The sequence below is a fragment of the Mustela nigripes genome, chromosome 14, assembly GCF_022355385.1.
Source record: "Mustela nigripes isolate SB6536 chromosome 14, MUSNIG.SB6536, whole genome shotgun sequence".
In the NCBI taxonomy this organism is placed as follows: domain Eukaryota; kingdom Metazoa; phylum Chordata; class Mammalia; order Carnivora; family Mustelidae; genus Mustela; species Mustela nigripes.
In genome coordinates, this window is record NC_081570.1 from 99187844 (window position 1) to 99300454 (window position 112611).

The 112611-nt window shown below is 43.9% G+C and overlaps 1 protein-coding gene and 1 long non-coding RNA gene across 2 annotated transcripts; one reads left to right on the forward strand and one right to left on the reverse strand.

Moving 5' to 3' along the window:
* Positions 1–5130: 5130 nt before the first annotated feature.
* On the reverse strand, positions 5131–68106 carry CASQ2 (calsequestrin 2). Its single transcript, XM_059375834.1, has 11 exons — positions 66950–68106; positions 44291–44375; positions 41475–41575; positions 39975–40086; positions 34501–34574; positions 28920–29050; positions 27274–27319; positions 20970–21024; positions 11642–11742; positions 9475–9549; positions 5131–7911 (listed from the first exon to the last, which is right to left on the reverse strand). Exons 1-11 carry the CDS (start codon positions 67466–67468, stop codon positions 7693–7695), a joined length of 1518 nt encoding a protein of 505 aa, XP_059231817.1. The 5' UTR covers positions 67469–68106; the 3' UTR covers positions 5131–7692.
* Positions 30395–62577, forward strand: LOC132001346 (uncharacterized). The gene is made up of 3 exons (XR_009399592.1): positions 30395–30676; positions 50900–51004; positions 61611–62577. It is a non-coding gene; the product is annotated as an uncharacterized LOC132001346 (long non-coding RNA).
* Positions 68107–112611: the final 44505 nt, after the last annotated feature.

Genomic DNA, 112611 nt, shown 5'->3' on the forward strand with positions numbered 1-112611 from the left:
GTGGCTTGGTAATTCAATTTTAATTATTGACTAATTTAAAAATAGGTCTATTTAAAAAGAACTTGATAGGGGTACCTGAGTGGCTCAGTGGGTTAAAGCCTCTGCCTTTGGCTCAGGTCATGATCCCCGAGTCCTGGGATAGAGCCCCGCATTGGGCTCTCTGCTCAGCAGGGAGCCTGCTTCCCTTCCCCTCCCTCTGCCTGTCTCTCTGCCTACTTGTGATCTCTGTCTTTCAAACAAATAAATAAAATCTTAAAAAAAAAAAAAAGAACTTGATAATATAAGAAAGAAATGTTGGCGAGATGGGATGGGGGCATCTGGCAGGCTTAGTGGGTGTAGCATGTGACTCGACCTCATGAGTTCAAGCCCCACATTGGGTGTGGAGCCTACTTGAAATAAAATTAATTAAAAAAAAAAAATGGAACTTGGCTTCTGCTACACTCAGCTATTTTTTTTTTTTTTATCTGCATAGAGTACTGATAGTGCACAAATTCTTACCTATTCCATGGACAGGAGCTAGAGAAAGCAATCGATTTGAAGATTTACTGTATAGATTATCGTAAACTGTTTCTGTGGGCCATTGGCCATGACGTGCATAATTTATATCTGCAAAAGCAAACCCTGCTAGAGAAAAGATTCGAGTTGTCTGCAGACATAAACCAAGGACTCTTCTCTTTTTCATTCATTACCCGTCATATAGCTATAGAGTTTTGGAAGAGTTTTCAGACAACCAGATGATAAATGATCAGATTATGGAAGTGAAGCAAGGGATATCAGGATGGCACCCATTAAGTCACTGTGTGCACACCCAAGGCCAGAGACAGGAGCCCTCCGGCAATGGCAGAGCAATGGGCAGTATCCCAGCTTCCAGGGAGACTTGGCAATTCCCTGTCGGTGTCAAAACATCGTTCAAGCATCTTGTAGGTAGGTATACAGGCTAATGTGGATATGGAAAAACAAAACTACACTTGACCTATGGCTATGTTCTCTGTATTTACAACTGAATGTGTAACTGAGGTTGTGAGAATTTTAATAGTTCAGACCAAAAGATGATAACACAAGGTACTTGAAACAGTTTTCTTTTTTTTTTTTTTTAAAGATTTTATTTATTTGTCAGAGAGAGCGAGCGAGAGCTAGCACAGGTAGACAGAGTGGAAGGCAGAGTCAGACGGAGAAGCAGGCTCCCTGCAGAGCAAGGAGCCCGATATGGGACTCGATCCCAGGACGCTGGGATCATGACCTGAGCCGAAGGCAGCTGCTTAACCAACTGAGCCACCCAGGTTTCCTGAAACAGTTTTCTTTTCTAGATGTTTGCCCAGGCCTCTGATCTCACCCACTCATTTTTGCCTTCTGGGATCTGCATTTATCAAACAAGCCTTGAATATTTGAATGAATGAGTGAATGAGAACAAGATGGCTTACTCTGTGCAGAAGCTACCACCTATACCCTAATCATATATGATCATTTTATGGGAATCATTGGGATTTTGAAGGATCCTAGGGTTAACAGTAGGAATTCTAGCCGTCACTACTCTGAAGAGTTCAGACTGGTAAAATACCAGGTTAATTCAAAAGAAGTCCTTAAATTACCTTGCAAACATTTAGGTGGGTCAGCAGATACATTAAAATAAGTGAGTGATGGGCGCCTGGGTGGCTCAGTGGGTTAGGCCTCTGCCTTTGGCTCAGGTCATGATCCCAGGGTCCTGGGATCGAGTCCCACATCGGGCTCTCTGCTCGGTGGAGAGCCTGCTTACCCCTCTTTCTCTGCCTGCATCTCTGCCTACTTGTGATATCTCTCTGTCAAATAAATAAGTAAAATCTTAAAAAAAAAAAAATAAGTGAGTGGGCACTTAGGTGGCTGTTGGCATTCTGTTCCCAGAGAGTGGGGCCTGGGACTTCTGCTGTCATCCCCATGCTGCTTCGCTTGCCATCATGATGCCTGTATTTCTAGGAGACTTTGCTGACCTGAGTAAAGAACACCGCACATCAGAAACTCCCCACTGCACCAAAGAGATTCTGTGTTTTGAGTTTTTTTTTTATTTTTTATTTATTTTTTTTTTTTAAAGATTTTATTTATTTATTTGACAGAGAGAAATCACAAGTAGGCAGAGAGGCAGGCAGAGAGAGAGAGAGGAGGAAGCAGGCTCCCCGCTGAGCAGAGAGCCCGATGCGGGACTCGATCCCAGGACCCTGAGATCATGACCTGAGCCGAAGGCAGCGGCTTAACCACTGAGCCACCCAGGCGCCCCTTGAGTTTTTTTTTTTTTAATCCCAATTTGCTATTCTAAGCGGATCTGAAAAGATGATGCCATTGCCAAAAAGGTCCTGATTGACTTTTGATAGTCACTAGCATATTTTTAATGGTACTAAGAGCTTTTGATAATCACTAGCACATTCTTCGTGGTACTAATCACTGTTAAATTAGCTTTACATAGGGCTTAGAGAGTACTTAGTCAACTTGTCAACTAAGTACTCTCTTAGGCAAACAAGTTGACTAAGTACCTATCAGAATATAGGCACTGAGGATAGAATGGAAGCCGCTAAAGCCTTTTCCCTAAGCTTGCTTTCAGACTAGCAGGGGGAGGAAGACATACATGCAGGATAAATTGTGATTTCTGTAAGAGAGCTCTGTACACAGCACAGTGAGGCTCAGTGCACGAGGGGGCCAATTCAACTGGGGTACGACTGGAACAGGCATAGAATGTCCCCCACTTCGCACCTCAGGTAATATAGTTGGGGGTTTTCCAGGCAGGTACAGATGGGAAAAGACAGGCATTCTAGGAGATGGAAAAGCATGAGCCAAGGCTTGACATTATAAGCAGCCAGGAAGTTTCTCTCAACTTCTGGTTCTAAGTGTAGAGGAGGCAGGTGGCTGGGAGGCTTTGTGAGAGATGAGGCTGGTAAAGTGGACAAAAGGTAGCTCACACAGACCTTGCGTGCCCTGCAAAGGAAATTGGCTTTTACCAATTCTGTTCACACCTGACCCCCTAGCCTGGTGCTGGGGGTGCTGACCCAACTTCTGCTAAAATGACAACTGGGTGCTATAATCCCAAATGAGGCTTGGGGCCGCCCTAATTCCAGACAGATACTCCATGTACACAGTGGAAATTGCCCCATTCAGTCCGATGCTTTGCTAATCCAGGAACCCAGACATCGCCAGCATCAGCATCAGCCCTACTCAGACTTTGCTTTCCTCAAAGGGAGGAGAGACACTTCAAGGACTTTGGGTTTTACGAGACCTATCCCATTGTTTCTCCTCCTCAACCTCCCACCACACAGCCCAGCTCTACATTCGGCAGCCAACAATCGTTCCATTCATAGCTCACTCTTTGGCCTCTTAGTCTTAAAACAAAAAAAATTTTTTAAACACCTACTGGGAATAGAGAACCATTAACGCATTTTAAGCATGTGCGTGGCATGATCAGCTTCTCATTTCAGAAAGATCACTTGATCACAGCAGTGAGATGGGAGAGCCGTTGGAACCTTGCGGCAAGCCAGGTGAGAGACTGTAAAGCCTCAGTAACACAGTAGGGGTGGGTGAGAGGGGAGCACGGCACCTGTTCCCTATTCAATGCGGAAGCGGGACACAACACATGGCTCTAAGGCTTCCGGCTTGAGTGAGCGTTGTTGGAGGAGGTTGTCTCTTCCCTACTCCACTGCTTCTATGAAGAAGGATCTTTTCCGGACTGCTGCTGGCCTTTTGCCTAAACCTTACTCCCCTCCAGAGATAGAGTGAGTTACCTGGTTAGTGGGCAATAGCCCTTTGTCCATGTTTCTTGGGGTGAAGTTCTTGGGGTGAAGTAATAATTGAAAGTCCAGTTTTTTCTCCTCCCTTTCATCCTTGCCCACTGAGCAGCAATGACCTGGGTCTGCTCTACAAGTCTGATTCCCTTGGGTGGCCTGCAGTTAGAGGTAGGAAGCTGGGAAGCCCATTTTCCTCATCTCTAAGTCTCCAAATTGCTGTTCTTCTATGATAACAGTGATTATTAATTATTATTAATAATTACTATGTTCACTGCTGACTTCTTGATCTAATTTTGGGGAGATCTTTAAACCCCAGAGCTGTTTTGATCCAAGGTCTCTATGGGAACTCCAGATGAAGCTGTCCAGGAGAGACAGTTGGGGTGAGGGCTTTGGAAACAGGAGAGCCTGGCTAGAGACTGAAGACGTTGGTAACCACCGGCTGGGTGAGATGACCTTAGGTTGTGGACCAGCTTCGGTCTCTGCCCTGGCTTGTGTCAGTCCCCAGTGACCCTTTCTAAAATACAGACTGTCAGGCCCCAGCTCTGGAGATGGCATGTCACGGTGTCTGGACTGGTGAAAGGCATCTGTGTTTTCTAAGTAAGTTCAGCAGACAATATTCTGATGCTCACTGAGCAGGGTTCAGACACCCTGGTGAGAGTGGAAAGTTGGAGGACAGAGCCCCAGGACCCATCTGCACCTAGGAAACATGTGTGTGTTTGCACGTATCAGAGATTGTTGATCAAAAGCTACTTAGTAATGATCTAATGATCTTACCAGTGTGGGCCTCTTGCATTGTTAGAACTAGGGCCTAGATAGTACACAGCCTTATTATGGAAAAGACAAGCTTGTTTCTAGTGATGAGATGTTATTTTTAAAAATACACCAAGTGGGGATGCCCGGGTAGCCCAAGTCAGTTGAGCATCTGATCTTGGTTTTGGCTCAGGTCGTGATCTCAGGGTCCTTGGATCAGGCCCCACATCTGGCCCCATGCTCAGCAAGGCATCTGCTTCTCCCTTTCCCTCTCCTCCTCCCCCCATATGGATGTGTGCGGTCTCTCTCAAATAAATAAATATCTTTCTAAAAAATACACTGACAATGATCGTGCATTCTTGATAACACAACGATTTTTTCCCCCCAACAAGATGGCAAGTCTTTGCAGTTTTAATTAGCCTCCATTTCCAATACGGTATAAGGTAATTATGGCCTCCAGAAGGAAAAGAGAAAGAGTATCTTGGCATAAGCTATGAAAAGGATTATGGGAAACTCACTTGAGTCCATCTCAAGACACTATCTGAGGAAAAGAAATGGAATCCTTTGATTGATTAACTTAAGGAGTTTAATTTCATTGAAATCTTTGATTTAAGTATAAAAATGGGGTTGCGCTTATACTCCTTTATTTTTTTAAAAGATTTTATTTATTTGACAGAGATCACAAGTAGGCAGAGAGGCAGGCAGAGAGGGGGGATGCAGGCTTCCTGCTGAGCAGAGAGGCCGATGCGGGACTCGATCCCAGGACCCTGAGATCATGATCTGAGCCAAAGGCAGAGGCTTAACCCACTGAGCCACCCAAGTACCCCATACTCCTTTAAAGTGAATGTGTGACCCTGGGAGAATTTCTTGGGCCTTCTGCATCTTATTTTCCTTGTCTGTAAAATGGGGGGTAATAACAAGACTTCATAAGACCTTTGTAAGGATTAAATGACATAATACCTGTAAACCACATAGCCTACTGCTCCAGGCACATACCAAACATTCAATAAATACCAGTTTAAAAAGGTTTAGACCAGTGACTAAACAGCACTACTACTTACAGACAGTACTAGCTTACCACTCAGTCTTCTAACATGGGACTATCACACATTAACTTAATGCATATTACTCAGACCTCCAGGAACAAAAGAATTTTCCTGGGTTGAAGAATAGACCACTTTCATGGCAGACCGCATTCCTTGGCTATTTGAAAGATTAGCTTCAATGACTGCTTTGAAAATGTACCTCCCCAAGAGCTTATTAGAGGTGTGCTTGGATCTGGCCAGATGACGTCATAGTCCAGCTTGGCAAGTGTCTGCCTCGCTTTGTGAAGGTGAGAAATAAAAATAAGGAGGTCTTGTAACCATTGTTATCCAACAGTGCTGGGGAATTATAGATATTCTGGTTAATCAATTATTCATCCATCAGTTCAATAAATGAGCATCCACTTTGTGCTGGACAGAGTGCTAGCTGCTGAGGATACAAAGTAAGTTAATTCCTTGCCTCCGAGAAGCCTACAATTTAGCGAAAGGACAGACAAGTAAATATGTACTACAATTTAAAGGACAATTTCCATGACCGGGGGTATGTGTAAGATGCCCCTTGTGGTTGCCTAGACAAGTGGATACGTGGTGATATCACTCTTCCAATCTGGGACACCATTTAGAGGAGGAGAATTGAGGGCAGAAGGTAGTGAATTGGGGTTTTGCTCTATTGTTTGAATTGCTTGTGCACCCTCGGAACCGAGGTGAATGGGTGGGTCTAAAACTAAGAGAATGGTCAAGGTTAGAGACCCAGTGTGGAGGCCATCATACACAAGGGGTCGCTGATGGACATGGAAGAATGTTAGGGTTGAGAGATACTGTGACACACTATCATTTAAAGGGCGGGAAGGGGAAGAGGGGCCAGAGAGGAAAACAAAGAAGGAACAGAGAGGGAGAACAGGAACCAAGATAGAATGACAGGATCAGAAAAACCAAGTGAGGATTTTTAAGATAGTCTCAGTATTTTCGAAGTATAAGTTTAATGACAGTTAGTTGGCTACTATTCCATAAAAGGATTACTCTATTTCCAAAGAATTTGCACAGTGTCTTACACATGTGTTAAGAGATTGAAAATAAATTAGAACATGATAAATGCACACTTAAGGCTAAAACTACAAACACAAGGTAACCTCTAGATAGTTTGGAAGGCACTTTGGGGTTTTCTCAGTGCCTCAGGCCACCGTTATGAACTCTAGCTATTGTCCCACTCAAGTGTGGGAGGGTTGACAAATGGGGCATTGACTGACCTCTGGATAAACCAACTTTCCCTCCCAATAGGAGGGCTCACTCACAGCAACAGAAAAGGGTGCCCAGATCCCAGCTCAGGCTAGGAAGCCAACTGACTCAATCAGGGGTATGAACCCAGCAGGAAAAACTGAAAACATTTCATCCTTCCAGTTCCCCCACCCCCTTGCCAATCATGTGAGACTTGTCACTAAAGCGAAGTTCGGAAAGCAAACCAACCTCTCATCCCATATCCCAACATACCAAAAATGATTGGGACATCTGTACCCATGTGTTTCAAGGCCTCCCAATAGCTGTCCAAACACTTGGATCTGAGTTCATAATGGTGTGACACACACTTGACATAATCAGTTTAATAGAGCCAAGAGAACCTGATTTAGAAACTTGCTTCTAAGGCTGAGCCTCTCCTAGGAGGGAACCTCTTGCCTTAAGGAAGGATTGTCACTGATGTTCTAGGCACAGGGGCTAAATGGATTAATCATGGGTCTCCCTGGGCTCTGACTGTGAGATCACTCTATGCTTTGAGTTTTTCAGCTGTCAATTCTGTTACTGTCCCATCAAAGACAACAAGTAAACTCGAGTCAAGGTGTCAGGGGATTGTTGTCCCCGGACCGCCAGGTTCCGGCACTGCCATGACCATGGGTGGTCTGGCAAAGAACGAGAGCTTTTCCAAGACAATCAGACAGTCCACATGGGAATAATTCCCCACTTGTCCCTGCTGAGTGGGATTACTGGTTTTAGAGGCATTTGTTGAACGGTACAGCTCCCAATAAGAAGGGGGTGGGAAAAGAGATAGGAAAAGGGGGAAGGTGCTGGTGGGAGGGGGCCAGGGCTGCTTGCCGCCCCCCGGGGCTATCCGCAGGGCAGTGGGCAGCTATGATTGTGCTTCCATCCACCAGCTGGAGTCAGAGCTACTCATCATCATCGTCACTGTCATCATTAGACTCCTCATCAGAATTATCACCATCATCATCGTCCTCATCCTCATCGTCACCGCCATCATCTCCATCTTCATTGTCATCATCTTCCGTGTTTATCTTTCCAGAAAGCACATCTTCAATCCAGTCCTCCAGCTCCTCGGCTGTGGGCAGGTCATCGTCATCAGGGATCTCCATCCAGACACTGTCAGCCTGCAGTGAGGGACAGAGTGAGTGAGTGAGTGATGGAAGGACCAGCCAGACCAGAGGATTCCAAGCAGCCGGGCCATGTCATCGGGAACATGTGCACATGGTTTCATGGGAATGCCTGGATGCAGAATGCTGTGTGTAGCAGCCTGCTTGTGCGATGTCAAAGGAAGCGTGCATTCCAGTGTGTGTGTGTGTGTGTGTGTGTGTGTGTGTGTGTGTAATGTGCCCACAGAGGTCTCTGGGGAAGGAGAGCAGGTATGGAGGTGAGGCTTGGAGGGTTGGCAGGGGAATAAGCCAGGCATGGCATACCAGGACTGGTAGCTGCTTCCACCCCATCCCTTTTTGAAATGCCATCTTTCCTATCTTCTGCCTTACCCCCTCACCCTGAAGCAGATCAGTGGCACTGCCTGGCAGAGTCCCCGTCCCACCCTAAACTGCCTGCCCTCCGGATCCCCGCCATTAGGTCTGGAAAGTGCTGGGGGTGGCGGGCGAGGTAGCTCAGATTGGAACAGTTCCCAGGGGTATCGAAATCAAGTAATATTATGAATCAGGACTATATTTGCACTGTTTTTTCCTTCTGATTTCATGACCGTATCTACAAGATACCTATGTAATAATAATGACAAACATGTACGTGATGCTTCCGGTAGGCTAGCCATGAAACTATCACCCATGTTTCCCTCAGGAAATAGGACTAAGAAAGAGGTCGGGGAGTGGGAAATACTTTTGCTTTTCACCATATATATTTCAGATGTTCCATTTATAAATGTTTTAACTGGAGTAAATTTTTGACAGTATTAATTATTATTATTAATTTAAAAAGCAGTGTACAGAATAAACAAATGTAGAATCCCCCAGGTGACCAAACGTCCACCAACAGGATAACAGGACATTGCTAACTGACCCCCACTCACAAGCATTCCCACCATAAATAATTATGCCTCTAATGACTTCTCTGTGACCATCTCTTTCTGTCCATTATTTATTTCCTCATTATCTGTTGTATTTGTCTTCCCTTCTGTTTTGTTATGATGGAGTTGTATCAGCAGTCAAGACTGAGGTTCAAAATTCCCCACGATCTGCCAGTATACTACACACCAGCTTTTTCCACCCTCGGTTCCAGCTGTCTGCCTGGTGAGGGGTGGCCTCCACCTCATTCACGTTCCTCCTCCTGCCCCCCGCCCCCAGCCCCCTCCATCACCTGCCATCACAATGGCAGCTTCACATGTGGGTTCCTTTGTGTAAGAATAGTTTGTTGTTGGGCCTTAGGAGAAAATAGAGGGTGGGAAGTTGGTGAAAATACTTGGGTAGAAAGTTCCAAAGAGTCAGTAAAACAGGATGGGCTGGCCCCATAAAGGAAACGTGCCCATGCATTTCCCAGGAAGTGCCCAATCCTGAAGCCATAGATTGAGACAGGCTCAGAGATTAGGCTGGGGACACACGGAGCTTGGGCAAGGCCAAGGGTCCTGCTCATTTCAGGGGAGGCTAGACTCCTATCCATGGGGTCACAGTCTGGGCTGCATGGCAGAAAACAGGACAGGTTAGCAGTGACCAGGGTATACTCACATCTGTCACATTCACCACCCCAATCTGTGGCTTGAATAGATCAATCTTGAAAGTCTTTTCCCAATAGGCAATGAGCTGAAACAACAAAAAATGAGATTAGACAGCAGGCAGAGGGCATTCCCTGTCAAAGCCACATTTTGTGGCTGGACCCACCTGCCATCCCTTCATCGGTCACCGTCGCTTTAAGGTTTCCAAGACAGCTGTGGGCACTTCAGAAATTGAAGCCTTGGCTTCAGCCCTCAAACACTTTAAATAAGTGTGGGGAAAAAAAGAGGTCATAACACCAACTATGAAGACATGTACTATAAAAGCTTCTACAGCTGTAAGGAAGAATATTACAGAGATGGCCCAATGTCAATTCCCAAATGACCGTGGCTCTTTTATACTTCATGAGTGGTCAGGGAGCCATTTTCCTTCACTTCTTTTTCAATGTCCCATTTAAAAATCCCTTACCTTGCACTACTCAGATCCACAAGATGGCGGGGGAGGGCGTGGTGGTGGAGACAAGAAGTGTCATGCAAGTAAAGGGAGGGCTTTTTCGTTCACCAGGCTTGGGATCTGCAGGGACTAATCCCTGACTGGGACAGGGCTAAAGGAGTCGGGGCCATGGGGCTAAGACAATGCAAATAAATGTTCAGTGGCAGAAAGTCTCCAACGCAAATAAGTGGCTTGATGGGGAGCGGGGATGGTCAGGAACCTGGATATCCAAACAGTCTGGAGATTTCTCCTTTGCAAACACCAAGGCAAACAAACATACAGAGCAGGTTGGGACAACTGCAGACCATCTGCAAGCTTACACAACAGAACAGTCCAGATAAACTCAAAATATAGCCAGGCAGAGGCTAACGAAAAAGTTATACTAGGGGTGCCTGGGTGGCTCAGTCAGTTAAACGTCTGCCTCCGGCTCAGGTCATGATCCCAGGGTCCTGGGATCGAGCCCCACATCAGGCTTCCTGCTCAGCTGGGAGTCTGCTTCTCCCTCTGCCCCTCTTCCTGCCCATGTGAACTCTCTCTCTCAAATAAATAACATCTTTTCTAAAAAGCTATAGTATTTAGGGTCTTATGAGGCCATGACTTTATTACGATCACCTAAGAATTACTTTCATGATATCTGAAGCATCAGATATCATGAAAGTCTCTGTCTCTGTCTTATTCTGTAAGTAAGACTGGTTTTCAGGACCCTTGAAATCATTCAACTGCCCCAATTTGACTATTTAATCATGATATGATCAGTCAGGTCCTATGCACCAAACAATAATTCCCAGAAGAATTATATCATTTAAACCTAATGATAACTAAACATGTTCTGATTACCAGCAGTTAGCTCTACCTAAAGTCTATTGACTGAGTAGTAGACAAATCTTTGGCATCAGACAGATCTGGGTTGTGATATCTCATCTCCCACCTAGTAGCTTTGTTTTCATCTGTCAGATGGGGATTATGACGGTCTCTGCCTCACAGGGTTGATAGGAAGGTTCAATGAGATGGTGCCTGCAAAGAATTTACTGTACTTCCAGGCATACAGTATATTGGCTACATCCATTGTCATCACCACTGGACTCCTGTTTATTCCCTTTAAAATTAAGTATAATAAAGGCTTTCTGACCATTGATCACTGACACTAGCAAGAGTCTGGACCTTAACTTTCTTACACATTCAACATGCTTGGACCTGGGAGAACACAATGAACAAGACAGCATCTCTGCTCTCTGAGAGGCTGCTCCTGCTCTCCACGAAGTTCTTCATCCTATGCAAAATGGTCAAGTCTAATTTTTATGACTTAGCAACTCGGGTTGCCTATGAATGATGGTCCCCACCCAAAAACATGAAAGAGGCTGTAACAGGGAGGTGGTGGGATGGGGGACAGGAATGGAAGTTCTAGTAGAAGAATTTCACCCAGCTCACTCATGTGGGTGGCTCAGATCCCTGGTCTCCAGGGAGTGAGAATGGTGGGTCTAACCATGTCAGTGCTAGCGCCCAGTATGAAGGTCCATGGTGTCCCACCATGTTGCCAAGGTCTTCCACACAAGATAGGAGTGGTCACACTGTGTTTCTGCACATGCTCCTCCTAGTGCACACCCTCCTTCATGCTTCTGGGTCTCACACCCAACACACACACGAGACTATGAAGGTGACCAAGGCCAGTGCCCAGGGCTGAGCCACTCACCAGAGGAAAGTCATCCGGGTCGATCCACACAATGCTCAGGTCAGGGTTGTCGGTGTTGTCCCTGGCAACCTGTTTCAGGATTTCCAGGAACTCGTAGCCATCTGAAGCAGGATTCGAGAAGTCTGAGTAACCCCTGTACATAAATGGCTTCCAGCATGTGGAGCCAGGAGTGTGGTCTTTCCACGAGAGTTTCTTAGGGCATTTGGTGCATACCCTCAATTATAGGATTATTCTACAAAGTGAGTTGGGGAACTTCAGCCACGAAGCAGCTTACTCAAAGGAAACAATAAAAATTTTAAATAAAAAATATTAGAATTTCACAGGGAAGTGGATGATTCTTAAAGCTGGGTTCCATTTGCTGATCAGATCAGAAGAACCCCTGCCTGGTCCTCAGTGCTCTGTTCCTTCTCTTGAAACCAACAATTTGCTATCACTCAGAGTTCTACAGACCAAGAACATGTAGCCTGGACCCTTAGTCTTCTGCAACCTGGAATCTGTAAAACCTTCAAACGAAGCTTCTGATTTACAGCTGGTTTCATAGCTTTGAGATAGTAAATGGGGTTCCCCTCCCTCTCTCACCATTTCCTGGTATGCTCTGCCCTCCCTCTCTTCAAGCAGCAGCATTTATGGCCCCCAGGGGAGGGATGATTCATAAGAAAAGCAGAGACAAGCCCTGTGAGCCTCAAGAACACAATTTTTTTTTTTAATTAAAAAAAATTAAAGCCTAAACCTTTAAGGACTGGTAGCATAAAATTTATACCATAAACAAGTTTTGGAAGAACGTTTAGTAAGAGAAAGCACACCCTAAACCCTCAGCATCCCCACCCCACTCCCAGCTAGAAACAAAGATTCTGGAAAGTCCCTGAGAAGAAGCGCCGCGCCCGTGTGTATGTGGAGGCGCATGCGTGCGCACAGATTGCGAGCCAGGGTGCGCACGTGCATGTGTGTCCACACGAAGAAAGTCCAGCTCCAGGGGATCTCAGAGCATAGGGCACTCATGCAGTGTTTCAGAATGAAACTCTGGGAAATGGAGAGGCCTCCAAATCTTTTGCAGAACCTCTTGGTGCGGCAGCATGAGGGCAGAAAAGTCTGCCAGGAGGCCCCACCAGTTCTCTGTGGCTCTGAAGATGCACAAAGCCACGGCTGGGATGGACAGGAGCAGTGGTGGGAACAAGAGCTAGAGGCCACACGGACCCACAGCCGTCTCCATCTAGATGTATCCCCCACCTGTCTACGTCTGGGAAACCGCGAGACACCAGACCTCTCGGGATGGTGAGGTGAGGTTGGGGGGCCACCCATGACCAGACACAGTTCCCACTGGGTACAATACAGGTTTGATTCTAGACAGCAAAGTTATATCTCTGGCCTGGTTGAACATGTGACCTGAAATGTACACTTTCTCTACCAGCAACTTCCCCCACCTGTCTCGGAATTCCCTCTGGCAACTGCTTTTTCTTTGTAAATGTTTCTTCTTTTGCCTGAGGTCCCAGCCACTTTGAGCCCTTCTGTTTAACAAGTCTCTTCTCTTCCCAGGAGCTTTAGCCTTTGTTTGGCTACTTGGGGCCTCTGGGTAAGGGTTTTCTCTGCACTTCCTCATCGCCTATACATTCCAGGTGAAATGTATGCCATTCTTGGCACTTCTGCTTTGAGTGGGTGTAATCACTTTCAATGTTGCTAACTCCCGACTACTAACTGTAAGATCCAGACTGGGCCCCCTCGGCCTTGCTACCTGGAAAGCAGAGGTACTGGCGGGACAGAAGAGGCCACAGCCCCTTCCTGCGGAGCTGTGCTCTGCCTGCGTGATTTTTCCATCTATTGCAGAATTGCAGGTTTCCCCCGATATCCAAAAGTAGAACATTCCTGAGAACCGAAATGTTGTAAAGTGAAGAAGCAATAACATGTCATAAAATCAAAAATCCTCTTGGGACTTCTTTTCATCAGCACAAACAGATACTAATGTGGATATTTTGTAAAAGCAAAGCAACATAATGAGAATGTTGGGAGAGCGAGGGAAGACTGTGTATCACTAGTAACCAGGTATGGCAGACACCTGGAGTGAATAAGGCCACAGGCTTTAGAGTTCACTATCATTGTGGGAATTGGGTGGAGATGGGGTTGGAGGATATTACTCCTGCCTTCTGTAGGAGTAGCTGAGAAGGTCAAGCCCCTCCAGAGTTCCACTGGCCCCTGCTCTCTGAACCTTATAGCTCCTCCTTCCCTGGGCATAGAACTGTGTCCAAACAGGGAATCTGTGTATCATAATACACAGGCCACAATGGGAAATTCTCCAAAACACTTTCCATGACTACTTTCAAGAACCAGAAGGAAGTATTCTAGAAGGTGAGAACCAAATGCAAAAGTGAACTTGATAAATCAGAAATTCACGAAGAGGCTAAAATTCAAAGACACGGACCCTGATTCACGTAGAAAGTACATCTGAGGATCAAAAGACAGACGTGAATAAAGGGAGGGGAGAAGCCATCTAGGCACCATATTGTAGAGGGACAAAGGCATCATGAGTACTATAGCTGAACACGCAAGAAAGCATGGTAGGTTTCTGATAGAAAACTGCACAGAACGTTGGAACTAATGAGAAGGAATGCTGCATATAGAATCTTTTCTACTCTACATGCTAGAGCAAGTTTGGAGATAAAAATGAAAAGATAGAAGGAATAAAAAATGGGTTCTGCTAGAAAACTTAAAAGGGTGGCAGCTTTTTTTATGTAAACAAGAAAAGTCAAATTTTTCGCTTAGTGCTTAATTTTAGGAATACAAAAGGTTTTTAAGTCCACAGAGGAGTAAGGAAAACTCAAAAAACATTCACAAAACACATCAATAAATGAGGCTGACATTAAAGCAGGAGAAACCTCATCTAGATCCAAGCACAGCTTTTCGACTTTTGAGATGATGAATTCCATAATGGACATAATCTTTCTGCATTCCTGGATATTTTCAAGAACAGAACGGAGTGGGAGGGGCAGCCCAGAATGACGCTTAAACACACCGACATTGGGGCAAACAACCTTGGTCCAGATCCTGGTTCTGCCATTTTGAGTGTGACTTTGGGCAAGTTATTTAAGTCTTGGTCCCTCATTCATAAATCGGGATGATGATAATAAAAGTACCTATTTCATACGGTGGTTGTAGGTTACATGAGTTAGTACCCTCTAAATCACTGAGACAGTGCCTAGCACAGAGTGAGTTTAAGCCATTATTCCTAAATGATCTGGATTTTTCTGCCTGAATACAAGGAACCTGGTCATTCATCTCTCCATTCAGGGCATAGGTAACAAGAACAATGATCCGGGCATAAGCAGTGTGTTTGATACAGTCTCAGCACCACACAGTAGAGAAGACAGGCTCGTAGGAAGTCACGCCAGGAGATAGTATGTCATGGGGCGGTTCCTTCTGGCCCCTGCTCATGATTCTATGACTGAAGGCCTCAGGGGTGGCTGTGCCAGCAGTTGTGAGTATGAGAACCTTGCCCCAATATGTGGATTAGAGCAAAGTTTAATTCCTTTCTCTTAAAGTCATTAAGCTAACTTGGATATTCCTGATTCAAGGTTCACAAGCCTGATACATTTTCTCCCCTTTTCCTCGCAGCCTTGGATGTGGACCTGCTGGAATGGATTCTCTTGCATCTGGGAAAGCGGAGTTAAGGCAGCTGAACTGGTCTCCCAGGTATTTAATTGTTAAAATTGCAAGTTACAAGTTCAATTTCCTCTTAGGGAGAGCTTCTGTTTCTTTGGAAAACAGGTGTCCAGGCAGGTGTCTTGGAGAAGGGAAACAGCCACCGTGGGCTCTCCCTTTTTGACCAGGAAGGCAGGTGCAGGAAGCCATATTTCACGTTTGTAATTCAGTGTAAAGACCAAGAAGAGTTCACAGTTACGATTTCATTAATGAATGGATGTATTTGAATAAATAGATGTTTCCTTCATCAGTGATACCCTAAACTTAGAGCCCTTTTGAAACTGTGGCCGTGTATCTTTCAGGAGGAAGAGTCCATAATATTTTTAAAAAGTTAATTTTTTTTTTAAAGGAGGAAATATTATTCCATGATTTGGGGGCTGGCGATTATTTCATCACCAAACCTAGAGGCCTAGTCAGTGTTTTTAATCTTCACATCTAGTCCTGATGGCCACAGGAAGATGTTCTTATTTGCATTTTAAAGACGATGGAGTTGAGACACAGATCGAGTATGTGGCTTGCCAAGCATCACGTGGGAGCAAGTGGAAGAGCCAGGACTCTAACTCAGTTCTTTGGTCTGCACGTTTAGAACCATTTCCACAATCACTTTCCCTCCCAGTTCTTGGCATTCCTACCAAAGCTATTGCCATCTTCCTTCCTCAAGATTGTGCTTGAGATTTGTGAGCGGAGTGGGAAAGCTTCCATAGGAGGGAAGCAAGAAGGTAGCACGGGGCAGAACCCTCTGGAGGACGGAGCCCCTCTCCCCCACCCCCCACCATGCTGCTGGGCACCCTCCTCCTCCTGGCCACACTGTTACTGTGTTGGGAGGGTGGGTTAAGTCAGCGAGGTCCCTAAGTGACTGGAGTCTCAGAGATCCACCTAAATAAAGAAGAGGGACACGGTGTTGAGAGAACCGTGACTCCCTCCCCTGCCACACTGACTTGGAACCTGAAGTCCCATGACCCAGGGCTGAGGGCTCGTGTGGAGCCAGGTTTCCCACGGCCAGCAAGAGGCCTCTGGGAATCCCATCTCTGTGGGAGGGGAAACCGGTGATTATGCTCTCCTCCTTCCCAGGCAGGGAGGATCTGGTGGGAATGAGGCTGCACCAAGCCCTGGGGGACCAGTTCCAGGCCAGTCACAACCCTGTCAGACCAGGGCCGGGTCTGGCAGAGAAGTGGGTATTTCGGAGCACAGCCTAAGAGCTGGGAGCCTGGGTTTGAATCCCAGTTCCACCACTTATTAGCTGTGTGACCTGGTGACATTGTTTAACTTCCTATACCCCTGCTTCCTCATCTGTACATCGGGGCAGATCGTAAGGATGGTACCTAATACACAGGGTTGTTGGGAAGATTACATGCATGGTTAGCACTGAGCAAGAACCAAAAGTTTGATAAACCAGATTTACATTGGAAAGCTCAAATAAGCAGTCAGCACTCTTACTTGAGACAGCGGATCTCAGAAACATTTTCCAAGAACCCCAGGCGGTTGCAATCCAGTCGGAACGGGGCTTGGAGACGTTCATTGCAGGGCCAACCCACGCGCGCACACAGCAGCCTGTCCTTGCATTTCCAGCTTGTTAGTGTTAATGTTCCCTGGGCCCTTAGAGGATATATCCATCCAGCATGCGCTCGTGTAGAAACGCCGCTCCGCGGACCTTTCAGCAGGTGTTATAAAGAAGATGTCAGCTTGCTGCAGACACATCTGGGGGCAGCAGAGGAGAGGTGCTCATTCTCAAACCCGTCAAACAGCAGCTCCGGGGGCATCCTGAGCGCAGGAGCTGGACAGGCCCTGGAGGAGGAAGACCAAGCAGCGCGCAGGGCCTGGGGCAAGAGCAGAGCGCCCAGGCTCGTCCTTCCAGGGCCCAGAGAGCAACACTGCAGCCCAGGGAGCAAGCTCACAGCTGGCACTGTGGGAACCGCTCAGAGAAGCGCCCCCTGGGGACTCAGGTCACTCGGATAGTCGGTTGAATTCCAAATCGGGGAACATCAGTGGACAGCAGGGAGGACAGCTGACTTCGCTTCCTTAATTGGCTCCCAAGCTTCCAGGTGGCTGCGTTCTCTTGCTCTCCCTGCCCCCCTCCCCCAATAGTGCAGCAGCATCACTGGGCGTGCTCAGAGCCAGCCTCGGGCCGGGCAGTCCCACAGGTAGTGGGCTCAGCTGCACTGGGTGCTGAAGAGCCGGAGAGAAATCTAAGCTCGTGTGTCCGCTGTGCCCCTAGCCGCGTGATTTCAAGCAAGTCACCGAACTTCTCTGGGTCTTGCTCATGGTGAGGTGGCGGGGTGATGAAGGGCAGGAGAGAGGAAGGAAGGCGGGCTGAAGGGTCACTGGAGCAGGTCGCCAGGGGTAGTAACTGCGAGGGGCCCTCAAGTCTACAGCGAGGCCTCCTGCCACCGTGAAGGAAGCCAGACAGCCCTCAGCTTCGTTCTTGGCCTCAGCCTCCTCATTTGTAAAGTGGGAATAAAACGAGCAGCGCCCACATGGGGTTCTGGCCCGAAAGCATACAAGAAGTGATCAAGAAGTGATCATCACCAGCCTCATCATCATCAGGCCACGGTCAGAGGTCAATTAAGCCTGCCAGGATTTGAATCACAGCAAGCGATCTAGGCCCTTTAACCTCTCAGACCACTTTTCTCCTCTGAGCTGGGATGTAATAATCACGCATTTATCACAGCCTGGCTTTAGGGACCCAACGAGATCATCTCCGTACACACAGTTCCTCGAGACTGTTAGCTCTTTCAGGAGAGCTGTGTGGACTTCCCGGACAGATGACCTTCTGTCTTTGGCCGGTGGGCAGGGGTCCCGTTGCGGCAGTCGGCCAGCGAGAGCAAAAGTATAGAAGGAACCGCTGTCTGGGCAGCAGCGAAATTCCTGGTCCTACAGCCACGCCTCTCTGCCCCGGGTCACACATCAGTGACCTTCGGGTAATGACTGACTAGCTGCAGCGTCAGGACTTTCACAGAAAAGGCTTTCCTAGCCCTGAGTGGGCCAGGCCCTCCCTGGATGAAAAAATACACTTCGATCCCCCACATATTGCCCCCCCCCCCCCGCCTTCAGTGCGTTTCTTCCAGCTTCCCAGGAACAAGCCCCAGCTTGGGCTCCTCTGGGGGAAGACGCAGCTTCGGGCCCAAGGATATTTGTGCAACGAGGAGGTGGAAGTAGTTTCAGGAGCTTGATTCATTGCGGCAGCAATCTCGGTCAAACAGGTTCCAGCAACTTCTTGGAGGCTTCTTTGTTCCATTGTTCCAGAGGGCCAGACAGGCTTCCCCACAATCCTGGAAGAGGGCAGGTGGGGCAGAGGGAGGAAGCCCGCTGGGGTCTGGCCAGCCCGCTGCTGCTGGTGGCAATTTCATCTCTGTTCACACAACACCAGGGATCCGACTCTGTTTGATTACAGCTTATAAACCCCGGGCAATTGGCTTCCTTCGGTATTTTCCCCTGCAGGGGCAGAGGGGTGGCCAGAAAATGCTGGAACCATACTGGCTTTTTTTTTTTTTTTTTTTTCAGACAAAGACTAGATATCCTTAAAGAGTTTTGCCAACTCTGCAAGTCAATGATGGGAAAAGTGAGACCTCAGTGAGCGTTCAAAAACTAGTAAAAACAAAGGGGGGAGGAAACCCTCAAATAATTTAGAGCATCAATTTGGTTTTGATACAATGGAACATTGTTTGGCCCTAAAAAGAAGTGAATTACTGATGTGCGCGACATACTGATGAATCTTGAACACATTATGGTAAGTGAAAGGGGCCAGGCACAAAAGGCCTCAGATTACATAATTCTAATCACATGGAATGTCCACGATAATCAAATCCGTAGAGATAGAAAGTAGATTCGTGGTTGCCAGGGACGGGGGGGAAGGAGGAAGAAATGTGGGGGGACCGCCAACGGGCATGGGGTTTCCTTTCAAGGTGATGAAAATGTTCCGGATTAGTGTACAACTGTGTGAATACACTAAAATCACCACCGAATCGCACACTTTAAAAAGGTGAATACTGTCATGTGTGGCTTCTCTCTCAAGATTAAAAACTGTATGATAATAGCATTTAGGTTTCCATCTGTAAGAACTATGGAAGCTAATAGTGTATTAACAACAACAACAACAAAAACAGGAGTGGGGTTGAAGTGTTGGGGCTCAGTCTTGGTCAGTCATCCGCTTATCCCATCGCCTCCCGACAGCTGTTTATTGAGTACCTACTATGTGTCAAGGTGCTGTACAAGGACCAGGTACATACTGAGGACCAAGACAACCTGTGGCTCCTTCATGGCCCACTATGAACTCCTTGTGCCCTCTTGGGCAGATTGCTCAACTCCTTGAAGCTTCCTCGTCTGTCCCTGTGAGTGTACAAGAGGTCTCAGGCAAATACCACAGTTCTGCAGTACCTGGGGCTGTGGTTCCTAAACCGGATGGTGCCTTAACACTTACCTCTGAGCTCTGTGCAATTACAGGTTTCGGAAGGTCCTGTTATAATCAGCCCCAGGTGGCTTTGGTTCTCATGCTGTCACGTTTGGCGACCCCTGCCCAGGCACCTCATGGCCCAAGGCCAGCTGCTGAGCCATCTTAAATGAAGTTCCTTGCCTTCTACGTGTGCCGTCTGGATCGTGCCTAGTCTCTGCATATGCGCCACAGAATGCCCACTTATGCTTTGGGGACCCTTTATGTCACAGCATTGCCAAAGGGACTCAGCATTCCACAGCCAGCAATATTGATTTTTCCTGCACTTCCGAAGCTAAAAAGAATGTGACCAGGAAAAAGTCATCCAGTTTCCAAAATAAAACAAAGCTGCTCATCCGTTTATAGGGTCATTTTGCACTTTAGAAATTAACTGCCAGTTTTGTCCAAGCCTCACTCTTTGAGGGAGTGTTTTCTATTAAGTTTCCCAAGCACATACCATATTTTACAAAGCAAAGCATACTTTGGTTGTAGTTGAAATGTAGGATCGTTATTTATATAGACTAGATCATAATACTGTTAAATAAACTTTTAATGTGGACAAACATTTCTCTCTCCCTCTCTCTCACATGCACACGTGAGGTGAGAAGCGCCCCCTGGGGACTCAGGTCACTCGGATAGTCGGTTGAATTCCAAATCTGGGAACATCAGTGGACAGCAGGGAGGACAGCTGACTTCGCTTCCTTAATTGGCTCCCAAGCTTCCAGGTGGCTGCGTTCTCTTGCTCTCCCTGCCCCCCTCCCCCAATAGTGCAGCAGCATCACTGGGCGTGCTCAGAGCCAGCCTCGGGCCGGGCAGTCCCACAGGTAGTGGGCTCAGCTGCACTGGGTGCTGAAGAGCCGGAGAGAAATCTAAGCTCGTGTGTCCGCTGTCATCCGCGGACACATGCACACGTGAGTGCACGCGCATACACCCTGTAAAGCTAGGATGTTTTTATATCCCTCCAGTACTCAGTGCTTCTTCCTAGTTTGGACAGCCAAGCAGAAAAGAATGAGGCTCTGATCCATCTACATCTCTTGGCTGTGTGCACAACTGACAACAGACTCATACCTAACTGGCGACCACCAGGGGGTGCCCAATATCTTGCGGTGGACTTGCAGACAAGCGCTGAGGCAAGAGCAAGGAAGGAGTGCTGGCAAAGGGGAGAAGTCAGATCTTGCTTAAGGTGTCAAGGGACAGATGGGGGTTTCCTACCTGGGTCACTCCTCTCTGCAAAGGCCACAATGTGGATCCCATTCAGATCATCTTCCTGGAGGAGAGAAGAATCAGAAGTTACACTCCCAGGTGGAGAGATAGAAAGGAACAAGTCAGGGACAGAGACAAAGGGTGGCATGGAAGTGGGAAGGGGGGAGGTGTTGGCGTAGTAGACATGGGGCAGGGGAACTGAGGGGTGCACAGTAAGGAAGGAAATATTGATGAGCAACTGGGCGGAATGCGTGCTGCTTGATCCATGGGTTCACAAGACAGGAGAACACACAAGACATCAGCACTGAATGGGCCTCACTCCTGTGGGCTGTGGGGTCCAGGACAGCAGCAGCAAAAGGCAAAAGGAGGAAAAACATGATTCTGGTTATTAGGAGCTCCAAGGGCAACAATCACTCTGAATATAGCTCAGTAAATTGTCAGTCTGTGTTTTGAGAATTCACCACCAGCAACCAGCAAATATGGGAACGTCTGAATGCCCTTGACAAATCCTGAAACTGTCCCCAGACTGGCAGCAGACAGGAATCTTCTAGGTCAATTAAGACGTGGGTCTGTTCTGTTCACGCAAGAATCATATACAAACGTAGGGCTCCTCTGTGAACACTCCTCCTACTGAAAAACCTGTGTAGTCAGTAAGGGGTGCCTTGCTGACTGTGGCATCCAGGTTCCCACCTTGGGGTCCTTTCTGCTCAGGTCCAAATTTTGCTGAGGGCCTCTAACGCATTTCTGTGAGTGTGGGAGGCTATGGGAAAGTGGATTTGGGGACTAGGGAAAGTTGAGGGTGTAACGTGACACGTGGGTGTGGTTGCGGGGGCTGAGGCCAAGGCCAAGGATTCAGCGAGTCCGTCACATCCCTGAGCGAGCAAACGGCATTGCATGGTTCTATGTTCTCGACAGAAAGGACCGTACCCCTGTGTCTCCTTTGCATCAATTCTTTGTGTCTCCTTTGGAGGAGGCTCTGTTGTGAGCGATGTGATTACCAAAAAAACATGGAGAAGAAGATGTTTAAGAAGGAGGCACCCGGGACAAATCTGAGTGAATACCGATTATCGCTGACACAGAGAAAGGGAGTCACAGGGTATCCCGGATATCACATCAGAATCGTCCTATGGAAAAAACTCCAGGCATCTCAACCCTCCCATGATCCCCGTTTCCATTTCAATTGATTTTAATGCTGGTACAATCCTATCTAAATGCTAATTTTTCCCCTTTGAGTTTGGAATGGACAAAAGCTCCAAAAATTCTGAGAGATTAAATGGAAAATATTATTATTAAAAACAAGAGAGTGGGCATGGGCTTGGTCAGATGCTTTGGGGAATTGAATTTTACAGATATATGTGTGTGCGTGTGCGTGTGTGTGCAGGTTTATTACACAAATCTGACACCAACCAGAAGGGGAGTCCAAGGTTTCACTGTTTTACATTTGCTATTATGGCCAGACAGAATATCCTGATCAGTTCTCATTAGGCTGTCCTGTGTCTCTGTCTCCTGCCATCAGCAGGAAGTGAGCAGTGTTAACTCTGTGAAGTAGGCTTCATTTCTGTGTGCCCTTCTAGAACACATTTGGAAATTGCTTTTGGAATTAAGAATCCATATTCATTTGTTAGAGGCTGCTCACAATTTGACTGTCACTCCCCAGACCCAAGATGGTGCCTGGATGGAGGGCTCTCATCCAGGCAAAGAACCCGTCTCTTTGTAGGGATCAAAGAGTCAGTTCACAAACCTGTAGTGAACACTGGCAAAGAGGTAGGTGCCTGCTTGGCGCCGGGTATTTTCAGTAATAAACTCACAGAGCAAGAATCCATGGGGGAAGTGTATAAATCAGGGTTCCTCAGTGAGAATCCATTGTGCACGGGGGAGGAAGAGCCAAGCTGACCATGCATAGGACTGAGACACCCCCCCTCCCCGGGGCCTTCTCTGAACCCCACAGCCTTTGCTCCAGATCACCCATTTAGCCTTTAAATCACATTGCCTTGGAAACTCTCTTTTTAATAGCACAAATCTTACCTTCTCAACCAGATGGCAAGCTCTCTGAGGAAAAGGATTATGCCTTAAAATAACAAGGATAATTACAATGGCCACAATAGTATCTGCCCCCTGCCGCTCTTTGTATCAGTTCTTTACAAGTACGTCATTTCTAAACTGCAAATGAAAGTCTTATTCCTATTTAGTGCTTAAAGAATTGAAGTGACTTACCTAACGCCACAGAACTGGTACGTGACATAACTGGGATTCAAGCCCGTTCTGTCTGGCCCCACGTGCTTTTTCTTTCCCACTGAAGGGGTCCAGAATAAGCCACTGTGGCACAAAAATTATTTTGGGCTGAAGGCATATGAATTCCTAAATGCCTTATCTACCTAAAAACAGAGGATCCCAAAAGAACTCAATTGTCATAAACCCGTACCCAAGAACCGTTCTAATTTCTCTTCTTAGATATTATCACAGAACTAGCAAATCTCCCATCTATTCCCCAAGGGCCCATTTCTTTTTCCAAAGATGTGGTTTATTTTTCCATAAGTTCCCTTTCTCCCCAACCTTCTAACAAGTCATTTTTTCTCCCAGAAGTGCCTCCTGCCTCTCCCATTTCCAATTAAGATGGTATATAAGCCCTTTGTTGAGTCACATTTCCTTGTAAACTCCCTTGCATAAATAGGTCATTAAATCTGTCTTTTGCCCATGCTCATTGGTGTTTTGTCAGTTTAATTTGCAGCCCTTTAATACAGAACCTAAGAGGGTAGAAGAAACAATTTTCCTCCTTGACATCACCAATAGCAACAGAATGAGTCTGTTGTCCCTGCAGGGTTTGCAGATGTTTCAAACTCAGATTAGTGACTCTTAGTTAAAGGAGCTGGTAAGGGGGTTTTATGTAAAATGACTGAGTCCCATATCCCCCAAAGAACTGGAGACTTAGGAATACTTTGGTGAATACCCTACTCTGAATTCTCTTTCACTTTGTACATCCATCTATCATAGTATAGATGCATACTGGAGTGGTGTTATATGTTTTAAGATTGTTTCATTTATTCAACCCTGAACTTCTAAGGACACAATAGCAATGTTCATTTTTATAAACCCTGTGCTTAGCACAAAGTAATAGGTTCTTATGAATGTCCACTGACTTAAAGAAAAAAGGATGTGTAAGCTTACACACTAGTTGAAGAAAATAGAAAGTATTAGAGATACCAAAAAGAAACCACACATCAGTCACCCACCACCCAGGTATATTACCACTGTTGCTGTTTTGCTCTGTTTCCTTCCAGGTTCTGTTGAATGTTTGTTCTCTTGATTGAAGCAATGCAAAGAAAAAAACATGCACTTAAAACTACAGACTCCCTGGTGCAATGGAATGTTCCAGGGGCTTATCTGGAGGTTTCTGGCCCCCTTTTGGAAGTACTACTTTGTAACTGCCACAAAGAGAGAAGGTTCTTTCTGAAGGAACTGCTGACTCCCATCCCCATAGACTTTTGCCCAGAACTCCGACCACTTGCCAGGATGGAGAGCTGGTTGGAAGGTGAGAGTATTGAAAGGGACGGACAAGCCGGCACTCAGTCTGGACCACCTTGCCCCACCTTGACGTTCTTTGAATCTAAATAGCAAATAACTGTTTGATTTACAAAGCAAGTATTGCTAGCCACCAATTTCTTTAGTAATAATCAAGTATGTGTTTTTTATGGTTTGCTCTTTAAAAACCCACACAATGAGAGAAAGAAAAGGTCAATAGTTGCTTTAGCTTGACTTAGTTTTCCTATCTTATTTAAATATTTTGCAACGTCTGGGGAAGTGGGTGTTGAAGATAAAGACTTCCAAGTTCATAACGGGTCACCTTCCCCCAGCTTCTGTGGTTTCATTTGCTGCAGCCCAGGGGTCTGTGAAGATGCTGCTCTTTGGAGCAATGCTTCCCTAGGTGGCAAAGGTAGATGGGGAAGGCACTTGGGAAGTGGCTTCCCAGAGATGCCTTTGACAGATTGATTTCTGCTTCTCCTTTTTAAGGATGGAAAGATGATCCTGCCTTCCCTCCGGTTAGGTCCGGTCACAGCTCCTGCGGATGTCACATGGATAGTCCATGATGGCGTGCAGGTAAGAAGAAAACCAGTCTAGTTGCCCTTTCCTCTACCAGGTTAAATTTAATACAAAGCCCTTTCCTGATGAGAAAACAATTGAATATATAGTAATGGTGGAAAATATGAGCCATCAGTTATATTATAGCGAAAGGTAGTAACTTCTCTTTTCCCTTAAGTGAAAAAAGAGCAGAGAATGAGTTTCAGTGAATCCAGAGAGTGAAATTTCTGAACTTCTGCCTATGATATATAAGAGGGAACATTGCTACTGGGCAGTGTGGGGGGCTAGGGGTATTTGTGGTCAGGGGGAGGGGACAGGACACAGCTCTCCCACCAAGGCATATGGTGTCAGGGATGTGATATAGCTGTGTCATTAAGAGAAGGTCTGAAGGAAGGGCTTCTCTTAGGGATGAAGAAAATTAAAAGAACTAAGAACAGAGACATAGCAGAAGAGAGCAGTGACAATCACTCTCAATTTAAAATGGTCATGAAAGACAGAGAAAGACCAGGTAGCAGATTCTGGTAACCAAGAACTCACACCAGGTTAAAGACTAAAGAATAGAACAACAAACCTCGGGTGTGAGATCCAAGATCAGATCTTGGGCCAGGAAAAAGGAATTTTTTGTGTGTGTGCTATAAAGGACATTAGTGGGACACTGGTCAGTTTGAATAAGGTCCATAGGTGAAATAGAAGTATACTAATTTCCTGATTTTGATAAGTACACTGTGGTTTTGAGAGACATTCCCTGTTTTTAGAAAACATCTGAAGTATAAGGAGATTTGTGTCTGCTAGCTACTCTCAAATAATTCAGGGAAAAAAATGTTTATATCCATTATCTGTCAAGAAGCATGTGATCAAGCAAATAAAGTAAAATGTTAACATTTGGTTTATCTGGTAAAGAGATCATGGAATTCTTTACATTATTTTTTGTAAGTGTGAAACGATTTTCAGTAAAAGGTAAAGATATTTTTTAAAAGAATGTTATTTTTAAAACACTGATACACTCTTTTTAAATCTAATAACAAGACCTTTTAAAGATTACATTTTTGAAAGGTTTAAATATTAAGAAAATAGGTTGCCATTACTGCTGGGTTATTCTTCGAAAGTCTGATTATCCAGACTGGATGACTTGCTCTTCAGGGTCTTACGAAATGTTTGTTCTGCCTTCAGACATACAAATAAGTTACCAGCCAGTAAGACATCAAGTGATAAGTTACTTCATGGTTCTGTTCTGTCATTTTAGACTCTGAATCAAAGACCAAATAAATAAATGCTTTCATTTTAATTCCTTTCTTCTCCCCCACCCCCTTGACAAAATGGTATCTCATGGGGATATGGCTTACTCTGGGGAACTATACTGAAGAGAACATGAGATTTGGCTCCAAATGATCTAAACTTAAGTCCCAAGATCTAATGCTTATTACTTATGTATCCCTGATTAATCAACTTAATCTGTACGATCACCAGTTTCCCCATGTAAAAGTGAGCTTTCCTCACTTTTTAGAACTCTTGAAACATCCAGTTTAAAAGGATACTGTGGAATGCTTTGAAGAAGCTCCACAGGTGTTGGTTGTTATGGTTATGGAATTTTATATAAAGCTGATGTGGAATGGGATCGCATGGGATGTTGTATCTCCATGGCCTTCTTTCTATACTATTTTGACTTGCCTGACACGTTGTCTATGGCATAGACCTAGGGGATAATCTGACTCAGCATCTTCCAGTGCCTTGAGTTGATAGTAATGAAAACAGCTACCATCAATTGGCCAAATACCTCCCAGGTTCTGGGTGTTTTACAACCACTCATCCTTACGAAAAGCCCTGATTTGAGAAGCAGAAACTAACTAAAGTTCAGAAAGATGACATGACTTGATACAGGATGCAGAGCTACCAGGTAGCAGATTCTGGATGTGAACCCAAGTCTCTATGACTCCACAGCCTGAACGCCTTCCATGATGTCACCCTGGGTCTCTGGTCGTCAGTGACCAGAAGCCAGTAGTGACTGTGGGAAATGAACTCAAAGAGTAGTTTTGCCTTGTGGGTAGTACCCAAGAGGCTTAAATTAGATCCAAGGAGAACTGGGCTTTAATTGAGCGTGATGTTATCCACGTTTCAAATTCTCCATCATCTAGACATCCACTCCAGCAAAATAAAATGTGGTTTAAGTTTGGGAACTCAAAGGGGTACTCCACTTGGGGTGGTGTCTACAAGGCAGAAAGAGTTTCTCATTTCTTACCCATGTTTCAAACATGTCTTCTGGACGCAGGCGACGTAGGGTGGGTCTGAAAAAAACAAAGATGAGCTTCTTTGAGTAGGGATTACCAAGGCAGACACCACAGCCTCAGCATAGTGAATATAAAATGAGATGCTGGTTCATTTGCAAGGGCATGAAGAGCTCTAGAAATCTCCCCTAAGGAAATGGAGCTGTTCTACCCTGCTACATCACACAGGGAGCTAGCTGGGCCTGAAGCTGCCAGCCTTTTCACAGACCCATTTGATCCAAGGATTGTATAAAGCCTATTACAGGGACCCCTGGGTGACTCAGTGGATTAAGCATCTAACTATTGATCTCAGTTCAGGTCTTGATCTCACAGTCATAAAGTTCAAGCCCTATGTTAGGCTCCACTCTAAGTGTGGAGCCAAATAAATACGGAAATAAAGTCGATTACAAACAATGGGTCAGAGGGTACAGGGTTAGCTTATTCCTAGGGCAAGAAGTCATTTCCTTCCTCAAAGATAAGGCCCACTGCTCAAAGCCCAGAGCAGGCCCAGAATGAGGACACCTGGGAGAAGAAACAGAAGTAGTGGTTCTCCCAGGCCAGGACTGCATTGTCTTATCATCAGGATCATCATTTAAAGCTCTTTAGGGATGTTTGGAGGAACAAGTAAAATTATATTTTGCTCATGGTTTTATTTCCTTCTGAATGTTGGCAAATTGTATTAGACACACTGAGATTTCCTTCTCCAAATGCTGCCTCCCTATGGGGACCAGGACAACCAGGTGATGGAGTCATAGTGCTCCAGGTTCAGTGGACATATCTGAGCGGGCATTGGAGAGGGAGGGTGGTGTGACGAGGTGTTGAACCCACTACAACATTCCATGTTTCAATATTGTCCCTCCCTCAAGGGCAGGGGTCAGCCAACCATTGCTGGTGGGCCAAATCCAGCCAGTGCCTCCTGTGTTTATAAATAAGCTTTTATTGGGATACAGCCACACCCATTTGTTTACATACTGTCTACAACTGCTTTCACACTACAGCAGCAAGGTTGAGTATTACAACAGAAACCATCTGGCCAACAGAACCTGAAATATTTATTCTCTGTCCCTTTACGGAAAAAGTTCGCTGATCCATGCTAGAGCTACTCTAAGTGGTATCAAATATGCCTCTTCTAGAAGTCTATGTATTAAACACTCATCCATGGCTAAGTTCTTTAACTACTCTGAGCCCAATCCCTTGATCTTTAACATCAGGATAGTAATAATACTCCATAATGTTGAATATTAGATAAAAATAGCTTCCATAAGCACCTGACATGGTATTTGGCATATAAGAGTCTGACAGTAAATCTCTATTGCTATTATTGTAGAATATGACTTGTAACTTACTCTGACTTAGAGGGGATTTGCTGATTGTGGGGAGTTGGTCTACCTTGTTTGCAAGTATACACCCATATTCAGAAAAGGTAGCAATATCCCTGCCCAACTGATCAATGACCAACAAAGCCATACTATTGATTTCAGTTCTTCTGGAGGTAGTAACTCCAGGTTATTGCTCATGGGAGGCCTAAAAATGTTAGGACTGAGAGGTTCTTCTCCATCCCCCAGGCCTTAGACCACCGCCTGTCCCCCACCCACCATCCCCTGCATGCCATCTGAGGCACCTTTGGTGCTCCTTCACAAACTCTACGATCTCCTCTTCTGTGTAAGGTTTGTCAGGGATAACAATGGGCTCATCCATAAATGGCTCGTAGAAGTCAACCTCATTCATCTTCAAGGACAATTTCTTTGCAACCTGTAACAATTAGAAACACAACAATAATTTTCTTGAATGTTAGTCTAGAGTAGCAATAGGTTTCCCATCTCTAAGAAGTGTGTGTGTTTTCTGGCAAAGATACGAGCGTATACGTACAGTTTTAACTTAAATGTTGAAGTGGTAGAAACCCATTGCCTAAGCCCTTGCTCAACCCATCAGAGAAGGACAAATCAAGGAAAAACCCTCTTTGGCAAATGAGATCCAACCAGGAGAAGGGAGCGGTAGGAATGAAAAGTGGGAAATCTAACTGTACAATCATCATCACTCCACTGTATGTGCCAGGGCTGGAGAAAGAAGCAAATGTCAACAGAACAGTCTCAGTGTTCTGAGATGCATGATTTAATTGAACCAATTTGGATAGCACAGGCAATTGACAGAAACCGTTTACAGCACGCAAGTACTCAAAATCAGAGGTCAACCCATTAATCTGTCCTTGATCATCTCCTTACCCCTACTTGTGATTTAGACGGAAGCAGGGTTATCTCTCAGTACTGGCTTGTCCAATGGTTTCTCAGACTCTGGGAACTGTCTGCTTTGTTACCAGCCAGAAGGTCCCCAACCATCCTGCTTTGTCCAGAACGGAGGGACTTCCCAGGGTTCAGACTCTTAGGCTAGAACTGGGATAGTCCCCCAACAACCCATGATGAGGGGCTCACCCTCTACCAGATAAAAAGCACGGGGAGCCAGCTTTTAGCCCGGAAGACGTCTGCTCTCTTGATTAAAGTGGCCACATAGTCTCACTGTTGGGGCAGAATGGGTGCTGTGTTTGCCTGCAGGGCTGCTGAGCTCAAGCCTCTTTTTGTGAAATGATTTGAGAGGCCTGGAATGTGCAGTGCTTTGTAGAAAACCAAATGCCATTCTTTTCCCGTTTGAGCTGTGGTCCAAGAAAGCACAGGGATGAACAGTGGTTCCCTTGAAACGAAAGAAGAATTGCCTAAGAGCTGACGCCCTGTGGTGGTAACCAATGGTGCAGAGGTCCAGGACAGCCGTGACTAATTGGGAAGGGGGAGGAACTGGGTATTACATAAGCCGTTACACAAGTAAGGCCATTCTGAGCAAACACGGGTGTCCCTATGGCTTTTGTCATCAGTCGCTATTAATTCTGGGTCACCATATTCCAAAAGACATTTCTCATAGGACTTCAGGGAAAGAAACTCTAGCATCCTACCCAGAGCTAAAGAAAACAGGCCACGTTAAGAGCTCCAGTCCTTCAAAAGAGATTTATCATCATGTTGATGTGGTTTTGAGGGACAGGGAAGTGTGGGGCCATTTCTTACTTTTCGCCCTCTTTGACAGGGTGGGGGTGGTATGGATGCTGGGGTGGGGAGCTTGGGAAAAAACCAGCAAACGTATAACCAGGGGCTGGGTTTTCACATGTTCTTCACAGAGCCTGGCCCATCAGAAAATGGGCTGAAAATGACACTGGATTCTGGGTTGCTGACTTCACTGATGACATATTTTAGGAACTAGGAAACGGTGCTTAAAGGAAGTGGGGAGTGACCAGATGAAGTAAAACAGGAAAGGTAGTAAGCACCCAGAGGACTCACGCTGTGTCGGGCGCTAGTGCAGTTGATTACTTTGTACATCTTCACCTGGCTTGCTAAGGTAAGAACCATTATTATTACTTACTTTACAGATAATGAACCGGAGGCCTAGTCTTTGTTTGCAGTTTGTCAAGATCTTGTATGTGGAGGGGAGACAGCAAAAAGTGAATCCCGGGCAGTGGTGTGTTCTAAACTATCACCTAGAATGGCAATCTCTTTTCATCCCCAACTTATGAAGTGGGTTGTGGGGGGTGTCTTTGAATGCCAGTGTCTGGGTATGCAATGTTAAGACCACAAACGTGAAGCTGGATGGTGATATTCTTAAGTTTAGGTCTTGGGAAACCTGAAAAAAACTTTCCAGAGGGCTAGTCACTATATCCCACACCATGGAGTGCCCTCAGCCTTTATCCCAAGGAAAGCCCTTTCTTCCATTTTTTTCAGTTGTATCTTGGCCAATAAAATGCCATCCTTAGCCCTCTGACTCTCTGGCTCCATGGGATTCAGATCAGAGATGTCATAGCTTGGTTTAGGACCAGGATGCAACTATTAGTGCTGGTCCCAAACCTATAGGTCAGGTAGAATGCCCCCAAGGAGCTCTGCGGAAATGCATGTTCCTGGGCCTGGTCACAACACAAAAAAATACAAATTTCATCTTAGATGTGGGGTCCAGAAATCCATGATTTTAAAAGCTCTTTGGGGGAGACCCCTCTGGACAATGGTTCAGCAGCCCTGACATCCCAGTGTCTTCATGGTTCTCTAACTCATATACTGTACTGAATATAACATATTTATTGGTTTGTTTACTTACTTTCTGTCTACCATCTTCTCCTTGTCCCCTCCCCCACCACACTAAACTCTAAATCCCACAGGGGCAGGAATCTGTTTTACTCCTTGTAATGTCGCTGGCCTCTAGAAGAGCTTCCAGCCCATAAAGGGCACTCAATAAATATTCTCTGAATGAGCAAATGAATGAATAAATGAAAGATACTTCTAGTTGTACGTCTTCCCCACTTGTAGTAAGAGAACTCATCAACCCCATCTTATGTTTCTCAGTAGATTCTTTTCTTCGATTCCCTAATGGTTTCAGGAGCTTCAGGATCTTTGCTATCTCGAAGAGGAGACTTGCAGTCTTGTATTTTTGAATCTTCTCTGGTCTTTCTCTCCTTCATCTCAGTAATGACCAAGTCCTCTTGTCATCTCCACGTCTGCCAGTTGGCTTTTCATCTTTGGGACTGTATTAGTGCCTCCTTGGCCCTGGCCTCTCCTGACTTCACACCTCTAGGAAATACTTTCCCTTCCCCTGGTCCTTCTGGGCTTCCCTCCGTCTCAATGAAAGTTCTTGCAGCTCCCTCTTCTGCACCAGCGCCCCCTGCTGGACACCATGAGACTTCCTTGGGCTCTGGCTCCCTCCCTCACCCACAAATGATAGATGAAATTTTCGAGTCCCAAATGGCACTGAGTCCTCTGAGTGTGACTCCTCTTCTTTCCATGTTCCATGTAGAGGTAGAGAGTGTGTCTTTCTTCTTTTAAATGTTGTAAAATCCCACAAGGCTACATGAATGGGGGCACTTATGACTCAGTGTCTTACAGAGTTTGGAGTGAAGAGGCTTCTGAGTTTGTAATTATAGCCTGACCTCACCTTCTTCATGGGCCACGGACATAAAACCGTATGGTTGGGCTGGGAGGCATGTCTGAAAACCGATACCACCCTGAACTGAACAGTGGCCCACCCTTCGAAGAACTAAGGCTTTCTTGGCTGGCCTAGCCTGCCTGCCTGATTGTGTTCTCTCAGATGAGTGCTGACCCCCGGGAGCCACAGCAGTCACTGATGGCCTGTCATAATGGAATGGCAGTGATGTATTCAGTTTAGGTCTCCCTTTACCTCCCCTTCTCTGCTAAAGTTCTCACCCAACCTCCACTCCCCTGGGCTTAGATGGCTGCCTTTTATGCACAACAGGACTAGTTAACATTTACTGAATGCTCCCCACATCAGACTTCAGCCAAGAGCTTCATGTGTATTGTTTCTTTCTCTGCACAGTAGTATGAACACTGACCTAAGATTACACCTCAGTCTTCATTGCTCCCTTACTGTGTGACCATGGGCAAATCACTTAATCTCTCGGTGCCTTGGCTTCCTTCTATGTAGACTGAGAATACTAATATGTCCTTTATGGGCACTTGGAGATGACTGAAAGAGCTATGTAAACTCTCAGCACAGAGTCTAGCACATAAAAGCTACTTAGTAAGTGGTAGTTATTATTGCTTTTGGTATTCTTGCTCTGGATCTCTCTTGTCTCTAATCCAACCAATCAAGGTAAATTTTCTTCAGGTTTAGATTTTATTACTCAGATTATAGACTCTTTTCTGGATTATTTTCAATCTAGAGTTTTTAGAGCAGGGCCATATCCACAGAGGTGGTTTGATGTACACATATACAGGGATTGAATACAACCTTTTCTTGGCATACTCCTTCCCTGTTCCAGAACCTACAGGCTTCCTTCTGTTTTTCACAGAATACTTGAACTTCCCATGGTATAAAGGCCCACAAGCCCTGCTCTTCAACTGCCTTACCCCTCAGTAGGTCACCCTCTGATGGACTTTGACTTGAATGTAATCAGGATTTAGTTTGTCCTAGACTTATTTGTTCTAGTAGATATGGTGACTGAAGGATTTTAGTTGTGACATGTGTGTGAGTGTGAGAGAGAGTCTTATGTGTATAGGTGTGGCTATGAGTGTGAGTGCATGTGTACTGACAGTTATATAAGTGTGGGTGTGGGTTTGAGTGTGAGTGTGTGTGAGGAGGTGTGTGTTATGTGTGTATTGTGTGTGTCCTGTTTGTTGTGTGCTTATGTGTGTCATGTTTGTGTGCTATGTTTGTTGTGTGTTGTGGGTGTGTTGGGTGTTTTACATGTGTGTTATGTATGCATTTTTTTGTGCATTGTGTGTGTCTCTATGTGAATGTGGGTATCTCCATGTGAATGTGGGTGTGTGGGGATACACCTTGAATTTCAAGGGCAGGTACAGAGTCTTCTACTTAAGTGGATGTTACCAAGGAAGGGGCATGGGTGTGGGGCATAGCTGGGATCTCAGCACTACCATTAATTCACTGGAGACCTTGGATATTACTTACTCTTTCTAAATCTGTTTTGTTATATGGGACATGGGACTTCTTGGCTCCCAAAGTTGTTTAAAGGCTTAGAGGTCATAGACATACAAAGCATCAAGTTGTACCCAACACACAAAAAGCACTCGATAAGTAGTAGCCATTTTAGTTCTAACTGAAGTTAGAGTGGAGTATTCCACCCACAATGAACTCCAAAAAAATTACCCACTGATTCAAGGTCCTTCTATATGTTCTTTGGCTTACAAAATCATGAGCCACATCCAGAAAGAAAGAAAAATTAAATTACAGATGAGTATATTAATGACATCTCTTGAAGATAATAGGTAACTTATGGAAGCACTCCAGGTTTCAGATGACCAGTAGTCCTCCCCATTCCATTCCCCCATCCTAACCCAACAGAAGGGGAAGTATGCACCCCTGGGAAGGGAGAAAATAGCTCTAAAGACAAGGAAGCGGTGACTAGTGTCCTGGCATGCTCTGCTCATGCATGGCCCATTCTTAGTGTTCAAGGTGGTTAAAAATGGTTCATCACTTTTCATCAGCTATTTTCAGAAATGAGCTTACTTCCTCTGAATTAATCATCTTTGTATTCCTCTCCCATTCAAAAGTGACTTATTGCTGTATTTCTAACACTTCTGGAGAAAGTGTTAATGGATGGAAGATGGCAAATGTTTCTAAAATTTAGAAAAGGACTGGGAAGTTCAAATTTTCATCCTTTATACCTACAGAAGTATCCAAATTGGGGTTTCATAGGCACTTACCCCTTTGTCGAAGGTAGCAAAAAATTTGATGTAAGGTTGGAAGTGTTCAGCTGCCTCTTCGAAAGCCTTGTAATCTGAGAGGGAAAAAAGATCAAAGAAAGAGAACTTTTAAAGATGCATGCCAAAGACATTTCTCTTTTTAAATAATGTAGAGAGAGTGGGGAGCCAATTAATCATGACTGGAAAATTATTTAGTAGATTATTATTTAGATAGAAAATTATTTAGTTCTATTTTTTTTAAAAGATTTTATTTATTTGACAGAGAGAGACACAGTGAGAGAGGGAACACAAGCAGAGGGAGTGGGAGAGGGAGAAGCAGGCTTCTCGCCAAATAGAGAGCCCAATGCAGGGCTCGATCCCAGGACTCCGGGATCATGACCGGAGATGAAGGCAGACGCTTAATGACTGAGCCACCCAGATGCCCCGATTTATTGCTATTTAAACCCACAATTTCCCCCAAGGAGTTTGAGTTGACTGCTATTCTATTGAGCTAAAGAAGAACCCTTTACCACATTTTTATGTCTTTTCAGGAATTGGTAGACGGGAAGGAGAAAGTGAAGGAAACTGAGAAAGGGAGAAAAAGAGAATATTAGACTCTAAACCTGAGGAAAAAGTTATTCCACTCAGACTCACCATTAGTTATGAGTGTGTAAGCACAGCTTCCTATAAGTGACCACCAGGTGAGAAGGAAATCCATCTTAGTATGTAAAGCAACCTCAATCAAAAATGACATCATGAAAGTACTTTAAACTTCTTAGCAGAAGTCCCCCTTTTGGTAAACCCTCGTTTTTCTTTCCCTCTTTTTAAGTTTTCATTCTTATTCTGATTCCTTGAGAAGATGATTTAAAATCAATCAAGCCTATGCTTGACTCTGGTCTCAAACCTGAATCCAAACTGGTCATGTTACGCCTGAGACCCATGAGCGTGGCCATGCTGTGCCTTGTCACATCTTGTCAGTGACCTGGAGAAGACACTGGTATTTCAGCTTTAGAGGTGAGGCTGATGGGTATGGGAATGCTCGCAGGTGTGGTTCTACATAACATCCATAATCCTGAAAGTTGGTGACACTTTGATTCATTCTTAAGAAGATTAACCTCTTCCCATTTTGTGGAGTTCCCTATCTCTTAATCATTAGAGACATAAGCTTTTGCCTGAGTTCCAGGAGCATGCAGAATTTTTCAAGTCAATCAAAAACTTCACGATTAATAGTGGATCAGGGAATACAAACATGAGTAAGACAAAGACAATGATCTCAAAGGCACACAACCCAGAGTTGGTATGGACCCTTAAAGAACCACAATGTAATGTGATGGTTGCTAGAATAGAGGTAAGTGCAATAAATACAGATGAGAGGGGGTTGAAAAATTTACAAGAATGTCTCTCCATACTGATACACATTTACAAAGACTTCTCCCCATAAAGGTAATTGGTTAGTTGGAAAAGATATCATATAGCCTGATAGTTGAGGTAGAGAACTGGGTGGATGGGGAAGAAGATGGGTGAGAGGTTTGGAGAACGAATAGACAGCAGGTGGGAGAGAGTGGAAGGGTTAGGGCCATACCTAAGCTATTTACATCTGTCTAAAACTATAGTGGTCTCCAGCAGAATCGTCTGTATCCTCCCTCCCTGACCCCCCTGTCCCTGAAGAATCTCTCCCCACGTCCTTGAACTCCTCCCCTGCTGGAAAGGATGGCCTACAACTGTGTCCAGAGAATTCCCTTCTTCACCTAGGGAACCAATCTGTATCCCTTTTGAGATGAAAAAGGGTAGAACAAGGTAATTCCCCCAAGGTGAGGCTTCAAATTGTGGTTGAACCTTTAGCCTTTCCCAAATAGGGGTTGTCTTCTAGGGTACCTGGTCTAATCTGCTCTGTTTGATGTCATGTGACATCAGGTTTTTCCTGCCCTCATGTCCTGTTCTGATGCTGACCAGCTCCTTCCTGGCTCTTCCAGTCTGACCCTCCGTTTCCCCTTCTGGAATAGGCTCCTGAAAAATCAGCCTTTAACCTCCAGCTTACTGCATACTGCATTTCCTCACCTTTCTTCCAATTTCTCAGGGTTTTTCATACTGGATACTGGCTGTCCACCTCCAGATTTCCCCCAGTTTGGCATTCTTAACTATCTGCTGAGTTCCCCTCAGAAGTTCCTGTCACCCTCTCTCAACGCTAACATCCATGGCTATGTGCTCAAGTTGGATGTGAAGTTTCATACCCAACTTCCTTGGAAGATGTGGCCCCCCAATTCTTCCAAGTCCTTTCTAATTTGATCTTCTATATCTTAGGACACTTTTCTCCCCAACCATTCCAGTCTACCTCTGTGTTCAAACCCTCTAGTTCTCCACTGTCCTCCCATTTCTCTGTAGGATAGATTGGGATCATTTTGCAAAGCCAATGTCTCTATGCCATTAAATTTCCTTGAACAGTCACCCTCAAACTACAGCAGAAGTAAAGGATTCTTCCTGAGTGCTTTCCCTTGGTGCCTTCCCAACTCCCCACCTATGGACCCCATGGCAAGAAGAAACAGGGAGACGTGAATGTCTGATAGAACTTCATGATGCTTTCAGTCAGTGTGTAACAGTCATACATTTTTTGTGGTGATAAAACTTTCTGCATGTTTTCTACAACCATTCAAAATTTCACAGTAGTTAATATTACATATGAAAGTGTAAACTTATTGTATTCTATAATATTTTCTGACTAAGATGTCGACAAGCATGAGAGCTGGAGAGATCCTTGGGGAAACTGCTTCCTCACCAGGTCTTCTCAGTTGGTGTGATTGTGACTATAGTCCAAGCTAGTTTGTCATTAGTAATGTTTTTTGGTTTGTGATACTGTAAAATATTCAGGGTTTGGGGAGTTTTTTTTGTTTTGATTTCATACACTTGAATGTTCATATTGTCTACTAACATCAATGGAATGAATGTATGACTGTTATTCTTTATCATGTTCATCATCATCATCGGTATTACTAACATGATCTGGGCTTAGACTTTCCTAAAGACAAAGTTTGTCAATTTAAAGATAAAAATTCAACCTTAAAAAGGAAGTTGAGGGGCGCCTGGGTGGCTCAGTGGGTTAAAGCTCTGCCTTTGGCTCAGGTCGGGATCCCAGGGTCCTGGGATTGAGCCCCACATCGGGCTCTCCACTCAGCGGGGAGCCCGCTATCCCCTCTCTCTCCTTCTGCCTGCCTCTCTGCCTACTTGTGATCTCTGTCTGTCAAATAAATAAAAATCTTTAAAAAAAAAAAAAGAGGATGTTGAAATGGCTCGCTAGTGATTTTATTACTTAAATCTCCAGAAAAAAATCTCTAAGTCTAGTAGAACTCGATCTGTGTATTCTTAAGGAAATGCTTCATTATTATTTTTGAAATATATAATATGGAAAACTTTGTATTTGAAATCTATTCAAATTATAAGAATATTACATTTGCCGGTGAAAATAAAAGTAAAAGCCATTAGGACTGAAGCAATGCTCATGTCCTTGAAGGACAATTTAGAGATCAGATTTCCTAAATTTTGTTCAGTGGCAAGAGAAGACCGCTCATCAATCAGAGGAAAAGCAGTAACTATTGCCTTGTCATTTGCCGCCATCCACCTGTTCAAGCAAAGTCTCTTGTTGACTGTGACCATCAAGAAGAGATTGTTTAAACCCTTCACCAAGAGTTTCGTGTCACTGTTTCAAAAGCTATAGTTTTAGAAGGAAGTACAACATTCTCATTCAAAAAAACCTAAAAATATTTTATTTGGAGGATTTATACAAGGCAATATTGAAAACTTTTCTATTATCTTCTTTTACTATTATTATTATTAGTAGTAGTATATAAAGAAAGCAAAAGAATCTTTTGTTTTGTTTTGTTATGTTTTTTATTTTTCTACTAAGTCCAAATCCTCTCCAGTTTACCCCATGGGCTGGGCAAACATCACCACATTTTGTGTGTGCCATGACTTTAAAAAGTGTGTAAAATCTTGAAAGTACAAAATGGTGTTTACGTGTGCAAGATATAAAGTCAGATTACTAGGATTTAAATCTTGGCTGTAGGATTTATTTACTAGCTGTGTGATAGTGAGCTAATTGAACTTTTTTGTTCTTTTCATTTCTTCCTCATCAAAACACTGATAATATGCTAACTGCCTTACAGGCTAGTAGTGAGAAAGAAGGTGAGGTGTCACTATGGAGCTCCTGGCATAGACCCTGGTACGTGACATGTATTGATTAAAGGAGTTGTTTTGTCACTGTCTTAGTAGGGAGGAGAGAAACTAGACGATGTGCTCTTTATCCCAGTCTGTGCCTTGCTTTCCTTCTTACCTGCTATTCTGGCTTAAAGGAGGGGAGAGAAACAGAGGACAAAAGAGATTGAAGGGTGGGGACAGAAATGGATAAAGGGAAATAGAAAGAAGTCTAAGGAGAAAGAAGAAGGGGGCAGCTGGGGCACCCCAGAGTAGTCAGCATCTATAAGAAACATAAAAATTGAAGTGAAGTCACCCAAAGGAGGGCTGGGCAAATTTCTCTGGACAGCCACCTTTCCCCCAGATAGAGGTTTTTATATAGCACAAGAGAAGGCAGCTAAGTTTGGTCACAGCAGAGGGAAAATAGGTGGCTTGCTGGTGAGAAGACTGAGGGTGCCAGCTGGCATACGGGCAAAGAAACAGCTTTGCAAATAATTTTCAAAATATTTTGGAGTTTGCAGAAACATCATAAGCAGCCCTCCTTTGCATGTCCCCCATGTACGAATGCTACCAGATCCTCTTTTGTGGTTATGCCACAGCTGAGGCTCCAGAAAAAGTCTTACCTCATTGGGCCATGCTGCCAAAGTTGTTTAAAAAGACGCACTCCAGGAGTTAGCTTGCCTGGTCTCTCCTTTTCCTGACTCCCACTCTCCGCTCTCTCCCTCCCATATGGATTGTGGTGATGCTATGATGCACTGCCGTGCCCACCCAAAACCTGACCACAAAGCGTTCAAAGGGATTACACCCAGGGGTGAGGCTGTGCTGTTGAGGGCAGCTTTGGTGGTCGACTGTGGGCTTGGCCAGCAATTTTCCACATTGTGTGGCGGCGGCTGAGCCCTGCCCACCCAAATTTTCCTCTAATCCTGTCCAAGTGACTGAGAAGCTCTCCAGCTGGTGGCCACAGGAGCTGCCAACATCAGGGAGAGAGCCCACTCTTTACCTATTTTAGGGAAGAGTCCCACTGGTAGGTGGGCGAGTAGAAAAGGGGAAGGAAGACTTTTCTCTCTATAAAACATGCTCCTCCCAAGACCAGAGAACATGGCCCAACCTTTATGCCTCTTCCAACATCCCAGCCTGCTTCGCATACTTTTTGCAGATGGGTCCCATTACACAGGGTGCGAGGACTATTTTCCCTGTATTCCACCCAGCACCGGATACGCTGACACCCCCATCCTCTTCAGGGGCAGCACTCTAAATAACTGGTGGGGAATTTAGCCTTTAGACTCACAGGTGGGGCTCAGAAAACTTACACTCCGAGTCCTCACTCTTGAAAAAGCCAATGAGTTTGATCTGGTCCTCAATGCGTTCGAAGGCTTGGACCTCCAGCTTGCTGTTGATGATCTCCACAGGGTCTTCGATTAGCTGGAATGCCACGCACACATACACAGGATATGTTCAGTGAGAAAAATGTTCCCTCCTCAGTGGGGACATCAGGCACATGCGTAGGATGCTTTGGCAGGGATCTGTGGACCCCATCCTCCTCCAAAGCACACAGCAACAGTGCCTTCTGAGGAATCAGCTTAACTCAAGGGGTAGGCTGACACTAGACAATAGACAATTCTATTTCTCTTTTCCCTTATCGATTTCAGAATGGCATGTGACCCAACTCTGGCCAGTGACTCTTCCGGTAGATTTGCTGAGAGCTTTGGGGGAAATTCTCCATTCCTTCCAGGAGAACAGTGGAGGCCAGGTCCTCTCCCCTAGCCCACACCCCTCGTTGGATATGAATGAGGAGATGTGACATATCCGCTCCAACCTCTGGTTGTCTTACAAGCAACTAGAAAAGAGTCAGCTTGAGGACAAAGCCAACACACTGAAGAGAGCGTGATCTCTGATTTATCAGTCTAAAATCTGCCCTCCCTCTGTTGTTCCATTTGTGCTTTTTGTGTAGGTGGGCATGGGTTCTGTCATGTGCATCTAAGAGGCTCCACTTAGCTGATAGAGATTGGCCCAGAATTTTCTGTTGCCTCCCTCACTTTTTTTTAGGGCTTGCAGGGACGGGTCCAGGAGAGAGCCAGGCAGAGTCCATGGGTGGTTTTTGTTGCAGGAGGTGGCTTTCCACTCACTTTTGACTCACTCTCTCTGGGTTTTTGAGGCCATGAGGAAAAGGCACCAGGCCACCGTGTGTTAGCTGGTAGACAAGGAATCATCGGTATGGATATCGTTTACCTGCACAGGAATCTGTTCAAAAGCATTCAGCTTCATGGCTATTATGGAAAGTATGAGGTTGTCTATGGATAACATATTTTTATGTGTTGTTCCTCTATGTGCCTGAGCAGATGGCTCTGAGAGTGTTGTACCCCCATGGCTGAGAGGGACTGTGATACTGGGGGGCTTGTTAGCCCTGCTCTTTATCCTGCTCTGACCGTAACTCAGCTGATTATTACTTCCTCTTTGGGTGATTATCCACCTCTCCTTCCCACTCTCCCCAGCTCTTCTTCAGAAGCCCTAGAACAAAGCCAGGGGGATTTCAGGAGATGGTAGTGTCTAATTACTAAGAAACTTAGTGTGTTACTACAACACAGTCACGATTAGTGACCCCTAATAAAACAATTTCTGAGGTAACTTAAGGACCAGCTTCCCACCAGAAGAAAATAGCATTGCGAAGTAAGTCCTCCTTAGTTTTTTTGTGAAGCCCGAGGAATCAGTCTTAGACCAGGACAGATTATCCAGCTTCTTGGTTCTTACTTTGGAATTTCACTTTCCCTTATATTTGAACCCAAAGAGCCCCACTGTGCATAAATGCTTACATCCAGAAGAAATTCCACGAGGACGTCAGCGGCAAACTCGCCATCAAACTCAATCGTACGATCACCCTTAAGAACATACAGGCTTCCTTCTTCATCAAAACCTGGAAGAAACAAAGAGTCCACAAGACAAGGTCATTCCAATGCAAGAAGAGCCATCCTGTGGGCTGACATCTGGCTCAGGATCCCTGGATGATAGTGGGGTCAGGATCAGTGGGGCCAGCATTCAACTTAGGATCAGTTTCTTGAAAACACCCTTGTCAAGGGCGCCCAAAGCACATGTTTAAACTGAAATTGTTAAGAACCAGCAGCTCTACCAGGACTTCAGTTTGAAAGAAAAATCTATTCTCTACCCTACCACTGCTTTAATTTTCCAGAAATACTGCCAACCCTATTCTCCCTACCAAAAGTTTCATTGCCCCCTGCCCACTTGACTTCTTAGCCAGGCATTCCAGATTCCAGTCCCTCCACAACCTAGCACCAGTTCTACACTTCACATTCTCTCCTGGATAGGCCTGCCCTCTTAACCCCCTGTGCAGCTTCCTTGCTTCTAGCCCTTGTGCTGATGTGAGAGGGTGTGTAAAGGAAAAGTCACAGATGTTCTCCTGGTTCCCCAAATTTGGAGTGACTTCTACTCTTGCCCCCCGCACCCCAATCCTGGTCAGTTCCTTCGGGTCTCCACTTTGGACTCATTTTCCCCAAGAAGGCCACCCTCTTGCCACCATTGTTTTTCTCTTGGCTCCATGTACAGTACTCACCGGAACAGAAAGCTCTCCAAAGGCAGAACCACGGTCCACTCAGCACCCCAGGATCTTGCACAGATCCTGGACACATCAGGGACCCCAAAAATGTCCGTGGCCAGAATGAAAAGTTTACTTTTCTATCATTGCTGAATTCTGCACATGTTTTTTTTTTTTTTTTTCCCCCCCAGTTAGCTGATAATGCCACAAGGGAAGGTTCTGCATCTTTTCTACCCTCCATCGCTCCTGGCATAATACTGTGTGCTTTAACAAATGCTTGCTGGAAAACTTTCCCCAGGAATATTAAATAACCGAGGCTGGCATTTAGTTCAACTGTATGGCATCCTTGACTCCTTAGATTAATTTTTTCCAAGCTCTCTATTAGCTGGAGAAGGCTTTCTCCAATTGAACTCTCCTGCAGAATCTCTAGGGAAAAGGAGGCTGGCCCACTGCCTGCTCTATCCCACCCAGAGCGCGTCTGAAGAGCCCAGGGCACACCCTGGAGCACCATTTGTAAAGCCAAAGGGCCTCTGTACCGGGTAACCTTGAGGCCAGCAATAACTGATCATGAAGGGTACCTTGGGAACATCAGCTGATATCCCAATGTCAGATTTTGTTCTAAGTGAGGTCAGTTAGAAGGCTTTTGTAGTAGTTCAGGCATAGCCTGATGGAGACGAAACTCAGGCAAATGGAAGAGAGGAGAAGATGAAGGAGCAGCTTCACGAAATACAACTCTCCTAAAAACTCCGAGAACTATTTGGTTCAAAAGAACCTCCCCCAGTTCCTCCAGAGTGAGCTTTTCAGGAAAAGATCATGTTGATTTTTCAAGCTCCATCCACTGGGAGAATATCCATTGGTCCATTCTTAGGAAAGCTCGCCCAGCTTGTCCCCTGGCTAAATTTTTAGATCACTGGAATACTAGTGCTTTCCTCTAACTAAATTTACTGGAAGTTCTCCCCAATTCAGCTTCCCATGATAACAACAGGAAAGAAAACTAGGGAATCAATAAATTCTGGAGGAAGAGAAACATGGCATTGAATTGCTTTTGACTGGGGAAAGAGTTAACATACTTAGTTCTCCTGCTCAGAGGGAAAACATATTCCTTTATTTGTCTCCAGGGAAAACGATACCCCAGACATTCTTAATAATTCATTACCATTTTATAGTCGTGAATTTCTATTTGTATCTAACCTAAATACAGTCGCAAAAAATATAAATCTTAAAAAAAAAAAAAGCTGGTCTTCTTGAAAATATAATAAAGGACAATTGTTTGTAATGTCCTCAGATAATGAACTTCCATGTACCTGACGCCACTACTAATCTTTTCTCCCCCACTATGTTTACTACTCCAAATCCAATTAACCTTTCTTCAAAGGTCCTGTTTTATAGCCTCCTGCTATTTTTAAATAGCCGTTCTCCACTGGTCATGCAGAAAAGGCAAAATGGGCGGTACCCATGTGTGGGTGTTCAGAAAGCAGAGGAACGCCCCATATTCTCTCTCTCTTGGTATTAGGGGTGTGAGATTCTTAAAGTGCACTTGGACTTAAGCAAGACACATGGACACATGCACTGTGCCGTCACATTGCCATGCCTCATCTAAATCCTCCCTCTCGCCCTCAACAATTATGCCCAGCTGAGGTTTAGCTTTACACTTAGAACCACTGTGACCCCAGAGTCACTACTATTAGTGCTATCTTGTGCTGGCTGCTTCATTCATGAGGTAAGGAAATAATAGTGATGGGAGAAGAGATTTTTCTTTTCCCCAGAGAGATCACCGTGGAGTGACATAAAGAGGCTAGGCTTTTAACCCCCACTAGGAGCCAAAAAGAAAGGTTTGCCTCTTTTGCGTCAGTTTCTACAATGAAGCAAAGCTACATTAGATCATTCATGTGAAATCATTCAATTCAGGCCAATACTGCTTTCATGAAACTCTTCCTCAACCCAAGAATGAGGTGTGCAGAATCATTTCATATTTGTTTAAAAATAGTCCAGCTATCATGCACGAAGAAGTGAAACTGTACTCTTTTTTTGCAAGACACATTCGTTTCTTCCTGGTATACCTCAGAAAGTCCCACTTACCCAGTTTCTTGGCAAGCTTGGCTTCTTTCTTGGCATCCACCGTCACAAAGCCTATATCTTTATGTTCCAGGACCTGGGCCACAAGCTGAAGGAGAAGACAAGCCAGAGGGTGAGCAGACCGAGGGCAGAAAGATGGCAGAAAACATCATGGGATAATATTATGACGTAATAACAAGAGGATTTTCCTCCATATGTTCTGCTAATCTGACCAATTCAAGCAGCATAAAGGGATTCCATGCTATCCCCTCAGCAGAAGGATGGTTTAGCAGAAGGCTGAGAACCAAAGAGAGAAAATGTGAGAATCCTAAGATATAGGATTTGGAAGACTATGTCCACTGTACCATACCCTCCTCTGCCCTCAAGGTGGATAAACTTTAAATTGGGGAGGTAGGATTCAAACAGGAAGCCAAGAATACTTGGATGACCATGGATACATGACAAGGGGCTCAGAGCCCTTCGCTAGCCACCATTTGAACCTGGAGTCAGGTGGCGGCACAAGAGTTTACAATGCACCCTGTGTGGTCACTTAACCGTGCCCCATCTAAATCCTCCCTCTCGGTCTTGAAAAAACTGAGGAACACCAGAAAAGCTGAGGAAAACAAAGGAGACCGATGTCCCCAATACCCAAGCACAGTTCTCAACCTTCAACCCCTGGGCTTGTGGAGTAGGAATGTGCACTGGGTGTGTCTGGCCGATAGATCCAAGATGGCCCCTGAAGTGTTCCCGCAGCCCACAGAAAGGAAGAACCAGTGGTACACTGGAATGGAACCATCAGCCACAACAGGGAAGAGGATGCAGCAGTGTCCTAGGGGGACAGATGGCTGGGAGCTACTCTGGGTAGACAACAGCACGGATGATGACGTCAAGCGCGGGACTGGCATTGTGTTAACCTCCCTGAAACTCAGCTCTAAGGAAGCAGGGAGGCCCTGACAGACTGAGGTCTAAGTCCTGCCATTTGACTAATGGGGGCTTAAATAGAAACAGTGGAGAAGCTACCAGAAAGATCATGAAATATTAATATCACTTTTCTTTAAACCTTTTAAAAAAGGTAATTGTAAATTACCGTGCACTTCTAAGAAATAATACAGAGATCCCTTGCACATCCTGGTTTCCCCCAAAGTAACATCTTGCAAAACTGCCATACAATATTGCAAACTAGACTTTGGCATTGATATGGTCAAGATACAGAATATTTCCGTAACCACAAGGACCCCTCATATTATCCCTTTATAGTCCTATCTGCTTGTTCCTGCCCTCATCCCCTTCCTAAAAGATTTCTATAACCTTTTCACTTCAAGAATGTTACATAAGTTGAATCACGAGGTATGTAAACTTTTCGGATTATCTTCTTTAACCACCATATTTCTCTGGAGATTCATTGAGATTTTTGTGTATATCAAAAGGTCATTTATTTTTTAAAGTGCTCCATGGTATGGAGGTACTGCGGTTTGGTCAATTATTCATCCACTGAAGTACATCTGGGTTGTTTAAAGTTTTTGGCTATCATGAAGAAAGCTGCTACAACCATTAATGCACAGGTTTTTTTGTGAAGGTTGGTTTTAATTACTCTAGGAAACATGTTGAGGAGCGTGATTGCTGAGTATAGTAATTGCATGTTTAGTGTTTAAGGAAACTGCCCAACTGTCTAACCAAGTGGCTGTACATTCCCACCAGCAACGTAGTGATGATTGATCTAGTTCTTCTACATCTTTGCGAGCATTTGTGGTTGTTACTATTTTTAATTTTAGCCATTTTAACAGATGTGTAGTGACATTTCATTATGGTTTTAATTTGCATTTCCCTAATGTCTAATGAGGCTGAACATTTTTTCATGTACTTATTTGACATCTATGTCTTCTTTTCCATGAAATTCTTTTTCAGGTCTTTGCCTATACATGAAATGGGTTGCTTTTTGATTGTTGAATTTTGAGAGCTTTTTAATATTAGCCCTTTGTCAGAGATGTGGTTTATGAATATTTCTCCCACTCCATAAGTTATTATTTTTATCCTTTTAATAGGGTCTTTCACAGAAGAAAAGTTGTTAATTTTGATGAAGTCCAATTTATCAGTTTCTCCATTTATAGGTTGGGCCTTTGGTGTTAAGTCTGAGAACTCATTGTCTAGCCCTGTACCCTAAAATTTTCTCCTAATTCTTTCTCTAAAAAATTTTTGTGAAAAAAATTATTTATTTACTTGAGAGAGAGAGAGAGTGAGCAAGCAAAGGGGTAAAGAGGGAGAGAGAATCCTGTAGCAGACTCCCCACTGAGCAGGGAGTCTGATAAAGGACTCCATTCCAAGACCCTGAGATCATGACCTGAGCTGAAATCAAAAACTGGATGCTTGGGGGTGCATGGGTGGCTCTGATGATTAAATGGCTGCCTTTGGCTCAGGTTGTGACCTCCAGATCCTGGGATTGAGCCCCATGTCAGACTCCCAGCTCAGCAGGAAATCTGCTTCTCCCTCTGCTTCTGCCTCTCCCCCTTGCTTGTGCTCTCTTTCTCACTCTCTCCACTTAATAAATAAAATCTTAGAAAAAAAATTGGATGCTTAACCAACTGAGCCACCCAGGTGCCCCTCTTTTTCTAAAATTTGTATATTTTTAATTTTACTTTTCATTTCATGATCCATTTTGAGCTATATTTAGGTAAAGTGTGAAATTTATGTTGAAGTTCTTTTTTTTTTCTGTTCAGTTAACTATTGTTAAAAAGTCCATCTCTCCTCCATTGAATTGCTTTTTCACCTTTGTGCATATCAGTTAACATAATTATATGGATCTACTGCTGCTTTCTCCTTTCTGTCTGCCAATACCACATGGTCTTGATAGCAGTAGTTTTAAAATAGACTTTGAAGGTGAGTAAACTGCCTCTTCCCAGACGATTCTTTTTTTTTTTTAAATTTAATTTTTATGTAATGTCTACACCCAACATGTGTCTCAAACTTACAACCCAATATCAAGAGTTGCATGTTTCCCTGACTGCACCAGTCAGGCACCCCCACACGATTCTTCTTTTTTCAAAATTGCTTTAACTAGTTTAGTTTCTTTGCATTTCCATATAAAATTTAGAATAATCTTGTCTATAGTTACAAAAAATGTTTCTAGGATCTTCACAGGAATTGCATTGAATCTTTAAATCTGTATGTTAACTTGGGGAGAACTGACATATTTACTCTATTGTCTTCCAGCTCATGAACATGGTATGCCCCTCCATTTAGTTAAATGATCTTTGACTTCTCTCACCAGCAGTATGTAGTCTTTAGCATACAAGTCTTATGCATGTTTTGTTGGGTTTATACCTAACTATTTAAATGTTTTCAGTGATTTTTTAATAGTATCATATTTTAAATTTTGATGTCCATGTGTTTATGGCCAGTAAATAGATATAGAATTGGTTGATGTATGTTTATCTTGCATCTTGCAACCCTGCTGAACTATTATTAATTCTAAGAGGTTTTTGTTTTGCTTTTGCAGATTCCTTTGGGTTTTCTATGTAGACAATTGTGTCATTTACGAATACGGACATTTTTACCCCAATCTGTATACCTTTCATTTTTTTGTGTTCACTTAATGCACCAACAAGAACTTTCAACATTATATTGAATAAAAGTAGTTAAAAGTGGACATCCATGCCTTGCTCTCATTCTTAGGAATTTGTCTACTTTTCCTTTCAGTTCTATCAGTGTTTGTTGCACACATTTTGCTATTTTGTTCTTTGGTGCACATAACTTTAAGATTTATTGTTTTCTTGGTGGAGTGACCCTGGATCTATTTGGCTCTACAGTCTGTGCTATAAATCCATCTGCTTCCTCTTCTGTGGTTGCTTCTCTCATTTTCTCTTCATCCCTGTCTTCCTTCACTGTTGCCGGCATCTATGGCTTCTCCCTTGGATTTCCTTCCTTGTTACAACTTCTTTGAGGACTTTCTGTGCCTATTCATTCTTCCCTTCTTAACCTTCTCACAGGCTCCTCATTCTCTTTCTTTCTCTCTGCTCCTAACCACTTCTGTTCCTTTAAGGTTAAGCATATTGGTCACAGCTCAGAAGCTGCTCTGTGGAGTGGCCTTGGTGACTAGGGGTGGAGGGGCAGGCAACAAATGGCACCACCTGCCCCTCAGGCAGTTTTCTCTCCTTTCTTGGATTTTGACCAAGACTAGGGAAGGCTTAGGATGAAAGACAACATCATCAGTGTTTATGTGATGACTCATCTAAGCTCTCCTGCAATGCTTAAACAGGCCCATCTTTCTGCAAAGTCACTTGGCTTTTGTCTACGGCCTTCAATTTATTAGACAAGGTCATTTCTGAAATGTAGACATAGAAGCCGCTCTGCCCTATTTAGTGCTATCAAAACGTTGATGTAAATGTTCCCTTGTCTATCATTCAAAAATAATGATGGTGAGACCTAATGGCTTTGTGATATTAGTAAGTTTCCCTACTCCTGGAGCATGAGCCTCTAGCAGTGGTTCCTAAGCAGCAGCATGCATTTAAATCACTGGCTAAAATGAGGCTTCCTGGGCCTCCGCACCAGAAAGTAGAGAACAGAGCTGGGGTGGGGTTCAGAAATGTATGTTTTTGTAAGCCACACTGCCACACCCTTTGATTCTGACACAGCAGATCTCAGGCCACACACCACACTGTGGAAATCACTGCTATAAAAGATTGTCAGTTCATCCAAAAGTGATACGGTTATCATGTTTTTCAACTGTGACCCTCAGGCCCATGCTTGGCTCTGTTGACCCCTCTACCTTAGGCACAGGAGAGAAATGTTAATTACAGTAAGAATATAAGTGATGAACTCTGAGAATTGAACAGAAGTTTTACCCCTGACCTCTCCTAGGCATACACCACCATGTTTTGTTGGGCTTTAGGTCGCTGCAAATGCATGCCTCCTAGGCATGGAAAGCATGGCATCTATTACCTTATCCATGTTTATATGTGACTTTTAAACCCCTATGAGTGAGAGGTGCTGTCTCAAACAAGCTCAGCCCTGTTTCCTGGGTTTCTTGTTTAACTAAGCATAGTCAGCCACTATCCTAAAAACAGATGGACGAACAGAGTTTGTAGTCACAGATGGGCCAGAAACGCATGTTAGCTGAGACCTGTGTACCTCCTCCTTGGCAATCGTAGGTGCAGTCCCTGCAGTGTCCCGTCACTCTGCCCCCCAACCTGATTAGGCCCAAAGCCTGCCCACTTGAGCTCTGTCATCACTCCCGTCAGTCCCAGCAATCACCTCCATGGGCTGAGCCAAGGGTGGCCAGGACTGGCGGCAACCCAAGAGAAAGCAGTGAGGCTGGATTGGGGGAGAAGGTCTGTGGTGAAAGACTGGGCCCTCCTGGGCTGAGTCCTGACATGACCCAGGCCCCCCAGGACCAAGAATCCCTACCGAGCTGATGGGGCCAGCCAGACTCTCTGACTTGGCTCCATCTTGTCTCCGCCTTTGCTCTGATCTTAAATCTCCAGCTCATATATTCCTTTCTCCACTCTCCTGCAGCCCAGTCTCACTGTGCTCTCTCAGTTGCTGCCAGCCTTGGCACCCCTGGTTGTAAAGCCAGCTCCAGGCTCATCTTTCACTCCAGCCTCCTTTCTGTGAATTCCAAAGCCCATGGCAGGGGCATGGCACTCTGACACTGACTTCACAGTCATTAGAGTCGTGTATAAGCCTCTTCTGCAGGGTCGGGCGCCTGGGTGGTTCAGTGGGTTAAGCCTCTTCTGCAGGGTCAACCTTTCCTCCTTAAGGACACCAGGACCCATATTGTGCCTCTGGTCTCTCGTGTAGCAGCTTAGAGACGCAGCATACTTTGATGAATGGATGGACTGGCCCAAGCACTTTCTAAGATCAAGGGATTTTGAACCAAAATAGGAAGAGGCGATTGTCACTAATTATAGTGATTAAGTTACAAATAGGAGTCAGAGAGAAAAAACAGAGTCAACATGTCTCCTGAATTCTCAAAAAACTGGAATATTCTTTTCTGATGTGATTACAGTTTTCCCCTGTTGACTTATAATCTTTTCCCCACTGGTTTTGTTTGGTTGGTTGGTTACTTCTCAGATGGTCTTATCTATTGCCTTTCCTAGAGAATGTGGTTGTCACACACAATGGGGTTTGTACACACAGCCTTGGGTACTGGCGCAATGCTCATTCTTTCCAGAAACATTAGGATTTGCTTTGACCCCAGATGATTATTTTGACTACAAACTAACTTTACAAAAAAAAAAAAAAAAGTAATACTAGATTATTTGCATAAGTCAGTGTAAATAAGTAGCTATCCATAGTATACCCTTTCTCTCTCTCTTTATATTGCATCGTATAGGTATTTATCACACCATTGTTATCTCTACAATGATAGAATCAAAGTAGATCTCATTTTTAAATGAATAAATGAATCCCATCTTCAAATAGTTTAGCCCATTGGTTAATAATACAATGCTTGGTGTCAGAGACCTGGATTCCTGACTAGATCACAAGTGCTGGGACTCTGCTACAAAATATGGACAATAACAATATTTATTTCACAAGGCTGAAGATTAATGAGATAATGCACGTAAAGTTGTTGACACAGTGTGGCAGTCAGTAAGTGCTTAATAAATGTTATTTTTTTTCTTAATATTATGATAGCTGGATAAGACTCTGGACTTAGTGCCAATTCAAAAGAACCAAAGCCTAATGTATTGGAATGGAAAGAAAGCAAAAACTATTCATCCAGGACCTGCTATGATCAAGGTATGTGCTCAATATAAGTGTGTAAGATACAGAGTGTGAAGAACTCTGTGATTTCTTTCAGAAGGAAGCTAATGAAAAATTAACTGGTAGGTACAAAAAGACAAAAGGTAGAAAACAAGGGTTATGGAGAATTAGAGAGAGAGAGAGAGAGCTCGTGGGCAGGGAAGTCAAATCACACAGAGCCTAGTGAGCTGTGATAAGCAGTGTGTATTTACCTTCCAGGCACTCAGAATGAAGTCTAAAATCCCTACATGGCCAACACGGCCCTTCATGGTTTGGCCTTTCTGCCTCTCCAACCTCATTTGGGGCCACTCCACTTCTTACTTAATACACTCTTCCTCAGTTCCTCAAACTGTTAAGCTCTTTTCTACCCTGGGAGGCCTTTGCATGGGGTGTCTGTTCAGCAGTACTCCCAAGCCCTAGCCTGGGCACCAGCTGCAGTTGCCTGAAGGGAATGCTTTGTTCTACCCACAGAAAGGCACTGAAGGTGCTCTGCTTCCACATATGCCGTTCTCTCTTCTAGAAGTCTCTTCCTTCCATTTGTCACCAACTCCAACTATCCTGGAAGTCTACACATAAACATCAGCTTCTCAAGAGACATGCCCTGACTCCTCGTCTGAATCAGGTGCCCTTTGTACTCTTGTCTGAGGCACTCTATAATTTTCCTTTACACTTCTTTCTCAATTTGTAAAGGATGCCTTGACTTATATAATCACTTAGCTGTACTTACTTATTTGAGAGCTGTAAACAAACAAAGTGTCCTTGTCTGTTTTTCTCCCCCTGCTCTCCCTTTGAGTAACTGACCAGAATGGATCTCAAAAAACATTAATTCCTTGCCTTCAGGACGATCTCATTTGAATTATAGAATCTAAAAACAAACAAAATAAAAAAACATAACTGAATTCGTAGATACAGAGAACAGATGAGTGGTTGCCAAAGGTGGTGGGGGTTGGGTGAAATGAATGAAGGGGTCAAAAGGTACAAACCTTCAGCTGTAAGAAAAGTAAGTTCTGGGCATGTAATATACGGCATAATAGGCATAGTTAATAATACTGTATTTTATTTCTCAAAGTTGCTAAGAGGATAGATCTTAAATATTCTCATCACAAAAAAATTAGTAACTATGTATGGTGATGGATGTGTTAGGTAAAGTTACTGTGGTGGACCATTTCACGATATACATAGGTATCAAATCATTATGTTGTACACTTAAAACTAATAATATGTATGTCAGTTACATCGCAATGAAAATTGTTTCATTGAAGTGGGCCTGGGTGGCTCAGTCAGTTTAGTTAAGCCTCTGATTCTTCATTTTGGCTCAAGTCATGATCCCAGGGTTGTGAGGTAGAGGCCCAAGCTAGGCACAGAGCCTGCTTAAGATTCTCTCTTTCTCTCTGCTCCTCCCCTGCCTTTCTCCCTCCTTTATTTAAAAAAAAAAAAAAAATTATAATAAATTTGTTTCATTGAATATTTTCATAAAATAAAAATAAGATTTTAAAGCCATCTAATGACATTAACTGATAGAAATGTTATATTACTAAATTCACCTGTAAAATGAAGAAGTGATGAACACTGCCATATTTTTGTCCTGTCATTTAAATCCCAAATTCATAGGATGAACACCCAACTCCTGATTACCAAGAAAATCTACTTTTATAGATCCAAAAACAAGTCCTGAAAAGAATTATTACTCTCTTTTGTTTCTGTACACTGAATATATTATGATTTGCTATCCGCATGGTATATGAAGTAGACTATAAATTGTAATTTTAAGGGACTATGTGCCTCTGGTAGGAACCATCTTTACAGCATAGTGTGAAAATTTTTAAACTAAGCAATTTCACATGAAAATTGAGGTTTTCAACTTTCCTTGAAAAATCAGAAGAACTGGAACCACATTGCTACCTTGCAGTAAACTAAAAACACAATTAGTTTCTCAAGGAAATGAATGAATGCAAGAGGATACTGCTTGGGAGAGGAGAGACCCCCTAGACCTTGAATGGCGGAACCGCACGGGGATAAGCAGAAGCCAGCCCCAAGGGCATCTCAGGAGGACAAGATGGCAGAAGCAGAGGTTTGGAGATGCAGATGTGCAGGGAGGGTATGGAACAGAGAGGTTATCTGAGGTTGCTGAATGGAGTGGTGTATTTAAGGCATACAAGAAAAAGAGGGTAGGGGTGCCTGGGTGGCTCAGTGGGTTAAAGGCTCTGCCTTCGGCTTAGGTTGTGATCCCAGGGTCCTGGGATTGAGCCCCGCAACGGGCTCTCTGTTCAGCAGGGAGCCTGCTTCCTCCTCTCTCTCTCTACTGCCTCTCTGCCTACTTGTGATCTCTGTCAAATAAATAAATAAATAAAATCTTTTAAAAAAGAAAAAGAAAAAGAGGGTAAAGGATTTGAATATGAGGAGAGTAGTTCTGAACTGGGGGTATTTGGGTAGGAGAACAATACAGCTAACCGGAGTTGGAGGAGGGTCTATTCTGACCGACAGAAAGGAGAGTGCAAAGGAAGGGTGACCAGCTGAGAGGCTGATGCGTTGTCTGGGAGAGGACGGGTCTCAGACTGAGGTGGTGGCAGGGGATGGAGGTAACGTAGGGAATGATGTTCCAAGTGTAGAGTCAGTCCAATTAGAGCTCTTCCGTGGCTTTGGAGAGAGAAGGGAGGGAGACCTCACAAAAAGAAGAGGCGAGATGGTGCCAGGGTCCCCAGCCAGGGAACGAACGGAAGAACGAAACACTGACATCAGCTGGGGCCTGCCAGACCCGGAGGCGAAGTTCTCTGTTTCGATTTCGATGCAGTGCGTTCATGGCAATCCAAGTCCTGCCAAGAGCTGGAGGTGTCAACCTGGCGCTCGGGGGAGGGGTCTCAAAGAGAGAAGTGGAGGGGAGAGGTGGGGGCAGAAGGGCAGGTAGCATCTTCAGGGAGGCCAGGGTGTGAGAAAACCACAGGATGGGAAACTGGCCGTCTCACAGGAGGCAGGAGCAGAAAGAGGAGCGTGCCCTGGAGGCATGGAGGCCTGGGGAAGGAATCAGAAGACGGGGAACACAGTGTGGGGACTCCAAAGTCACAGCAGGGGAGAAGGCGCAGGTGGCCGGATCAGGGATAGTGCAGGGAGTCATGGACAGTGGGACCACCACTAGGCCTCTCGTTTCAGGACTGGTAAGTCACTGGTGACCTTTCAGAGAGGAGCTGGGCCAGAAGCCAAAGCACTGGGAGTTAAGCATTTGAGTGGGTGGCAAGGACATGTTAGAGCAGGTGTGGATCCCTGGTTCAAGAAGTTTGCCCATGAAAGGCAGGAAAGAGTCATCCAGCCGCACCAGGGGGCACGTTCCGAGGGCCGTGTGACCGCCCCCCAGGCCTTGGGAGAGCAGATGCAGACCATCAGGACCCTGTGTTTGACCCTCCAAGTGCAGTCCCTTCATGGCACCCCTTATCTCCCGGGATGGACTGAGGAAAGCTCCACTGGTGCCACATCTCATGGTCAGAGGGAAGGTGGGGAAGGCATGGGGAGGTTCTGTTAAAGGGAACTGAGAGTGGGGGTTGGGGGGTACTTTCTGCAGGGTCAAGAATCTGAAGAAAATGAAGTACTGAGGAGCCTGGGGAAAAAATGTCACAGGTCTTTGCTCAAAGTGAACGTCCCTGAGGCTGGTCATTAAAAATATCCCGGCTACAATGCTGCTCTTTCCTTGTAAGCCAAAAAGCACCCTGTTTTCACCCACTATCCCTCATACCATCTGGCAACGTGTCAAGTCACTCAGCAGCTGTGTGTCCTCCCTTGAAACTGGAGAGCTGACGTTTATCCTCAGTAATCTCCCGGCACTTTCTGCCACCTGCAGATGAGGCCCAGGCTATGTATAGCTGGGCATTGGCACGTGATGGCTCCAGGCAGGAGGAAGGCGAGGGAGTGGAACAGCTATTTTACGAGATGGAAGTAAATATTGGGACTTCTTGAGGCTGGAATGGGTGGCCTCCGAGAGAGCTTTAGGGGAAAAGGGAGGCTGTTGATGGTTTCTACTGGTGTTCTTAGGCTCCGTCTTTTGTCAATGCCAGGGACGAGACCCAAGAACCAGAGCTGTGTGTTCTTTCCACCATGCTGAGAAGCAGTGTAACAGTAAGAAAAAGAGCACCCATTGGGTGTTTTCTATGTGCTAGATACTGCTCCAGTCCCTTACATAGATTATCTTACTGGATCTTCCCAAAACCCACAGAAAGCAGAAGTTTGTAGTTGAGGAAATGGAGGCGTAGAAAGGTCAACCAACTTGCCCAAGGCCACACAGCACTTAAGTAACATAGCTGGGTTCCAACCTGACACTGTGGCTCCATTTTCAAAGATGATTTATTCATTTGACAGAGAGAGAGTACGCACAAGCAGGGGGAGCAGCAGAGGGAGAGGGAAAAGCAGGCTTCCTGCGGAGCAAGGAGTCCAAAATGGGGCTTGATCCCAGGACCCTGGGACCATGACCCGAGCTGAAGGCAGATGCCCAACCGACTGAGCCCCCCAGGTGCCCCAAAGCGTGTGCTTCTTTGTGGGGCAATATTGAGGGCTGCTGTTTATGTGTCATGTTCACCTTTTACCGTGAATACAGGAGACGCTCTCGTTTCCTTCATAAATAAATCGGAAACGTATGGTCAGATTCGTTTGGGGTCCTGAGCCAAAGTGACCGTGCGTGTGGGTGTGAAGTAGAGGCAGGTGAGCGTGTAAAGGAGTACCTGGTGGCCGGCCTGGTCCGCCTCCTGCCCAGCACACAGCAGATGGTGAGGAGAGGCCTGCCTGGCGTGGGGCAGTGGGCAGCAGGCGGACACTCCTGGCAGCAGGCTCCGCGGGCACTCAGAAGTGGCTTTGGCTGGCGGGGCCCAGCACACTGCAAGATGGCGCACTGGCCGTCTTCCCACATAGCTGTTCAAACAGAAACAGCTTATCTGGATAAAGCTGCATCCAGTTGCTAGAAGAGGGAGCCTCTTCTAGCCTCCAAGGCCTCCAAGGCCTCTCTCGGAGAGAGCCTCCAAGGCACTCGGGTACAGACTCAATGCTTTGGAGGGCTGGCTTTCTTGGTGGACAAAGTCACCTTAGATGCCAAGGCCGAGCTGTTAATGATATGAAAATCCTCCAGACCAACCAGAGGTGTCCAAACTATAAAAAAAAAGGGGGCTGCTGTTTTGAAAGAAAAACCATGTGATTCTGAAACCTCCTATCCCTGAATTTTTCATCTTACTGCTTCATCTTATGATAGTTTTTTTTAAAGATTTTATTTATGTTTTTGACAGACAGAGATCACAAGTAGGCAGAGGCAGGCAGAGAGAGAGGGGGAAGCAGGCTCCCCGATGAGCAGAGAGCCTGATGCAGGGCTCGATCCCAGGACCCCGGGATCATAACCTGAGCCGAAGGCAGAGGCTTTAACCCACTGAGCCACCCAGGCGCCCCTTATGATAGTTTGATAGTGGTGACTTTCATGGTATCTCATGTCTCCACTTAAAAAATGTATAGCATTGGTAGAAGGTCTACCTAAGGGATATCATGGCCAGACATCCTGTTTGGAATCAAGTATTGGACTGAGAAAAGAAAGTTCCAATGGTCTAAAAACTTCTGAATCAACAGTGGGTTTTCCATCTTGTAAAATCTCTATGAATTCTCTAGATGGAAGGGGAAATGATCTCTTTCCATCAGTTCAAGCCCTGATCTTCTAATAGCACTTCTGTCTTTCACTATCTGCCCCTGGGAGGTGCACAGTAAACTCTCATCAATTATTTGGGAGGCACTTGGGCTCTAAGGAGATCTGCAATTTCAGAGTGGGCATGTGTACCTTGTCTGAGAGAGCACTGGTTCTAGGAGAGGATTCATTCCCACAGCCAAACCAAAATAAGCCTGACCTCATCTGATTTTACAGAAGGCAGCAGGTGCAAGTTTGGAGGATGCCGTTTTGGGGCCGTGAACAGTTGGAAGAAATACCTGAATCCTGTGTGTGTTGCTATTCTCCGCCCACGGTTCCCACATCATTCCATCTGTAGATTTACTTGACTCCGGCAACTTCATTTTGCCTTCCTCTCTTGGGGTTTAGAAATGCAATCATAGGGACATTTGCCAGTGCTAAATAGGTCTGAAGGCAGGGTCAGCCTTGCAGAGCCTAGAGGTTTCTGCCCATGCTGGATATATACTTGGGACTGAGGGTCCTGTGGTTTTTTTTTTTTTTTTTTTTAATCAGTTTTACCCATTTTTCAGTGGGATTAAGCAAGGATGACAAAAACATTCCTGGGTATGACAGGGTCAATCTAATTTTATACTTTTCCACTCAATGCTTCTTTTAATTAATTTAACTTTAAAGAGAGAGCAAGGAGAACGATATTTTCCGTATACGCGATAGATTTGCCATTGCTCGCCTTTCCTTCCCTCTCTTTTCCTCCTTCCGTTCGTCCATCATTCATCCATCCCTCCATCCACCCATCCATCCAGCGTTTGCTGGATTTTTATTAAATCCCAAGTAGGCGTGAAACATTAGCCCATTTGCTCACACTGTTCATTTCAGTTCAACCTAGTCCAACTGTACAATTAAATGTTGCTCAAGTGTGGGTGAAAATCCAGAATACAAACTAAAGACACTTGTCCCTTTCTAAGCTGGCACTGCTTACAAACACGAAGCGATCCCTCTCAGCTGTTCCTTGGTGTCATGGAAGGAACATGTCCTTTGGAACCAAACAGATAGGAGTTCAAATCCTGATCCACCATTTTATAGCTTTGTGACTTTGGGCAATTTCCCCCTCTTAACTTTTGGGATCATTTCTTTGCATGCATTGTGAAAAAATGCTGTAAGAATTAAGTAAAATAATATACATAAAGCACCCATATCGGGTACGGTTTATGGTAAATTTATAGCAAGTGCTATCTCCCTTCTTCTTCTTCTCTTCTGTTCATTTAACATTCACTCAACAAATGCCACTGAGTGCCCACCATGAGCCAGACACTGATGTAGAAGCTGGCATATGGCAATGGAGGGAACATTTTGCTCTTGCCTGTATAGATTTTACATTCTGTAAGGGTGTCAGACAGTGGGCAATGTGTCAGCCTACTGCTATGGAGAAAGAGTAGGGAAGAGAGGTTAAAAGGAGTGCTCAGAGACTGAGCTATGTAGGAGGTCAGGCAAATAACTTCTTTTATAAGGTGCCTTTTAAGTAAAGAACTAAAGGAAGTGAGTTCTTAGCATTAATAAAAGAACATCTCTTTAGCTATAGGGAGCCACATCACCTGCATTTTGTTGTTTTTTTTTTTTTTAAAGACTTTTTAAAAGATTTATTTATTTATGGGGGAGGGGACAGAGAGAGAGGGTCAGAGAGAGGGAGAGAGAGAATCTTCAAACAGACTCCCCGCTGAGCTTGGAGCCTGGCCCAGGGTTTGATCCCAGGACCCTGCAATCATGACCAGAGCTGAAACCAAGAGGCAGCTGCTTAACTGGCTCTGACTGAGTCTCCCAGGCACCCCTCCCCTGCATCTTGTAAGGAAGCAGGTATGAACATGTGACGGATAAAGGAATGAATATTTCTCTTTGGGTGGTCACAGGGCCATTTCACATTATAGAACACTTACTAGATTGCTCTAAGCAGATTTCCCATAGTTTCCTGTCAAACACTTTAACACCCATACATACAAACCCGTTAGTATCCCATATTCTCCAGGGTTCTCCACTTTGCCATTTCTTTGTGGAAAAGGGCAATGTGACATAGCAATCAAATGGATGATTTTTTTCCTTTCTGAAGGTACATCCTGTACCCTGCCCAAAGCTTACCCTCTGATCTGGCCTCAGAAAAATCCATAATTCCACTGGAAACCTCTCAAGTAGGGTAAGACTTCCCATGGCCCAAATATCCCCTTTTAAGGAGGTCCAAAATCTTAGTCCTTGGCTGTGAGAGAGGACAGTGGGTGAATACTGGGGCTTGAGTCCTAGGGCAGACCTGAACCCCTCCAACCCCAGAACCAATTTATGGCATCAGTTCAAACCAGAGCTATGTCAACAGACCAAAGATCAACCAGTTGGAACACGATTCTGGCCATCTGGAAAATTTCTCTAGCCCAGGAGACCACTGCTGTGCTTGGTAAACTCTAACCCAGAGTTAGGAATCACTAGGAAGAATCACTTGCAGAATCCCATTTAAATGTAACAAGCACCCAGGTGATGCCTTTGCCGCTGCTCTGGGGTCTGCATTTTGAGCATCAATTCTAAAGTGTCTACAAGCGTGGCTGCACATGAGAATTACCCGCAGAGCTTTTAAAAACTGATATTTTAAAAAACATCTCTTCTCCCATCACCAATTTAATCAGTATCTGGAGGGAGGAGACCCAAACACCAGAATTTTTTAAAAAGATTTATTTGAGAGAGAGAGAGGGAGAGTACACAAGCAGGTGGTAAGGGGTGGGGGAGGCAGAGGAAATGGCAGAAAGAGAATCTCAAGCAGACCCCCCTCTGAGCAGAGAGTATGATGCAGGCCTCTATCTCAACCCCAAGAACATGACCTTGAGATCGTGACCTGAGCTGAAACACAGAGTTGGATGCTCAACCGGCTGAGCCACACAGTAACCCCAAGGCACCAGTATTGTTAAAAATTCTTTGGTGATTCCAGTATGTAGCCAAGGTTGAGAACTGTTGCAGTTAGCCTACAACATGGTCTAAATTTCAAGCCACAGGTGAAGAGAATTAGCATTTGATAAGCACTGGGTATATTTCAGGTACTCCTTTAGGCATTCTACATAGATTAATCTCCTAGTATCAGCGTAATAGTAATCAGCATAACAAGATAATATCTGATTCTTGTACAGCTTCTTACAATTTTATAAGAAATTTTTATTCACATGCATTCCATTTAAGTCTTTTAACTCACTGGCTGAAACTACATGATTGGTTTAATAGATGAGCGAAATGAGGTGCCTCTCCGGGACTCTCAAAAAGCAAGTGTGAGAGAATTTCAGGCACTCTGAACTCCAGTTGTCTGCTTTTCCTGAGCATGGCCCCCTCATCTGAGGTTGGATATAAGAGGCCGGCCATGCTCAGAAAGAGCACGAGAGTCACGTCAATGACATTGGGCACACTGCAGGGTCTAAAATCTAGTGTCACTCACTCCCAGCCAGAGAGATTTCACTGATATGCAAACTGATTAGGAGACTAAGTGCTGAATAGAGAAGGGAGCTCAGTCTGTTAGGGACCTTGGTAGACTGGGAGCAGCAGTATCAAGAGACTTCCTTAAGTAGCAATAGAACCCAGAGCCCTACACTGACCAGGATTCTGATTCTTGATTCTGCTACAGATGGTGGAACCAGCCTCCCTCATCCCCCACAGGGCATACTGAAAAATCTGTGCCAGAATCACCGTCAAAAATTATTGGAAAATAATCTGCTTACCGGCACTGGAAAATTGGTCATAACAACAAGCTGTCTTCCTACTGATAGACAGGGCATTTCCAATCATCGTATGTGATGATGTGCATTCAGTATCTAAGAGGGCGTGGGAGAGAGCCACCGGGAAGGTTGTGTGTGGATGGCAGCAGCTTTTATGCGGTGAGCGGAAGTGGGACCTCGTAAGCAGGAAGAACGGAAGGTCCCTGCAGGGGGACGCTCAGGAGCAGCGTCTGACCTTGCACCCTAGCTAAGTTCTGTTGAAAAATACTAGGAGACCTGGGTCAACCTGGCATGCAGCTAGCAGGATGCTGTGGCTATTCCTGCAAGACTCCAGGCTGCCTGCCCATCTAAGAGACCTAGCTCATCCTAAACAACCGAAGCGGCTGTCAGCTGCTCACAGTGAGGAAAGCAGCACAGCTCATTCATCTTCTGTTCACTGACTCATTCATTCATTCATTCATTCACGTATTCATGCTGACGTGACTCAGAGTCTGGTAAGGGCAGTGCATATTTGATCAACTGATAGTTCTGTTCAGGGATTCACATTACTTATTTTCAGGCTCTAAAACATTCTGTAACTTGCCTGAGTAGATCTCCCATGGTTTCTCCTAATCCAATAAATGTGTATTGATTACAGGTTGGCCTATTCACTCGCTCCCCCAAAACATACATACCCAGTTAATAGTATCATCTTTGAACATGAGATGTGATATAGAATGCCCAGAGATCCTGAAACCAAGGTCCATGCACGTCTCCTTTCTCCTTTCCTTCTAGAGGTGCTGAGGTAGCAAGACATCGTTTTTATATGGGCATGAAGCTCTCTAGGAAAAAGTTTCAGTCCTCTTTCCTTTCTCCTTGTTCAGGCCGGAATGCTGTTTTCCAGGAAGTGGAGTGGTGTAGAGGAAAGGCAGTGGGCCTTGGACTTGGGGATAATATCCGTGTGAAGGCAGGTGGGGATAGGAAGAAGTAAACCGTTCCCATAACTGCTTGGGTGTTTGGAACGCCAATCCCAGGGAGCTAAGGAACTCCTAATGTGGAAGCCATATCGCTTATGCACAGCCCCCCTCTGCCATCCTCTGCCTCCTTCTGCTGTCCAGTACCCTACACCCCCAGATCATTCATCCAGCTGTGTTTTTGACTCACAAGCCGATTGTGGTCCTTGCCCATATCAATTTGATTCCATTTGCTTTATTTTCCACTTCCTCTATTACCAAGTTTGCTTTGAATTCAGGTTGCCCTCCAGAGGTTTCCAATCCAGAGAGAGAACTTCCACGTATGTCTCCATGGAGAGAAAGAATAAGGTAAAAGGAGCTGGAAGGAGACTGGAAGAATCCCTCAAAGATGGACGGCACCAGAACTGAGAATGTGGAAGAAGCCCAGTTCGTAAATGGTGTGGGCGAAGTGGCTGAGTATTATCAAGCACAGACTCAGTCAGCAAAGTCATGGAGATCAGAGGGAGAGCTGCACATGGGGGCAGACATCAAGAATCTGTGAGCAATGGCAAGTCCTCTCTGCCCTCTGGGGCTCAGCTGGCTGAGAATAAGCAACATGGCACCGTGTTATCAGTCCTGAGCTCTCTGCAAGTGGCCTGGTGTCCTCAGTCTGTAAAGTGGCAGGGTTAGAGTGGGTGGTATCTAAAATGATGACTGGAAAGGGGAGCACCGGCTGCAAGTTGACAATATTTGTCAAAGTACCTTCCGTATGCCTGAACCACGCTCTTGCCAGACTAACTCATCGTCACACCACCACTGTCTCCACTTTACAAAACAAGGAGCCTGACCACAGACAGACTTCCTCCTTGAGAACTGGACTCGAATCTACCTGATTCGAAAGTCCATGTTTTAGAGCACACCACCTCTCAAGCATTCTAACCCAAGAGAGGTCGGTGACATTGGAGGACTTTCTCTGGCAACGTTTGTGGAACACATGATAGCAGCAATGGCTTGCATTGCAGTTTCAAGGGGGGGAGTCAAAGCAAGAAACAAAAGAGCAGGGAAGAATCGGAATCATTGGGCAGATCCTCCTCTTGAGTCTGAGTCCTATGATGCTAACAGAATCTGGCCTCTACGGCATAACTCTGTGTACTGTCTTGGCTGAAGCTGAAGGAAACTGTATAAAATTGCAACCAAATGGTGTTGACACCTCAACAGAAAACTGGGGGAAAGTCAGAAAATTAATTCATGGGAGAAAAAAATGTAAATGGCAGGTAATTTAATAGGAAAATCCCATTTAGCTAAAAAAAAAAAAAAATCAAAGAATTTTTGATGAAACTGTACAATGAAAATCTAAACAAAGATTTTTAAAACTCTGAAAATTGTGTCAACATCCCAAAATAGGCCACTTATCTTAAAAATATGCATGGTCATACAGTGGTATGCTAGGCCAGCATTAACATTACATTTGCCAAGAATATAACACTCTATGATGACAGAGGAATGCTCACAATATACTGAAATAAAAAAAAGGAAACAAAATTATATTAATAATACAAAACAACTGAAAAATGTATGTTTGCATATAGACAGGAAATATGGGAGAGAAATCTCTCAGTACGTGAACTGTTTCTTTCTGTGTGGCTATTATTTTTGTCTTTGTTTTTCTTTTCCATGTATTCTGACATTTCTAAGTGAGTATGTGCTGTTTGTGGATGAAATGCCCAACCAGGAATCGGGATTACCAGCTGGCTGAGTCCCATCACTACAAAGCCACAGCTCTGAAGTAAAGGGCTCAGAGCAATCTAGATGCTTCTTAAAGACAACGTTTCATCAGACACGTCATTCATTCAGCAGGCCTCTACAGAACACCTCTACCGAACTATGTACCCCGCATCACCCCTGGTGCCTTCCAGAGCCAGACCCAGCCAAACTGGACAGCAGTTTGAATTTGGTGCCTCCTGGTATCATTTTATTTGCACTTTTTCTGCCTAAGCTTTTAGTGACCTTACATTCTTTCCCTTTATCAGACCTTGTTTTCACTCAGAACTCAAACTCGGTCAGACGCAGGTACAAGTGATTGGCAATATTTTAAAGGATCTGCCCACAGGGCTTTAACCAAGTAGGGACAAAACCCCTACCTACCCTAAAAGAATGAGGCCATCACGGCCAAATTCTAGGAAAATTTGGTGGGGAGATACTTGAGTGTTGTCAGAACCCTTCCTCCTGCAGTTCCTTCCCCAGCCCTTGCTTCTTGCCTGGCAAATTCCACTCATTGTAACAAACCAGTTCTTCCTTGTCATGCCTTCCACTTCTCTCCCAGAGAGTGGGGCTCTGGTTTGTGCTCTCAGAGAACCTTATAAGCCTCTCTATTATTACGATGAGCTCCTTGCACTGTAGATTTTGTTTGCCCCTCTTCCATGATGGGCCATGAGCCACCCACGTGTCTCCTTTTCCTTTGTCCATAGTATCTCTCCCCTGCCCAAACCCCAACGTGCAAGTGACAGATGTATGTGTGACTGATCAGCATTTCAAGACCCCAAGTCGGGGAGTGCCTCCTCACCCTGCAGACAGGGCTGTTGCTGGGTCTTTTCATGGTCATCCCTTAGAGTGGCAGGCAAAATCCATTCGAGTGGCAGGAGCTATGGTCAGCTCCTTTAAGTTTTTGTCAGAACGGGGCAGCCCTTACATGACAAGTTATGAGCTCCTAATCCCTAAAATTCTCTTAGGTGTTTTGGCTGGCGGTGAGGCAAGGAGAGGAGTGACAGCTCATCATTGTAGAATGCAATCGGCTCAATGCGTTGGAATCAATATTTTTTAATTGAAAAAGATCAAAATAGACAAGAACAGAACAGAATGAAATAGAAGAAAAGGAATTTTGTTAAAAATCCAAGTATTCCCCACACAGTAATAGTCCCTTGAAATCTGTGTTTCCTGTGTGTGGATGCATGCATGTGTCCATGATCACTGGGTCAGAGTGAGTTATGATAGAAACGTCGGAAGCCACCTCCCTGGACAAGTTGGAGGAAAGGAGCCCTGTCCCTGCCCTGTCTGCCCATGTCTGAGACCTCATTCCTGTGGACATTCGCTGGGAGCTGCCTCCTCTTCTCTTAGCCCCCAGCAGCCACAGCCCCGGCACTGGCAGAGGATTTCCCTTAATGCAGCTTGGGGAGGGGGGGGGGGGTCCAGGGAATTAAAAGGACAAAATAACTGTTTTGATGAGGAGGGAAGTATAGAGGCTTACATCCCTTTCTTTCTACCCATGGTATTCCCAGAACCTTTTTTGTCCTGGACTCTGAGAAAGAGTCTGCACTTGACAGGTACCCCAGCAAATCCCCCTCCGCTCCCCGGCCATCACTAAGGAAGCAGGGACTCTTCCCTGGTTGGGACAGCTACGTGACTGGTATCCTGTTTTGGGATGGGGGAGAGGTTGCTCTGTGCTTCTCAACCCTGCTGCTGATACAGCTGGCCTCTCCAGGCCCAAGCCCATGGGCGGAGCAACTCTATTTAAGGCAGACTAGAAAGGATCCTCAACAGGGTATCTAGCAGCTAACTAAACATCATCTTATTTGGTTACAGCAGCAGTGCAATGCAGGGGCTAAGACCACCTTCGCCTGCACTGATTGAGTGACCCTGGGCAACTTACCCTCTCTGAGACTCAGTGTCCCCTTCTGTAAAATGGGGATGTTAACATATACAAAGTGTTAACATATACAAAGTGCTCAGAACAGTCTCTGTACACAGTGAGCATCCAATAAATATTATTGTTATTTAATTATTTCTTACATAGGTATAATGATTGTTTTTCCCATATTTATAGATAAGAAAAAGAGACTCAGAGAAATTAAGTCCCTGCCCTATATCATGTGCCCAGGAAAAGCAAAGCCAAAATATAAATCTAGATCTCCCTGACTTCATGATCTGTGTCCTTCTCCTCCTAATGATTCCCACCTCAGCTTCAGCAGCCTGTGGGACATCGCCTATGCCCCATGGGTCTCTGCCAGGCACTCTCGGATCAAAGGTGTCTGAAGGGATGGTGAGCCCAGGGGAAAGTCCTTTCTCAGGTCTACGTGGCCCTAGGTCTTTGGGGGAGATACATTCTTGAGGGAGTGTGTGTGTGTATGTGTGTGCAAGTGTATGTGTGTGCGTGGGTGCGCATGTATTTTAATATGCTGGAGATCATTACTCGTACTGGCATTCTTTCTGAGTTACAGGCTATCAGACAGTGACGAGCATGTGGGGTGGAATCCTTATGTCTTCAAAGAAGTTCTTCAGAAAAGTGTCTCTTGATAACTGAGTAGGGCCATTTGAAACAGAGATGACGATGTCAGTATTTCAGGGGCTAAGCAGCAGCTATGCTGTATGTCCTGGTTTCTTCCAGCCTCTGATATTCCCATATATAGTACAAAGATCTAAAAACTGTCCCTGCTTTCTCTTTGCTTGCAACCCACAGAGGGAACTGAATTTCCACTTCCAGCCCACGGGATAAGCCTGGGGAAAAATATGATGGTAGTTGTGATATTTTTAAAATGCTTAGCTTTTTGTCAACCCAAGCTCTCTGTAATAACCACGCCACCATACAGAAGAGCTCTGAAAATAGGTGTTTGTATGATCAAGAGACACTTAGAATTCTCAAGTACTTTTTAAATTATATTTTATGATATTTGAGATGATTTTCATGGAATTTATTGGTATCTATTTGGAGGGATTCAAATCTACATGTGTTTGATATATGGTAACTTTGTTAATCAAAATATTTGATTCTGTTGAGCTTTCTGATATGCTAGCTAATAAGCTGCTATAATTCTCAAATAGCCCTGTCCCCAGGTTTGTGCCTAAGCTGGGCGTGGGGCTGTGAAGGGATCTTGGTGACTACTAGAATTCCTGGCATTCACAGGTGCTCCTGAAGTGTAAGCAACCTTACACTGTCCAGAAGGTGTTGTGGGAATTGGCCCTGGAGCACTCACCAAGGATTAGAGAATGCACCCCCATGCCAGGCTTACAAACTGGCCATGTAATACAGATAAAATAAGAACTGACTTCAGCATCTGCCCTGAACACACACCAATAACTTTCTGAGAAAAAAAAAAAAAATCCCGCTAATGAACGTGTTACTACAGATCTCCGCATATGCACACTGTGCAATGTTGACCGAACCCAAATCCCTAGAGGCAAAGACCACTTTGTGATATTCCCCATCTGACCCATGTGGAGAAGCAAGGTCAAATGCCTCCTGTCTCTCCAGGATCCTGGGGAAACTTCAGGGAGCGGAGAGGGGGGAGTTAGCACGCGAAATGGAAACCACAGATCATCTCTGAATTGCATTTCGACCAGGCTTTTCAATGATAGATTTAACATTGACTATTGCCCTTGAAAAGTCAAGAGGACCATCAGGTGACAGAGTTTAAATCAGAACTATGTGTTGTGCAACACATCTGACTGCCCCCATTTTGGGAGCCGGGACCCACACTTTGCTCTTCCCACAGCCCAGCTTTGCAACAAGGATATCTTCAGATTCAAACCAGACTAAACTGCAGCTGGACTTCAGGACAGAGTCTCGGCACCGGTGTTCCCACCTCCCAGCCGCTGGCCAGCCCATGCGCCCTGGGATAATGCGGTGAGCAGGTCCCCAGCTTACCTCGAGCACAATTTCTTTCAGTTGGAACTGTTTCTGTGCAACTTTGTCTGAGGACACTGCCTCATGGTAGTAGAGGCAGAGCACATCGTATTTCTTCAAAACCTGCTTGAAGTTTTTCTCCGTGAGACTGACCACGCGGTCCTTGCCATCATACGTGGGGAAGTTGAGCCCCTCTTCTGCCCGGCAGGAGGACAGCAGGTAGACCCCCACGATGAACAGGTGCACTCTCTCCATCTGGGAGAAGTTTCGTTTCACTTTTCCAGGAAGCCCGAGTGCAGGAAAGCGGCCGGAAGACTCCAGAGGACTGGCTGAGAGAAGTGGGGAGCAGAGAAGTAGATTCGGTCCCTCCCCTCTGTCCCTCCTGGGCCCGAGGACCAACTCCCCACCTCCTGGGCTCCAACCAAGCAGTGCTCTTAGGCTCAGGACACACGCGTGCGGAGACTGAGGGCCAAGCTGAGCGGCCAAGCCCCAGATACCTCGCATAGCTCGGCCCAGCCCCTGTCTCATCAGGAACTCCATTTTTAGGATGCAGTTGTTTCAGGCTAAAAATAAATCATGCAATGAATAAAATAGTTAGATATGCCTCTGTTGAGGGATTCGCTGACACGGTCTGTCCGAGGGGTAGGAAGGGAGGAGGCAGGAGGGAAAGAGGAGAATGTGTGCAGCAGACATAGGGAGGCCGGCAAGGTCAAGGGAGAGAAAGAGACTCAAGAAGGAGGGAGAGGCGAGGAGAGGGGAAAGAGATGGGACAGTAGTGGGACAAGTCAGTGAAGATGCTTGCACAGACACAGGGTCACCCAGACCTCGGATTTGGGGAGAGTATTCAGCCTGTCCCCTCCTGGCAGGTTACTTGTCCCCTAACACTGCTCACACGGGAGCCAAGTGCAGCCCCGAGGTGAGCTTCACATTCTGCACCTGCCTTTCCCTGCCTCCCATCCTCTCTTCTTGGGAACTTGGCCCTGGCTGGCCGCTGTACCATGCATGCTGACACGGCTCTGCCAGGCACTAGGCAAGCAATATAGGGACACCCTGCCTGCTAGCCCACCAGGGGCCACAGTTCCTCTTGATTTTGGCTTAGGCTGTGATGTCGGGGTTCATGGGATTGAGCCCCATGTCCAGCTCTGTGCTCAGTGGAGAGTCTGCTTGAGATTCTTTCTCCCTCTTCCTCTGCCCCTCCCCCTGCTCATGCGCTCTCTCTAAAATAAATAAATATTAAAATATATTTTAAATAAAATAAAAATTCAACAGTCTTCCTCAGAAACCGTCTTAGATTTTTTTGCTACCACCTCTGTCATATTTTTTTTTTACCTTAACCCCTAATGTAACATTTTTGCCCCTTTCTTCTTCTTTAAAGACAGATTTGTACACAAAGCCTAGAAGTTGAACAGAGAGTTCCAGTCCCCATCTGCCTTTTAATGATTGAATACACTTTGGAGGGGGTCACTCGTTCTCTCTGGTTCTCAGCTCCCCCCTTGTCAAATAACACTCTATTGCAAGGTTTGGAACATACAGATGGAAAAGCATTATTATAAAAATCAAGTGCCCAAACATGGTAGCTGTCATACCTAACTTTATTCTTGCTGGAAATGGTAGAGCATGGGTTATTATACTACTTGTCAATTTCTAATAATAATGGTTTGTGAATCCTTTCTTATCCATTTTCCGCTTGAATCTAGCAGACAATTGGGGCAGAAGTGATTAGTGTTAGTTTCACAGGTGAGCAAACTGAGATTCAGAGATTGGCAACTTGTCTGAGATTGCCTTATTAACTGCCAACATGAGGACTTGGGAATCTGGTGCTCCTGGTTGCCTTACCTCCAACTCAGGGCAATTCCCTGCGAATACCCCCTTTCTTAAGTGGCTCCTCAACCATCACTTCTGGTTAAACAACAGGCCAGTCATATCTTTTGACTCTTTAGAGTGGTCAATGGCTCTTAAAATTTGGACCAAATTTTTGTCTTTCTTGGACTGGGAAACCAGCTTTGGCAAGGGTGAGGACTCTTTCATGCATAACATTTACAGAGGATTGAAGGATAGGAGAAGTTTGTCATCCTACTCGAGGGAGACCAGACCCCTTCACTGCATCTGGAGGGCCTTACGCTGAGAGGCAGGGTAACAAGGAGCTGTCAGTCAGGACACTTCATGCCCAGGAAGCCAGGACATTGGAGAACCCCCATCACTGAAACCATGAAAGCCTTTAGTTCTTTCTAATGGTGAATTCTGTAAACTTTTAAAGATGGAGCCAAAAATAGCCATTCTAAGGCATGGTTAACTTTCCAGGTCATTGGCAAGCATGAGAGATCTCTGCTTTCTTTAGAGAATTTAAGGGGAGCAAGATTTCTGAGTGAAACGATGTATGTGTTGTCTTTTCAAGGTCAGTTTCCCAAAACTGTTCCCATTGTCTCAATCTCGTGGGGCTACCTTTATTTAGAATGTGCCCCACTTTTCTTAATATGTGAGGTTTTTTTTTTTAATTTTACTGAAAAACTGGGAAATATTTAAAGTCAGAGTCTTTGAATTTCCTGACTTGAAACTGATGAAAAGAGAGAAAGAAAGAGAAAAGAAAGAAAGAGAAAGAAAGAAATTTTTTTAAATATTCTTTTTTTTTTCTTTAGATTTTATTTATTTATTTGACAGAAATCACAAGTAGGCAGAGAGGCAGACAGAGCGAGAGGGGGAAGCAGGCTCCCCGCTGAGTGGAGAGCCTGATGTGGGACTCGATCCCAGGACCCTGGGATTATGACCTGAGCTGAAGGCAGAGGCTTTAACTCACCGAGCCACCCAGGCGCCCTAGAAAAAAAGAAATTTTTAAAATTTAGTTAAGTCTTTAAGTCTTCTCTGGCTTCTGATCAACTCTGTATTAGCAGAAAAAAGCTCCATTGTGGAAAGTTCCTGTCCCCAGATCCTGGATTCTACTGGGGGCCTCACAGCCCAGCCCTGAGGACACATTCTGTAGAAATCAGGCTTCTCATCATCCACGGTCTACTTTTTAGGTAACCGCCATTTCTCTGGCTGCTTTTATTTTCTAACTTTTTTTTCCTTTGCTTTCTTGATCACCAGCTCTAATTAATTCATTTGGTAACCAGGGAATGTTTCTGACATTTCTGAATCAACCGTATATCTACCAGATCAGCTGTATCATTCTGGTTTTAGCTGCTGTCCCAGTCAGTGTATCAAGCACACACTCTTAGTTTTGGGGGATTGTGCTAAAGGGTATGTATCCTTATGTACCTATAGCAGGTATTTTTGCTTTGTTTTGTTTGAACAAGAACAAAATAAACAAATCAATATAAATAGAAGCTGATTATTGTCACAACTCAGTCCCCTTCTTTTTGCTACCAATTTCAGTCCTCCACTCTGTGAGTGGGCACTACATACAGTCCTTTAGTCTAACCTAACCGCTTTCATTTTTTTAAAAAAATTCTTCATGGGTGGCAGAATGATTATGCATGTTTTATTTAATTTTTATTAATTTAATTTTATCCTTACAATAATTCATTTTACAGATCAATCAGGACTTGAAGCCATGGTGTTTCCTTTATTTGTTAATTGTATTTCTATTGGGTATCTTCTATGCACCAGACACTCTTCTGGGTACTGGGGATTAGTTGCTAATCTGAACTCATTTGAGTTTACATCCTCAAAGGGAGACAGGCGGTAATCAAAAATGCCAAATGTGGGGTGCCTGGGTGGCTCAGTTGGTTAAGCCGCTGCCTTCGGCTCAGGTCATGATCTCAGGGTCCTGGGATCGAGTCCCGCATCGGGCTCTCTGCTCAGCGGGGAGCCTGCTTCCTCCTCTCTCTCTGCCTGCCTCTCTGCCTACTTGTGATCTCTCTGTGAAATAAATAAATAAAATCTTAAAAAAAAAAAAATGCCAAATGTAACCATGGGTTCTGTGTGCGCGCACGCAAGTAAGTCTGCACGCATGCGCACGCAGTGTGCGTGACGTAACGCCAAGTAGAGGCACGTGCTCTGAACCAGGGAACTGGGAACAAGGGAGCGTGGCTCGGTGGCTGAGGGTTTGGAAGGGTGGTTGAGGCAGGTGTCTGCCGGAGGGAACGCGGGAAAGGAAGGAGAGGGGCAAGGTAGGGAGCAGGTTGCTGAGGAAAGCGAGTCGCGGGGAGAAGAGGTGCGAGCCTCCAGGCTGGAGACCTAGGGGCTCCACCACGAGAGAGCGGTGTCCCGCCCGTCCCTCCTCCTCGCCCAGTCCGTCTTCTCGCTCAGACTCTATCTCCCGGGAGAACTTCCCGATTGGCTCACAGCTGCGCTGGGAGGTCTGCAGGGCAGGGACGCGGCCCGAAGGACCCAGAGGCCGCTCGGCGAGAGGGCTGCGACAGGCAGCTGAGGGACCTGGGTTCTGAGCTGGTCTGATGCAGCCCTGGCGGTGGGACCGACCGTGCTCCACACGGTCACTCACCTCCTGGCCCTCACCGTGCTCACTTGCGGGGACAAGGGCCAGGCTCACTAGACTCCCTTGGCCCCTTACTGACTCTGAAATGTTTCAATTTGTTAATGTCTGTAGAGGATTTCCTTTTACCAGGCTAGGCCTTGGCACAGCCCACAGGTTTGAGAAGTTTGGCGACGCATCTGCGGGAGGAGGGTTGGATGGGCGCGACTCTAGACAAGTCCTGCAACTAGGACTGCGCGGCCTCCAAAGGTCCCTTCTTCGGCTAAAATACTCCACCCCGTGGACGAAGCCGAGTATGGCATTTTTCTTTCCTGGGTCCCGCTGCTCCCTCGCACTGGGCTCCTAGTCCGGGAAGTCAGCCTGCTGGCCTGGTAGACAGTCCCATAAGTGCTTGTGTCTGGAGCCCGGCGTTCCCCGGCTTTGGGCCTGCCTTTACTAGATCAGAACAGGCCTGTTAGCCACCCCAAGACCTTCCTTTCCTGTTGCCTCTGAGTATCAAGCAGCCCCAGGAACTTGCTCCCCAACACCAGGAAACCCCAAACAGAACCAAGCAGGAAAAGACCAGAGCTAGTTGGGAAAAAGGCCAAAGCCCTCCCAATAACAAGTCCAGGTATTAACTAAGATCACTTCCTCAAGGAAGCTCTCAGTGTGGCCCATGGCCTGACTCACTCCTTTTACATAGTATTTCTCCTTGGAAACATTTCTACCCTGGGGATTTTATTTTCTCCCAGCTAGACTGAGCCTCATAGGAGCGAGGACAGCATCTGTTCACAGTAATCCTCAAAATCAGTCTGGCCTTTCCCAGTTCCCATTAAAAATTTACTAAATAAATTTGAAGCACTTAATTTGTGCCAGGAATTATTCTAAAGTACTTTACAAATTTAAATCATTATCCCCTTTTACAGATTGGTAAACTGAGACACTGGGCTGTTAACTAACTATAGGCATAATTATCCCCATTTGACAAGGGGGGTGGGAGCTGAGAATCAGAGTGTGAGTGATCCTCCAAAGTCTATTCAGCTATTAAATGGCAAAGTGGGGATTGAAACTCATCTGCCCAGCTTTTAGACTGCACCAGTCTTCTATGAGAAGAACTCATAGAAGTGGAATCATATATTATCTACTCTTTTTTTTAAAGATTATATTTATTTATTTGACAGACAGAGATCACAAGTAGGCAGAGAGAGCTCGGAGAAAGCAGGCTCCTGCTGAGCAGAGAGCCCGATGACCCTGGAATCATGAATCCCAGGACCCTGGAATCATGACCTGAGCCGAATCGAAGGCAGAGGTTTTAACCCATTAAGCCACCCGGGAGCCCCTATCTATTCTTTTTTTTTTTTTTTTTTTTTTTTAGTTTGTCTTCTGCCATTCATCATAATTGTTCTGAGACTCAGTCAGGTTATGGCATGTATTATTAGTTCATTCATTTTTATTGCCAACTAGAATTACATCATATCAGTACATACAATGTGTTTATCTGTTCCCTGTTGGTAAACATGGGGTTGTTTTCACACATAAAGCTCGTGTGAGTATTAAATTTAGATCTGTGATTTAATTTTTTTAATATGGTGGGAACTATGGGTCAAATTTGGTTGTGCTGTGTGTATGTAAGGATATCCAGTTGGTTTTGCACCACTTCTTGAAAAAACTGTCCTCCACTAGATTGCCTTTGTATCTTTGTCAAAAATTAGTTCATTATATACCTGTAAGTCTGTTTCTGCTCTCTCTACTTCGTTCCTTTGATCTATTTATCTTTTAAATGTCAATACCACATAGATTTGATTGTTGTAGTTTTGAGAGTCTTGAAAGCAGGTAGTGTTTACCTTCCAACTTTCTCCTCCTCTTTCAAGTTGTTTTGTCTTTCTTAAGGCCTTTTCATTTCCATGTGAACTTCAGAATGAGCTCATCAAGTTGTATTATATATTTATACGCTGTGTTGAATGTATAAGTCAATTTGGAGAGAATTGACACTTTTACAATACTGAGTTTCCTAGAACATGAGCAAGGTATATATCTCTCTGTAAATTTAGGTCTTTAATTTCTTTCAGCAGTGTTTTGTGGTTTTTCATATAATTGTCTCTCATCTTTTGGCAGATTTATCTGAACTATTTCATATTCTTGATGATTAAAATGATAAACTTTTGAAATATTGATTTCCACTTTTTGTTGATAGTATATATGCATTTGATTTTTGTATATTGGTCTTATATCCTTTAAACTTGCTAAACTGAATTATGAGTTTCTAGATTTGGGGGGATTCCTCTGCATTTTCTATATAGTCACATCATCTCCAAAAAAGATATTATTTCTTTATCTGAAATTTAGTTGCCATCTGTTTCTTTTGTTTGCTTTATTGAACTGACTGGAACCTTCAGTACAGTGTTGATAGACATGGTGAGATGGATTTCCTTGCCTGGTCTCTGATCTGGGAAAAGAATTCAGTCTTTCACTGCTAGGTATGAGAGTAGCTGTAGATTTTTTATAGATGCCCTTTATTAGTTGGAGGAAGTTCACTTTTTTTCCTGGTTGGCTGAGAATTTTCACCAGAAATGGATATTGAATCTACTTTTTGGAATGGGTGTTGAATACACTTTTTCTGCATCTATTGAAATGACCATATGGCTTTTCTTTTTTACATTGTTGATTTGGTTAATTACCACATTGATTGATTTTCCAAAGTAAAATCAACTTTGGATTTCTAAGATAAACCCCATTTAGTCATAATATATTGTCCTTTTTAATAAATATTGGATTAAATGTACTAAAATTTTGTTTAAAATGTTTGCACCTTTGCTTCATGAGGGATATTGGTCTGCACTGCTTTGTGAACATCGAAAGTTGCCCATTTGGTATTTTCCTTCTGCCCAAAGGGCCCCTTTATCATTTCTTGTGATACAGCTCTGTTGAGGCGTAATTATCTTAGCTTTTGTCTGTCTTAACATGTTCTCATGTTGTCTGTCTTAGCTTTTGTCTAATGGTTTTGGCTTTTGTCTATCTTAAAATGTTTTTATTTTGCCTTTGTTTTTGAAAGATATTTTCGGTGGATAAAAGTTCTAGGCTAACAATTTTTTTGTTTTGTTTTGTAGTATCTCAGAGTTCTTCTGCTGTCATCTTCCTTGCGCTGTGCCCTACAGTGAGTTGCTGTCATCCTTATCTTTGTTCCATTGTACACAGTTTTCTTTTGTCCGTTGGCTGTCCTTAAGGTGTTCTTTCAGTCCTTAGTTTTATGCAGTTTGATTCCGATGGGCCTTGATTTAGCGATTTGGTGGTAAGAGTATTCTTCATGTTCCTGGTGCTTGGGGTGTGTTGAGCTCCTTGAAACTTTGGGAATGCAGTTTCCACGTGATTTATTACATGTTAGACCACAGTTTGTTCAGATATTCTTCTTGTCTTCTTCCCTCTGAAGAATTCCACTTAGGCAAACAGAGTCACTTGGGCTCATGACTCACTGATGCTCCATTTTCCAAGATTCTTTTTTTTTCTCTCTGTGCTTCATTTTGGACAGTTTCAGTTGCTATGTCTTCAAGTTCACTAGTTTTTTTCTTCTTCAATGTATAGGATTTGTTCATTCCAGCCACTGTATTTTTCCTCTTAGATATTAACAGCTTTCGTTTCTAAAAGTCTGACTTAGGTCTTTTTGTATCTTCTTTAATTTTTTGAACACACAGAATAATAATTATTTTAATGTCCCTGTCTGCTAATTCTGACATCTGTGTCAGTTTTCTGGGTCAATTCCAATTACTATTGTTATCATTATGGGTCTTATTTTTCTGCTTTTTTGAATGCCTGATAATATTTGACTTGATGCCAGACTGTGAATTTTATCTAATTGGATACTGTGGTGTTTTTTTTTTTTTTTAACTTTTATAAATCTTCTTGAACTTTATTCTGTGATGAAGTTAATTTTGGGGAGGAAAAGTCTCCATTCTGGTATCAATGTTAAGATATATTTTTGGCAGGACCAGAGCAGTAATTGACCTAAGATGAATTATTCTCTGTTTCCAAGGCAGGACTCTTCTAAGCAGTCCACCTAGTGTTTCACAAATTACGTTTTTCAGCTTGGCTAGTGGAAACAGGCTTTCTTAGGCCATGTGAGCACTGGGTACCCTTCCCCCTCATCTGATCCTTTTGGTTTGTTCTTTTACTAGTCTCATGGAGTTTCCTACCTCACGTGCACTCATTGATGTTCTGCTCAGTACTGGAGGAGGGCCCTCTGTGATCGCAGTCTTTGTGGTTGTCTCTCTGTGCAACTCTCTTCTCTGCTCCTATGGCCCGGGAGCTTTAGCCTTTTGCATCCTCTGGGCCCTCAACTTCTTCTCCTCAATACAGGGACTCTGCTGTGCTTATCCCTCCATGTCTGCTCCCTAGAAGCTCTCTGTAGGCCGTGTGTGAGGGCAGTTGTAGGGCTTATATCATTGGTTTCCTGTCTCTCAGGAATCACACTCTTCCATTGCCTTATGTGTTGTGTCTCAAAAACTGTTATTTCATGTGGGGTTTTTTTTTGGATTTGTTTTGGTTGTGATTGTTTCAAATACGCGTGTAAGTTGGTATTTGTTACTCCATTTTGACTGGAAGCAAAAGTCTTAGAAAATTGAAATTTAGCTATGGACTGTACAAGCAAAATAGACAAAAATGACTTTTTGTGATATATGTTCATCATTCCCATAGATTACATTTATCTTCACTAATTTAGTTTTTATAATTTTTAAAGTTTATTTCTAAATGGAAGAGCTAAAGGTATAGCAGTGAAATTATGTTAGGATGCAAGTAACAAAAACCCAATGCAAGCTGGCTTAGCTTGTTTTACTGGAACCAGGGAGAGCTGTAGTGTCGGTATAATTCACCTGCTTGATAGTATTTTTCAGGATTTCTTCTACTTTTCATCTCTCTGTCCTACCTTCTCTTGTCTTAAACCCTCATCATGTTATTGGCTTATGCTTGGTTGTTGAGAGATGACTGCAGACAAGTCCTGGCTCTAGGCTTTCTCTTCCACTTCCGGGAAGACAATGTGGGTACCTTTCCCCTCAGAAACCACCAGCAACCATCTTCTCCAATCTCCTCAGCTAAAATCAGGTCATGTTCCCACTTCTGAAAACCAGAGTCCAGGGGATGTACTTACACTGAATCACTGAGACTCTGATGGGTCAGCTTCCTCCAAAGCCCTGGACTGCCAGGAAGGAGTCATTGTCAAAAGCCAGTGGAATGGGGGTGCGGAGCAAATCACAGTGTCTACCTGGATGGGGATCAGGTTGTTTGGAAGTTCTTTGGGACAGAGAACACAATGCAGCAGGTGTGAGGCATATCTTTGTTCCTAATAAATGAAAGGCTAAATTCTCTATAATAGTATATTTTGGACTCTGACTTTAGAAATGTTGGTTATATCTGGATCTGTGAATTAGGATTTGGGTTGGGTAAAGTAAACTCACAGATTTAGGAAGATCATTTCCAGATGCAGTTAGAATTTTAGTTAATTTCATATGTGTCCTCTTGTGTTTCAGCACTGGCATTCTTGTATTTTTTGTCTTTGTACAATAATGTGCTATAGGCACAGGTTAAAAAACATGATGAGTGAGAATAAAGATAATTGAAAGCTCTGCAATAGCCAAAAGCACTGTGGCAGCTCAGTGACTGTCTGAGTCAGGAGCTGGCCTATCTGACTCACTAAAGGCCATGTGTGCTCATATTTAATTGGAGGCTCTCAAGCAGTTTTATTTTAAGTTGCAAGATATTTAAGTTAGTAGTTTGGGGACTTGTGAAAAGAAAAAGAAGTCTCAATGCCATTAATGTCATGAACGCTTGAACACAGGGAACACTGCCACAACCCCCGAGCTGAGAAGTGCTAGAAGAGATCCATCTTTAGGGCTCACCATTTGCCAAACACTGCTCTGAGCATGTTACATATAATAACAAATATATATATACCCTCAGATATGTTGTGAAGTAGAGCCTGTGATAATCCACAGGTGAAGCTGGAATCTGAGCAGCGGGGATCCATGCCCTCATGTGTATGTAATTAACCATTCTCCTCTGTTAAGTTCTTGGGGTAAACTTTTATATAAATAGTGGCTTTTTGCTTCACAGCTATAAGTAAACCAACATAAATACTGGGTTTTGAGCAGAGGTCCCTGTATTTCACACTGAGCTCTGCTGTCAGTTAATATTATTGCTCGTGTTGTCAGTTTTTCTAAGGTGTAAGTCCAGAAGGTCAGATCAATAGTTCTCATCTGAGGATGATCTGACAGCCCAGGAGACGTTTGGCAGTGCCTGGAAACATTTTCAGTTGTCACAAGCCAAGGCGAGGGGGTTGGTGTGTTACTGGCACCTAGTGGATAGAAGCCAGCGATGCATGAAACTTTCTGCAATACACAAGACAGCTCCCCGCAACTAGGAATTGTCTGATCCCAAAAAGTCACTAGTGCTGAAGTTGAAAAAAAGCCTGGGCTAGACGGAAAGATTGCTGCCCATGTGCTGGCTGAGACTCACTCTCCGGACATTCCCCTGTGTTTTGGTCTTTGTAACTTAAGTAGCAACGATCTTCCCCCGGCTCATGGAACCTGAAGAATCCGTTCCTTGTTTGGTACGTGAGCACTGGCTTTGCCCTGCCTGTCTCCAGCCTCAACTGTATAGCTTGTTGCTCTTTATAGCTCTGTCTCCTTGCCTCATGGGCTGCAGGATACGCTTAGTTTGGGAAAGACACTCTTGTCCTTAACTGTTCCAAGACAACTTGTCACAGCCTGCCTTGTTCTTTTACCTTTCCTGGGGTCATGCTTTAATATGGTCCTTTGATTAGTCTTTCTGCCTGTCCTGTTTGCTGGGTCCTATGGTAGTAGCCACCCATTCTCTGAAACGCCCTGATTCTGCTTCCTCAGCACACGGCCGGTGAGATGCTGGAACACAAGTGAGATGTTGTCCTGTGGAGAGTTCGCAAGTGCTAAGGAAGCTGTGAACCTAAAGGGGAGCGTAGGGTAGATCCTTCCAGTGCCCCTGTGGTGGCATCCTGAGATTTGTGGGCTCTTAAGAGCGGGGATGACATCCTCTCGGTCATCATCTTAGCAATGTTCTGGGAACAGCCACTGTACCTTGCAGTATATGGGCTGGGCTTGTAGCATCCAGAAGCATTCCTGTGCCACTCCTTCTGAGGGCAAAGGGACTGCTAATCCCCCCTCTGACTCATAACTAAAACCAGCTTCCAAAGTGGTGAGGTTGTAGTACTTGAGGGAGGGGCCTCATGGCCACAAATACCTCTTCCACCTGTTTGCTGTGTCAACAAATTCCTGCCCATTCAGTTAACATTGTCTCTCAGTTCAATTTTATAGGTGATCATTCTTTTTTTTAATAGATGATCATTCGTAAACTCAGAAAAGTTAAGCGGCTTTCCTGAGGTGACACAAATAATAAGTTAGATGATCCACATCTATATATTTCAAACCCTTACTCTTGGGTAGACTATTATAAGAAATCCCACGGCCTTATAAAATACTGGGTAAGACCAGTCAAATTATTTAAGTGTTAAAGTGACAAGAATAGGTCCTACTAAAAAACTCAAATGAAACTTTTAGACATGAAAAATACCTGAAATAAAAATACATAGGTAGGAGTAAAAGCAGATCAGAAATTAGGAAAGACAGTAAAAAGATCAGGAGTTGAAACGAGGGGAGGGACGAATAGACAGAGCAGGGGATTTTTAGGGCAGTGAGAAAATACTCTGTATGCTGTCATATGATGGATACGTGTTATTGTACACCTGTCCAAACCCACAGAACGTACCACACCAAGGTTGAACACCAGCGTGAACTATGGACTGGAGGTGATTATGACATGTCAGTGTAAGTTTGTCAATTATAAAAAATCCACCACTCTAGTGGGGAACATTGATAATTGGAGGGTTATGCCTGTGCGGGCCAGGGGGTAGCTGGAAAATCTCTTTACCTTCCCCCTCAATCTTGCTGTGAACCTAAAACTATTAAAAAAAAAAAAAAAGACTTATTTGGTTTGGTTATTTGTATGCAAGAAATGGACCTCAAACCTCACTTCATACCAGGCACAAAGATTAAATAGACTTAAATATGAGAGCCAAGAAAAATAATAGTTTTAGTTATGTGGGAGAAAGTATTTGTGACTTTGGGTCAAGCAGAGATACTATTAAGAAAATAAGAGCTCAAAATCAGAGAGGAAGAGAAACCATAAGAAACTTTCAACTCTATGAAACAAACAGGGTTGCTGGGGGCAGGGGGCAGAAAATGGGCTAACTGACTGATGGGCTAGTGAGGTGATGAGCACAAGTGCTACATGCAACTGATAAGTCACTGAACTCTACCTCAGAAACTAATAATACACTATATGTTAATTAATTGAGCTTAAATTAAAAAACACAATGGTTAGATAATCTGCAGCAAAAGGAGAAAATGGAAAAGCCACAGACTCTTTAAAACATTTTTACAAAACATACATCTGATAAATAACTTGCATCCAGAATGTATAAATCACTCTTACAATTCAATAATAAAACAACTCCACAATAACAACCCAGTTGATAATTGAGCAAAAGATTTGAATTGACACTCCACCAAAGAAGATAGATGAGTGGCAAGTAAACACATGAAAAGATCTGAACATCCCTAGTTATTAGAGAAGGACATATCAAGATGAGAGTAAGATATTACTACGCTACTTGCAGGAATGTCTAAAATTAGAAAGACTGATCATACTAAGTGTTCAAGAGCATGGCGAGCAAGTGGAATTCTTTTACATCTCTCATACGCATGCAAAATAATAAGCTCACTTAGAAAAACATTGATGTGGTTCCTTTTAGAGTTAAATGTACCCTTAGCATACAACACAACAGTGTCCCAGATATTTATCCAAGACAGGTAAAAATGCATGTCCGTATAAAGACCTGTATACAGATCTTTACAGCTGCTTTATGCATAATAGCAGAAACAATCCAAAATCGTGAATGACTATAGCTTTGTGGTATTATTCATATGATGGACTATCCTTCATCAATAAAGAGTGGATACACTACTGATGCATGATGTAACATGAATAATTCTAAAAAGCATGCTTAGTGAAAGAAGCCAGATAATAAAAGACTATCTATTATATGATTCTATTTTTTTAATAAGTTCGAGGTGATGGGGGGAAGAATGTGCAGCAGGAAGGGGCAAAGGGAAAGGTAGAAACAGACTCCCTGCTGCGCAGGGATCCTGAAGCAGGGCTTAATCCTGGGACACTGAGATGGTGACCTGAGCCAAAGGCAGATGTTTAACTGAGTCACCCAGGTGCCCTATATGATTGTATTTAAATGAAATTCTAGAAAACTCAAAACTGTAGCTGTTAATTTTCTAAGAATTTTGTGAGATGATTATTAAACACTGCCGATACTAAAAAATTGTACGATAATTTACAATTGAATTAAAGGCAAAGCTAATAAATACTCAAAACTCATAAACTTTATAATTATTACTTCAGTTCATGAATGTGCATGCTCTCAAGATTCTTTAGATCTGTAGTATCCGTTTGGTGGGAATTCTGTGTAATGGTGCTGTATTACACACATCTTTCCAATTCTTCATTCACTGACTCTCCTGCTGAGAGCGGGAAATTGACCATGGTAGGAGTATTTACACCCTGGGAATTGACAAGTGAAAAATCAGGGTTTTGTTTGATTCTTTGTTTTTCAGGAGAGTGGTTTTTAAACATTTGCCAACTCACCACTGGATGTACAGACAGGTGATCCTTTCTCCTGGAAAGGAAAGAATATACAGGGTGGAAGAAAAGGCATTTCTGGGGGAGTTTGGATTTGAACTAACCCTTGAAGACTAGAAAGACTAGAAACCAGCTGAGAAGGGAGAAAAGGGGGCATGTCAGGCAAGGGAGACAAAGCAAAAGGCAAGAGACACTCTGGTCAGGCTGGAATGAAGGCTGTGTGCAGCCTTAATGAGCAGTAGTTCTTGAATACACATTGGACTCACACAGGAAAGCTTGGAATGGCGGGTACAGTAGACAGCTGCTGGTTTTCTTCTCCCTTACTCTTTCCCCTCCTTTTCATAATAGCCACACTGGAACCAGCCATGTGGCTCCAGTGGATTCTGCCCACCACAGAGGATACCCTGCTGTGGTCCATAGCAGTGGATCCCAGGGAGGGATGTCCAGCCCATGATAGTCCAGGGAAAGCCCTCCCTTTGGTATTTTTTTTTTTTAACTGGACTTGATATATCAATGGATATTTCACCATTTTCTAGTTACTAAGCTTGAAGAATAACTGTTCAGAGCTGATGTTGCTCACTTTGGGAGGTGATAATGGAATCAATGCATAAACAGAGATAGAAGGAAGAGAAAGAGAAATTTTGAGTCTTTGGTTCTAGTTGACTTTAGATCCGCTCCTCCTATCCTTCTTGAAGTTGGATATATGAGTCAATACATTTTCCTTTTCTTGCCTGACCTGGATCAGATTTGTTTTTTGTCCCTTGCAGCCAAAGATTGGTGAGCAGTACCCCATGCTCAGGATTTTATCATGCATTCTTCATCCCTGAAAACCCAAATTTGTATGTATAAGAGTAAAAAGGAGAGGCCCAAGCCTTTCACAGACAAGTGTCCTACTGCTGGGAGAGGTTTAGTTCCAACCTTTTACACAGTCTTAGGGAGTACTCTTGCAGATGAGGTGATCCCCACAGCTTTGGAACAGGAGGCACCTTTGGGGTCATCCAGGGAAGATATTTGCTTTGGTTTGTAGACTGTGTCTGTACAGCTTTTGGCTTCCACAGAAGTGCCTCATGGAGTCATTAGGGGACCTGTAGAGAAGTTTCAGACTCCCTACTCCAGTAAGAGCAGCTTTATGTTATGTTCTATGCTGCCTAACGTAACATTGAATTTGACAAAAGGGTTCCATGACTTAGAAGACAGAAAAAGAAAGCAAAGAGCTCGAGTCTAGTTCTCTCATTCCCTTATAGGATTAGCAAGGGTGAAGGCCTATCCAAAACTTAGAGCTATTCCAGTGGCAGGCCCAGCAGTGGGGCCTACAGGCTCTAGTTCCCAGGTGGGCACTGTCTCCTGTCTGACTTGGCCAGCCTTTCATACTTGTTTCCACATTACTCCACGGGAATTCTTCCAAAGCCAGTACCTTGAGGTCAGTGTACAGACTTTCCCATCAGCTCCTTATGTCTAAAACACATGTGATTGCCCAGGAGTGCAAAGTCTCTGAGGGAAGAAAGGGTTAGAATTCATTTCCATTGACTGCATTGCTTTACAGCGTCTTTCATTTCTGAGCATTTCGCAACCAAAAAATGCTAAATCACAAATTAGGAAGAATCATACCTTGTACAGAAACCAGATATGCAGTCTAAGTATAGACCAAGAGCTTGAAGGTCTTTGGTCCTCTGATCACATTGTGCACCCAGCTGGAGTCCTCCCAACCTCTCTCATCAGTGGTCCCTTCACCCCTTTTCCAGCACCTTCAAGAGCAGGAAGTACAGTACTTCAGAAGTAGCCATTTCATTGGGAAACAACTCTGGTTATAAGTCCTTTATAACCAGATATAGGTTAAATCAGTCAATTGAGGTTAAACCAGTTGGGTTAAACCTAAATCGGCTTCTGTAGAACATTTCCCATTTTCCCCGATTTGCCTGGAAACCATATGTAACCAGTCCTGATCCCCACCAATGTCTGATAAAAGTTACCCCATACTTTGACATTTTGATATACCTAAAGTACAGTTTCATTCCGTCATTTCCTAGAAGGAACAGACTTGGTTTCTATAACCCTTGCTACTCAAAGTGTGAACGATGGAGCAGCAGTGTCAGAACCGGGAAACTTGTTTGAAATGCAGACTCTCAGCCCACCCCAGGCCCACTGAGTCAGAATCTACATTTTAACAAAACCCCTAAGTGATTCCTCAGCCCATTAACGTTTGAGGAACACTCTTGGCACATTGGAACCACTGGTGATAAGGAAGAATGGGGAGAGGGTCAGGCTACCCTCTGCGACACAGAGGTTGACCTGCATTTTGAGTTTCAGTGACAGATCCTGACCACCACCAGCACTCATTCTCAGGAACAGCATGGAAATGTTGATAATTTCCCAAAGTTTCATTTTCAATAATATGAGTATTGGTGAACTTCCCTCGTCCTGGCTGGAGATGAAGACATACTTGAAATCTGGTGTGTAGAGTCCTGCCTTGATGGTTAGAGCAACTGGCCGTGCTTACGGAGGCTTGTCTTGCTGATGGCAAGTCAGCTGGAAGCATCTTGGTTTAGAATGGATAGTACGCGGTATCTACTATGCTGTATTCTGACACATGTGCACACTGAAACTGTTTTCTTAGGAAATCAAACCCCAGAATCCTCTAAGAAGTGAGCAGAGAAGAACGCTGGGAGGAAAAACCCTGCAAGGAGGGTGGTGATGACTGAACAAGAGTCCTTGGAAGCTGTTCCCCTGAGTTTCACCTCCCACTCGGGATTCTGACCCTGGGGTAACTCAGTTTCCATTTAAAACTCAGGATCAGGGGCACCTGGGTGGCTCAGTGGGTTAAAGCCTCTGCCTTCTGGTCAGATCATGATCTCAGAGTCCTGGGATCGAGCCCCACATTGGGCTCTCTGCTCAGCAGGGAGCCTGTTTCCTCCTCTCTCTGTGTCTGCCTCTCTGCCTACTTGTGATCTCTGTCTGTCAAATAAATAAATAAATCTTTAAAAATAAATAAATAAATAAATAAATAAATAAAACTCAGGATCAAGAATAGACAAAAGTGTTTCCCCCAGTTCTTCATAACACAGCTGAGACAATCTGACATTTTAAAAAGAATTTAACTAAATACTAAGGGAGAACAAAAAGGAAATAATAGCAGACAACACAAATAGCGAGTTTCCAGAGCACCAGTTTCTGATCCTAAGATAACCACATGCTGGTCTTAAGGATAGTGTAGTAATTTGCATTGTTTTTCAGCAAATGGTCATTTCTTATCCTTTCTCACTGTGGGTGGAATATACATCCTTGTCGCATTAATATTGACTTCATATGACTTTCTTTGAAAACTGGAATTTTCAAGTACACCACATGAACAGAGGCCTTAAATGTGCTCGCTTGGTATGCTTTTGTATCCGGTGATCTGCCATAAGAATGTGGCTTGCGTAGCATGGACTCCAACCTGGATCCTAGAATGACACATGGAATGGACCAGAATGCAACATGAAACTAGGAGCCCTGCCTAGATGACCCACAGCCTGAAACAGAGCTTCCCAGTAGGCCATTCTAGATCATCTGAATTGCAGAAAAACTGTAGACCATGAGCATGGGCACATATCTGGTATAGGTGATGCACTAAATGCTGGGCTGCCTTGTTTTCCAGCATCTTTATGACAGTAGCTAACTGATATAGATGATATAATGTCACAGACCATGTCTAAAATCCCTTTCCTTGGAGCAACTCCTGCCCACCTCACTGTCTGCTACCCACGAGCTGTAGCAGAACATCTTGACCTTGTTCCTGTTACCTGGATAGCTGAGTGAGACCCGAGACCTGCCTCCGGCCCCTGTAGAGGGTGAACTTTACCATCCTACTCAGGAGGAACCCCTGCCTCATCACCAGCTTCAGTAGTAGGAAGCAGCCTTGCCTTGTTAGCTAGCCTGGTCCTACACTGTAGACCTATAGTATAAGATGTTTGAACCAGACAGAAATCGATGCAGTGGATAATACGACCTACTTGCAATTGTAGAAAGCTTTTTTGTCCATCTGTCCAAGCCACTTAGGATGCCCATCCTTCCCTTCTACCTGGAGTGAACCCCACTTGTCCCTCAGCTCTCAGCTCTGCTGCTACTTTCTCAGGGGCCTTCCCTGCTTGAATCAAGTCCTCTATGGCAGCTCCCATAACCCCTTGCTTCTTCACAGCACTCAGCACAGTTTTACATTTACGTGTGGGAAGATTTGTTTAATGGCAATTTGCCTCCCAGACTGTAAGCTTCGTGAAGGCAAGGGCAAACTTCTGGTTGGTTTTGCCCACCATTGCATACTCAGTGCACAGCATGTACCGGGCACACCAACCCCTTACTCACCACAGATCAAGCAGAGCAGCCTCATTCTCTCTCCAAGCCTCAGAAGCACCCCTTTCCTCGGTCATTATTTGATTTCTGGGCTTTCCTTCCTTTGTGTAGCCCTTTTTATCTCAAGCGCGTGAACTTACATGGTTCTGACTGTGATTGCCAGGTCCCTTCCAGCCTCCCAAGGACACACACATGCAAGAACAGAAATAGCATCTTCTTTCCCAAAAAGAGCTTATCATCTGAATCTCAGGTGTGAGGGCATATCCCTCTCAATTACAAAAGAGAGAAACCGAGGCACATTGTCTCATACAAGTTTATTCGGCCCACCATTGGCAAGCTATTGACAGGAAATTTGTTCTGCCCCTTTCATTGTCACTGTGGGCATAAATTGTTTTCGTCCTCTAACGATGACTTTGGCACCAAATACCTTTGGTCTGAAACGCCCGTTCCTCATTAAGCAACCCTGGCTTTAGAGGGTCTGCGGGTGACTAAGGACGGATTGGGAGCCGTCCACTGGCCAGGTGTTGGGTAGCAGCTGCCACTTTCCTTCCTTTGTTTTTTCCACCATCACTGGTTTTAACCCTCATCGAGAAGGCCACTTTGTCTGGGACAGGGAGGTAATTTAGTCTCGCGTCTGTTTGGCAGCTCCCTGATTACCAGCTGAGCCTGATTACACAGTCTGTGTGCCTGTCCCAGGACAGACGTGCTGCTGCCACGCTGGAGGAGGGAGGTGGCTCCAACTGTGAAATTGCATTTTGGAGTCTCACTTCCAACACTTCTCTGTGGCTAACCCAGACCCAGTTCCCATGGGGAAAGGGCTCCCAGTCCCAAGGTTAATTTCAAAGCTACTTGCGCTCACTTTCTCTGTCCAGCAGGGGGTCCCAGTGGATAGAACAGGCTCTTTTCTTTCTCTCTCTCTCTCTCTCTCTCTCTCTCTCTCTCTCGATATGTCTTCCCCTTTCCTAGGTGATCCTTGGATTTCCTGGGCTTCTTCCCTTTCTCTAGCAAGAGCAACTTCTGTTCATTAATTTAACAAGCTTAATGAAAACACTCGGCAAGTATTTATTGAGGATTTCTGTGCTAGGAACTTGAGGTATAGGTTGAGTAAGACAGTTCTGACCCAGGGAGCCCTCACAATAGAGATGAAGACAGATACGCAGCACGTTGGGAGTTGTAATAGTGGGGACACAGAAGAAGAAGCTCTGTTCCTCAGAAAAGGGGTGGAGCAGAGTAGTTCTGGGAAGGCTTCACAGGAGAGGTACCATCTTGACTGAACCTTAAAGGGAACACTTGAGATTTTGTTTCCACGTGAGGAAGTAATGGCAGGATGAGGAAGCGTCGTGAGTGATTCATTAAGACATGAAAACCCCAGCTGAGTGAGGTGGGGGAATAAACAGCACGGGTGACTAGTCTTTGAGGGGTTGGACCAACGCGGGATGTGCCTGGCGGACACACTGTGAGAGGCGTGGGGAAGAGGGGGAACGATGGGCAGCTAGAAGGTTGGGGGCTGAGATCAAAGTGAAGGATGTTATGTGACAAGCTAGTCCACAGTGAGGTAGGCAGAGCTATGAACACTGGCACCTGTTCGAGCATGGAGCAGGTCATCAGGGTTCTGTAGGAAAATACCACTTTTATATGGTAGATATCATAATAAAACCACTTTATAAAATGATCTTTCAAAAACAACCTTCGTTATTTTATTTATGGCATGTTGCCTTATCGTCCAGAAATTGATATTTCCAGGAAAAATATTTTAAATGGTTATTAAGGATCGACTGTGAAAATTGTCAACCGAAAAGCTGTGGCTGGCATCTCTTGAGCACTTATGGTGTACCAGACATGATATAGACACTTCATGTATGTTTACTTCATTTGACCCTTAGGACACTATGAGGCAACTATTGTTATCATCCTGTTTGGTAATTGAAAGTGGCTGGGAGTTAATATTTGGAACAATGGACATTTGGTGAGTTTGGCAGTTTGAGGCCAATCAGTCTGACTCCAGGGATGGTGCAGACAGCTATATGCTCTTCGGAAGACAGCCAGAATCCCCAGCAAAGGAAAGCCAATTTTCTGCAGGCACTAGGGAGCCAGGGAAGGTTCAGAGCAAAGGGGAGATCTCATCAGTTGATGATGACTTCTCTGTCATCATCATGTCAAGGCTTGCAGAACTTCCAGGGACAGCACTTCACACAATAAAGGGGGCACTGGCAAAGGGAGACCAGGTTGGTGGGTAGCTTGTCCTGAAGAAAGGCTTTGTGCTCACTGTGCCTCTAAGGAGCTAAGCTGCCCAGAGCAACATCTGAGGACAGACGGCTGCTGGTACACATCAAAGAATGGCAAGGACCTGGTTGCACACTGGTCTTTTCCATCATTCGTATACCTTAAATCACCCCTCAGCAGGAGCACCTGCAATTACGAACGCAGAGATGAAATCCTAACTTAAATTCCTTTTGCCTTCTTGTAACTAAATTCAGAGTCTAAAGGCAGTCTCGCAGACCTTGCCAGCACTAACACCTAAAATGTGTGGGGTGAAACTTGTCCGCTGCCAGGATGCTGTCAGAATTCCTGTAGCCTGAGATGCATTTTACTTGCCGTAGTGGAGTTACTGCCCCATGATTCCCCATCTCCCGGCTTTCCAGCCTTCTTTGTCCTTTTCTGACCACCTTTCCAAATGAACCTCTGAATTTCATTCCTGCTCTTCCTAGGGTCTGCAAATCCTCCGTAATGAGTAGCCATCTGCAGATTTCATTTTTATTCAGTCTCCCCTCCCCCTTCAGATTGGTAATAAAAATATTAAATAGGACTAAAGCCAGTGCTGACCCCCGCAGCGCCCTGCTAGACAAGCCCCCTTGGGATCGGCTGCCTTTTATCACTGGCCTTTTTTTCATGCTGTTGTTTGGCCAATTTATAGTCCTCTCCCTCTGCCCTCAGCCTAGTCAATCTGAACCGATTTTGAAAATAAAAATACTGAAAGATATTGCAAGATTTTCTAGTTAGAGTCCAAATATGTGTTCTCTCTATACAGCAGGAAACAATTATGGTATATAACAGTGTTCATTTTTTTTCTAACAGGATATTAAATATGAGCATATTTTGATGTGCTCTGGATAGTTGACAACATGTTTTATTTTCAACAGGTTCTTTTGAATCCTGTATTCATGAGTTAGTAATGAATAATCTAGAATATAAATTCTACCTTATTTCTCTTCTTGATCACAAACTCAGGCTTGGAGCACTTTGTGCTTTAGTTTCTTTGGGTGTAAAAAAAAAGTAAACTGGCTAATTTGTGTTCATAACAAACTCCAAGGAAATATTTCATAGAACTACAAGAGATTGTTTATCACTTAGAAATGCTTGTTTTGGGACACAAACAGTCCCCTGTGTTTGGGGGAATCCCTCCAAGAGAGATGCCACAGAATCCATTTCGTTTTTTTAAAAAAATAGGGTTTTTTCTTTTTTAAAAAATGGACTTTATTTTTTAGAGCAGTTTTAGGTTCACAGCAAAACTGAGAGGAAGGCGCGGAGGATTTCCCGCATACCTTCTGCCCTCACACAAGCACAGCCGTCCTCACTATCAGCGGCCCCTCGCGGGTACATTTGTTACAGTAGAGAATCTACATCAAAACATCATTATCACCCAAAGCCTGTAGTTTACATTAGGGTTTACTCCTGGTGGTGTACATTCTGTGGGGTTTGACAAATGTATAATGACATGCATCCGTCATCATAGTATCTCGCAGAGTATTTTCACCGCCTACTCGTCTCTCCTTCTTCCCAACCCCCAGCAACCCACTGATCTTTTCACTGTCTCCATCTTTTCACTGTATCCATTTCGTTTTAATTCTACACATTCCACACCGTTGGAAGTCCTGGAAGAATAAAAGTAGCATCCCAGTCCTCTGGGACTGCACTCTGAATGTATGAATGTGCTGGAAACATAAATGCATCTGTTCCTGGGCAGTGTTCCTTTTTCCCTCGCCCTCCTGAGACTTGGGGCTCATGGAGGCAAAAGCTCAGGTGGTAGCATCTGGCCATGAGGAGACATCTTTTCAGGCTCTGTTTATCCTTGCCTCAGTACCCTCATCATAGTAATGAGGACGGATGGAGATTTAAAGGCAAATATGATCTAACAAACAGGCCAGACCACTTTCTAATCCATGTCCAGAACAAAAGATAGCACTTCCCAGAATTAGCTCACCAGGGGGAAACACCCTCATCTGGTTCTGTAAAGCCTTTCACGTTCTCTCTCGAGATATATATATATATATATATTTAAGCCTCTTACTTTTATAAGAACCCCTAAAGAGAGAGCCTTCAATATTTGGGCCATATTTTTAAATTTTTTTATGACATTTTTCATGGTCAAGAGCTTTAACAGACAGGACTGTCCAAACTAGAAACCTTAATAATTATTTTCGCATTAAAAATTAATAATTATTTCGCATTAAAACTGAGCAAGAGAGCAGGAAATAATAGGAACCCCACCATTCTCGATATATTTAAGCTCTTTTGTATAAAGAGAAGATATGATGAAAGGGCAAAGAGTTTTATAATTCACAGAATACCATTATTTTTCATCACAAATATATTTGTACCCAAGCTATCACCAAACATGACAAAGAAATTCCTGAAAATCATGGACTATATAGAGTGTATATAATAGATTGATTTTTCTATACACATAATGTTTGCTTGTGTTGTATATTATATAGGCACATGTTTTTGTGAATGTATTTATAAAAACATATATACATGTAATTTCACTGGTTAGCGGCCTCATTGAAATGGTGATGTGGGTCCTCAGCCTGGCTTTCTTTGTATCTCAGTACATCAGGTCTCAGTGGCAATCGAGTGGGAGCTGTCCCGTTTCAGAGTCCCTGAAGCCCAGGTTTGTGTTTGTGTATGGGGAGAGTTAATGAGAACAGAATGGCTTTCTTTCCCTGCTTCCCCAATCCCATCTGTTCAAACAAAAGGCTGAAAGGGAAAGAGAACGGAGACCCTGCTGGTCAAGGGGGGAGGAATAATAACACATATCCTTGGGCAACATTTCAGCACATGCAACCCTTTTATACTGTGCTAAAGCTTTTATTCAGACAAAAGGAAGTCAGGCCAATGTAGGTTCCATTAAAAAAAAAAATCATTATTAAAAAAAATACATTAGGCCCAAAGGCTAGTTGTTGTTGTTATCTTCAATGACTTGCATTTATAAGTCTGGATTTAAAAATGGAAAAACATACATGGGAGGAGAAAGCCATCTGGTTGCAGTGAAATCTTCTGAGTAACCTACCTGTATGGGGAGTGGTAAAAGACCAATTTTCACTTACTTTGTGTGAAGTTCAAGGTCCTAGTAATTAACTTTATCACAAAAGGAGTAAAAGAAAGCACGTTCTGTTCTGCCGTAAAGAGAGTCTATGAAAACATTGTAATTTCCAATGGTTAACAAGAGAACAGGATGCCCTCTGCCCCTTAGGTCAATGGCTTGTCAACAGAAACTCAGCAAGGAACTTACTAGAAGGTCAGAACTTTCCCTGGAGCAGTTCATTGAGCTTGACTGGCTCCTAAAGATGGCTTCTAGAGTGCCGATGGGGCACCTCAGGGTATTATTTTACGAGGTTTGTTAATGTTCTGATGCATGGTGCTACTTAGCAAGGCAGAAGAAAAGGCTTTGGGGGTATTACTCCACTGAATACAGGCCTGAGCTATTGGATGCTCCTACCACAGAGGGGAAAGTGAAGTTGCCATCAAATGATTAATTTTCTTTTATCTGTACTATAAACCTTACATTTTAATAAATCAGTCATCACAGTAGCTGCCTTGCTGTCACATACATACAGTGTTCTCATTCTTTTGGAAGTGTATGAAATTAATGCTATGTTCTTCGCTTGAGTTAACTCAGATGCTATCACTCCAGTGACAAAGAAGATAAAAGCTGGAGAGATTCACGAACAGAGACTGCCAAGGAGTTAAGAGGTTTAGCTCACTACGTACTTGGGAAAGGAAAGAGACCACATCCTCAAAATACTTTCCAAAGGATGAATAAGAGAAAACAAAAGGCAATTATGAGTGTTAAGAAGTGCCATTTTCAGGGGCGCCTAGGTGGCTCAGTGGGTTAAGCTGCTGCCTTCCGCTCAGGTCATGATCTCAGGGTCCTGGGACTGAGTCCCACATCGGGCTCTCTGCTCAGCAGGGAGCCTGTTTCCCTCTCTCTCTCTCTCTCTCTCTGCCCGCCTGTCTGTCTACTTGTGATCTCTTTCTGTCAAATAAATAAATAAAATCTTTAAAAAAAAAAAAAGAAGTGCCATTTTCAGATCTCCTGGGAGGTGTGAATGGCTGAGGAAATTTCATGAGGAAACACTATGAAGAATCCCTCATAGAGACACACTGAGGTACGGAGAGCTAACTCATTTCCTGTGAGGTCCATCAGCTATCCATGAAAGGCGAACCAGACCTAAATTGTAAAGGAGCACAGATTCTGAAAACGAATTTCTATGAGGGGGCCCTGAGGTTTTCGTAAAGCACACGTTTAGCCACTCTTGCCCATTTTGATAGCAATATGTTCTCGTAGTGTTCTTTTTCACCGAGTAGGGAACATTCAATTATGCATGCAAATGGCAGAGAAAGCAGGGAAAAGACAGTCCAAAGCAGTGATTGATCAAAACCGTATTATCTGCCTTTCACCTGCCTCATATTATTCTTTTTTACAATGCATTTTCTTCCCTCATTATTTATTTTTGCTTGGGCTAATTTTAAAATGAGTTTTTATTCCCCAGGTACTTCGGTCAGTGTTGGCCCAGAATGAAAAACACACCCTTATAATCCACAGAGAATGTAATCCACAACATTAATAACTGGTGAGCTGACCGCATTCGCCTACCCCAGTTCCCTCCTCCATCCCTGAAGGAAAAGAGGAATATAAATATACCTACTTTACAGAATAGATGAGTTTTTAAAGGTTTGGCTGCAAAAGAAATGTTTGGGTAACAGAACTGGATTCTGTCACAGATGTTCATCTGAAAAGTAAAGTTGTGTACTAGATAAACAGTCTCATTCTAGGGGATAACAGGAACCATTCTTAAAAGATAACAAGGCTTTAAAGATCATACGTTTGAAAGAAAGGTCGTCAAGGCTGATTGTTGGGTTACTGTCATGATTCTGTCCATGCTCAGTCAGAAGAGACAGATTACACTATGGTTGATACAGACTCCTTAGCCAGGACAAGGACTCCTCTGGCCCTGCCCCCAACCCGGAGATCTCAGGCACATTTAAGGAATGTTTGGTTAGTGCTTGCCATTGTTTTGTGTAAGAAGGACCCCAGGCAAGTAAATGGGACCCCCTCCCTGCGTCATCCTGACAAAGCGTATATGATTTGAAAGAGTGGCTATCTTCTGTGCATTTGACTTAAATTCAGATACATGGACGTACCCCGCCATCATTCATTTGGTGAGAAACTGAACGGAGGCTGCAAGTGATTTGGAAAGGCTGGCGCCCAGGTGCATGCAAGGGAGCAGATGACACAGTCTGCCAGGTTTGAGGCTTGGATATTTATTTATCCTGAGGGTGGTGAGGAGGCGCTGGAGGAGGTAAACAGAGACAGTGGGAACAGATCACCTCAGCAGTAGTGCTTGTCTTTATCTGGTTTAACTGAACTCGTCCTCACTAAATGAATGCATGGCATTAGGAGATTCCTGTAAAGCAGCAGAAGAGAAAACATGAGAATGGTAGAGCCAGCCCTCTACTCTTGGTATGAGCTGTCAGCCACATTATCGGGTAAAAGCAGAATGGACATACTTAGCTCTGACAAAAAGTCAAAAATTACAATTTTTCAGGACCCTTTGAAATATGAATTAGTAACATTAACTATAGGGGACAAACCATAGATATATATTGTGTTTTCATGAAATGAGGTATCTTTTTGGCCAAGTCTGCCATGAAAATCTAATCGGGAAGGGGGTCAAAAGGTACAAACTTCCAGTTGTAAAATAAATAAATAAATAAATAACAAATAAGGGAATGTGATATACCGCAGCATCGTGGTTGTAGTCGATAATGCATTGTATATTTGAAAGTTGCTAAGAGAGAACTTAAAAGTTCTTATTGCCACCCCAAAATTTTTTTTAACTGTAAGGGGATAGATATTAAGTAGACCTAAGATATTAACTAGATGTATGGTATTGATCACTTCAAAATATATATGAATATCAAATCATTATATTGTACACCTGAAATTAATATAATATTGTACCAGTTATCCCTCCTTTAAAAAAATTTAGTGGGGAACTAAACTGGGCATAGAATCATGACTTTGAATTATTACACTGTAATTTTTTTTTTTAAGATTTGATTTATTTGACGAGAGACAGAGATCACAAGCAGGTAGAGAGGGGGGGGGAAGCAGGCTCCCCCCTTAGCAGAGAGCCGGATGCAGGGCTCGATCCCAGGACCCTGAGATCACGACCTGAGCTGAAGGCAGAGGCTTAACCCACTGAGCCACCCAGGCGCCCCACATTGTACATTTTTAAATGAGGCTTGTTTGCTTTTTAATGAAGTCTTTCCAACTACGCTGCTTTCACCAAAAATGTCATTATGAATTACAATATTAAAAGAGCTTGAATAGCTTTTATACCCTTAAAAGTGAAAATAATTTTAGAAATATTGATGAGGTTTTAGAAAGATTAGAATTATTATTAGAAATATTAATTAGAAATATTATTAGAATATTATTACTATAATTTAATTAAGTCTTAATTACTATTAATTACATAGCAATATTATTAGAAAAATTATTAGAAATATTGATGAAATACTTCATCTTTTTCTTTTTCCCAGTTACCATGACCGTAAAACAGACCATCCCCAAATTTAGTAGTCTAGAACAACAACAATACTGATTTTGCTCACTATTTTACAGTTAGGACTGTGCTCAGCAGGCATAGCTTGTCTCTGTTCCACATGGTGTCTCCGGGTCAGCTCAGAGGCTAGAATCCAATCATCCTGTCAGGGAGTTGAGGCCGACTGTCAACTTGCCTCCACCTTGGCCATCTACTCTTGCATGTCAGCTCAGGGAACCCAAGGCACACGTGCCAAGAGAGAGCCAACAGTATCTCCTTTTATGTCCTATCCTAGCCGGGTGGTTACAAACTTCTGTCCAGGTTCAAAAGGAGGGAACACAGACATCACCTCTCCTCAATCAAGGAATGTCAGTATCATGTTGTAAAAAGAATAGGTGGGAATAAATTATGTTGACATAGACATCTAAGAGAAATACGATTTTCACAGATTATCATTTTTATTATCTTGCTATGTTTTATGTGTTTTACACAGTACATCAGTATATGCTCACGTTTTACCCCTAGCTAAATATGTATGTATTTATAAAATTGTTAAAATGTTTTCTAAATTAGGGCATGTGATAAGAATTACTTGGAGATCTCTGATTTAGATAATTGAGGGCAAATAAAGCAATGTGGGTTTGCATACTGTGGCAGGCATGAAACATAATTTTAGCTTTTTGGTTCTTCCTTCTTGGCCTTTATACTAGCAGAGAAGTCAGTACCTTGCAAAAGCAGTGTTACTAGGACTCCTTGCCTGAATTAATCTCTTTCCCCTATATTCTGATAGCATATTGTGCCTTTTGGTGCCACATTGCTTTACATTTTTTTTCCCTCATTCAAATTATGTATGTAGATACCATACAAGACCATGTCTTACTCAGCTCTATAAACTCAACAGCAGTAGGATGCTTTGTATATAGTGGGTGCCCCCTCTCCAAACATTGGGTGGAATGGACTTGCCAGAGTTTTAGGGCCTTTCCTCTTGGGCAGGGAGGTGGTGGCAGGAAAGCTTATTAGCTTAGGAGGAGGGAAGGGAGAAGGGAGCATCCTCTGATACATGTTCCTCTGACCAGCAGCTCTCGCCATCATGTCCTATACGTCTTCCAAGCCGACTCTGAGAGGCGTAATAGTAAGTAGGCAGAGAAGATGACTAGGCCCTTAATCAAAAGGACGGACTGTAAATATTTGCCTTTCACCACTGGTACACCATCGGTACAGGTACTGGTGTCTTTGCTCGCATAGCTCAGGGTGAATAGCAATAGCTCCAGATTATCAGTTATGACATGTGTCCCTAACAGAATACAACTTTAATTCTTGGTTTCCTCATCTGTAAAAGGGTGGAATTGTTTTAGTAAATTCTCAGGTGGCCTGCAGCTCAAAATGGTGGTTCTCAAAACTCCTGAGATAGGACTCTCTGTAGGTGCTCATGATGGTGAAGTAAGTAAGAGTGGTGGTCCCGATTCATGGTCTAGATCCAGCATTGTCCTGCAGCCTATGGCTTAATGAAAACCATTGAAAGTAGAGGTTATTCCCCACTGCCTCACATAGTACCTGGACCAACATAAGTGCTAGAATGTTTGTTGAGTGTGATATAATAAAAAACACAGCTGGTCTCTGTCCTTGGTTCCTGGAACAGAGTTTCAAAAATCCTTGGAATTTCCTGTGTGATAGCAGAGTCTTTATTATCTTAAGAGCCCCTTGACCATACCTGAGTTTATGCTAATGAGGTGACTCTTGATGGGCCTTATTGAATAGTTTCAAGGGAGGAACTGGTCATGTCAGAAAAACCAAGACATGATTATGAGCAGAGTACTAGAAATTTCAAACCCACCCCCTGACCTCTGGAGAGAGAGGAGGGACTGGAGATTAAGTTCCTTCATGTGACCAGTGATTTAATCAGTCCCGCCAATGTAATGAAACCCTAGATAAAAACTGAAAACCAGTGCTCGGGAGAGTTTCCTGGTTGGTGAAGAAATGGATGTGCCGAGTAGCTCACACACCCAGAGCGGGCAAAGAAGCTCTGTGGCTTTCCCCCAAGAACTTACCCTATGTACCTCTAACATTTGGCTGTTTCAGAGCTGTAGCCTTTAGTCATTCCAGTGAATTATCAAACCTGAAGTGGGGGGTCATAGAAACCCCTCAATTTCTAGCAAACTTGCACAGAAGTGCAGGTATCCTGGGGATACCACTTGCAACAGGTGTCTGAAGTTAAGGCAGTCTTGGAACCTTGCCCTTCATCTTGTGGGATGGGGTACTAGTTTCAGATAGGTCAGAATAAAAGGACTTTGCCCTTAACTTCTGGGGTAAGTCTCAGTAGTTAGTAACAGAATTAAATGGAATTGTAAGACCCCCAGTTAGTGACAGAGAATTGGTGTTGGAACATAGTGTTTGCATAGATGATAATAATGGCATTAATGAGCACTTACTTTGTTCCAGGCACTGTTCTGAGTGCTTTACAGATACAGGTTCATCTAACCCTCACAATGAAATTATGAGACAGAAGACATCATCATCCCCATTTTACATGTGGGAAACTGAGGCATAGAGGTGTAAGTAGTAAAATTTGGATTTAAACCCAAGCAATTTGGCTTCAGTGCCCGCATCCTAAACCACTCACCCCACACAGTCCCACAGCTCAGCTCTGTTTTCTTCACCCTCAGGCAGCTGACACAAAACTAAAAGAGTCAGACATGAAGACGTTGGGCATATCTGATGGCAAATATTCAGAAATGTGGAAAGGATTTCTTTGAAGACACCTCATAAAAGAGGCTGTGATGTAGTTGCCAGTTCCCTGAGAATTGAAATGATGCCACACACCTCATCTCAATTCAGATATTAAGTGTGAAATTTCTCAGACCCTATTAATCAAAGCAATCATCAGAATCAATATTCATTAAACAGCCATGTGCATGAACAAAAGTTCATCACAAAGAAGGCATAGATGCCACACCCAAGTTGGCTCTGCTTAAAAAGAAAGATAACACTAATGGAGACAAACCTTCCTTCCTGTCTTGAGGAAAGAGAAGGTGGAAGAGAGTTCCACTTATCCGAATGGATGTGAAGCACTCCACATCTGCCCCTGTGCCCTCCTCATATCTCTTCATATGTAAAGTATTTTCTATTTGGAAGACAGCAAGACTAGATTAATAGCAAGGCTGGTGACCCCTATCTGTAAAGGGCCTTGGCCTCTCATAAAAATACTTAATAGAGTTCTTTCCCTTTAATTGCATGCCACAGTCTTTGGGGGCCCATCCATCTCTATGGATGCTCCAGGCACTAACCTCCCTTTGTAATGTGGTTCTGCCTAAGTGTGGAATCAGCTGATGAGGCCAGGGGTCCCAAGGCAGTACACCATCTGGTCAAGGTCATGGGTGGCAGATTACCAATTAGGAAGCATGGCAGGGAGGATGTTGTGTGGCTTGGGGCCAGGAATAGATGGTGGAGCAGCCATTAGTAAGGGAACCAGTGTAGGTGTTGCAACAGATTAATACACAAATCTTTGCTCCCAGGGGATTCTGCATGAAATCTTAGATGTGGTCACTAGGAGCTTTCAGAGGTAGATAATGAAACAATTTTATTAAAAGATGAGCATGCACTTAGAGTAGTGAATCTCAAACTTTAATGTGCAAATGAATCACCTGGGTATCTTGTTAAAATGCAGTTTCTGATTCAGGGGGTCTGAGGTGGGCTTGAGATTTTGCATTTATAAAACCCAAGAGATGCTTGTGCTGCTGGGTCATGGACCACTCTTTGAGTAGCAAAGTATTAGAACACATTTTACTGGCTTCTTTCTTTCCTTTTCAGAATACCTCTTCTACAATAATCTGTATCATTGGAACATGGTTTCTGTAGACTTGCCTCATACCGAACCCCTTGGATTAAATGAGATCCTTCTGGTATGTTAATGATGAAGAAGAAAGAATTGATCTCTGCACTTCATTTTTTCTTTTACTTTTCATTTGCATCTCAATTTTACAAGTAATGCATGAATATAACTGGAATATTTCAGCCAACTCAAATACCATCATTTAATCTGTGAGTGCTTCCTTGTCTATCTCTAACATAAGGTCTCTTTTAAGACTGCCAACCACAATACCATTATTATTCTCAAAAAGTTAACAATAATTTTTTAATATCATCTAATATCTAGTTCAATTTCAGATAATGTCCCCCCCCAAAATCTTTTTTTATGGTTGGTTGGTTTGAACCAAGATCTAAATCATATCTACAAAATTACATTTGGTTGGTTTGTATCTTAAATTTCTCTTTATCAAAAAAAATTTTTTTTCTCTTTATCTCTAACAGTTCTTATTTTTTATTAATTATTTTTATTAACATATAATGTATTATTTGCACCAGGGGTACAGGTTTGTGAATTGTCAGGCTTACACATTTCACAGCACTCACCATATCACATACCCTCCCCAGTGTCCATAACCCACCTACCCTCTCCACAACCCCCTCTCCTCAGCAATGCTCTGTTTTGTAAGATTAAGAGTCTTTTATGGTTTGTCTCCTTCCCGATCCCATCTTGTTTCATTTTTTCCTTCCCTACCCCCACACCCCCCACTCTGCCTCTCAAATTCTTCATATCAGGGAGATCATATGATAATTGCCTTTCTATGATTGACTTATTACGCTCAGCATAATACCCTCTAGTTCCATCCATGTTGTTGCAAATGGCAAGATTTCATTTCTTTTGATGGCTGCATAGTATTCCATTGTATATATACACCACACCTTCTTTATTCATTCATCTGTTGATGTATATCCAGGTTCTTTCCATAGTTTGGCTATTGTGGACATTGCTGCTATAAACATTTGGGTGCACGTACCCCTTCGGATCACTACCTTTGTATCTTTAGGGTAAATACCCAGTAGTGCAATTGCTGGGTCATAGGGTAGCTCTATTTTCAACTTTTTGAGGAACCTCCATGTTCTTTTCCAGAGTGGCTGCACCAGCTTGCATTCCCACCAACCGTGTAGGAGGGTTCCCCTTTCTCCACATCCTCACCAACATCTGTTGTTTCCTCACTTGTTAATTTCAGCCATTCTGACTGGTGTGAGGTGATATCTCATTGTGGTTTTGATTTGTATTTCCCTGATGCTGAGTGATGTGGAGCACTTTTTCATGTGTCTGTTGGACATCTGGATGTCTTCTTTGCAGAAATGTCTGCTCATGTCCTCCGCCTATTTCTTGATTGGATTATTTGTTCTTTGGGTCTAATAGTTCTTATTAATAGTTATTATTGTTTTACTGTTTCATCTCATTTATTTGTTTAAGAAACTAGATTATTTGCCCTGCAGAATTTCCTTCATTCTGAATTTGTCTGAGTGCATTGTCTTAGTGTCATTTAACCTGTTCCTGTAACGCTGTGTATTTGCCATTATTGGATAGTTAAAATCTAGACACTTAATTAGATTTAGTACTCTTTTTTTTTTCCAGTAGTACTGCATGAGTGGTGCTGTGTGCTTTCTACTCCATTACATTGGGAGGAACGTATCATGGATTGTTTCACTTTTCAAGATGTTAGGATTGACCACTGGGTTCAGATAATGTTAACTTAAACAGTCTATTCTAACCTGTTTTAACATATTTGGTGATCATGACTGTGGAGTTGCTACTTGTATCTGAAAACTATAGGTTGGGGACACCACTGAGCATTCTACCGGGCACATGACAGCCCCACAGCAAAGTATTATCTGCTCCAAAATGTCAGTAGTGCTGAGGTTGAGAAACACTGCATTAAAACAACCTTTTGTCTATTCACCAATTGTCACGTTCCGCAGTACAAACTCTCAGACTTTTACGTATAATGTCTTCCAACGAAATTCCTAAAATTCCACCTTCAAACTCCTTGGACCCTTTCTTCAGAGTTATTCAAGGAATAGTTCTGGCATCTTCAAAATCAGAAGTCCCCGTTGTGTCTCTTTTACCAGCCAAATCTCTGCCTCCCAGTCCCAGCCTGGAGTACCATATTCCCTTTTATGTTGTATTTTAAACTCTGCTTTTCATACCTCATATTATTTTAGGAAATAGAGAACAGAAATATACAGAGCAACAAATGAAACAAATGAAAATCTCTCTCCCTAAAATACTTACTCTTTCCGAATAGTCCCTACATTCCCTTTTTCAGAGTTAAGGAAGGTCCCCCTAAGGTCCAGTTAACCAGGGCCCTTTTGGGGGCCACTTGCATCCAAAATTAAGAGAGTCCTACCTGACAGAAAGGTAGGATGTTTTAACCTTTATTAAATTGGAAAGCAAAAAGCTATGGCACCTCTGCCATCGCTGAGTACCTTAAATAATCTGACGAAGGTAGTAGAAAACCCAAGTGATAAAGTCAGAGAGTTACAGAAGCTCTCAAGTTCTAGCTCTTTTCCTTTAAATAAAGAGTTGTCTCCAGGATCCTTTCCAGCTTCGGACTTGGAGTCTGTGTCCACTCTTAGGAACAGGGGGCTAGATTAAAAGTAGTCAGAGAGATGCCTAAGTGGGCAGGACAAGATGGAAATAATTACTTCCTACGCAGAAGGCAGTGGAAAGGGAGATGGTAGCAGAAGGCATACTTTCCTCTTTTACGTCCTTCTCTGGAGATGGTTGTCTTTTTCCATTCAGGATCCTGGTCATACATGGAACGTTAGATCCTGAAGGGACCTCGATGGCCTGCAGTGGGTGCAGCATATCTCCTGACTCAGCCTACACCCTCATCTCTTAGGATGTTTTCTGTATGAGATGCTGGAAATTTCCCAAGCTTCCCTCATGGCTGGGGTCTTGCATATACTGACAGGTAGTGCACCAGCAGGATTTGAACTGTGAGGGAGGGGCTGTCTTCTTCCTGCATTGGTTGTTGTTGCTGAGCAAGGTCAAGGACAGAGGGGAGTCCTGCAGCAGTGTCAGTCTCTAGCTTCCTGGTGTATGGAGGTGGTTGTGGAGGAGCTAGCAGAGGATGTGGACCCTTGGTTAGCAGGCATGGCAGTGCGGACTTGAACTCTAGTTCAAGTGCTGGCTTTCTGGAACCCAGCCTAGAATCTACATCTCCAGCCCTTATAGTAACTTGCTACCACCTCATTTCCTGTGTTCAATTCCTTTCTGCTTACAATACCCAGATTTCTGTTTTCCACCTGGAGCCCTGCCTCATATAGGGTCATAAACAGGTATAGAACCTCCTGTCTTGCTTGTCACTGATCTACATGCAGAACTGACGGCCACAGTGCACTAGAAAGTAGGAGATAATGAAGCGGAAGCAAAACCAGCACGTGGCAGGGCCTGGAGAGCCTGAGTGGCTCTACAGATATGTGCAAGGATGGGTTCTAAGAAGTCATTAATTTACCTGAAATTTGTAAAAAGTTCCTAGTGCCTAGGCTTCAAGTTGATACCAAGAATGGGTCTGGACTGCAAGTTGAGCAGAAGTATCTGTTAATCTATATCCTTTTCGGGATAAATGTGAAGAGGAGATGGATACCACTCATTAGAGATTATCTCATGTTCTGTAAATAAACAAACCGAGTGGTAAAGTGAAGGGGAAGATTGCACACAAATAGCTTCTATTCACATAAAATTGAACCTCAGGTTTCCTGGCTGTACTTCATACCCATTGCTGAGAAGCTTAATTTCCCTGTTGTATCGCAGCACGTTATTCGAATAACCTATAAATTTACACCACAGTGATGTATTACATTTCTAGGGCATACTGTAGAGTCTCACATCTGTTGTTCAAGGCAAATTCTGTTCTACAGAATCTGGAAATTGCCTGCAGTTATGGGTCCAATTTTGGCACAACTATCTGGCAAAAGAAACAAACTGGAAGAATGGAGGGAGGAAATTAGGCTTTTTGCAAAGGCTGAAAACAAAAAGGTGAAGTGCTTTGTTGTATAATAGAGGTCAGAGTCAAAGCGAGCTCCTAGAGGCCACATGGAGAACAGCAGGGTGACCTTGGATTATGAGAGGCTGGAAAATACCCTCCCCGTGTTTGAGGCATTCTTGCCCACTCTGGGCAGTACACGAAGTGTCCCACTTAGCTTGTTTTTGCAGGGCCTGACTCTAAAGTTGCCTACCCTGGGGTGAAATACTGGGTTTGGGCTATGTGCTTGTCCTAGCTGTCTCTCCTGCCATCACCCCAGGGTAGAGTGTGTTGGGGTACCCAAGACCACCCGTAGTCTCTGTGATTTGCTAGAGGAACTCACAGGATTTAGGAGAGCTGTTTTACTCATGGTTAGGGTTTATGACAGTAAAAGGATATACATTAAAATCAGCAAAAGGAAAAGGCATATGGGGCGAAGTCCAGGAGAAATCAGGTGCAAGCTTCCAGGTGTCCCTTCCCAGTAGAATTGATGGGGATATGCTTAATTCTTCTGGTGGCATTGTGTGAGAACACATGCAAAGTGTTACCAGCCAAGGAAGTTCACCCAAGCCTTAGTGTCCAGGGTTTTTATTGGCGGGGGGGGGGGGGGGCTGTCATGCAGGCATGCTCTGCTATGTGTCTGACCTCAGTGATTCAGACCTCAGCCCCCAGAGCAAAACAGGTGCTCACCACAAATCACATTGTTAGCATAAACTATCTGATCAAACTGGTAACACACGGCCCAAGGCTTCAGGCATACAAGAACAGTCTTATCAGGCAGAATATTCCAGAGACTCAGAGCTCATCTCCCAGGAGCTGGCCAAAGCCATTCCTGAAGTGAGGACTTTCTCAGGAACATGCAGGGTTTGAGACCCAGACTTCCTGAACTAACCTTTTCCCACATGGGGAGAGGGGTATACCCTCCCTTGGCTGGTGGCCCCAGGACTGAAGCCTCACTCCATGGAGAACACCCCACAAAAGCAGTGGCTTGGGATGCACAGGCATCCAAATAGACCGTCTTCACTGAGCCTAATGATTGACTGGTGTCACACGACCCACACAAGGCCACCGAGAGTGGACCTGTGGGTGGAGGCAGCTGAGGACATGAGTCATCCTCCCGGCGGGGGGCAGGGGGGTGGAAGTGCTCAGCCCCTTGCTCCCATCCAGAATCACTTATTAGGAGCCCCTGTGTTATCTGTGAACATTTTTCAAATCTTCTTCCCTCTGCTCAGCATCTGTCATCCCACACCGGTACCATTGCAGCAGCCTCCTTTCTCACCTCCTGGCTTCCTGTCTCTTCCCCCACTGCAGCCTGAGGGAGTTTTATGCAACGAGTTTGCCCTTCAGTGGCTGCCCATGGTTTGCTGGGTGAAGTTCAATCCCCGTGACTCTGAATGGTACATCCCTTGCCCCAACTCCAGTCTTCTGCCTCTTCTGCCTCTCTCTCTGCCTTCGGTAACCCAAGTTGCTTCTCATCTTCTGTACAGAGTTCATCATTTCTCAGGCCGGCCTGTGCCTTTGCAGGCATCGTAAGGGCAGCAACATTGCTCTCTTCTCACTTCCTCACCTTAGCCTAACCATCCGCTGCTCCTTCCCAACTAGACCATCCGCTGCTCCTTCCCAACTAAACGCAGGTGTCACCTCTGAAAGTCTTCAGTTTCCTTTTCGCCCGCACAAGCCAGGTTAGCTGCCCTCCTCTGTTCACTTGCCTGCCCCCTTCTGGACTGTTCTCACTGACGGCAGAGATGGCATCTTAGTAGTTTGTTTTTATAAATGCCCAGCACAATGCCCGCCACACAGTAGATCATCAGTCATTGCATAACATATGAATAAATGAATGAATTTACTAATATCTGAATGAACAGATGTGAGAATGAACCCAACTTGAGCCACACATGGCTTTGTGAGAAGTCATTTTCCCTGTAAACAGTTTCATGCTCTGGTCAGAAACATCAGTTTTGCGTGTGTATGTGTGTCAGTGCTGCCCCTTAGCAGCTATGTGAGCTCAGGGCAGTTACCTAATCTCTCTGAATCTCAGTTTCATTATAGTAAAGCAGTATAGTAATATTTTGAGTATTAAATGGCATGAAGTCTGTGAACTGCCCAGCACAGTGCCTGCCACATAGCTCATGGTTCATAGGTGAGGTGAAATTCAATCCCAGTGACTCTGAATGGTACATTCTCTTGCCCCCACTAAAAATAAAACTATAGGGATGGTTTTTATTGTTCCCAGTTTATTTGCCTCTGCATCCCAGCTGGACTTCCAACTGGACCAAATGGAAGAGCCCTCATTGCTATAACTTTCTCGACCCTCCAAGTCTCATAACTGGCTGAGGGGAAAGTGCCTCATTCTCCTGAGACTAGGAGTTTGGGTAGGGGCGCGAAGTCCCAAGACTGCTGACATTGTTCACCGTTGTTTTCCTTCCAGATCTGCTAGTCACTGGCACCCTTGACTCCCGGAGCTAATTGGCCACCATTAACCATTCTGATTCTACTCTCTCAGAATTCTAATGCCAGTTCTCATTGCTGCTGCCAGTAGGCTCAAGTTCAGGCCCTTATCCCTGAGCCCCAGTCCACTGAAATCCTGTCCTTTCCTACCACCTCTCCTCTAATCATTCTGCCTCTGACCCATCCCCAAACTGCTGTCCCCGTTCACCATCCTCAACAGGTCATTATGAAGGCCAAGTAAGTGAACACCTGTGAAATGTTCAGTAGGTTGCCTGGATCACCAGGCGTACTCTATAGATGTCACTGTTGTCAGATCCGGTACTGTGTAAAAGCTTTCACTGGTTCCCCACTGATTACAGAATGCAGTCCAAGCTCCTGGGCACAGCATTCAAGGCCCTCAGTGATCAGAACTCCACCTACCCTCCCCTTTTCCCGCTTTGTCCTTATTTTACACTGCTTCTGCCTTCTGGAATACCTTTATCTATTTTGCCTGTTGAAACCTGCCCACTGAGGCCCAGTGCAGATAAAATTTCCATGAAGCATTTCCTGATTCACTCTGTGGTAATTAATCATCTTTTCTCTTGGTCTCCCATAGGGTTTAATTTATATTTCCATTCTACTCCTTTTGGCCCAATGTTCGTATTAGTTAATTCTGTTACCAGATCCTTTTTTTTTTTTTTTTTCCTCCATTCAGCTAGAGAATAAACCCACAGTACAAACAAATGTTGGCTGAATTGTTGAATATAGGAGATGTTGGCTCCCAGCAATAGAAAAATATGTGGGTAGGGCCGAGCAAGTGTGTGAAACAGAGCTGCAGGACAGGTTACTGGGGTTGAATGAGAGAAGGTGCTTGAGGGCAGGGAAACTTGTCAGGGTGACTCTGCTGGGCTTCCAGGCACCATAGATACTCAGCAGTCAGTGGTCCTGGGAAGGTATCTGCTCTTCAGAAAAGATGTGGACTTCACCTGAGTGGACACGGATTAAAGTTTAGCCAGCTCCACAACCGCCGTGACCACACTGCCTCAGAGACACAAGAAAATGGAGGTAGTACTTCCTTCCTCTCACAAGTGGCTAACAGACTTGAGCACAGGCTCCAACTCCACAGTTAGCTAACAGGTGAAGTAGAAGGTTAGAGGGGGGGAAACACCTAACTGTGCACCAGTGGAAGGGGGCATGGGGTTCCTCCTGCATGTGGCTTTGAGGGGAATCCTCTGCACCTGTGACAGGCAAGACAGGGTCAGCCTCTGGGCAAAGGAAAACATGTCCAGCTCGCTCTGTCACAGTTCCCTCTCAGACACAAAGCTTCTCCTTTCTTCTTGCTGGTATTTCTGTTGTTACTTCTTTCTCTTCCTCTTCCTCACATACCTGAGTCACCTTACTTCACCTTGTCTTTATAATTGTCCCAGTGCTCAGACCAACAGTTTCTTGTTCCTAGCTAATGTTCACAATATAACTTACTTTCCTAGAGTAAGTATATGGTAATCCCCAAAGGCAAGTATCAGGAAAGCCACCACTGGGGGTGTTTTCCATCACCCTAGGATTTGGAAATGGAGGATTTGAGACTTGTCTGTCCTTATACTGACAGTGTCTGTGCTCTCCTGTTGTGGTTGAGGTGGAAATGCACAATGTACTACTTTATGACTTTGGCCTTGGCCAACCTCCATAGGAAATTATCACTGTTTTATTTAATCAGGCTTTGATGGCTAACTTTCCTAGAGAGCTAACACCTAAGGTACTCCATGGGGCCCAGGAGGGATGTCATTGCAAATTTTTCTCTGTTCATAAAAGAGGTCTGTCCTGCTGCACTCTCCAGTTTTCTTTGCTTTTGTTCTGTAGTCACCAAGGATGCCTCAGATTATGGTTCTTTATCTTGTAGGCTCACCACAGGAGACGTGGTGGTCAGCAGACCTGACAATCCAGCCTACTTAATAATTGTATTTCTCATGGTAGATCTAAAGCTTGGAAATTGGCTTGAGAGAGAAAGGAGGGAAATGATGTAAGACTGGAGCTGGCCCTATGGACTCTGTCTCCTGTTCTCCAGTCCCACGTTGACCCGTCCCTTCACATATTCTTATCTAAAGGAATAAATGGAGAGCCCTGAAGAGCTAAAATAAAAGGCTCAAAAGAGCAACCGTTGGTCAGAGGGGAGTAGGTGGAAGTAGGGAGAAGCTTTACTGAGAAATCATGGAAGGATTTGGGGCTGGTTGTTGCTAGAGCTTGAGGCTTTTCAAGGCCCTAAGTGGGGGAGCGTCATCCTAATTCCATCGCCTACTTCCCCAAATCAGTGCCTGTGACTGTAAACTGAATTCAGCCAACCCACTTCAATAAATTTATAGCCAACCTACTGTTCACTAGTATGCATGAGTAATCAAATCAGTTAACCCCTAGATTTTGATAAAAAGGAAAGAAGTCCCTCTGGGGGCACAGGGATCAGATGGAAAACATAGAAAGCACCAATCTACTTCTTGTTTCCCCAGGCATGGTGTGGCATGCTCCCGCTAAGGGTTGAGATTATTGCTTATAAAATGGTGTGCAATTTTCTGTCTTTGCTGTGCAGGGAGGAAACCTCCAAAATAGAGTTGGGTCTGTAGGTATCCACCTGATGAAAGGAAGTCAGCAGCCCAAGTTTGAGGACAGAGCTCAAATTGTTTAAGATGCCCTACTTTCCATAATTGCCCATTAAACATGTTCCCATGGTCCTCCAAATCATTGTAATATCACTGTTAGACATTCCCTGTTAAGTCCTATCAAGGTGGACAGTGCTTTAGTTGTATACACCTCTCCACAACATAGTAGTTAACAACTATGTTTTATATTTCTAATGTCTGTAAAAATATGTAAACCCCCCTCTTTCTTGTGTTGTCAACTCTGGATTTCTTACTTCATTAAGGATAATAAAAGTCCTACACTTCTTTCTGTTTCTCCTCACCTCTTGTCCCTCTACTAGGATCAGCTATGCTTTTTCTTTTGCATTTCCAAAATTGATAACATTCTGTTTTGTAACTATTACGATGTGTACCATAATTTGTCTATAGCTGTATTCTATAAGGTAAAAATCAATAAGCCAAATATACTTGAATCAATGAAAAAATATATGTTCTTGAGCAGGAAGGTTCAACATCAGAAAGATTTTTTTCTTCCTAAGCTAGTTTATAAATTCAATGTAATACAATAAAAATACCATCAGACTTTTTTTATGGAGCTAGAGCTAGATAAATTGATTATAAAGTCCACTTCAAAGGAGAAAAACGAGTAATAGTAGCTAGAAAAACTGAGAACAGTGATCAGATTGAGGGCCTAAATCTACTAGATATTAAAAGCACATCACAGAGTTTCTCTAAGCCTTAATAAAAACAGGATGGTATTTGCCCATGAATAGACAGAACAATGAGAAAAAAGTTTTTATAAAATACAGCAATATTCAGTTGCTTATGGAAATTGAGCATATGATTAAGGAAAAATTCTGTTATTGGGTACATGTACATTTAGGATTATGTCTTCTTGGTAAATTAACCTTCTTAACATGAAGTATCCCTCTTTTATCTCTAGTAATACTTCTTATCTTAAATTCTACTCTGATATTAATATAGTCACATCAGATTTTCTATGATCGGTGTTTGCATAGTATATCTTTTTCCATCCTTTCGCTTTTAGCCTATTGGGACCTTGAATTAAAAGTGCATCTCTCTTTGAACTTGTCATTATTTGAACTGGGGGGGGGGGTTGCAGTTGGCTGCAATTTCAGATATTTTTGACACACCTTTCAACTGTACTCTGATAAGTTTCCAGAGTGCAGAAAATGCACAGAACTGGATGATTTCTCTACTTATTAGCCCCTCCTTCACTGGAAAAACTTGGATAAAAATCCCATTTCTAGGAATATGCCCTAAGTATGCACTGGCAGAAATGCTAAATGACATATACATAAGATTATATGTTTACTATGTAAAGAACTAAAAGCAACTTTTTTTTTTTTAGATTATATTTATTTATTTGACAGAGAACACAAGTAGACAGAGAGGCAGGCAGAGAGAGAGGAGGAAGCAGGCTCCCTGCTGAGCAAAGAGCCCGATGTATGGCTAGATCCCAGGCCCTGGGATCATGACCTGAGCCGAAGGCAGAGGCTTTAACCCACTGAGACACCCAGGCGCCCCAAACTAAAAACAACTTCAATGCCCATCGGTAGGGGACTATTCTATAAATTATGAAACATTTACAAAAAAAGAGTATATTGTGCAGCTACAAAATGCTATTAGCCAGGAGGACAATGATTTGAGTTCTATGCTGAGTGTATGTTTAGCTTTGGAAGAAACCAACAAGATATGTTCACAGAAATACTGGTATATGAATGCTCATGGCAGCTTTATAGGTATTAGTCAAAAACTGGATATAACCCAAATACCTATATGTAAGTAAATAAGTAAATAATGTGGTTTATCCATTCAATGAAATACTTGAATGAAATACATTCAATAAAAAGCAACAAACTACTGATAGTTCCAAAAACATAGATGAATTTTTTTTTAAATGTGTGATCACAAGCAGAGTTCTTTTTTTTTTTTTTAAGATTTTATTTATTTATTTGACAGACAGAGATCACAAATAGGCAGAGAGACAGGCAGAGAGAGAGGAGGAAGCAGGCTCCCCGCCGAGCAGAGAGCCCGATGCAGGGCTCGATCCTAGGACCCCGGGATCATGACCTGAGCCGAAGGCAGAGGCCTTAACCCACTGAGCCACCCAGGTGCCCCTGAATATATATATATATGTATTTTTTACATATTATCTATTTATTTGACACAGAGAGACAGCACAAGCAGGCAGACAGGCAGAGAGAGAGGGGGAAGCAGGCTCCCCGCCGAGCAGAGAGCTTGAAGCGGGGCCCAATAACAGGGCCCTGAGATCATGACCCAAACCAAAGGCAGGGGCTCAACACACTGAGCCACCCAGGCGCCCCAACATAGATGAATCTTAAAAGTGTTATGCTGAGTGAAAGATGCCAATAAAAAAGAATACATATTATATTATTCCATTTACATAAAGTTCTAGAAAGTGAAATCAGATCTCTGGTAACAGGAAGCTGATCAGAAATTGGCTGGAGGGGTGCCTGAGTGCTTCAGTTGGTTAGGCACCCAACTCTTGATTTCAGCTCAGGTCATGATTTCAGGGTCATGAGAGGAGTCCAGCATCCAGCTCTACACTCAGCAGGGAATCTGCTTGAGATTCTCTCTCCCTGTCCCTCTGCACCTCCCCCCTGCTCATAGGCGTGCTTGTGTGCACAAGCTCTCTCTCTCTCTCTCTGGCTCTCTATCAAATAAATCTTAAAAAGAAAAAAGAAATTGGCTGGGGACAAGGGTATTGGAGGAATATATTACAAAGAGGCACAAGGAAACTTATGAGAGTAGTAGAAGTATTTGTTGTCTTGACTGTGGTGCATACATATGTAAAAATGGATAAAAGTTCACATTTTAAACATTTGCTTTCAAATATTTATTATCCTTCAACTACACCTTTAAAAAATACTTTAAAAAGAATGTGAGTATTTCTATGTGTTCTTGTGGAGCAATTTCCAGGATATATCAAATGAAAACAAAATATGAAAAGAGGTACATATAGTGTGCCACCATTTAAGAAATTGAAAGATATGATATATACCTATATTTATATGTATATTTGCTTTTAAACATACTTGCTTACATTAAAAAAGTGGCAGATAAACCATAAAAGCAAGTTTTCTTTAGGGAGGAGAAGAGAATATAATAGGTGGTGATGAAAACATAATGTCAATTCTTTAAATACATCTAATTCCTTAAATATGACACTTGAAGCATGTAAATAGTCCACATAATTCTAAAACAAAATTAAACTTAAAGAAGCAATTCTGGAAAATTGAAAGCAAAATGAAACAATTTTCCCAAATATAAATCCAGTTGGTGGTATTGCCACACAGAGAAAAACCATTTCAAGAAACTTATAATAAATATGACTGTGTATCTCTAGTGGTATATACCTGTAAAAAAGATTTTTCCAGAAAAAAAAAAATCTTAGAGTGTTTCAGTTGTATTTTTCACAGGAGTTTTGTTTCTGTTATTCTAAGATTGTACTGTGTTTTTAGGTATGATAAGGCAAATAAGTAATTATATTTTTGTCATTGAGAACTGGTATATTCAGCCTGGGGGAAAAGAGAGGTAGAATCAAAAAGGGCAGCTAAAAGCCCTTCAAGCTTGAGTACAATTGGAAGTAATGATTTATCCTAAAGCAAAACAAGCAAACAAAAATGTATTCTAGCTCTCCAAATTGAAAAAGTGCTGTAACAATGACCAGGCCAGTAGTGACGAGAGTACCTATACCCAGACGGATCTATACGCAGCTCTGCGCACTAAATAAAATTAGAGCACGTTGGAGGAATGGCTGACTCAAGAGCTCGGGAAGGAAATATATCAAGAAGATTGCTGGAACATCTTGCTGCATCAGAAGCAAGAATATTGTGAAATATACTGAGTTCATGTCAAAAGGTTCTAGAAGCCAACCTGAAAAGGCTCTCATTGGTCAAAGATGGGCCAGTTTGAGCATTAATAAGAATAATAACTGCAACAGCTGGAAACTACTCTAGATCTATGCAACTACTCTAGATCCATGATTTTACAAACATATTTTAAAAACACATTAAAAATTCTTATTAGGGGTGCCTGGGTGGCACAGTGGGTTAAGCCTCTGCCTTCAGCTCAGGTTGTGATCTCAGGGTCCTGGGATCGAGCCCCACATCGCATCGGGCACTCTGCTCAGCAGGAAGCCTGCCTCTTTCTTGGTCTACTTGCGACCTTTCTCTGTGTGTGTGTGTCAAATAAATATGTAAAATCTTTTAAAAAATAAAAAATAAAAATTCTTGTTAGTCATCTTGTTAGGGTGCTAGAGAATTAACTCATTAGTAAAAACAGGGAAGTAAAGTGAAGGAAACAACAACGTATCCTAACTTTCCTATCTGAGTTATACATCAGGTTGAACAGATGGTTGATGACAGGAAGTTTATCTTTAGAGAAATGTCTCAAATAATAAGTGAAGAAGGAATGATAGAAGTAGAAGACCCAATTAACAATCGCTAATGAATTAATGATCATCAAATGCTGAATATACAAAAAGAGACCAGCTAAACATTTTGGGCCTCCTAATGGAAGTACTTACCACTGTCTAAAAAGTGGGCTTGCCAAAATTTCAAACCTGAATCGGGCCAAACTTCTGGATCTACTTACTAATTTATAGAAGACACAAAAGATGAAAGACAACAAATGGAAATTAGAAAAATCCAGACTGGAGGAGGAGTCAAGATGGCGGAGAAGTAGCAGGCTGAGACTGCTTCAGCTAGCCGGAGATCAGCTAGATAGCTTATCTAAAGATTGCAAACACCTGAAAATCCATCGGCAGATCGAAGAGAAGAAAAACAGCAATTCTGGAAACAGAAAAACAACCACTTTCTGAAAGGTAGGACCGGCGGAGAAGTGAATCCAAAGCAACGGGAAGATAGACCCCGGGGGGAGGGGCCGGCTCCCGGCAAGCGGCGGAGCAACTGTGCACAAAATCAGGACTTTTAAAAGTCTGTTCCGCTGAGGGACATCGCTCCAGAGGCTAAACCGGGGCGAAGCCCACGCGGGGTCAGCGTGGCCTCAGGTCCCGCAGGGTCACAGAAGGATCGGGGGTGTCTGAGTGTCGCAGAGCTTGCAGGTATTGGAACGGGAAAGCCGGCTACAGAGACAGAGCCGACAGTGTTACCTTGAACCGGTCTCAGGCTCGGTGAGCTCGGAGCGCGGCCGGAGGTCAGGCAGACGGGAGTAACTGGGCGCGGTTCTCTGAGCGCGCACTGAGGAGTGCGGCCCTGGGCTCTCGGCTCCTCCGGGCCGGAGACCAGGAGGCCGCCATTTGTATTCCCGTCCTCTGGAACTCTACGGAAAGCGCTCAGGGAACAAAAGCTCCTGAAAGCAAACCCGAGCGGATTACTCACCCCGGCCCCGGCCCCGGGTAAGGGCGGTGTAATTCCGCCTGGGGCAAAGACACTTGAGAATCACTACAACAGGCCCCTCCCCCAGAAGATCAACAAGAAATCCAGCC

Excerpts from the sequence above, each read along its gene's own strand:
- CASQ2 (XM_059375834.1), bottom strand. The coding sequence starts at position 67,468 with ATGGAGTTCCTGATGAGACAGGGGCTGGGCCGAGCTATGCGAGGTATC. Across the intron at positions 44,376-66,949 it reads TGAAAGAAATTGTGCTCGAG|CTTGTGGCCCAGGTCCTGGA; the intron begins GTAAGCTGGGGA and ends CTTCTCCTTCAG. Across the intron at positions 11,743-20,969 it reads TGCAGAGAGGAGTGACCCAG|ATGGCTACGAGTTCCTGGAA; the intron begins GTAGGAAACCCC and ends ATCCTGCTTCAG.